The sequence below is a fragment of the Astatotilapia calliptera genome, chromosome 23 (genome assembly GCF_900246225.1).
Source record: "Astatotilapia calliptera chromosome 23, fAstCal1.2, whole genome shotgun sequence".
In the NCBI taxonomy this organism is placed as follows: Eukaryota; Metazoa; Chordata; class Actinopteri; order Cichliformes; family Cichlidae; genus Astatotilapia; species Astatotilapia calliptera.
Window position 1 is genome coordinate 38,444,118 of NC_039323.1, and position 105,331 is coordinate 38,549,448.

At 42.8% G+C, this 105,331-nt stretch overlaps 5 protein-coding genes across 20 annotated transcripts; 4 read left to right on the plus strand and 1 right to left on the minus strand.

Moving 5' to 3' along the window:
• Positions 1-4,790: 4,790 nt before the first annotated feature.
• Positions 4,791-7,903, plus strand: rpl31 (ribosomal protein L31). The gene is made up of 5 exons (XM_026159958.1): positions 4,791-4,916; positions 5,368-5,471; positions 6,724-6,849; positions 7,617-7,729; positions 7,814-7,903. Exons 1-5 carry the CDS (start codon positions 4,791-4,793, stop codon positions 7,843-7,845), a joined length of 501 nt encoding a protein of 166 aa, XP_026015743.1. The 3' UTR covers positions 7,846-7,903.
• Positions 7,904-10,113: 2,210 nt separating this feature from the next.
• Positions 10,114-13,433, plus strand: chst10 (carbohydrate sulfotransferase 10). The gene is made up of 6 exons (XM_026158768.1): positions 10,114-10,277; positions 10,748-10,891; positions 10,994-11,106; positions 11,197-11,422; positions 11,568-11,673; positions 11,841-13,433. The coding sequence occupies exons 2-6, from the start codon at positions 10,786-10,788 to the stop codon at positions 12,391-12,393; spliced, it is 1,104 nt and encodes a 367-aa protein (XP_026014553.1). The 5' UTR covers positions 10,114-10,277; positions 10,748-10,785; the 3' UTR covers positions 12,394-13,433.
• Positions 13,434-16,866: 3,433 nt separating this feature from the next.
• LOC113015812 (mitogen-activated protein kinase kinase kinase kinase 4-like) lies at positions 16,867-52,596 on the plus strand. Of its 13 annotated transcripts, none has more exons than XM_026158137.1 (32): positions 16,867-17,158; positions 17,520-17,585; positions 31,114-31,170; positions 34,292-34,417; positions 34,598-34,708; positions 34,807-34,897; positions 35,514-35,644; positions 35,752-35,806; positions 35,893-35,971; positions 36,720-36,895; positions 36,981-37,053; positions 37,162-37,372; positions 37,476-37,631; positions 37,868-37,954; positions 39,122-39,580; positions 40,408-40,560; positions 42,212-42,484; positions 43,014-43,114; positions 43,566-43,705; positions 43,930-44,024; positions 45,505-45,683; positions 45,776-45,905; positions 46,200-46,505; positions 47,473-47,590; positions 47,694-47,864; positions 47,962-48,105; positions 48,207-48,341; positions 48,601-48,701; positions 48,788-48,937; positions 49,241-49,400; positions 50,315-50,454; positions 51,117-52,596. In XM_026158137.1, exons 1-32 carry the CDS (start codon positions 17,102-17,104, stop codon positions 51,198-51,200), a joined length of 4,515 nt encoding a protein of 1,504 aa, XP_026013922.1. In that variant the 5' UTR covers positions 16,867-17,101; the 3' UTR covers positions 51,201-52,596. The 13 variants fall into 13 exon arrangements, with proteins under 13 accessions (XP_026013922.1, XP_026013924.1, XP_026013923.1 ...); XM_026158139.1 differs by having other exon boundaries at positions 45,797-45,905; XM_026158138.1 differs by having other exon boundaries at positions 43,566-43,693.
• A 2,833-nt stretch (positions 52,597-55,429) lies between these two features.
• Positions 55,430-70,072, plus strand: LOC113016656 (probable ribonuclease ZC3H12C). Of its 3 annotated transcripts, none has more exons than XM_026159640.1 (6): positions 55,430-55,597; positions 65,348-66,219; positions 66,337-66,476; positions 66,661-66,895; positions 67,174-67,280; positions 67,718-70,072. In XM_026159640.1, the coding sequence occupies exons 2-6, from the start codon at positions 65,417-65,419 to the stop codon at positions 69,322-69,324; spliced, it is 2,892 nt and encodes a 963-aa protein (XP_026015425.1). In that variant the 5' UTR covers positions 55,430-55,597; positions 65,348-65,416; the 3' UTR covers positions 69,325-70,072. The 3 variants fall into 3 exon arrangements, with proteins under 3 accessions (XP_026015425.1, XP_026015427.1, XP_026015426.1); XM_026159642.1 differs by lacking the exon at positions 55,430-55,597 and adding an exon at positions 55,602-55,653; XM_026159641.1 differs by lacking the exon at positions 55,430-55,597 and adding an exon at positions 59,516-60,486.
• A 5,405-nt stretch (positions 70,073-75,477) lies between these two features.
• Positions 75,478-98,990, minus strand: LOC113016035 (radixin-like). 2 transcript variants are annotated; one of them, XM_026158494.1, is made up of 15 exons: positions 98,790-98,990; positions 96,246-96,339; positions 84,782-84,865; positions 84,305-84,400; positions 83,280-83,402; positions 82,943-83,094; positions 81,334-81,417; positions 80,954-81,100; positions 79,479-79,575; positions 79,220-79,383; positions 78,694-78,824; positions 78,124-78,284; positions 77,866-77,958; positions 77,022-77,258; positions 75,478-76,001 (listed from the first exon to the last, which is right to left on the minus strand). In XM_026158494.1, the coding sequence occupies exons 2-15, from the start codon at positions 96,255-96,257 to the stop codon at positions 75,837-75,839; spliced, it is 1,746 nt and encodes a 581-aa protein (XP_026014279.1). In that variant the 5' UTR covers positions 96,258-96,339; positions 98,790-98,990; the 3' UTR covers positions 75,478-75,836. The 2 variants fall into 2 exon arrangements, with proteins under 2 accessions (XP_026014279.1, XP_026014280.1); XM_026158495.1 differs by lacking the exon at positions 98,790-98,990 and adding an exon at positions 98,161-98,377.
• Between the last annotated feature and the right edge of the window lie 6,341 nt (positions 98,991-105,331).

A 105,331-nucleotide genomic window follows, 5' to 3' on the forward strand; every position in this document is an offset into this window, starting at 1 on the left:
ATCACTTCTCAGTGAATCAACATTCCCGTGTGTGTGTGTGTGTGTGTGTGTGTGTGTGTGTGTGTGTGTGTGTGTGTGTGTGTGTGTGTTTGTGTTCATCACTTTCCTGTTCTGGTGTTCTGGGTAAACCACGGCCTGAAGCGTGCCCTGGGGTCCTGCCCCCCCCTCCTTTTTCAGTTTGTTTGCGACCATTGCTGCTGCTGCTCAAAATTCAGTCCGTCCTGGTTCTGACCCCAATTGGGGCAGTCCTTTCTCCAGTGTCGATGTTCACCGCAGGTGAAACCTGCATCTTCTTCTGTGTTTTTGTCCATTCTGAGGTGCCTTCTGTCCTCAGTTACTCCTCTTGTCTCGGTCACGCCCTTTTTCGCCACCCGATCATCCGTGTTGGTCCATCACTGTCCTGCACAGTGTGAATGCAAAGTTATCAAGGTCAGCATTCTTTCGCTCGGCCTTACTTTTCATTCGGGCTTGGCGGGCGTCTCGTCACAGCTCTGTCAGCTGACGCAGTCTGGGAATTTTCCCCCGTGTAGTGAAACGGGCCTTAGGTTTAGTGCTCTCCGTCTCGGCTGCATGAGATCACATTCCTGCAGGTCTGTTGACATTCTCAGGTCGTTGTTGTGGGTCCAGCTGTTGCAGCATTTGGTCAGTGTCACGTATGGGGGAGAGCAGGAGTCCAGTCAGCCTCGGCTTTCAGGGCCGGCAAAGCAGCCTGTAATTAAATATGTATAGAAAAAACAAAAACAAAACAAAACAAAAACAAACAAAAAACAAAAACAAACGAACAGGAAAATGTTGTTGTGTTGGCTGTGTTATTCAGAGGGGAGGCACACCGGGACCAGGCCCTGTGTCAGCCTTCTCTCCCCCTTTTTTTTGTTTTTTCTCTCCCGATATAATCAACTCCTAACCCACCAAGTTGACAGGACAACACAAGTACATATTAAAATTCTTAAGATCATGTTTAAAAACCCAAAAAGGAACTTTCTTTCATTCAGTAATCACTTTTATTAATCAATCAACAGAAAACATGTCACAATTTGAATCTTTTAACCACTAAATTTGTTGTGTCTTGCCTGGTTGGTTAGACCAGTGTTCCTTTTTTTTTTTTTTTAGTTAAATTGTTGTCCTGCAACCCAGAGGGTTTCTTTGTCAGTAATGTATAGACTTCATCATTTAAGTATGTTAATTTTTCTTTAACCTTGCTGGAAAATCTTCACGTGTTCATGAGTGTAAGCTGTTCCTTCATTGCGTGTATGTGCATTTGTATAAAAGCAGGTTAATTTTATCTTTTCTCAAACTACGCGTTACCTTAAAAGGAGCCTTTCTCTCAGATTTCTCTGCTTGTGTGTGTTTTTGTTTCACCTTTTTGTTGTGATGCTCCGGACGCCTTCCCAACCTCCACAAGTCTGTTGGCCCCAGTTTTATGTGTTAAAACTTCTCTTAATTTCTCCTCTAATTCTCTCCTCGCTGCTGTCTTTTTCACAGCTGCTGATTCGTGCTGGGTGTGGTTCCCATTACCTATAATTTTGCTTCGGCCGCTGTGCTTGTGGGGGCAGTTGGTCCAGGTCCGCAGCTTCCTGTATTAACACACTAAGAGATTTATTTAATTTCATTTTCATCACTGTTAAACAGATACGCAGGCAACACGCCTACCTTGACAGCGTAAACTGTACGCCAGTCTCCCAACACATTCCTCTCTGTACTCCTCCATAATTCTCCACTGCACACCTCTTACTATCTCTCCTTTTTATTTTTATTACACCACAGAGTAATACACCCAATTATGCCCATCTATCTCTATGTGGCTCCAAATTCCCTCTTTATTTTAATTTCACACTCGTCAGGGGACAGGCACACAACAATTTCAACCACTGAAACGAGGAATTCAACCTTTTTATATTTCTTTACTAATCTAGACTCAACGTTTGTTCGCAAAAATGTGTCTTGTTCTAGTCCGGAATAAATGAGAACCCGTGATTACACGGCCGTTCCAGTGTTATATCCGTAGCTATGCGGGGGCCCTCACCTCCCCAAGTCACCACCTCGGCACCCGGACGCCGCCGGTCCTGGCCAAGCGTCCCTGGACAGGAGGGTCGCCACTCCTAGGGCAAAGGTCCACAGGTACACTAGGCATCAACGTTTGATCCTAAAAATGTGTCTTTGCTCTAATGTCCTCCTAATCAAACACATTAACCGTCACTGTCACTGTGTTCACGCTTCACACTCCACACAAAACACACTCAGAGCGCGCCTCACTCACACTCTCACTCAGTGCGCGCTTCACCCACAAGACAGCACCCAGAGCGCGCCTCGCAGCTTCACACACACTCTCACCCAGAGCGCGCTTTGACAGCTTCACACACAACACTTTTCCTCAGCGGGAATTTTACACAGAAACCTCTGAGCTCAACTATTAGATCTTCTTAAAGCACACTGCACCATAGACCAAAATACCCTTTTCTCTGCGATTATGACCGCCACCACGGGGCAAAGTCGCATCATAAACGTGATGCTTGCATCCCCGAAGTTATACCTGACATCATAAACCAGGTGTTGCTCTGTACTTAATTTTTACTTTGTATTATGGCCGCAGCCCTTTATACTCGACTGACGCCACAAACCACCGTCAAAACCTCTCTCAAATGTACTAAAATTAGCACCAACCACTACTGCACTTCACGGCCGCACCACCGGAACACGCCGTATCATAAACCAAACCTACGGACGTGTTTCGCTCTCGCGTTGCCAGCGTCCAACTGCACCGTGAAGCCAGTATCTGCTTGTCCTTAAATCAACTTCTATTTCATAGCCGGCAAAAGCCAGGACGTCACTGACACCATAAACAAAATAAACAAACCTCGACTTCAATGTACTGAACTTATGGCCGCGTCTTCAGAAGAAATTCTAACGTATTATTGCTACAGAAGCCAGTATTAGACAAAATTAAATGTGGAAGGTAAAGTGGCTGCAACTAGCTCAACGTAGTATCTTATTAGTTTCTCGGTAGAAGCAGTTTACTGCAACTAGCTCAACGTAGTATCTTATTAGTTTCTCGGTAGAAGCAGTTTATTTAACACACTGGAATTCAGCCTCAACTTATGTTGTTAGTATCTTGCGCCAAAAACCAGACACCGACAAATTTACTGTGAAAATACATGTGACTCAGTGAACAGATTAATTTGGAAAGCCCAATATGCACATTTGGTATTTATAATACAACAGGCTGTGCTTACCTTTTTATATTTGGACCGGTCCTCTGTTCACCTCGCCTCACGATCTCACCAAAGGCCAAATCTACACCTCCTCAGCACACCAAAGATCCGGGTCACACGGCACCAAGTTGTTGTAAACACGCAGTTCTTTGAATCTTTGGGCTGAAGGAGGGACAATACTCGGTGTATAAATGCTCAATCAACAATCATTTATTTGCATACAATTCAACAATAAGAGCATTAGAACGTCCGGACGGGAGAGATGCTACCAGAGGGTCAGGCACATGTCTCAAAATGGTGACGGGTTGCTCAGCTTTTTATAGTCTCTAGTGGCCCCCAGCTAGTCGTAAAAGCCAAAACATCACATTTTTTCTCTGTTACAGCGCCTAAGTTATGACCTCGGCAGTTGTTTCTCTGCTTTCTGTAAGGTGGGGGTGTGGAATGTGGTCTGTCTATCTCCCCTGTCTTAGACACAGAGTCTCCTGCTTACAACCTTCTCTTCATGATTCAACAATTAAGCATGTCAAGAAAACAGTGTAACACATTCCCAGCAGATCAAGGATACAGAGTGATGCACATTTATCTAATGAACTAATATGTGAATATGTTCTGTTAACTCAAAAGTATAATGAGAACTAAACTACATACAGATCACACACTCTATTTTAAAGGGTATAATATGATCTACAACAATATCCTAATTCAACTATTTTGATTACATCTATAAGGTAACATATAATAACAGAATAATATCACAGTCACAAACATCAAAAATTATATAAAAGGTATACACTTAAAACAATTATCAACATACAAGGAATATATACAGAAAGAAACAGTTGGGAGTATGATTACAAACAAATATTAATGGTAAAGCGACTGATACTTGCACGTTTCTACTAAACACTGAAAGGACTTGTCATAGTTATCCACGTACATATTTTCTACACCTGTGCTTTCAGTGTTAAATTCACACTTCAATTTTGAAGAACCCGTAATTCAATGCCCAAGGGCACTTAAGCATGCAGACTGGAGCAGCCAGGGATCAATCCACCAACCTTCTGATTGGGCAATGACCGGTCACCGGCTCTACTTCCTGAGCCACCTCGGGAATACTATATGGTAGCTAATACATATGTGAACAGTAGTGCAAATAGGTTGAGAGTGAAATAATAATTTACCGGCAAAAGTGATGACAGAAAAAGTATTAGAGTTAATGTGGTAAGGAACAGTTAGAATATTATAAGAACACCGTGTTGTGCGTTTGCTTTAAAATGTATTGAAAAACATAACATGTATTAAAATTTTCTTGAAATGCACTCAAAACACGACCGATTGAAATGTAGAAACGTTCTAATAGAAACGTATTGTAATAATAGCTGACAAAGTTACAGGACTCTTACAGTGGAGTTTCCAGTGATAAGTAAGGAGCTATTCATATCAATGATTAATACTTTTGCTAATATGATGCGAATCGTAGATATCTTTAATAAGAACTGTTAGTCATTACTCGACAGAAGACAAATGTTACAGCCAACAATTTCCATAAAAGCTACTTCTTTAAAGTTATACGGATTTTTCATGCTAGGAACCATTAGCTCTACGTTTGTTGTTAACGGGCCTCATTCGAAACGGACCGGCTTCCTTTACCCACAACCCTCCACCTTAGCTCAGTCCTTCCGACTTCCGCCTCAGCTAAGAGCCGAGGTGAGTAATTTTTTCAGAAACTATAATTCTACAATCCAGCACCATCCTATGCTATTAAAGCCACAGAAACGTTCATCCATCGTGTAATAATGTTTATTAGTACTGTATTTGCTGTTATGTGACCATTTTGATGTTGCTGAATGTTTGTAAAGACACTTTAAAGCGACGAAGGAGAAGCACTGGAGCGGTTTCTAGCTGCATGGCTGTCCATGTTCTCCACACACTGCTGGAGTGTTTGTCACTCAGAGCTCAAACATAATACCAGCACTACAGTTATTCTTGTAACGTTTATGTCATTAATTTTCTTATTTAAGCTACATGTTGGCTTGAGTAAGTAACGCTAGCGCGAGCTGTATGCTAGCGTCAGGCTTTTCTTCGGGTGTCGAGCTTAAGTTGTGTTGAAAGCGGACTCAAACTTAAGTATGCGTGTCTTTTCCCCCCTTCTTTCTAGATGGCCCCAACAAAGAAAGGAGAGAAAAAGAAGGGGCGTTCAGCCATCAACGAGGTGGTGACCAGAGAGTACACCATCAATGTCCACAAGCGCATCCATGGAGTGTAAGTACTGCTGGTGTTATGCCAAAAAACGATTTCCGATATATCTGTTTGTATGTTTAAAATATTTGCTTATGGTGGTAGGCTGTATAAAGCTGCATTAAAGAAGGGGGTCATACAATAAATAAAGAAATTACCTTACTCTTTTATGAAGCCAGGCCTTTTGGGCCACTGAAAACAACTTTATAGATCTGTTATGTTGTATTTGTTGCAGTTTCTGCAGTCCTCTTGGTCACATCTGTTGAAAAAGACACTTTTAATCTCAATGAGAGTTTTTACCCAGATCAACAACGGATACCTAAAAATCACTTTGCCAAAAAGCTGATCTGCTTCTATCTTGTGACAGGAATATTGTTCCTGGCTCAAAATGACTTTTATTGTTAATGATATAATGTTAGAAAGCTCAGTAAGTTATTAACAACAGTTTAAATACCGATTGAAGATTAGATTAAAATATATTAAAGCGACTGCAGTGTGGCTTTGTTGTGTGAGACGGCTGTGCACATGAGCACATTTTGTTTGGATGCACTAAAAGCAATCAGTCCTTTAACTTATTTTACATAAATCTGAGCATTTTAGTAATTCATGAAATGTGTTATATAAGAGAAGACAGAAGGATCAACGTTAGAAATTCAAATTATATTGGGTCCCCTTGTTTTCCTGAGCACACAATAAAGCAGCGCACATAAAAACGAGTAATGCCTCTCTATTAAAAAACAAAATGACATAAAAGCTAGAGACAAAGGTAGTTCAGTGAATAGACAGTGCTTCTGAGTGCTAATCTACAGTGAAAGGGAGAAAATGATCAATGAAAGAATTTCATTTTTGAAAAAAAAACTTCCACAAACCAAAATACCCTTTACCTGTTAATCTTGTCTGAGAAATGACAGATCCTTCAGCCACAAAGAAAAAGGGGACATGAGGATTGGGTGAATTTGAGTATTTTGTGCTCTACAGAAGATAACATCAGGGGAACGGACGGATCTTCAAATTCCAAATTAAAGTGTCTGATTTGTTTGATGAAAATCATTTAAAAAATAATAATAATCACACTAACACTTGGACAGCCTGGGTCATTTTTAAATTATTTTACCTAGAATAGGTCTAATAGGAATAAGTCACATACATTTAATTTGTCAGTGACTGTTATCTGTCGCTCAGTGCTGCTGTTCACCCAGTGTTGGCATGCTGAGAAATACTAATCAGGCTCTTTTCTGTTGTATTCATATTAAAGTTGTCCCTTTTTCATTTGCAGGAGCTTCAAGAAGCGTGCTCCCCGCGCCATCAAGGAGATCCGCAAGTTCGCAGTGAAGGAAATGGGAACTCCTGATGTCCGCATTGACACTCGTCTCAACAAGGCAGTGTGGAGTAAGGGTGTGAGGTGAGCTGGTGCCCTCTTCAGATTTCAGCAGCTTCACCCTATTTGCTTTTATGGGTGGTTTGCACTGTGTCCGTGTTTATTCTTACCTTAAAGTCATTTTTTACTTTCCTGCGTATTTATATGAAGGGTTAAAGTGTGCAGTACTGGCTGTCAGTAAGCTCCTGTCACCACAGTGACTTTAGGAACTGCTATATGTCAGCGTGTGCTTTAACAAGTTAGGTTTGTACAAAAAAAAACAAAGAAAGCTGTAAGAAACATTCAATTAAAATTCTATGCTCAGGTGTGCTGTTGCCATTTTTCAGTCTTTTTTTTTTTTTTTTTTACTGGTTAGTTGAACTAGTGGAGGTGTTGGTCAGCCTTCTGTGTGCACACAACTGAGATTTATTGGACATAGAGCAAAAGTTGTGCTTAGAAATACAAGATTGTCGGGGAACTTGTTGATGGCTCCATTGCTTTCAGCTATTTGTGATTCACTTACGTCTATGTGGGAAAAATCGAATTTACCATATTTCTGTCTGTGCTGAAAGTAGGATATCTGAAGGTTTTCTAGTCTGTTTCTCAGCATATGAACAGAAGAAGAGAGGGGAGGTGTTTTTCACTGTTGTGGTTTGCTGTCATTTAATATCTCGATGCATTGCTTAAGATTACACAGGAATTAAAACTGCATGAAATAAGAGTGGCAACATCCTGTGACTGTAGCAGTTAGTAATGTCCCAGCTAATCATTTAGCTTCCTGGTGTTCTTATGTGTGCGTGCGTGTGTCACAGGAACGTCCCGTACAGGATACGCGTACGGCTGTCCAGGAAGCGTAACGAGGACGAGGATTCCCCCAACAAACTGTACACCCTGGTCACATACGTTCCTGTCACCACATGCAAAGGTAAGCATGTTTCTCACTCACTCTCAGGTACCCGTGGAAGTAATGATGACATTTTCTTAATCGTGTCCTCTCTTTTCCCCACAGGTCTGCAGACAGTCAATGTTGATGAAAACTAAAAGTTGTCTCCAAGTCGAATAAATGGAAATAAAAGGACATCTAGTGTTTCCTCTTGCATTTCTTTCTTTTGTCTTTTTTTTTTTTTTTTTTTTGCTCATAACTGAAGGTTTGATTTGAGATTTGTTATGGATTAACGATGATAATTTTAGGCTAGCAAAACAGTCAAAGTTTGCAAAAATTAAATGAATCTTTACCCTGTTAATATAACTATTTATAATTAGATGTTTTTAACCTCCTAGGACCTGGTGTCCACATAGGTGGACGTCACATTTTGGGTTGTCTAGACCAGAATACTAAATTTTGCTCTACGAGGGCTCGATATCCACTTGCGAGGACATTATATATATGTGCATCTCATTTTTGTCACAAACAAAAATCGGTAAAAAAAAAAATCTGTCAATTCTTTGTTTTTTACACTCATCAGTGTCCCAATATGCCCCCAAATCAAAGAGAAATTAAAAATGCATGCCATGAAATAGTTTGGGTCTTAGGAGATTAAGTATAAGTAAGAACTGTCTTTGGGGTTTGATGCCCTCTGTTTTCAAGTAAAGCAAAATTACTTTACTATTATTTGGTTTTTTAGATAGTAAAGCTCCTGATTGGTCATTGAACGCTACCACTATGACAATACAGTGCTGATAGTTTATAGGGGGAAAAAACGGCTGGATTTATTGGAGCGTGCTGGGTGGTGTTTATTAAGAATATTGTTATGATATTTAATGGAAAATGAATTAGGTGTTCAATTTCTCTGAACAATGGAGTCCACCTGCTTGATGGAGTGGAATATATTTGATTTAATTCGAATGTAGAGATATCAACAAAGTAAACCAAGTCGTCTCTTGAGGACGGTTCTTTTGACAGCTCCCTTTGGACTTCACAACAGCAGATTATCTGCCTCCATCTCACCTTATCTTCATGTCCTTCATTACATCCCTGAACCTCTGTGCACTTTCTCTTTTCCACCTGCGTGGCAGCTCCACATTCAACATCCTTTGTTTGGACAGGCGCACAGAAGGGATCGTGGATATATGGAACAATCTCAGTCTAGTCTCTCTTTGTCTCCAAACTGCTCAGTCTGAGCTTTGCCTCTGATGTAATCACTAGGGGTGGGTTTTGATTATCGATTAAAACTGATTCTGGCTTGGATAACGTAATAACATTCATTAAAATCCTGAATCGATTTTTAAATATAAATTTATTTTGCCCAAAACGCCAGAATTTCTACAACCACCAAACAGCTAAAACAGTAAATGAGTGCACAAAACGCGGACCCGACGCATCCGAATCGGTGAGAATCCGCGGCCTTTCTCACCCGACGGCACATATGCGGACACGGTCATTCCGCCTAAGAATGACCGTCGGGGCTCACTGATTTCGAAGCGTTTGTGGCAGAATTATTGGAACAAGTCTGCCAGAGATCAGTAATATCTTCCCCACTCGCTGTCTGAGGAGGGTGCACAGTATCCTGCGGGACCAACATCACCCTGCGCGCCACCTTTTCCATCTGCTGCCCTCAGGGAGAAGGTACAGGTCTATACAGGCCAGAACATCCAGACTGGCCAACAGCCTGTATCCACAGGCTGTGAGGCTCCTGAACTCTCTGCCCCCCTCTCACGGACAATAACCATATCCAACTTCTTAATAGCAATGAACTGGTCTGCATTGGTGCATCATATCTTTATTCTCTTCCCCCTCCTGCCCCCCCCCCCCCCCCCTCTTTCTTAAATAGATAACTATCATATCTGATATCATATCTCACAGTACAATAATATTGAATGGGTGCATTGTTGTATTTTGTCATGTTTCTCAGGTCTTTGTCTGAATTTCTACGAACATTATTGCTAAGGATTGTCTTATTGCATTGGAGTCACACTGGGTTAAATATGTACACTTGGGTTTTAAGGGGTATTTATTATTTTCTTCTTTTTTTTGGGTTGTATGGAAGCCCCAAACGCAATTTCATTGTTCTTGACAATGACAATAAATAAATAAATACTAAAATAAATACTAAAAATACTGATTCTGGTCATTACCAATGTAAACTGTAGCCTCTTCATCTCTGCTACCTCCAAGGACCTGTTCCTCTATATTTGATATAACAGGTGGTTCTGAAACTATGGAGCATGGACAACCTGGGGAAAAATAATGTAATTAACCTAAAAAAAATATATATATATATATATATATATTAATAAGAGTTTGTTTATGCTCTCGCGTCATTATATAAATTAAAATGTGGTGTTTCGGGTGTGCTCACGTCAGATCATCATGGCAGCGCTGCCATGCTGCCGCTAAGGGGAGCTCCATTATTTTGTCAGCAGTTGGACGTGGAGAGGACTGGACGCATCAGCGGAGACGTTTCTATGGGATCGTCTAACGGGTTCTCTGGAGTTTGTGCAGCTGCGAAGTAGAACTACAACTTATCAAAAAGGTAAAGCTACGAGGCTGATTTCGATTTTGGGCCGTGTGTGTGTCTGTGCGGTGAGATTTAAACTGGTCTAGCCGAGAAAACAAACGAGCACGATTTAAGTTGTCTGCTTCATGTCTGGGAGGGACAGATGTGGCTAGCTGGTTAGCTAGCTGACCAGTTAGCTAGCTGCCTGAAAGCACCACTATTTAGATGAGCTGACACAGAGGCTGAGAGCATTGCCGTTAGTTTTTCTCCGTACACGGTCGCTAGCCCTGAGCTGTGTAGTTATCACTTGTCTTGAATCGTTATGTAGGATAGCTCACCGTTAAGACATACGATTTAACAGGTTAGTTTTAGCGCCAGTCAAGTCCTATCTCCATTACCTGTGTGTGTGTGTGTGTGTGTGTGTGTGTGTGTGTGTGTGTGTGTGTGTGTGTGTGTGTGTGTGTGTGTGTGTGCGTGTGTGTGTGTGTGCGTGCGCGCTCGCTCAGGTGGGAGCGTCGCTCGCTGTTTCCATGGCCGTCGGCTGATGTGCGAAGCGATGCGGCACTACTGGCTGCTCATCGGGGCTTGCGGCTGGGTGCTGCTAATCCTGATGTTTCTCAGCAAGTTCATCAGCTTCAGAGCTGTTGATGGTAAGCCACTGGACCTGTTACGGTGATAGCTACAGGCAGGAAATCCCAGGAGGGGGGATTGTGATCAGTCCCATTTGATTTATGTGTTTGTTTGTTTTTTAGATTACGGAGAGAGAGCTGGAAGTCAGAGCGGGACAGTACCAGGCACTAAGGTGGTGGTCAAACCCATTGGGATGTCCAGCCCTGAAAAGCAATCTCCAAAGTCATCAGATCAGGTGACTATTTACTGATTGCTAATTATAACTAATCCATGCCATTGGCCTTTTCTCTCCTCTACATAACTCTAAGTTGTGTATGTTTCTCAGCCTACAGCAGTACCCACAGTGGCAGATTGGCAGTCAGTCGCCCAGAAGCGAATCGAGCTGCTCTCGACAGTGTGTAAGAACAGCAGCCTGAGAAATCTGACACACGTCTCCATCAGCAAATTTGTCCTCGACCGGATCTTTGTCTGTGACAAACACAAGATCCTGTTCTGCCAGACGCCTAAAGTGGGTAATACACAGTGGAAGAAGGTCCTCATTGTACTCAATGGTAAGTATGGACAGGACGGAGGTAAAAGCAGTGCTGTTCTTTTTAATTTCATGCCTATTTGTTGAAGTAGTTAATTTAGATGAGGAATTATTATTATTATTATTATTATTATTATTATTATTATTATTGTTGTTGTTGTTTGCAGGGGCTTTCCAGACTGTGGAGGAGATCCCAGAAAACCTTGTTCATGACCATGAGAAAAATGGCCTCCCTCGCTTGTCGTCCCTCACTCAGCAGGAAATAAATCACAGGTGTGCTCGTAGTTACATTGATAAATGTGGACTTATCTGGTTGAAGTAGTCAAATGTACTTCCTTAAATCAAAAAGCAAAAATGAAGCAGCGCTGCTTCTTCTGAAAGATGCTGGCACATAGTGTTTGCGGCTTACGCTAACGTTTATCTGCCTCGTACCTCAACAGATTAGACACCTATTTCAAGTTCTTCATTGTGAGGGATCCCTTCGAGCGCCTGATCTCTGCATTCAAGGACAAGTTTGTGAAGAACCCCCGCTTCGAGCCGTGGTACAAGCACGACATAGCTCCGGCCATTATATGGAAATATCGCAAGATTCACCGCAACAATGACCTCGTCGCCTCCGGTCTCCACTTCGAAGACTTTGTTCGCTACCTCGGCGATATGGAAGGCCACCGGCGTATGGACCGGCAGTTTGGCGAGCACATCATCCACTGGGTGACGTACGCAGAGCTGTGTGCGCCATGCAAAATAAACTACAGCGTGGTCGGCCACCACGAGACGCTGGAACAGGATGCCCCGTACATCCTCAAAGCGGCAGGCATCGACACACTGGTGACCTACCCTGCCATTCCTCCAGGCATCACACGCTATAACAGGACCAAGGTGGAGCACTACTTCTCAGGCATCAGCAAGCGAGACGTCAAGCGCCTCTACGCACGCTATCAGGGCGATTTCCATCTGTTCGGCTACCCAAGCCCAGACTTTCTACTGAACTAAGGCAATTAACACCGACTAAAAGACATGTTTGTTTTTTAAATATATAAACCAGCTTTGATTTGCTGCGAGTGAGTTGGACTGTAATTAACAGTCAATTCTTTCTCATGAATGCAAACTGCTGCCTAATATTAAGACGTTTAACAGCGTGTTTGTGCAGATAGAAAATGTAACCGATGAGCAAACATAGGTGCAGGATGGGGTGTGAGAAGTCGCCATAATGACACTGAGCAGTGAATAACCACAGATTCTATTAGGTTTTTGTTGGTGATGCTGAGGGGGAGCGTCAGCATCAAGGTCAAATGTATGGTACACATCAAGTGGAGAACACGTTTGTAATATTTATGATTAATTTGTTCTCTGTAATTTTTTTTATATGTAATGCCAGGGATGCAGGACGGTAAACCCTGTAACGTAGCTGTTATGTATGGATCGCCTGTTTCATTAATGGATGTTGCCATATGCTTCAGACAGCATCCTTTTCAGTACCTCTTCCTGTAATGCCAGATACAGGCGCAGTAGACCGCGTGTGTCCGGGAGCACAAAGATGTGAATATAAATCAAATGATGAGACAGTCGTGTTCTCGTGGATTTCAGAATTTCCTTTTTTACATTTTGAAAGCTTTTTTGTTTAAACGCTTGGTTTCTCACATATCATAATGTGGAATCAAAATGAAGCCCTGGACTGTGTTGTGCCAACTACTCCAGTTTTTCAGCCTTTACATTACACCTGATGTATATTTAGCTGTTAATGCTTTCGGGTCGTTGAAGGAAACTGGCACTGGATTTTTAAAAAGGCTATTTTTTTCAATTAGAAATGTACTATGTAAATGTCCTTGTCTTTGGAATTCAACATTTCTATTATGTGTTGCTATTTATAATATTATTAACCCGCCGAGTAGTGGCACAAGAGGTGTCCCAGTTGTAAAAAAACAAACAAACACTGCTGCGTCTCTGCAACCTCTGGGTGACCTTTTGGACAGGTGGTTGTGTTACAAAGACGACATGGCTTGTAATAAACTTGCTGGTCAGTTGTGTGTTTCTATGTTTGTTTTCTTAAATATTGCTCAGGTGTGCATTTTACTATTATAATAGCTGATTATTTTGGGGGGGGGGTCACCACAAGCTGATCCACTCCCTCCATCTCATCAACCCTGTTCATCTCCTCCTTCGCTGCATCCCTGAATCTTCTCTCCTGCTCTGAAGCTGATGTTGCTGCAATAATGTCAAACATCCACAGGGGGGGCAGCAGTGTATTTAAAAGTGAGTGCTTGGTGAAAGAAGCCACAAACCTCCTTGAACCCTTTGAACTTAAATGTCAGCACACCAGTCTGTTGAATTGACATTTAAGCAGAGGGCTTTAAGGGCAAAACAAATACTTCATAGCTGTATGCAAGCATCAAAGAGGCTCAGGGCAAGGACAGGAGTTTGCATCGTCAGTGTCAAATATCCAAGCTCACACTGTGCAAGGTGGATTTAAGTTGATTTACACAGAGCATAAGCTTCAGTTAAGTGTATTAACCCCGAGTGCCTCAAAGCTTTGTGGCTCGCGTGTTTGTTATACGTTTGTCTGCCAGGTTATCTCTCCCTCGTGCTGTCCGACTGGTTGGTCCTGTCGTTCCACCATGGAGATAAAGTTTGTTTGAGCAACAGATGAACGCTCCATTGTGCAGCTGTGACAAGTAACAGCAGCTGCTGGTGTTCACACAGAGATCCAGGGTTGTAAAAGTCCTCAGGAGTGTCGCTGTGTGTATGTGGGTTTTTTTTTAATATGATCTGTTTATTTAGCACTGCTGCAGTTTAAGTGTGGACCATATGAATCACATTCGTTCATATGGACAGCAGAGGTTAACCTAAATCAGTGAAGTGACTGCAGGTTTGCTTACACTCCTTTGACCAATGAGTAGCCTGTTGGTTGATCTTCATTATTTGGCTGTACAGTATATCATTATTTCACCTTAGAAGCCAGTGTTGTGCATGCAGGCTCCAGTCATGGTGAAATTAAGCTGTTTTATTACAGGCTGCTCCCTGGAGTACACTTAGGTGCTGCACACGCACACAGCAGTAGCATCACTCCCGAGATTGCTCACTTGCCACACCCATGATTACCAATATTGACACTGAAGTCTCAGGCGCGCATGTCCATATGGATGCTGTGGTGGGGGCTCTACTCCCCTGCCTGTCTCTGTTTATACCACCTGTCCTTCTGCTCATGCGGCAGAGCTGCATAAACACCGGGCCTGCAGGCTGATGGCGGTTAGCGGGGGGGGGGGGGAGTTCATTTAATATCACCTCGGTGGTCACGCTTGATGCACCGAGAGCCCAGCCCTGTTTGTCTATGTGCAGCCGACCGGCTTCCTGTGTCTGTGCGGCTCTCCGGCAAAGCTGGGAGAGCAGGCGAGCAGCGGAAGTGTGGGTGACTGACTTTCAAGTTAAAGTGTAGCATTACACCCTTGGAAAGCAGGTCGATATGTGATCATTCATCACGTGTTTACTTCCAGGAACCAGTTTAAGAGGTTTTATAATGAGCATTGCCTTAGCAAACATTACACAGCTGTGTGAAAGTCTTGAGCCAGCTCTCATTTCCTCATGTTTTGCTAGAAAAATTAAAAACTTGATGCAGTTATCTATTGAAACATGCGCAAGCATACTGGTAAAACTGTTAAAACTCCAATTTCTGCAAGTGCAAACGTTTAACTATGCGTTTAATCAATTAAATACCTTATTATAAGACAAAGAAGAGCAACTTTAACACTATTTCTCAGATTTTTACAGTATGACTCTTTGTGTAAATTGAGACAAGAAATGTGTAAAATTATAGAAATTTGTCACTTAACGAAGTTAGTAGATTGTGAATGGCAATGAGGGAGGTTTTACATGTAGGAAAAGCAGCAAAAGTCCTAAATGCCCACCCTTTTCAAAAGATATCCAGTGGGCCAAATTGGGGTCTTTGCCTGGCTGATTCTGGCCCCTGGGCCTTATGTTTGAACTCCCTTCAATAGATGGATCAAGGAGGGCCAGATGCATCCAGTGTCAGGTCTTTGTTGAATTTTCTCCCCCATTTCTTAATGAAACAACTTTCAGATACTGATCATCTTCTGCAGATATATAAATATATATATTTTAACCCTGCTATGTTCTCTGCCGCCATCCACTTTGTCCAGTTTCCTCCAAGTTTTAATAACACACTTCACACTATGCAGAGATATGCCAACTTTTTGGTGAGAGCTCATACTCTGCTATCTATCATTGGTATTTTTTCATGATTCAACAAAAAAAAATGTAAATAAATGATGTGTTTTTGTGACAGGCTGCTAGCAACAAAGTGCCTGAAGATACAATTTAAAATGCGTGCTTTGCCATTTGTCTGTTGTGTGTAGACACAACGCTGGTTCATTTCCGGAGTTAGGTCAGTGTTAAGTTGATAACATAACAACAAACATATTCTTCCTCTGAAAATGTTTCAGTACAAGGACTGGGTTGAAAGTGAGTGAGTGAGAAAAGCAGCCAATGTCCAAAGAAACACATTGAAGACCTTTCGGAAACCCAGAGAACTGTTGCTTAACACCACTTTAAAAAATTATAAGATCTCTTTGGAAGCACAATGTTCTTAAAATAAGTGATGAGTCAAGACTTTTGCACAGTACTCGATAAAGTAAAAAGGCTTAGCAAGTTAAAAGGGCCATAAAAGAAGGGGTTAATACCCTTTTTTTCTAACTCTAAAATAAAATGAAAGTTTTTAATGAACAAAAATATACAAACAAAATATAACAATAAAAAATAAAATACTAAATAAACGAAAAATACAGATGTCTCAAATTAAAAACAAATGAGTTATGAATCATTATCGTAGATCATGCTATTAATTCTCTCAGTTGAAAAAATGAAACCATGAAACCATAATTACGCGATGACGAGGCTCTGCTCACTCAGCACTTTTTCCTTTGATACTGTGCACTCATGTTTTTACACAGTGTGTTTACACTGTGGTATCACTGCGTCCACCTACACTAAAATCCTCAATATTTCCTCCTCCAGTGGTTAAGGTCTTATGAGAATGCATAAGCCATAAGGTCATGTGAAAGAAGAAAAATATCAATTTTCTTCCTTTCTCACTGTAATGTGTGGTTTCCTGTCTTTATCTAAGCCACTGTGTTTTGAATTATTATAGTTTTGGTTTTTAGCTTACACAGATGCTCTCAGTGGCACCTACAAAGTAAGCTAAGTAAGGGTTAAGGATTATTTGGTTGTTTATTTACACTTTCTGATCATGCACGTTATTTTCTTTCAATCAAAGAGCGTTTTTTTTTCTTCTGAATTTATTTTATTCAGAAATATATACTACAGCATAATGTAATATTTGTATGTGCATTCCAAATTTTATTTTAAATATTTTTCAAAAAGAAAAAAAAAGTAGAATTCTCAAAACGATTTTAAAAGTTGTTTTATTTTTGAAAGCGCTCGCCGGAAGTAAGAGTTACCAGTCACGTTTGACTCCAGTGGCAGTAACTGAGAGAGGAGAGCGAGCAGGAGTCCGCTGCTGCCACCTCAACATGGAGTAACGAGAGCTCAGCGCTTACTGCTAAGGAGCGGATCCCAGAGAGAGGAGACCCCGGCGGCCTCTGCTGTAATTTATCCCCCGAAGTCCCCGCAAATGATTCAGCGGACACTTTTTGCGAAGGCGAAGGAAAGCTCGGCTTTTATTTGAAAGATGGCGAACGACTCTCCAGCTAAAAGTCTAGTAGACATAGACTTGGCTTCATTGCGGGTGAGTGCTGCTGAACCGAGCCGTTGTTTTTTTAAATGTTTTCAATTTATATATATATATATTTCCTCTTCAGTTTGCTTTGATTTTTATTCAACCCTCCGTCGTTCAGTGTGACTTGTAGTAGCAGCAAGTTTGAGCCTGCTCTCCTTGTTAGAGATGAAGTATTGAAAATGACCGCTGAGCCATAGCGAGGTGTTGCCAGTGTCTGCTTTTCCTTTGTTCGAGATGCGTTTGGCATGTAGGGGAGACCAGGACGCAACAGCTGGCTCACAGTGCACAATGTTGCTTGGACGATTTTTTTTTTTTTAAATGACATTACTTTAAATTGAAACACCTTTCTGCCTTTTTCCCCTCTTTCCAGGATCCAGCTGGGATATTCGAGCTGGTGGAGGTAGTTGGAAATGGCACCTATGGACAAGTATACAAGGTTGGTTGGAGGCGCAGTACATGGCCTGTCCTGTTTTCACAGTGGAGGCTCGGCACTATGCTTCCCCCCCTTCTTATCAAACCAGGGAACAAAGAAAGTGGCATTAAGCACGCATGGGTTCTAGATGCTATTGCACCACATTGTGGACAGTTAATATGGTAGAAAGTCTTTCTAGTTCATTGGTGTGATTAGAGTCTGGTGTTATTGTTAACTGTTCAGCTGGGAAGTAGGGGTGTGAGTGAGTCAATCTGCTCTGATGCATCACCTGCCTTTCTAAAATGTAGGTGGGGGGAGAGGCAAGCGTGGAGTGTCACAATCCTCATGGCCTCACTCTAGTCTGCAGCACCATCATTTTTTTCCCTTCTTCTAATTAACAAAACCAAATAACATATCCCGTTCAAATCCGGACTTTCTTCCAGTTCAGTGGATGGGAATCCCTCTCTGTGGACCATCTGCTCTGGTGTCACATTTCCCTGCTGAAAATTAACATTGCTGCTGTTGACAGACATCTCCAAGGAGGGACAGCGAGACTCAGAAGACACAGATGTGTTTTTTAGTGGCCCGTGCTGCAGCACAGCACCCTTCATGTGCTGTTGTAGTTGCAGCTGGTTAATCAGATCCATTAGCATTATGCAGACTACCAAAAAAAAATCACTTTCCTCATGCACTAAGCTGAGTATTTCATTCTGACAGCCCACAGTGCTCCACTGACCTGCATTCAATCTCCTAGCACGCTCCACTCCCAGGATCGCCCCCGCCTCAGCTCCCAGAGCAGATCCATCTGTGTGCATGTGAAGCCACACCTGAAAGCACCCCTGTGCAGTGTAAAAGGAAGTGTGATGCATGTGTGCTGTCTTCCCACCAGACTGCTTTGAGCTTGACCTATGAGATGGAGAATTTGTGCGTCTCCCTCTTCTTTTATTATTATTATTATTATTTTTTTGGGTCCTCTTTAATCTCTTTCTCCATTCAGTGTCCAGTACTAATTCTATTTGCGAGAGCTGCTCTATAGGGGAATGGAGAGCATGTACAAGAGTGGGCTGTCAGATTAGCTCGCGGTCGACACACAGACGCAGGGGCCTGCACAAGATAAGCCAAACTGCCTATTAGCGAAAGCATGGCTAATGCTGGAGCTCTACTGCTGCAGCTTCCTGTTGATCAGCTGTCGATCAGCAGCCTGGCTGTCATGTTAAAACGGCACGAGCATGTGGCCTGTGAGCATGTGCAGTGGGACTGAGGCGCTAGAGGAGGAGGAGGTGGTGGAGGGTGTAACTGGTAGAAGAGCAGCTGTCCAATTCCAGACAGAACCTGCTCACCGCTCTCACAAAGCTTAGCTTGTCCCCTCGCTCTTTTTGGGTCTCCCAGTCAGTCAGATCCACAGAAAGGAGGTGTTTGTCTGTAGGGTTTCAAAGTCGGACCCACTGAATAATCACAGCAGCCCCCAAGTGAAAACGGGGTGGAGATTCTTCTCCCTCTGAGGCCTTTGCTGCTTTGTCCAGCACTTGGTCACAGTGTGCAAGCGCGCCCCCCCCCCCCCCCCCCCCCCTTTGTGTTATCTTATGAAAAAAAAAATGTGACTAAGCTTCTTTACTCTGATTTTGTGGTGACTTTTAATTCCTTTGAGAGCTTTGCTTTTGTGGTTTTTGTTCCTTTTTAGGCAGATTATTGGGAGTAGAATGTCTGCTCTCCATTAAAAGTTGGTGTCAAGCGTATCCATGCATATTTTGCATTCATATCAGTCTTCTGACAACCTTACAATAAAGTGATCGTGACAGTATCCACTCTAACCACCGAGTCCTGTCTGATATTGATATCTGATATGTCATTTTAGAGCACAGAAAGGAGGAGGAGGGACTAAAATGATTTGTTTTAGTTTTTGCCAGATTTCGTGGTTTTCTAGTCCTCATTTTACCAATTTTACATTTTTTGACCTTTTTCAGGCTGGTGCTTGTGTTAAACAAGAAATTTGTTTGGTGTAATGTAGAAAGATTTTCATCACTGGAAGGCATAAAATAAGCTATATGAGTGTGATAATAACACAAAGTCTTGTTTTGACCAATAGCACTTAAAATGTATGCATGGCACTTGTGCTGTGTCCTCCTACTTTCAGCTTTACGCTTTATCCTCAAAGATTAATGGAGCACGCTTTTTTCTCTAAGACCCAAATTGCCAAGTCAAGGTTCGTGTGGCCATGCTGCGTTGCAGTGCTCTTTGCCAAGAGGGCATCCGTTGCCACTGGAGAGATGCCAGATTACAGTTGCTTTTGAAAACACAGCACAGCAGTTTTTGACTGAAAGCCATAATGAAAATGACTTTATAGCTAAAAGAAAAAAAATAGAAACCTCTTTAATATTGCTTTGACCAACAAGCTGATTGGAATGAAAGCCTGGACCTCCAAACAGATTGAATGCACTTAATCTAACTTGATTCATAAATTTTATAAATAATATGGTTGTGTACTTTAGCTGAAAGGCCAGCATATAAATTATAAATATAAATATTAGTCCAACCTGTTTGGTTTTATTTGGAGTTTAGAAGTTACAGAAAAACAAACTGTATAAAAAGATGGACCGTCTGTTACATCACCCCAATAGTTTTTGAAATTCAGTTTTAAAGCCTTTTGCTTAGAATTATTGCCTTTGTGTTTTGGTGCCAGAAATCACCATATTTCAATGTGTTTAGTGCTAAGCTATCAGCTGCTAGTAAGTTTGGCTAGCGAGAAATAGAAATTGAGGGGGGGGGGGGTCTCCCTTTTTCTGTGGACATTTTATACAATCAACTGCACAGTGTTGTTGTTTTTTTTTGTCAGACTATAGCACTACAAACACATAAAAAATAAAGAAATTTATATATATTATTTTGCTGTACTGTATGCATGAGTAAAGCATGTAAAATGCATGTATGCTAGTCTGCTGAAACCATAGCGCTGCTCCGATTTCACTGTATGATGCCCAAGTATGGCGCCAATAAAGGAATCTTCATGTTATCTTATATCAGATAAAAAAGCCCCAAAAGGCACCGACTCTACAGATAAACTAACTTAATTAACTTCTTCATACAATTCAAATGGTGAGTTGAAGTTAAATGTCTATATAGCTTTTGTTTGTTTAAATAAGAAAGCTGCTAATGTGTTGAGTTTCATGATGGGCATTTGTTAAGTTGTTTTTTTTCCCTATGAGGAACTTTGGTCTTTTAGAGACAGCCTCAAGTGGTCATTTAAGGTACTGCAGTTTTGTCACTTGAGTGCTGGATGTTGTAGCTCGCTCAGAAACCTTAAAATGAAGTCCTTGCTTTTGTTTAAATTCCCAACACAAATTAGCTTAAAACTGTGCTATTAGCCAGTTCTGGCATGTCTAAAGAGTTCTGTCGGTCATGACCCATCGTATAAAGTTTGTAGTGAATATCCAGTCATTGTGAAGGCAGTGTAGGTCTGTCGCACCCAATTTATCATTAGTTATGTTAAAGCAATACACACTGCTTTTTGCAGTGCATGACGAGAGTCTCACTGAGCTTTTCTCCCTCTTTATCAGTTGGCCCTGGACCAGCTGGCTTAGCAGACCTGCTTCTGGATATAAGTATTTAAAAAAAGGGAGAGATAGTAGAGAAACTCAGAAAAAGACATGATTCTTCATATTGTGCATGGTATGTGGGGAAGATTCTCTCTGCTCTACAGAATGGCCATATATAGTCAGGTCTGAGGCAAGGGGCCCCTGCTGACTTGCCTGATGTGCATCCATGGGATGTGCCAAGGCTGTGCCACCAGTATTTTCACACCACCATGTTTCATGTGGGCAAAATCCATGTTGGATGTGGTGCGGCAAAATCCATGTTGGATGTGGTGCGGCAACATCACTTGGTGACATCACCGTGATGGTCACGTGGCTGAATACTGGGGGGGGGGATCAAAGAATTGCAGGGATGATTTCATATTTGCATATGCACTGCATGAAACAGTCATTTCTAGTCCCTCACATTTCATTTAAGGGTATCATATACAGAGGGCTGATTTTTGTCCAGGAAGCTAATAAAAGACATTACGATTTTTGAGCCTCAGTAGTGCTGTCCTTTGTTTTCTCCCCTGACCTCTGGGGCAGCCTCACCCCCTTCCCTCAGAATAAGAATAAGAAGCAGTCCTCAGGGGGCTAGTTATGTGTGAAGGGTTGGAGCTGCTGCTGAGGAAGGAGGAGAACCTCTCATGGAGTCTTTCATTGCCTACCAGCCACAGGGGGAGACTGATGTTTACCTCGGGGCTAACCTGACTGGTTGTTGTTGGTAATTAGCTTAAAGAAATGATGAAGTGAAAGATTGGATTTGGTTACAGTTGAGATGATTGAAGCAGCGACTATCAGGTCACTGTAGATGGATCACCCTGAAGTTAAACTGGAGCTCATCTGGCTTCAGGGTAATCTTCATCAACCCCTGTGCTGCTGCCTTTAGGGTAACCAGATTCACTAAGAGAGCAAGGCAGTTTGTCCAGTCTTATCATGACGAGTTCCCAGTGGTAATCCAGTATTAGTCCACCCAGTATCAGCAATATCAGTTTAATCTTTAAGACCTGGAAATTTGAATAAAAATTGTTTATTTGGCAAGATGTTACACAATTCTAAGTCAAATTCCAAGGATTTGGAAAAGCTATAAAATTTGAATATTATCTATTGAGCAGCTTGTAAATTTTTGTGAAAAATTGAAATTGCTTATGAAGAGAGAAATTATAAGACTGGTTAGCCCTTAAGTCCCGATTGTCATTTCCAGAAAATCCTTGTGATTATAATTTAATATGTAGGAATGCGGGCCTGCGGCTATTCTGCCAGTCACATTGAGTTAATGAATGTAGGACAAGTGATGGCTGGTTTTCTCGCAGGCCTGTGGGTTCGATGCCATAGCTGGGCCTTGTGACAGTGTCTAATTGATAAGTGCCATATAGGGCTCTGTGGTAAAGGTCCCGGGAGCTCGGCTGCTGATTGGCCGTGCAGCTGTTAGGTCAGAATCGGTGGGCGTTGAAGGCCCTGCGTGATGAGTGAAACATTTCAAACCCGTATTAAATTGGTGAATATGAGATCCAACACACTCCTCTACTCTGCATCCTCTCTATCTGACGCTGTGTATCCCTTATTGTCCCCATCTCCCCCACAGTGACCCTCTCTCTAATGGGTGTCACAAGACTTACAGTGTCCCCTGACTCGCCACACTGCCCGAACAAAACTTTCAGTGTCTGTCTGTGTGTATGCGCGTACGTGAGTGTGTGTTGTTGTCTGTGTGCAGCTCATTGAGCCGCCTCATTACTTGAGTGGTGTTGAGATGAGACACAAAGGCGCAGGCAGACGAGACAGCCTCTTGCCTGTCTTCCTCCAGCGCCTTTACATGATAGCTCTTTCTCTTCAAGATCTCTTGTTTTAATGCTCTAAATCTTTCTTTTTTTTATTTTAACTTCTTAATGGCTCCCAGTCATCCCACATTCAGTTGACGCTTATATAAAACCTTCACTAGGACACTTCACTGTGTGAAAACTGCATATTGGCAGGTGAAGAGAAACAGAGCTGTCATTTGCAGCCTTAGTCTTCGGTGCTTTCACATCTTTAGTGTTGTCGAAATGTACAGGCAATGCGTTTTTAAGCCTTTGCTGCAGCAGTGATCAATACTTGTCCTGTCACATCAACTGGCCTCTTGTTTCAGACCATTACTCAGCTTTCTGTGTTTTTGCTCCTCTTCTCTGCGCATTCCTTTTCACCTTTTCCATCTCCCGGCTTTCCCTCCTCATCCCTTCGCTCGCGCACTCCCCTCTCTGCTTTCTCATCTCTTTCTGTGCCACTTCCATCCGTGCTTCTCTGGGGAGAGCTGGGCTCGGAGGCAGCAGGGCCGAGGCTTTGTGTGTCTCTGTGTGAGAATTGGGTCAGTGTGCTGGTATGCAGCAGCAGAGCCCGGAGAAGCACAGGCAGCTCACAGCCTTACATGTCATGTGCTGCTTCTAACGGCTGATGGATCATTTTTTCCCTGGAATTTATCTGCAGGCAGAAGTCTTAATATATGTGTGAAAGGTACATGGAGGCTCTGACTTTTGTCTGCCCACCTGCTCACTCTGCTGGTTCAGATGTCACCTTAGAGCTTCTCATGACTTGAGCAAAGACTGAGGTCATCCATCTCCTCGGTCTTAACATGGGTAGCCTTTTAAAAGCACTAAACTACCACTGCAAGCAGTTCTCTCTCTTCCCTCACTGTGTGAACTAATAATGTGAAACCAAGTTTGTTTTGCACCCGCATGGCTAATTAGAGAGCATGTCGCTCAATTTCAGCACTAGGTTGTGCAATGGAAGGTGGAGCCATTTTTATCTTTTTGGCAAGTAGCAGAAGTTTGACCTGGTTATAAAGCCAGCCTGTGTGAAACTAATTGCTTTGCTTGATCAGAATAAACAGATTCTAGATATGAATATGCAGGATTTGTAGGAAAGATGCACTATTTTTGGCAGCAGAAGCTTTCTGGCTTCCATTTGTAGTCTAATAACGATCAGCCAGGGCATCAACGAGCAGGCTGTGGCTACATTCAAGTACCAGCGATGTTGTTTGCTGAAATGCATCAGACAACCAATGACTGCTCACAATTTAAAAATGGATCTGCATTCGTAAACAATTACTGGCAGAAGAGGAAATCTGAGAACAGGCAGCTTCTAATGGAAGGCCTGGAAATTGGCTGGTACTCCCAGTGCAAGTGGACAATCCAGGCAGACGCCGTACTGATCTGTTCTGGTGAAGAGAGAGCTGAGCGTAAAAGCGACGCTGTCGAGTTACCATTCAAACTATGATCATGGGCTCCGGGTAGTGACTGAAAGAATGAGGTTGTGGATACATGCACTGGAAATGAGTTTCCTACAAAGTGTGGCTGAGCTTTACCTTAGAGGTAGGATGAGGAGGTGGGTCAAGGACTCGGAGTAGACCTGCTGCTCCTCCACATTGAAAGGAGCCGGTTGAGGAAGTTCGGGCATCTGACTATGATGGTTCCTGGGTGAGGTGTTTGCGGGTATCTCATACCAGGAGGATGCACCGGGGCAAACCATTTCTCAGCCGGCTTTGGACTTGGTGTGCCCTCCTGGATGAGCTGAAAGATGTGGCTGGGGAGAGGGAAGTCTGAGCTTCTACCTGTGTGACCTGAACCTGGATAAGCAGTAGAAATGGATGAATGGCCATTCAAAGCTTTGGATTCAAAAGGAGCCCCCTAACCCCCCTTCAAGGTACTACCAATGGGAATAGGGAATACTGTTAGTATACATAGGTCTGGGTGAGAAAGGCAGTACTGTCCAAAAATTTTGAGTTGACAGAGAGGACCTCAAGAGAGAGGTACAACAGTGAGTGTCTGCCGCCATCTTGACAGAGACCAGAACAAAAGACAAAATAAGTAATGCTTTTACCACCCCATCATATACAAATGAACTTACTCTCATTGGTAGTCACTTGAATTGCTTACTTCAATGTTAATTTTAACTTGAGACCCGCCTACTTTGCATCGCTAATGGTTATTTTCTGTCGTCGCTGGATCTCTCAAGGTCTGGTCAGCAGGCTAGCTGATAGGTTCCCAGGTCGATCTTACTTTAATGCGAAATATGCAGGGAGGCAGAGGTTCAGGTCAGTCTTGTGGAAACCAGTACTCCCCCTTTGTCCGTACTGGCTCTGTAGGCGGACCGCTAACAACACTGCTGAGCATTGCCGCTCATTTCTGTCAAGTGAAAATCCACCCAAAAAAACATGAATCACTGCTTTCCCAACACTGATCTTCAGCTGGATTTATTAGTCTCCAAAACAAACGGAGCCGTACCTGTAATTGTGAAACATCGCAGACACTATGACAGCGCGTGAAGTGTGTGTGTGTTCTTCACATGGCTTGTGAAATAACGGGAAAGCCCATTATGGCAGCTCTAAAGCAGCTTTCCTTATCGGGTTTCTTGTGTTGAGTGAGATTTCTCCACAGCGTTGTTAATGGAAGCCCTTATAGTGGAGCATATTTAGTTTTAGGGTAGATTTTTAAGTTAATGTCTTTGGCTCTGAAGGCAGTAAGTCATTCAGTGGTTTTAGTGCTGAGCTGGAGGGTTGCCAGGAACTCATCTGGCCATGGTTAAGAGGAGCTGTGATGGAGGAGTAGAGATGGAGGCCAGGGAGGGCTGAGTGATAGCTGAGTGCCTCAGATAACCCCTCCACAGCCACACCTAGCTGACTACTTCAACGGGCCCTGCAGTGCCTAGCTGCAGGCCTCCTCTGATCAACCCAAGTCGATTCCCATCCCCAGCTTTGTACCATGGGCTCTACTGCATGACTGATTGGAACCGATCAGCTGAATATTGATTTATTCAATAAAATAACTTGAGCCTCACCGGCTGTCTGATTAGTTAGGAATTACTTAATATATTTAATTACTATAAATTTATAAACAAGACATGTTTAAAGACTAGTTTCAAGCCTATGTAGGAGCTTTGGGATATTAAAAAATAGTGGAAGTTGACGTGTGGTCAGTCAGTTCTGCTGTGAAGACATGAGGCAAACTGTCACAGAGCGCATTAGAGACCAGACAGCATGTAACAGTTTATGATGTCTGTTGCTAAAATTGGGTTTAACTTAAGCAGAAGTGTCTCTGTTGCCTTCTTTTTGGAACCCCGTGACAAATTTTTAAAGGGAGTGATACTTCTATACATATCAGATGATTGTGCATTTGCACAAGTTTGTAAAACTTACTCACTCCCAACTCATCCCATACTCAATGGTTTACCCCTTGAAAGACTGCTGGGAGTAACCTTTTGAAGCGCTTTTCTGTACAGAGTGGTTTCTGTCATATTTCAGGCTTGCTTATAGACCAAAATGACTGGGTATGGATCAGAAGTGGGTGAGGGTGGTCTCTGCCTATGCAGCTACCCTTGGGAATACCCAGAAATGGTTCTAATGGTCTTCAAACCACGTCTTTGACATACGCCGAGGTGTCAAAACTTATCTTTAAGGGTACAGGCGACGTCATCAGATGTCGTCTTTATGAGGGAAAAGTAAAAAAAAACAAACAAAAAACTTTCATTGCCAAGTAAGTCTAAATAACAGCGGATCAAAGTTGGCGTTAACAGTTAGGACACTCACTGATGACGTTAATCGCTCACCTCGAAACAAAAAGATGTCCCGCCTGGTAATTATTTTATTTATTTTTTAATCTTTGTGGGATGTCTTTCACTCTTTCACAGTAGAAAAATACTCTTCAGACTTCTGGCAAAATCTCATATGTAGCAAGCCTGCAGAATTTTCTTTGCTCCATCCACTGAAAGTGACAATACCCCGGCAGACCTTATTTACCGCTGCATTTAGGGACCTATTAACGTCAAATGGACTAACCTGCATGTTGAAAATGGTGCTGAAAGGGTACCCAGTGCTTTAAATCTTGACACGTAAGACTCCTGACGAAGTGTCGCCATGTGATGAGTTGACTCAGAACAGGTTGGAGTTTGAACATGTCTACAAGCTGCACTTGGTATGGCTAAGTGCCTGCTAAGCCCTTGCTAGACCAGTTCTTAGAGCTTATTTTTTGACAGTGCTTGTAAGAATACCCCAGATTAAGAAGAGTAGTTTTAGGATCTGTTGCATAGATTTGGTGACATCCTTTTTTTTTTTTTTTTCTTTTTCTGAAAGCCTGTTTATTTTCATATGTGCTGATTCATTTCTGTTTACTTGTGCAACATAATGTTTAACCCCAAAGTGTTTTCACAATAAGTGCATGTTGTAAGAGGATAAAGTCAAAACTTGGAGCTTGACTGTAAACCAAGCACTCCTCTCATTGCTCATGTGCTAATGATGTGTAACCCAGTTGTGTTGTGGTATCAAAATGCAATAACCTTGTGGCTTAGATAACCCTCCCAGAAGCTGGAAAAAAAACTTGGATTTATACGACTAGGAAGACTTTTAGGTTAACAGAAAGGGAATTGTGGGGGGGGGATTGGCACCTCTGCTATCTACTCCAAACTACATAACTTTAAATCATCCATGTGAGCAGACATTTTAGCTTGGCTGTCATAGTTTTGTACACATTCATCAAGGCGCTGTCAACTGTAAAACTGTACGAATTAACAGCTTTAATTTATTAACAGCCAACGAGGGAGATTAACTGCGTTGTTATTGAGTTGAATGTATCCCGCAATTATGCGGATGGTCTTTGTGGAAAATCCAAATAGCATCAGATTTATTATTATTATTATTTATTTTTTTCATCCCCTGGATGAAAGCGTCACAGCGTTGGATCCAACAAGTTGTCTTTGAGAGTGAGCTCTAATGCTAATGGGAGAGGGGCTGCAGAAGAGCCAAAACACAAAGACGGTCTTGATTATTTTTCTCCTTTCTGCTCCTTTTCAGTGTTGGTCTTGTTTGTGGTCGGTAGTTAGAAACAAAGTTCGTGACTCACGCAGTGAAATCTTCCTGTAGACATCCAGGGACCCAGTGCATGTTTGGCTCATTTCTCAATTAGCTGACTAATATGTTACTGAAGTCACAGGATGGATAAATTTTTATTGTTTCCATTATAATAAGGTGGTAACTATCACAATAGTACACTGATTAATCTCCCAGTCATTTCTCAATGAACCAATTAGTCATTTGGTCTGAAAATGGAGAAAAATGCCTGTCAGGTTTTCCCAGAAACTCTTTGTTTTTAAGAAGCTTTAAACAAGTATTAACTACATAAAGATTTAACAATAATACAATCTAAGATTCAGTTAATTATGTTTGACTCAAAAATCATAATCATTTAATGTCGACTTTTTCAGTGCACATGAGGCATGAGGATGACTGCGGAGTTCCTCGGCTGCACCTGTAAACTAGCAAAACAGACTGCATGTGCACGAGGAGGTGACTGCTACAATGTCAGCCTCTGTTGTTTTTGCAGAGGCAACCCCTGGGATCAAAGTGGAGAGGATTAAAGTCATTGTAAAGTGTCCCTCTCATCGCCCCCACCTCTCCTGCCCAGTGAAAACAGAGGGCCCCAAAGCCTGCATAGCTTTTATTGTCATAATCCATACAGTTTCAATTGACTATGGAATGCACTGGCTAAGATGACGACGGTGGTGTCGGCAGGGAGGCTGCACATATGTGTGTGAGAAGCCGTTTTCTCTGTAGCCATGCACAAAGACTGTACAGTGAATTGACACGTGTGTCCGGTACATTGCAGCAGTGGTAGGCAGAGAGACAGAGTATCACTGCAGTGGAGAAGGGGAATACCCATGTGGGTCAGCTTCCAAAAATGTCCCATGTTTTATCTCGTCTCAGGGTTGAGGGGAGGGAGGGGGATGTAGGGAGGCCACTATTTTGGTCCCTTTGTTTATGTAAGGAGTGGCAGTAGGGTGCTAGGAGAGCAGAGAAGTCTGGGAATGTCGGGGCTTCATGGCTTGGGAATCGCATGTTTCTGTTTGGTGCTGTGTATATCATAGTTTTACATGGGCTGTGGGATACAAAAAGACTTGAAACTGCTTTCTTTGATAGGAACAATCCAACTCTTGATCTCAGTTCCCGTGTGAAATATATGGTGAAAATGGCGGTCAAACATGTAATTTAATTAGATACAGTAATTGAAGTGCTTGTATTGGGGTTGCAACTCAGGAATTTTTTTTAATTTTCTATATTTTTTTTTTAAATAAGTCATTGTGTTATGTATGAAAATAGCAAAGACTGTATAACGGAGGACATGCAGTGAGTTGTGGACTACTCGTTTAATGGCTTTAAAGTTACAGTGTGTAAAATATCTCCACTAGATGTCAGACTGCAGATTGCAGTTAACTTTGTTACTTTTTGCCCTCCCAATTCAAGCGCATAGTCCTGGCTATGGTATCTGTTAGGGGTGGGGGGAAAATCGATACTGTGTAGTATCGTGATATTTTGTTTGCTAATAATGTATCGATACAGGGACAGCAGAAATCGATATTTTGTTACAAAAAAGGTTTCTGTGCTCTGACTTCAGAGCATGTTGATCCTTTTTCTGAGCAAGAATCCTGACATTCCTTCACTGTCCAAATGTGTTTAACTTTTTTTTTTGGCAGCAATAAACATGACAGTTTACTTATTTTAATTTAAGACATGTTTTATTTTAATTAAGTTTTAAACTTTTTTATTTAATGTAAAATTATATTTTGTTTTAATTTACTTTCAAATTCTTCAGTTGCTGAAGGGGCTGCATAGGTTTCATAAATTGCGTAGTTCAGAATAGCTATAATTGTACCAGATGGTTGCATTCAGTTAAGTTGGACTAGACTGTAATGCAAACCGTTCAGTTTGTCAACAATAAAACTGACTGAAATGAGAGAAGGACTGAGTGCGAGACTTTGATATTAGATAAAATGAATATTGATAAAGTTTACCTTTATGTACAGAATCTGAATATCGCAAAATATTTTAAAAAATTGCAATAATATCGTATCGTGGGATGTATGGTGATTCCCACCTCTAGTATTTGTAGTGAGTGTAGGCTGTCAGGCTGCTGTTTACCTCGTGTCTGTTTGTTTACTCTGAAGGAACCTGTAAAACTTAACAAAACGAGTCTGATACAAGTCAAACAAGCTCGCTTCTGACAGCGATCCTGAGGTGAGTTGTTGAGGATATCCTGTCAGTAAGACCCGCTGTTGTTTATGCTGTTGGCTGGCGTTAGTGTTTATTAGAGAGAAACTGATATTTTTAGGATACTTGAACCTAACATTAGCTAGCATAATGTTAACTTATAACCAGCTGCTGCTGACTTCAGTTCAGGAGATGATGTCTGAGGATGGCATTTTATCCAGAGCCAGTCATATTCTCTTTTCTATTCGTTTTTGCTTCTTTGGTGAAGGAGACCTCTTCTTGAATGATAAAACTAAGTTATGATTGTTCATACATTGAGTTTGGAGATGCAAATGTGAATTAAAATTTGCCTCCATGGTACACAAATGCCAAGAAGCTCTCTTCACTTCCACCTTTGGCGCGCTGCTCTCTCTAGCCACATAACTAAATTGAGATTATGTGCAACAATGTCCATCTCGGCCTCTGTATTCAAGATGGCATTACAACACGGTGACTTCCATAAACTGATGCCTGCTCCAATATATTTTTAACACATTGGAGCAGGCAAATGTTTTGTTAATTGATGCATTATGAGAATGCATCAGTTTGTTCAGTTACACACTTATACCATTAGTATGTTTATCTGTTTTTTTTCCTCTATTAAATAACCTAATAAATGGACTGACTTTACCTTTTTAATCTTGTTAAGGCCTCAAACGAGTAGTCTTTGTATCCTTTGCGTTTTGGAAAATGGATGTGACCATATTTGGACAACCAAAGAGCCACCTGTCACCAAATGTGGATACACCAGTTAATTTATAAACCAGTTCACCACCTGTTTTGAATGAGTATATTGGCTATAACTAAAGCTTTTTTTTTTTTTCCTTTAAAAAAAACCCAATTTAAATAGCAATGTACAGCATACTTGATAAGACCACAGTGACCTTTGCCATGTGCTTGAATGCTCATATGCTTTTGTTTGTTGTCTTTGCAGGGACGACATGTCAAGACTGGACAGCTGGCTGCCATCAAGGTCATGGATGTCACAGAGGTAAGCCTTAAATGTCACCCTACATATACTTTTAAATCAAAAAGATAGATTTGGCGCAACATAATGGATTATCATTGGTGTGCTAAAAATGCTCTTGTGGTGAAATGTAATTATACTCGAGTCTGGTTAACATAAAAATCTGCACACATTCCTCTGGAACTTACGTCTGAATATTTAGAGGTTGCAGAGGAGAAAAAGCCCCGCTCTGTAATGAGTTGTCTTCACTAATAAACAGCAGCAGGGAAGGAGTAGAGGCAACAGGATACTGCTTAATTTTAATTAGATTTTTTTTTTAGGTAGCTTTGTCATTTAGCAGCAAGCGTGCTGCCCTCAGCTGTGGGAGGTCCCATCTGCAGATGAGAAACAACCACATATGCACACATGCAGAAACGCAAGGCAGAAGGTTTGAGGGGAGCAGCGAAGACCAGCAGGGCTAACCACCCACACTGTGTTGGTTATGATGAAAGCAACATGGGCGTAAAATGCCGGACCCATCCTGGAGCCCAGTTTGAACGTGTCGCGCGCAACAGCCTAGTGTTCATCATCTTCCTCAGAGGGGATCACAGCCGACAGCCACGAGCTGAATTTTCACCGGTGTCAGGACACGTTTACTGCTTTGTGGATGCAACATGTTTCTATCCTACCGTCACACAGTCCTCATCAGAAGCTCAACAGGAACTGGTGATGCAGCTCGTGTGCCCTGACATGCCTTTTTGCCACCCCTCACGCGCGCTTACGTCACAATGAGTCAGAGTTACACTCTCGACTGACTTGTTATCGTGTGGGAGAGAATGGACCAGCTGTTTCCTGATGTGTGTGAAACACTAGGTGTGCCTTTTCAGACGTCTAGTCACTCACTGAGAACAGGGAGTCACTCGTCACGAGAAGCAGGTGTCCACTTCACCTAAAACCTGCTTGACTGTATTTTTGTGTTTTGTTTTTCACTGGTGGCCCTTTTAACGTCTGTCTTCAGTCTGTTTATGTGTGACTTTGGCTGTATTTAGTGCATTACAGTGACTGTTATTAGGTTTAGCCTGCTCTGCTATCTTCCCTTGCTTCTATCATGACATAAATCATTCTGAGATTAAGCCTGGTTTTTATTACCTGCGCACAAACGAATGACTGTGCACTCCCATTGCTATTAAAGTGCCAAAGCTCACTAACTGGTGGACCTCACACAGTGATTTTTAAGTCAGTTTGACTGAGTTAATTAGTAGGCTTCAAACGGTGCTCAAATAATGACTCAGTTTGATCTGTTATGACCGTACGGCTGAAATATTCAATTACGGAGCTTCAGTTAGATCTGTCAGCTATTTTTCTGCTTGTTATGTTTCAGCTGGCCCGTGTCGCGCTTGACGTCCTGGCTGTTGAGCTCATCTGCAGGCACAGAGGTTCTGTGCAGGGTCACTGTGACCCACATTCTCAAATCCAAACAAGTCCTCTTTTCTGCAGCTATACAGGCCACGAGCTTAAAAAACGGATGCTTTTCCATTTTGACGTGCTGTTTTCTGTTAAATTAAAAGGATTTCTACTCCTTGAATGTGCAGCGCTTCTTGACATAAGGCCAAGGATGTTTCTGCAATTTGGGATCCAGCAGTTACACTTTAGCAAACACTGTACTGGATTTTAATTTGTGAAAATGTATTACCAGGCTATCAAAGACAAAGAACATGGCTAACTGTTTTGTCTTGGGGGGGGGTTTCACCCCTGGAGATTTAAAGATGTTTTAAGACATGAGAGGAAACTCGGCTGGAGTTTCCTCTTTGTTAAATCCTTGAGTTACACTTTCTAAAGATCTTATCTTCAAGCATAAATTAGGAATACTGGGTGTGGCCTAGTGCCACAGCATCTTATGTGTGTGCGTCGTGCGCTGACGTATTGCTCGCCTTTGCCTCTCTCTCTCCGACGCGCATCACCATATGATTGTCTCTCCCACTCAGTCGCCATGTGACTCGTGGCAGAGAGGCTTTCACAGTCGGGAGTGTGATAATCCAGCAGCTGCGTAGCAGAGAGGGGGTACACGGGGAAGGGAGGGTCAGAGGAGGATGGGGTGGTGGAGGGGGATGCGCACAACAGAAAGGCTTACGTCAACTCAAACGAGTCATGCAGCAGCAGCGTGGCTGCCTGTAAAGACGGCCAACTGCCATTTTGCTGTGTGCGATGCACTCACACCATCCAGCGTAGTAACATGCACACACAGCATCACCTTTAAATCGGCTGTAACACATTTTGGTGCAGAATGCTAATAATGGAAATGACAGGATATACAAATATCTGAAGCGTGCACACACTGCATTATGCAGTGGTAATTTTGTGCAACCACCCCCACCTTTGTACTCTTGTCCCCCCACTCCTCTCACTCTACTTTGTAAATAATAGGCCATGTAACCATAAAGCAAACCACTTGCAGGCTGATCTATGCATGTGTTCAATTAGTGCATCACTGTTAATCTGTGTCAAGTTGCTACAGGGTGCAAGTGGGGAGTTTGCACTGCAGCTAGTTCTGACCTTTTTGTGAAGAAGCGATGGCGGCAGGTTTGCTCCCGCTATCTGCAACTAAAGGTCGTTTGCAGCAGAGATTAAACGCTGCGTGATCACTACATCTGCTAGTTTGATTTAGCTCTTTCGCGTTAATCCCTCAGAGTTCCCTTTAGGTTACGTTTAAATTTTAAAGGCGCCCATTTCCTGTTCCTGCTCTTCCCTTAAGTAATCCTACACCCATTAAGTAATAATTTATTTTTTTTCTCCAGGTGAAGGTTCATGGCAGAGCTTTCTTTCCAGCTCTGTGGATAATAGCCGCTGGTTGTTGTTGTAGGTTTATCTGATGTGTCTAACGTACAATGCAAATCATTCATGCAACAGTAATCCATAAACAAAGGACTCATTCCTCGCTCGTGCTGCATGAAAAGGCTGCAGCGATGTTGCACCAGGGAGCTGTCACGCGTCTCGACACTTGCTGTGACACAAAGTGTGGAAGTGAATTGATTTATTTGTGAAATGAAACGTTACTCGAGGTCAGGTTATGGTTAAAAGGAGCCTACACGCCACATCGTAAAGATTTTTTTGGGGCAAGGCCAAACGCCCTCTTTTAATGTGCACCTGTGTTTGTTTGCTTGTCTAGGATGAAGAAGAGGAAATTAAACTGGAGATCAATATGCTGAAGAAGTATTCCCACCACAGAAACATAGCCACCTACTATGGTGCTTTCATTAAGAAGAGCCCTCCGGGACACGATGACCAGCTATGGGTAAGCCCCTCAAATCCAGTGAAGACATTTAAAAAAAAAAAAAAAAAAAAAAAAAATCTAAAGACTGTAGCGCTGATGCTCACTTCTTTTACTAGCCTTCCTTTTTTATTAACTTTCCAGAACTAGGCGTATTTTAATTTTAATATATATTTTTTTTCATTGACTTTGTCTGTTTTGCAGTTGGTGATGGAGTTCTGTGGTGCTGGTTCCATCACAGACCTAGTGAAGAACACAAAGGGGAACCAGCTGAAGGAAGACTGGATTGCCTACATCTCCAGAGAGATCCTCAGAGTGAGCACATTCCCCCGCCCTCTTTTTTCCCCTCTCTTCTCCTCATTTCTCTTCTCTACCTTCTTTCACTAATATTGCATCTCCTCTACCCTCCTCAGGGTCTCGCCCACTTACACGCCCACCACGTCATCCACCGTGACATCAAAGGCCAGAACGTGTTATTGACGGAGAATGCTGAAGTTAAACTAGGTGAGTGACTGAGTTTTCATATCTTTGATACCTTTTGATCCAATAAATGTCAGTGTCAACTTTAACTTAGAGATTCTCACTTGTTCTTGCCATGCAACACAAGACTCTAAAACATCTATAAAGTGCCCACCTCCACAGTTTCGGACGAACTAGTTTCTCAGGTGGCCACTTGAGGCAGGCAAAAGAATCAATTTTTATAAACGGGCATGTTAAAATACCAAACTTTATAGTAGTTATAAACATGTGTACTGAACGGTGCCAAAGACAATTTTAACCAGTGGTGTAGATTTTAATATAGCTCAATATCATGAATTCCAGTAAGATTTAAATGTATCTATAGTTAATGGTTCCCATTCAGTGGTGCTTAAAACAGTTTAAGTTGTCAAGTTTGCACATTTTGTTTTAAGTCTAGATTTTGCCAGCTACGGTGAATTACAGATGCAGCTTGCTAACCAAGCTAGCCAGTAATAGCTACATCTACCATTGAAAAGATTATGCTTGTGTGTAAGAAGGCTGAAAGCTATTTTCCAGCGGCCCGTTTCTCTTTCTTGAAATCGAGTCTTTGAAGATGATCGTACAGCGTTTAACTGACTGTCTCCGCTCCTTATCTCTCCAGTGGATTTTGGCGTGAGTGCTCAGCTGGATCGGACAGTTGGAAGGAGAAACACCTTCATTGGGACACCTTACTGGATGGCCCCAGAAGTCATCGCTTGTGACGAGAACCCAGATGCAACATATGATTACCGAGTAAGATTCCCCAACGTGTCGAGCGTTCAAAACCTGACTTCCTGTAACCGCGGAGGCGCATTATTCTTGTGAATGGCTTTCTTATTGGGCGTTTTCTTCTCTCGCAGAGTGATCTGTGGTCCTGCGGTATCACAGCTATTGAAATGGCTGAAGGAGCGCCCCGTGAGTGCCTGTTTCTCTTATCATTTGTTTTTTCTTGATCTTTTAATCCTCTTGAATCTTTAACTTTTTTGCACCGCTTCTTTCAGCTCTTTGCGACATGCACCCCATGCGTGCACTCTTCCTCATTCCAAGAAATCCTCCTCCTCGGCTGAAATCTAAAAAATGGTGAGCACCACCCGGAAAGGACGTTTTTACTGTTTACGTATCTGTCCTATATAATCGCCTCGCTACCCTGCAAAATCCTGACACATTTACTCTGAGATATTTTATGCACAGATTTCCTTCTGTTCTTTTTATGTGCATTTTGTTTTATGTCAGACCTTAGCCCAGGCAGCTACAGAGACTTAAATCTAAGAGCTCAGCTTTCCCTTAGTGCTCTGCTGCTGACTCGAACATCTGTGGTACACCTGCTCTGGCAGGCTCAGGCTCTCCTGGCACTCGCACAAACACACTGGATCGCTGCTCTGGACTGCACTGCAGAAACATCTCAGAGCTCGAACGCTCTAATGAACTGGCTCTCGTTTTACATTTGTCTTCAAACACAAATCGCTGTTTTATTTTATACTCCACCCCTGTTTCATAAAATATCGGTTTGATTTGCTGCTGTCGCAAGTGAATCTGACGGTGCTCGGCAGCAGGTGCAGTTGTGATAATAATTTCACTCCAGCGTGTAGCGTTTTTCAGTTTTCGTGGAGTATATGTAATGAAAGGTTCGATGCTGCTCGTCTGTGTGCATAAACCTCAGTTTTTGTTGCGCTGGCGAGTGTCTGGTGAAGGGGAGGGAGCGCTGTTAGGAGTCGTGGGGCGTTTGCAAAAATGTCTGCTTCACTTTCTCGTTGCATGGCTGAAATACTTCTGTTTCTGATTCGCTCTCTCAGCCTTGTGTTGTTTCTCTCCCCCAACTCGCTCACAGGTCCAAAAAGTTCTTCAGTTTCATCGAGAGCTGCCTCGTGAAGAATTACACGCAGCGCCCACCAACAGAGCAGCTGCTGAAGCACCCCTTCATCCGAGACCAGCCCAACGAGCGGCAGGTCCGCATACAGCTCAAAGACCACATCGACCGGACGAAGAAAAAGAGGGGCGAGAAAGGTGCGTGTGCTTCTCGATTATCATGAAAGGCTGGAAAAGTGTAGGATGCATAAGCTGTGAGTGACTGGTTTTTGTCCTTGTGCAGATGAGACGGAATATGAGTACAGTGGCAGTGAGGAGGAGGAAGAGGATCCTCCTGAGCAAGAAGGAGAGCCCAGGTATGTTCTACACCTGTAGCATTTCCCTGAAAGGAAACAAGTGCACCTGCTCAGGTGGAGGCGTTTCACAAAGCTCCAACCTTTTGTCTCTTTCTTACACCGATACAGCTCAATTGTCAACGTGCCAGGTGAATCTACTCTACGGCGTGACTTCATCCGCCTGCAGCAGGAGAACAAGGAGAGGTCGGAGGCGCTCCGTCACCAGCAGCTCCTCCAGGAGCAGCAACTCCGGGAGCAAGAGGAGTACAAGCGCCAACTACTGGCAGAGAGGCAGAAACGTATCGAGCAACAGAAGGAGCAGAGAAGGCGGTTAGAGGAGGTAGGGTTTTGTTTCGACTCGTTGTGTCGTTTGTTGTGCTGTTTTTCGGGAAGTTTTTACCCTGTTTTTAATTTATTTGCCCCCCCCCCAAATACCCCCACAGCAACAGCGACGCGAACGGGAGATGAGGAGGCAACAGGAGCGCGAGCAGCGTCGTCGCGAGCAAGAAGAAAAGAGGCGTATGGAGGAGATGGATCGTAGACGTAAAGAGGAGGAGGAACGCCGGCAGGACGAGAAGAGAAGGAACGATCGTGAGCAGGTCTGTTTCTGAAATTACTTTTACTGCAGTTAAAGCCAGCGAAACACAAAGTGAATTGGTGTGTTGGTTCTGTAAAATGAAGACATGAAGCTCAGGGGTTACTTGATGTGTTTATCGTAGCGCAGCAAAGCCAAAACATCCCTCTTATCTGTTTTAAGATGGATTTTTAGGGTTGTGCTTGGTGCTTATTTAAAGAGACATGCGCAGCCTTGATGGGTTTTCTTTCCTGCTGACAGGAGTACATCAGGCGCCAGCTGGAAGAGGAGCAGAGACACCTCGAGATGCTCCAGGAGCAGCTGCTCCGTGAGCAGGCCATGCTGCTGGTCAGTCGCACACAAACACTCAGCCTTCTTATTATATCACAATGTCCTTTCACCTCCATAACCTCCAAGATATGAAAATGACTTATAAATCTATTTATATCTCCAGGATTACAGCTTTTGATTTAATGCATTTTACTGACTTTTTTTTTTTTTTTTAAATGCATGAAATTCTCAGGAGTTAGGCATTGAGTTGCTTGGATATTATATGTACTGAAGTTTGACCAGGACAGTAAGGCGGAGCCAAAGGTGAATAGGGTCCGGATTTTTGTTTTCCTCTCCTTTCTTCCTTTCATTTAAAGGTGCTGTTGAGTCATTGTAGCCCACTTACACCAGGAATCAACCCTGATCACTTTCATATTTAGTGATGGTGATGTCTTGGACTGTAATGTTTGCAGATGCGATGATGTAGTGAGAGTAGGGACCAGGTGGAGGTATGCATTGGAGACGGGGGGGGAGGCAGATGATCCACTGTGGTGACCTGGAAAGAGAGCAGCTAAAAGAAGTTCAGTTATTCTAGCTCACTATGATAAAAAAAGGTTAAAAAACAAACAGGAAAAATATTTTAGATTTTAACTTTTACAGTATTTGCATACGATTGTTCATCATTTATCAATAACAAATGTGACTTTTTAACTTTAAGGATATTTTGTTTTAAATTGGAAGACATTCTAAGCTTTTTGCAAGTCTGTCCTCTGCACATCGTGAATGGGTGATGTAAAAACTGTAAGGAATGGCAGTGGATCAGTGGTATAGCTAAATATGTCAAAGCGTATGAGTGTCTCCAGGTAGGGAGTGGGGTTTTGCTCTTTTGCCCCACCCACCCCGCCCTTCTCCACCCTTGAAACACACAGATGCATGATGGACGGACATGTGGATGTCATCAGGAAATGCTCCACAGCGCGGCTTTATTTTTAAATAGGTGTTTGAGTCGTTTACACTGCAGAGAAATGTGAAGAAATTGTTCTTTCACGTGTTTAATAGTAATTATGATTCGAAGAGACAAGTTTGTTTTGTGTGCACAGCACAAGTCAAACATGACTAAGAGTCAAAAGAAAGATTAAAGAGACGACGATCACCATCATAGTCTGCCTCTGTAAAGACTTGTTGGGCCAAACATGGCCGCTGCCTCTTCTCTCCACCCTGAACCAACCCTACGCTCTGCGACAGGAGTTCAAGTGGCGGGAGCTCGAGGAGCAGCGCAAAGCCGAGCGTCTCCACAAGCGCCTGCAGCAGGAGCAGGCGTACCTGCTGTCCCTGCAGCACGACTCCAAGCAGCAACCTGGCGACAAAACAAAACTCCCATCAGACCATAGTAAGCCGCCACAGGCTGCCACTCTGCCCCCTGACAGAGCCCTCGCCACACTCCCACAAGCTCAGGTCCTCAACTCTGCCGTCTCTGTAGCGAGGGGCGCCTGTGAATCCTCCAGAGCCCCTCAGACGATCCCTGCAGACAGCAGTAAATCCCAGGCAACAGGGCAGGAGAGGACTGATGAGAGTTTGAGCCGGGTCTCAAACTCCCCCAGCTCCCTTCAGACTGAAACCCCCTCTGACTCTAACCCTCCTCAGACAGAAAGCTCGGAGCCCGACAGCGAGCCTGTCAGTCAACCTCCTCAGCCTATCAGAGAGGTGAACCTCCTCCTCGGCTCTGCCTGTTCTTTCCACCTTCCTCTTCTTGCTTGCTTTCACACAGCCTCAGTGGTTATGATGATAAAGGATTGTTTTCCTCCCCACGTACTTGCCTGTTGTGGGTGTTCTGGTCCAAAGCAACAACTAACATGTTACAGTGCCGGCGCTCTCAGACAGTCATCCTTTTGAAGGAAAGAAGTAGGGGGTCCAGGGAGAACCACAGGCTCACAACCGACCTTTTTGTGTCCTGAATAAAACAACCTGCTCTCCTCCGCTGTCTCTTTGCTCTTCCTCTCACTTGCACTGTTGCTCGTCATCCATCAGGACATTGTCATCTTAATTTAAATTTCGAGCTGGCTGAACGAGAGAGAAATATATTTAAGGTCTAGGAGAGTTAGAATAAAGAAGCTTTCAGGGATTCCTCTTTGTCTTTTGACATCCAGTCTGATAAATTCTTCAGTGTGGCTGTGTCGACTCTGTGTGTGGACTGGGCCACTGCATGTGGATGACTGAGGCCCAAACTAACACGCAGGGGCACCGAAGCAGTGTCTCCGGCCTGCGTCATTAACTGCGATCTTTTCCCCCCACTGCATACTTAAATCCTGGGATGTTTGAAAGAGTCCCTCTCCTCCTACGTCTGCACATGTATCTGTGTCTGTATGGCTGCCCACAGTTGGCTTCAAGCATGTTTAATATCGTTGTCACCAGCTGTATGTTGCTGATCGTTGTTGGTTAAATGTAAAAGTTTCCCAAGAGACCACAAGATCAATTTTTCCCTGATACTCATCCCTTTTTTCCCCCCACCCTCTACAATTCCTCCATCTCAGGCCGACGAGCGCTACCGTAAGAACATTCAGGGCTCCCCTCAGGCCGCCCCTCCTCCCAAGCAGCCCCCTCTGCCTCCCCGCTCCTCTGAACCGTTCTCCAACGGCGGCTCTTCGTCCGACGCATCTGCCATGCACCGACCCATGGAGCCTCAGGTAACTCCTTCCTCTGCTGCTCCCTAGCCTTTTCCTCCTCCTCCTTCATTCTGTCGCTGCACTGGATTTGTGTCAGTTTTCTCAGACATTTAGCCCACTTCAAATAAAGAAAAAAATAAAATAAAAAATAGGAGAAGGTGAGGCTGGGCAGAATGTGTGTTTGAACTGTGGCTTTAGACTGTTCACCTTTTTTGATTTCCCTGGGTATTATTTTTGTCCTACTGTTGAGACTCACAATAAGTCATAAGCACTTCAGTCAGCAGTCTGAGTAGTTTTAAAAAAACATGACAGGCTCCTGATATAGTGAATGAGTTCATCAATCACTGCCTCCGCCAGTGCTAAAAAGCCAATCATTTTATTTCTCGCCTTTGTTTTATGTTTTTCTTTCAAATGAGCAAATAGAGCTATAATTTACCTTCCTGAAATCCTTTTTGCACGCTCAGCGCAGCCTTTTTGCTGAATATACTGAACATATTCATGATTTCTCTTGGGCCGCTCTATGGCGTCATCTTTTTCCTACAAGAATGCCCATACAGAGATGGGTGTAGTGGTATTTGTGGGAGAATATGTACCTTTTACAGACTAAGCTCACAATCACAGAACAATTCAAGAACAGATCAACAGAGAAATGGGACAGTTTTGCCACTTAACCTCCTGAACTCTTTGATATTTCCACTTGAGAAGAGTGGGGGGGGAAAAAACTGAACTCCAATTTATCATAACGGCTGCAAAACTGCATGACCAACCTTGGACTCTGTGGCTAAGACACTTGGGAGTGAGACACTTAGCCTCATCACCTTTTCAGAGTGAGGGTTTAAAAAAACTCCAGCACACGCTGACAGTTCAATTTCTGTCGAATCAACACTAACTTAGAGGAGAATAACAGCCATATAGCAGCCGTAACCTCTTCAGTAAATCTGCTGCACTTTGCAATCTTTGGGGGGGAAGGGGGGGGAGACATGGACCAGATTTGTGGGTTTTTTGTTTGTAAGCAGAATTCAGCTTAACTTTGCTTAAACTCGTGTTTGTGTGTCTGAGGAGTAAAAATCTGTTACATTTGTTTTTTTATTTTTAATAAATTTGAAAGAAGCTTTTCTTCACTTTGAGGATTTTTGTGAAGAAAAGTGTTTTTGTTTTTTGTTTTTCATTTTTCTCTTCCTCAGTAAAGAGACTTTGCACATAAAAAATCTAATTGTGGGTTCACAACATGAATATAAAACAAGTACTGACGACAGTGGCTTATTGCAAAAGCAATTAGATGCTCTGCTTGCAGCAGACTTCTGCAAAATGCACTACTTGTGTATGTTACTCAGCAGAAAAGCTGGGATAGGCTGATTGCAACATAATCTGCCTTTGAACCTTTTTTAAAGCTCAGAAATTGTAATGTGTAATTTGGAATGACACTTTTGAAACAGAAGCGTCATATTTATCACACCGACACAGGCTCCTCTTTCTTCAAATGGTTCATTCCTGTAAAAAAACAAAACGCCGACTGTAGGAGTGAAAAAGTCATTGTTTCGTGTTGTGCTGTCTGCTGTGTGCATGTGTACATTATGTAAAAAGCCACACGCATCTTCCCTCATGTCTCACTGTGTTGTCTGCTTGTTTCACCCCCTCCCCCCTGCTCTTCCTCTTCCTGACTCCCAAAAAGGTCCAGTGGTCTCACCTGGCTGCTCTAAAGAGCAGCAACAGCGCTGCCCCCTCTCCTCCTCCTCCACCCGTGGTTGCCCGCTCTCAGTCCTTCAGCGAGTCCGGCGGTGTGGCCTCTAGCTTTGCACAACTCCACCTGCGCTCCCAGGACCCCCACCATCACCACCACCACCACCCATCGCCTGCACGCACAGATCCCCAACCCCAACCTCCCCTCCACCACCCTCAGGCTAGGCTTGAACATCAGGCCAGCAGCGAGGAGGTCCCTCCCAAGGTAAGGTGCCGGGGGACGGCTGCCTTCTCCCCCCTCCTCCCACACCCAGCCTTCAAATCTCTCCTCCATCGCTCACTTCCTCTCATCCACTTTTACGTAGCATGCTGTTCAGCCTCCTCCTGGCTGTGTGCGTCTGCCTTGCTGCGTCTAGTCTCACTTCAGAGCAACTTTGAATTTCTGGGCCGACAGATTACCCCATCGCTCATATTCAAAATCATGAATGAGAAATAAAACCGCACATTCCTCTAATCTAAATCGCTCTCATTGTGTTGTGGGGGTGTTCTGTTCTCTGCTCCGCTGTGTTCAGCTACGCCCTAAGATTATCTCTGTTTCAGTGGTCAAACTAGGACAGTTTTTAAATTCTTGGCTGATTTCCCCTTCAGCTTCAAATCCCAATGTATGCTCACTGAATTAGCATGAGCCTGAACCAGAGGATAAGCTCTCTTGTTTGATGACACTGTTTTCCTATTAGGTGATTGTTTTTAGGAACATATTGATTTGTGATGATCATCAAATACTTGTCTCCCAGGTACCGGTGAGGACAACATCCAGGTCTCCTGTACTGTCACGTAGAGAGTCCCCTCTGCCTTCGCAGCCCAGCAATCAGGGCGGACAGAGGAACGCAGGCAGGTGAGTAAAGAGACCTCAGGCGTGTCTTACTTTTGGATTATGTGGATGTGGTCTAAGAGAGCTGCTCACATGCTCACACTGTTAAAAGTTGTAAAAGACAAAACAGTAACCCCTCCCCTACATAGGGGTGCCTCTCAGAATAGAGAGTTTCAGAAAATAAAAACAAATGGTAGAATAGACAGATTATTAAGACATAATATTATGACTGCTTATAATATTGCAGATTAATATTTATAAGTTGTTTATGTTTGCATATAAAATGCAAAAAAATGTGCTTTGATTTTGCGGTGATGTAAACTCCCACTAATCCAAGTACGCTCAAAATCACAAAAATATATGTAGCGTATCCTGAAAAGCGCAGGGAGGGTAGGGACAAAATGTTAACATATCACATGATAAACTGACAGTGGAGTTGGGTTTGTTTCCATGTGCTTGTTCTTCCTCGTCACAGTAACGTGGAGCAGCGTCCGCTGTGGGATCGAGTGGAGAAGCTGCAGTCCCGGCCAGGCAGCGGCAGCTCGTCCGGCTCCTCCAACTCCAGCTCCCAGGCCAGTCCTGGGGACCGTTTCAGGCCACGCTGTGAGTCCCCTGGTACTGTACTCGGCTACATCTCACTAACCCTACCGACTGCTTATTAGCAGATTAGGATTATTACCATAATTATACAAATCTGGCTCAAATGCCATCCTCTGAGCTTGTGCTTAAATAAGTTTTTTTTTTTTTTTGTTTGTTTTTTTGCCAATTAAAGCGCCTTTGCACATCCAGCTCTCTTCGGTCTCCCCTCACTAACGCCATTTCCTTTCATTTCCACAAAGCTTCCTCCAAATCTGAAGGATCGCCTCTCCAGCGGCCTGAAAACGTTTCCAAGAAACAGGATGAAAAGAACGTCGCCAGGCCCACTCGACCAGCTGTAAGTCCACTGTTACTCGAGTGCTGTTAAACTTGAAAATGAATAGGTGAAAACAGTTTTTCCCCACTTTGCTCTATTTTCCACTGCTCCAATTATCCAACCACCTGGTGTGGGAACCTTACGTGAATCCAATGCTTCCTGATTGTTTGGGTGGGGTGCCTTGCTTAGGGTGATGTGGTAAGCCTATTACCGGTAACTGAGATTACATAATCTCACCTCTGCTATGCCTGCACCATTGCTCATGCATTGCTCATGGCATTACACGATAAAGATTTCAGATAAAAGGCATTTGCTCCTTTTGTGGAGATTGGCTCACTATTTTATTTCTGCCTTTACCGTCCCCTGGCACCTTTCCATACGCCTCCACTTTTTTTTTTTTTGCTTGCTCTCAAGAAAAATGCACAAGACAAAAGGAGGGTTAACCCTGCGCCGCAGCTTCCTGCTCCTAGATTTGAATGCAACCACATTTGAATGCAAACACGCCCCTCCTGTGTTCCCTTGTACTTGTCAGAATGGCTCGCGATCACCTGTTTGTGTTTGTGGATAAACTGTGGCTTGGAAGCACGGAAGTATACCCCCCCCCCCCCTTCTTTTTCTTGCTCTTTTTACAAGCTTATGCGACTATATTATGACAAAGGGGCGAGGGAAAATGAAGAGGACAAACATGTTAAGGAGGACGAGGTGAAACACTCATTTAGGCCACAGAAAGAGGCTCTTTAGTAATCTGACATTCCCCCATACAACATGCTGCTTACTTCACTGTTTCCTAGAGGTCAGACTACACGAAGGTTGTTTAAAAGATGGAAAAAGACGGTACAGGTTTGTACCCACAAGTGAAAGAGACGAAATAGAAACACAAACAGTTCCTTGAACCAAGGAGGGATTCAGATTTCAGACTTTCTACAGTACGATTTCCTGTTGTGCCTTTTTATTTAAAGTGGACCTAGTCTGCTCATTTCAGACTCAATATTTGTAGTCTTGAAGTCTGCCAGTGTAGCTTTGTACTTTTAGCTGTTCTCCCTTTTAAAGCCAGCTTTCTTCTGATTGGCTGCTCCTCCCTAAGCAGGATGTTTGAACAGTAGGTGGGTGGAGCTTCTGTGTGCCTTAGATGAAGATAATGGGTGGGGGGGAGGGTATCTGTGCACCCTATGACATCATTCAGCCAAAAGGCACAATGGGTCCACTTTGTGTGCTCAGTCTATCATATTGATGCGTTGTCTGGGCAACCTCTGTTATGGAGGGAGTTTTTAAACTTGGAGTGTTTGTCCTCTTTGGTGCAATTTCTTTTTGTGCTGAAAAATCTAAGCCAACTAAAAATTCATTAGTATGAACCAAACAGGGCCATCCAGAAATGGGACCACCTTAGTGGTCTTAGCGCCGTTGCTTCAGGCCGAATGCAACTTGCACCAAAGCGGAGAAATGGACCTGAGCTCGCAGGTTGACCTGTCAGCGCGTCTAAAACCTTCGCTGCTGCTTTCAGGACCTGACAGCGCTCGCCAAGGAGCTGCGCGCAGTCGACGATGTGCGACCTCCTCACAAGGTCACAGACTACTCCTCCTCCAGTGACGAGTCGGGCACGACCGACGAGGAGGACGAGGAAGAGGTGGACCAGGAGGCAGGAGAAGAGTCCACCTCAGGGGCCGAGGACTCCAAAGCTGGGTAATACACCTGATGCCTCTTTTATTAATCAGTGCTGCATGGCTTATCTGCATGACTGCTGGTTTAACTCTGGTCTGGTTATGGGACATCAGATATCCCCATGGCTTCCGCAGGAGAGTGAGTAACGGCGAGACGGAGTCTGCTAAAACCATGCTGGTCGAAGACTCGGAAAGCGAACAGGCAACCACACCCTCCAAGGATGGCACACTGGTCATCAGACAGGTAAGAAGGACGGGCCGGTGGTGCCTGATTTTGACCGATTGGTGGTGCTGATTAGGAATGTAGTTTAGAATTTTCTCTGTCCAGCGTCAGTGTTGTTTTAACTACTCATTCTCCACAATTTCTTCGTTGTTCCTGCATATGATCATGCCATTTCATAGGCTTTCACATTTGAAGATGAATAATCTTAATATGTCAGGTTGCTACACCAAGCAGCAGGCTAGCAGCCAGACACACAGCTCCACCTTCTTTCCCACCTGCTTGCTTGAGCCCAAGTGTGCCTGTTCTTGCTTCCAGAGCACAGCTGACATAAAGCGGTTGGTCACTCTCTCATCTTCCTCCCCTTCCTCGGCTGGCCACGGCCAACCCCAACCCCCTGGTCGCGGCCCGCTAGAGAAAAACGGCTTTCCGGGCCGCATACACCACCTACCAGACCTTATCCAGCAGAGCCATCATTCCACTTCCTCTTCCACAACCATCCCTTCCTTCTCCTCCTCCTCCTCTTCCACCACCACTACCTCCTCCTCCTTACCCTCATCATCTAGCCATGCCAGTCCTGCAGTATCCCCACAGATCTCTTTGGACGAGCTCACTGCCATAGAGGTATGTCCCCATCACACAACTAAGGGCAAACAGCTGAGGAGTGGGCAGTAGAAAAAATGTGCAGACTTTTTGTATAGCTTAAAAAAATGGTATCAGGTTTATTGTGACGGCTATAAAATGCAAACCTCCATCTCGGTCTGTACACGTCAGCTGTCCATTCCTGGGTTGCCTGCCCTGCATCCTCTCCTCCTCCATGTCCTGCTGGCTTCACACTTCCTCTTCTCTGCTCACTCTTCACTCAGCTGGTTTGAATCTTCTGAGCTGCTGCAACCTCCTTTCCCCTCCCGCACCTCACTGCATTACACTGTGCTAACACTGGCGCCTCCTTGTGGCGCAACGTGCTCATAACATGCAGGAAACTAAAGCCTGAGCTTCTTGGGATTTGTATGAATATTTCTAAGATAAATGTCCCATTTATAGAGCAGCACTACCTTGCAAGCAACTTGCGTCTTGGGTGGTGGAGTATCCTTGTGTGTCTGTGCTTCATTAAGAGCAGCTTTTTTTCTTCTCCTCTCTAACAGTTCACAGCAGCCTGTGTTTGGATCACTTAATGTTTCCTTCAACACATTTTTTTCTTCTTCTTGTTGCACATGTTGTTTGTCCTCTGACATATTTTGTGCCTTCACTAACATCAAAACAATTAACATAACTGCACTTAATCTTTTTCGTTGGCTTTTTTCCCGGGGTGGGTGGTGGGGGGACTTTGTTCCCAGTTGTGCTGTAAAAATGTGGTTTTGAAGGCATTTAAGCTGGATGTTGTTTAACGAGACCCCAGAGGTAGAGCTATAACTCATAAGCTCAAACCTGAGGGGCCTCTGCTGCCGTTTAAATAAACAGTCGTTCTTAGGAATTACAAATCACTGTAACAAATCAAGTTTGATTCATGTTTCAGCTCGGTGCATTTTAAGTTATTTTATTGGGAATGTTTTGAGCTCTAGGTTTTCTAAATATCCGATATCTCCACCAGTCGCAGTCGGAGAGCAACTCCATGTCCAAACACAAGTCTTCCTCCTCGTTCACTCCCTTCATCGACCCGCGTCTGCTGCAGATATCTCCATCCAGCGGGAGCTCCCTCAACAACATGGGTAAGTCTGGATATACAGCCCACTGCAAAAATGCATCTTCAACACTAATTCCTCTCTGCTATCTGCAAAGTTAATGTGCACTGCCTCTGCTTTCCCTTTCCAGCTGGATTTGGGCAAGACGGGCGCCTGTCAGATCAGCTGCGGTCCGACCCATCCCGTAAAGGCTCTGTGGTTAATGTCAACCCGGTCAACACTCGTCCACCGAGCGACACCCCGGAGATTCGCAAGTACAAGAAGAGGTTCAACTCTGAGATCCTGTGTGCGGCACTCTGGGGTGAGTCAACTTCAAAAATATGGAGTTACTGTGATGCCCCACAGATGGATAAAAACATATCAGCAGTGACGTATGTTTGTGCCTGTTGCTCTTCCAGGAGTAAATCTGCTGGTGGGAACAGAGAGCGGTCTGATGCTGCTGGACCGAAGCGGTCAAGGTAAGGTCTACCCTCTGATCAACCGTCGACGCATCCAGCAGATGGACGTCCTAGAGGGACTCAACGTCCTGGTGACCATATCAGGTAGAGCACACGTGCCAACCAGAAAGTCTCGATTCAGATTCATTTTTAATCAGTAAAGTTTTGGATAGATGGATTTTGTTTTTGTTTCCTCCCTCCTGCAGGCAAAAAGAACAAGCTGCGAGTGTATTACCTGTCATGGCTTCGAAACAAGATTTTGCACAATGACCCTGAGGTGGAGAAGAAGCAGGGGTGGGTCAATGTGGGCGACCTGGAGGGCTGTGTCCACTACAAAGTTGGTACGTTTCCTAAAGCTCAGATGTAAAGGAAAAAGGAAATGGTGCCTTGAAGGGAGAGGGGGCATAAAAGGGCTTAAAGCTGAACAGCTTAGAGCTCAGAGGTTGCTCTGAGGCTCAGTATAAGATAAATAAGGCTTATTTTGAATTTTGAATCATGCAAAGCTGCTCTAGCAGAGTCCAAGAATTAAAAAAAATATCCACATAGATCACCATAGGAGCCATCACCCATGATTAACTCGCCACCTACTTGTTATTCCAGTGAAGTACGAGAGAATTAAATTCTTGGTGCTGGCTTTGAAGAACTCTGTGGAGGTCTACGCGTGGGCGCCCAAACCTTATCACAAGTTCATGGCCTTTAAGGTAAGCATGTTCTCTAACAGGTGTCATTCTACCTGCAGGTGGCTGACTGCTTTCAGGCTGACTTTCTTCTGACTTTTTTCCTTTAGTCTTTTGGTGACCTGGTGCACAAACCTCTGCTGGTTGACTTGACGGTGGAGGAAGGTCAGAGGTTAAAGGTCATCTACGGTTCCTGTTCAGGCTTCCACGCTGTGGATGTGGACTCTGGTGCCGTCTACGACATCTACCTGCCCACACATGTATGTGCGAACTGATGCAGACTGATTACGTCTTGTGTTTTGCATTTTCTAAATTTGAATTCAGTTTTATTTCTACAATGCCAAATCATAACAGTCGCCTCAACTTTATATTATAAGGTAAAGACCTACAATAATGGAGAGAGAACTCCACAATTAAACGACCCCCTATGAGCAAGCCCTTAGTGACCGTGCAAAGGACAAACTCCAGCAGAGCCAGGCTCAGTGAGGGGCGGCTATCTGCTGCGACTGGCGGTGAAGGGACTTTTTAAAATCTCTTACCTTTTTCCTCCATTTCATCCTCAGATCCAAACCAATATTCAGTGCCACGCCATCATCATCTTGCCCAACACTGATGGGATTGAGCTGCTGGTGTGTTACGAGGACGAGGGCGTCTACGTCAACACCTACGGACGCATCACCAAAGATGTGGTGCTGCAGTGGGGAGAAATGCCAACTTCAGTGGGTAAGAGCAAAGCAGATATTTCTCATCATGATGCCAGAGGTCAGAAAAATCTGAATCGCACTCTGGTATGCACAAAAACAACCGCACCGAGACCCTTTGCAGGAGGTGGTCTCAGTGTGGTTCCAAACAAACTATATTTATGGTGTGAACGTGATACGAGCCCACTCAGAACATGTTACAAGGGCTAAAAAATATCCCATAGCAACTTATGCTTTGTATTCTCAGTGCAGGTAGCTACTATAGATGCGCAAAGGTCTATACGGGCTAGCAACTAACCAAGAAATGAGTGTAAACTCTGTTTTCTCCCACAGCACCTTCTTCCTGTATTTACTTTTCTTCCTCCCACCCCAGATACGTCTGGCCAGTGAGCGCACAGAACATTCTCATGTGGCTTGCAGTGAAACATTTTGGTTTGCTTGGATTTTTCTGTGTGAAAACAAACCAAACCACAGGGAAAAGCTACAAGTTTACAAACTTATCAGCTGATTTGGACCAGAGTAAAAAAATCTGGAGGTGTGAAAACGCCCTGAGTGAAGAGGGCTGAAAAGTCCTGTGTTCAGAGACTTCTGATTATTTTACTGGGAGAAGTGATCTCCCAACTCTAAAAGCAATGGTGCAAATGATGCTGGCAACTTCAGTGTGCAGCAGAGTGAAGGTTCAACCTTCAGAATAAAACAATCAGATGTGAAAAGCCCAGCAGCAGCTTCACTTGATGCATTCGATTACACTCCAACAGCAGTCAAGGTTTCACTTGATTTTAGACACTTTTGTTTAATAGCTTCTTTTTTATCAATATGTAAAAGTATTACATTTATCATTAGAAGTATTCACAAGTAAAATGACACGTTGTTTGAATTTTTACAGCTTTTTTAACAGCTACTTACCCTCCTTTCCCCCTTTCTGTGCTTGTGCAGCCTACATTAGGTCAAACCAGATCATGGGCTGGGGTGAGAAGGCTATAGAGATCCGCTCAGTGGAGACGGGCCACCTTGACGGAGTCTTCATGCACAAGAGAGCCCAGAGACTCAAGTTCCTTTGTGAGAGGAATGACAAGGTGAAAACATCCTTCCTTTCTTCATCCCTCCCGTTTCTCTCTATACAGTGGAGATAAATGTGAGCACACCCCTAATAATATGTCAGGTTTTTGTTGTTGAAAACACAATACTGCAATAAATCATTTCAAAACTTTTCCACCTTCAATGTCACCAATAACCTGTAAAATCCAACTGAAAAACAAATCAGTTTTGCTGGTTACATAAGTGCACATCCTTTAAGTGATACTGCTGAAGAACCTTTAATCACAGCATTCAGTCTTAACTTGGTAATATTTGCCCTCTCTCCCATGCAAAAGTGCTCGACACTCAAGGCGCTTAACCCCTGGGGGGTCTTAGAAAATTGTGAGGTAATAGCCCTGCAATAATACAGAGAAACCCCAACAATCAGGTGATCTCCTATGAGCAAACACTTGGTGACAGTGGGAGGGAAAAACACTCTTAACAGTTGCAGTCTCAGGGAGGGGGGCCATCTGCCATGACCAGTTGGAGATGAGGGGAGGGAAACGGTGAGGGAATATCTTGTTCATCGCCCTCTTCAGGTCACCTCATAGATTTCTTTAACATTTTATTTTAACATCTACTCTACTATTACTAATCTACTGTTGGTAGCCTGGCACAACCACCAAACACCTTTTCACCCAGTGTATTCTTTCAATTTCAGGTCTTCTTTGCCTCTGTGCGTGCCGGAGGTGCCAGCCAAGTATATTTCATGACCCTGGGACGCACATCCCTCATGAGCTGGTAGAGACGTGCCGTCAGCCGATATGACAACAGTTACCTAAGCAGCGACCAACAGATGACTATTGCGACTACGACCGACGAAGACGTTTTAAAGCCCAAGCTGGAGAAGCATTTTCTGAGGCGGCGGCTTCCATTTCTCATGTCCTCGGGCAGCCAAACAACGGATTAGACTGTAATCATGAACAGAAGCTAGGGGTGGATATGTATTTAGAGGCGCCTGCAGGTTTTTCTTCCCCCCGCCAACCCCCGGCCTTGTTGCCTGACCTTCGAGCCGATCCCCATTCTCCTCCTCTCCCTCTGAGGAAGCGGGATCTGTTGCCTGTTGACGGTATATCTTTATGTCATAGTAAAACTTTGCATCTTGTAAGTGTATGACAAAATGTGTTTGTCCAGGGGGAGGGGGCAGAACGCTAAACACAGTCGTCACCGTATCAGATAAGACTGTGTTTGTGTGTGTGTTGCCACAGCTCGAATGTGTAGCTGTGTTTAATCCCGGTCCTGTCAGGTGTGTGTGACTACAACACTACGACTACACTTAGTTCCACAGATTGAACGGTGCTCGACATGTAAATCTTCTTCGTCTTCACTTTGTTTTCTCTTCCTTAACCTCCTGAAAGTGAAGATTTTTTTTAAGGGACCTCCTCGACGCATCCATTAAATACAGGGTACTGGATATGTTGGAGTTGGTGCATACTAACGTCGGACTCGCGCAGGTTTTTCAAGAACAGCTTTATCACGCCTCCTCTTGTGCTGTAGCTCATGTTGGACAAAAGTAGCCCTTTTTATGACGGCATGTTGCTTTGGTGTTATTAACTAAGGTAGTCCCAGTTTTTGTTTTTTAAACACACTGTATATTTTATATGTGACTTGCTGCGCATAAATAAGGAATGCAGAAATACACACAAAAATGAGTTTTAAAGGAAGAATCCACTATTCATCATCAAGAGCCTGACCTTTTTTTTTTTTTTTTCTTCAGGGGCTTTTATTTTGTAATGAAATCCTGGCTTTTCTTTTTAATCTGTGTCTCCTTTGCAGAACCTGTCGTTCTACTGGAAATATAGAAACACACACCGACAAAATAGACCCAGAAATGTGAGGTTTCAATACAAATAGTTTTATGTTTTTAAGGTGGATTTTTCCTTTAAGATCAGTTGTAAGTAGGGCTAGCATAAACTGTGAATTAGCAGGTTGCCATTAAGGTAGCATGGAGGCCAGTGGGCAGAATGAGGGCAGCATGTATAGATCTCACTTAGAGGAAAGGAGGGAGGGTCAGCTGATTGTCCTCCACCTGCACTGTTGTGACATTTTCACATCTACAATCATCTGCGTTCTGAAGGAGACTTCAACTTAATGTTGCCTTAGAGGAGTTTCCAGCAATTTAAACAAAAAAAAAAAAAAAACTTAAAAAAAACTAAAATCCACTACTTCAAAAGTGAAGACGTTTAGATTTTAGGGTAGGAACACTTTAGTCTGAAGCAGCCGTGTGACTCAATGTTGGACCTCATTTATTTTTATGTTCCTTCTGTTTTTTCTTGACGCATTCAGGCATGCCACATCCAATCGGGATTGAAGAGACGCGCTACTTTAACCGAGCTCCCATAAAATTTTTATTTCGTGCTCTTTCTTCCCATCTCACCGTCGGAAACCCGAACGACAAGGCGAGACTCGTTTGTCACTTCACATGAGACAGTCTCATCCCGCCGCTGAGTGTAGAGTCCATCCTGCAGCTGTGCTTCTGTGTGAATGACAGAGCTTCATAATAGGACTCTTTAAGAGGGCGGTGCCTTCGCTGTCTTTAGGGGGAAGACCCGCTGTGAGGTGCAGAAGTCGCTTTCAGTCTTGTCGTTTGTGTAGAAAGAAAGAAAGAAGGCAAAAACATAAATGAATGAATCACATGTTCTGATAGTGTGGAAAAACCGCTCCAGACAGCCAAAACCATGTGGCATACTTTTGTGTTTTTAAACTCTGGCTTAGTTTTTATTAGTGTTGTTTCCAATCATGTGTAACCCTTCAGATAAATATGCGACTGCAGTGGTTTTATTTTAAATGCACACCTTTATGTTCAAAATGTTTACAGAAGCAGTTGTTAAACCGATGTGCATCGATATGAATATTTATGGTTTCTCCCGCTCCACTGCTCCTCTTTTGTATTTTGTATTATCCCTTTTTTTTGTACTTTCATTTAGATGTTTGTGTACAGGATTAATCAACTTTTGCTCACTTTATGAATAACCCAAGCCCACAGTGTCAATTTCACTGATTTCCTTTACATCCTCCTTAGTGCACTGTGTGCGTGAGTGTGTGCGCTCCTGGCTGTGTGGCAGCACGGATCTAATGTTTTCTACCTGCCAGGTGACACGTCCCCCCCCCCGGATGTCTCTCTACATGCCTCTAATTTATGTCCTCTCTGTGTGTACTATGGGAATTACTGTATTTTCTTGAAGGTTTTTTTTTTTCTTTCATGAATAAAATCAAAAGGAATTTACAGTGCTGCGTCATTCTTTGTAACATAATCTGTAAATATTTACTGCTGCATCAACAAATTGAAAATAAAATAAAAAGGAGACAGAAGTTTAAGAAATGCTGCTGCTCTTTCTGGGCCTGCGCTTGTTTAAGGTGGGACTAAATGGGGGGGGATTGGAAATGACACTACATTTCAAGCTACAGAGGAGGCTTGCCTGGCTTATCTGCATCAGTTGATCTTTAAAGTGGTGCACGTGTGACTGTCAGAAGCCACATAACTGAATGATATATGAAGCTTCATATGCAATAACTTTTTTTTGTGGGATGTCATCAGACTCTCACGTTGTTGTGGATGAATTTTGACCGCCTCTCACTGAGGTTTTAAGGTCCTGCTACAGCTGTTCAGTCAGGTTGAGGTCTGGACTTTGGACCACTGCAATAGCTTGATTCTCTTGTTTTTCTGCCGTTCTGTTGTAGCATTACTGCTGTGCTTGGGGATCATTGTCCTGTTGCATGGCTACATTTTGGACATGCTCTTAGCTGTCAGATAAATGCCCACATTTTGGTACACAGAGAAGTTCGTAGTCAACTCTGTGACGGCAAGGTGCCCAGGTCGTGCGGCTGTAAAACAAGCCCAAATGATCACCCCTCCACCACCGTGCCTGAGGAACTTATGCTGGTTTGTTTTGTTTTAATAGCCAAATATCTCCACTTTGGTTTCTCCTCACAACCCTTCCAAAAACCCTCTTTTAATGATGTATGCTTTGAACAGTCAAGCAAATATACACTAAAACAAATTATCCTAGAGTTGATTTTCAGCTTTTTCCTTACACATAGAGGTTTCTTCAGCTTCTGTGAATCATCTGATGATATGTATTGCGGATAGTGAGATATTCAAAATCATTACAATTTTACATTGACAAACATAATTCTGAAACAGTTTCAGAATTTGAAAAATGTTTTGTATAATGAACATCTGCCCATTTTTACTTGTGAGAAACTGCCTCTCTAAGAAGCTCTTTTTACACCTCATGCTGCTTCTCTTCAGTACCACTTACAATTCCAGCTTTTTGTTGCCTCATTCCAACTTTTTACAGATGCTGTGCTGCCACCAAATGCAAAATATTTCTCATTTCAAACATTTGATGTTTTCTATGTTCCATTGTGAATAAAATACGGACTCGTGGGGTTTCCAAAAGGTGCATTTTCTTTTTATCCACATTTCACACAGCCTGATAGCTTTTTGGAACTGGGGTTCCAGATTTACTCGAGTACTTTACTAAAGTACTTGCACCTTATTATTTTCTACCTAAAACGCTGCATTTTGCACTTCGCAGAATTTTTAAAAAAGTACATGTTATCAAGCAGATTTTAAACGCATATAATGTTTGAAGGGAGGAAAATAGGACTTGCTAATAATACACGTTCACCGCAAGATGGCGCAATAATTTTAGTAAAGCGAGCCTCAACACTTTTGGTACAGTTTCCTGTTTAGCCTAAAATTATCATGATTATTGTTTTTATTAATTGTATGATTTTATTTTACGTTAAGAGAGGTTAAAATCTTCAAACGCGGCTGGTTTTCAGTTTGAAATGTATGCTATGTTGAGGGTCTTGAGGTAAGTTAGTTGCTAACAAACCGTAGGGTTTGTTGTTATATCTTATACCAGACAAACATAAGACAGAAGAAAAGTACACAAGTGTTGGTATAAGAAATTCTGCTTGTCTTTCTTCCCCTCGAACAGGCGGTTGGTTGGTTTGCTTTTATTTTGAAAGAGCGGCAGAGCGGAAGGCGCGTCGTTGCTCTCTTCAGCCTGACGCAGTTTGGCTGGGTCACGCTGCAGTCCGGCCGGATGTTTTGCGTCGCCAGTATGTGATGAAGATGGGCGCGTTTTAACGCCAAGCTTGTCGTGCGGCTCCAGCGGCGGCTCTGACCAGGTGAGAACCCGCCAACAGCGTCCTCAGGGCGGACTCGTTAGCCGGAGCAGCCGCAGGTTGGTGTGGGTGAGAGCTGCAGGGAGGTCGTGACGGTGTTGGTTTGCGGTGACCGTGCACGCCCCATGCGCGCTCCCAAACATCCATAATATAGTTTGTTGACTGTATCCTCTTCAACAGGCTGACAACGGGATGGGTGCTGCTGTGGGGTTTCGCGCCTTTTAGGCTGAAAATGGAGCTGATGCGTGTTTTTGAAATTAGCATTAAGGCAGTTTTGGGGTGAAGAAGGCCTGAGTGAAGCACAAGTCTGCTCTCTGGGGAATTCAGGAGGGAGAAGAGGCGCTCTTGTCGCTCCCTCCCACCTGTCTCCGCAAACTGACAGCTGTGCTGAACACTGGTTATAGTGGTTCAGCGAAGGGGTCGGACCAGTAGCAGTCCAGGCTTTGAGCCTTTGGATGGGGATGGGGGTGGGGGGCGTGGTGTAGGCACGAGCCCAACAGCTGTCTGTCCACACCCCGTGGGGCTTTTATTTAGTGAGCCCACTTTGCTTTCTTCTCACCATCACCCCTGTTTCCAAACTCAAAGTGTGTCCCTGTCACGTTTAAAGGCTATTCTGTATCAAATAACATCCTCGTGCATGCTGCTACACATGTCACAGTTTAAGAGGAAAGGTAATTAGCTGCTTTTTGGAAAATACTGCAGCTTCAGCAGTGATGTTTGGCCCTCTGACTCCACAAAGACTTCCTCTGTTCACTTTTCTGTGGTATTCATTTGAAACACACACACACACACACACACACACACACACACACACACACACACACACACACACACAGAGGTGATGACTTTTGCCATGATATCCTGAACTTACTCTGTACTGCTGGTGGTGCTGGCAGTGCTGAGTGGATGTGCAGAGGTCAGAAAGAGGTTACAAGGAGCAAAAGGTCTCCTTCTGTTGCCTGAACCTCGGTTGGATAGGAAAAGTGGACCACAGTGATGCACTGTACCTTCTTTCTCCCCATTTGTCATTTTTCCAAACACAATAGAAGATTAATCGCTTACTTTTTATTGTTTTTAAGTGACAGTGAATTGAACATCGCTGGATTTCTGCTTGTTTTGAGAACTTTGTTTATTGCACCTCAGTCAAATGTGGGATGTGTCTCATGCAAAGCCAGAGGCATTTTACTTTTTCATGACTAAAGTGGTTATTAAAATAGTCCCTGACTCGTCGCCCGATAGTTTGCAAGTCTTATCAATAAGGAAGTAAGACTAGAGCAGGTTGGACCAAACCCGGCAAGAATTAATTTCTGGCACAGGAAGAAGCCTCCTGCTGCAGCTCAGCTCTGTTGTGCTGGGTTCTCAGCGTTCGTCCTGCTGCTGCTGCAGTTGTTGGGAGCAGTGCACACCTGTTTGTAAGGACAGATGGCCCCCACAGAGAGCTCCTCCTGTCTCTGTTAGAGCATTTGGGAGCTGTGCAGTCGGTCAGCTGTTGTATGCATCTCTCCTCAGCACCCTCGTCTGACTCTGAGAGCTGACTAGGAGCATATTCTTATTTAATCAGGCATTTGTTTTCTTGTTGAGCCCACTAAAGCTGGGGGAACACTTATTTTAGTTGGCAAATTGGCTGAGCACACACACCGACACCACACCGCTTTCTGTTGCCTCTAAATACATGCTGCTACTTGTTGCTGCCAAGATAAATGCAGCTGGATATTTCAGCCTTATCTCTCTAAATTAATTTTTCCGTTGGCAGATGCGTTGTCCTCTGGATCGTACTCAGTTTCCACGGGTGTGGCTGCTGCAGCTTGGCTGCTCATTAGCCCGAGTGCTGTGTTGGCCCCTACGAAGAATCCAAAGTGAACACTGCAAATAATTCAATTAAACCTGCAATGATTACGTATTAATTTTATACCAGCGTACCAATTATAGCCAATTATACAACTACTTTGATTGTAAAGTGCAGTTGATTTTGTTATTTTTGATGCAAAAGTGTGAAATATTTGCTGTTTTGGAGCACAGATCTTGAATAAAACCAGGCAGGGTTTATGTAAGTTCCCATTAAGCTAGCAAAACAATTCTTAACCACTAAGACCTATAAAGGTGTCCTGTCAGGAGGCAACATGTGAGTAGCACATCCTTTAAGTCCTGGAAGTTGTTTTTGCAGCTCACCCAAGCGACGGCCTTCTCATGAATGCTAGAATTCCTGTTTTCCCATAAACGATCCAGGTGCACTGTTCTGACTCTTCCTATCTTATTCAAAAACTAGTGCTGCAGTAGCTTTTCAGATGGCAGGGATCACCCACGTCCCTCAGGTTTCCTGGGTCAGTCTTTCCTTGCATGTTGGGAACACCCCACTACACCTGCTGCTAAACTGAATTTGGATAATGAATGTTCACCTGCTCCCTAATCTATCCCCCCAAGTGCTGTTTTAACAACTTTTTTTTTTTTTTTTAAACATTGGCCCTCTTCTTAATCATTAATATGAGTCATTAGTGTCACATAAATTTTGTGCTGGAGAATATCAGTATTTTTTTTTTCAGTCACATAAATCACAACCGTATTTTCATTTCATATTTAACATTTGTCTCGTGCAGTAATTTATTTAATCATTTATGCTCGGTCTTGGCCGTTGTAAGTCGTTTTAAGAAAAATACTTAAAAGTTTCTGTGAAACCCAAACCACTGGCTGTCTCTATTAGGTTGACATGACTAGTGGACATGCCTTGTCACCTCCCACGGTATTACATATCGACAGTGTTATTTATTTATTTATTTTGCTGTCAGTACTCTGTGTTGGTGACCAGAGGGGACAAAAAAAAAAAGATCAATAGTGACACTGAGACGTTTGATTTTTTTATTTTTTTTTCCCCTGGCTTGCTTTGGTGCCATGCAGCACTCATGTTACAGCAGTACCTGATTATGTGCAGTTAGACAATGTCAGAGTCCCTGAGGAGCAACAAAAACATGCAGTTGCTATAGAGTCTGCAGAAAATGGAGACAAAAGCTTCGGATTTGGAGGTGAAGGAGCAACTGTGTGTGTCCACCTTACTTTTATTTCATCATTTTAATACACAGGGATCAGCTGTGGGATTTGAGTTGCGCTACTTGGCTCGGATGAAGAGTCATTTGATTTAATTTTTAAAAAAAAAAGTGTCCTAGATAAACAGCTCACATATTAAGCTGCACCATGTTCATCTTTGGCATATTTGGCATATTAATTTACACTGTTGTTATAAGCATCTGCCACTTTCACCTCTGTCCAGTCTGTGTGTCACTTTGGTCAGCTGGGTATCCATATTCAAGTGCATGGTACTAGACTACAGTGTATTGTTCTCTGCTCTTCATTCTGCCTGTTTGATAGAGGTGGGACTCATCAGACACTGATACAATATTATTGGGATTTTTTGCGATATTGATAAACTTTATTGCGATTTATCACTTTTTCTCACAAAGTTAAACTTTGTCAATATTTCCTTTTTTAAAAATTTAAAACAACTAAAGGTAGCCATTGATTTGGTTTAAAAAAAAAAAAAAAATTTAATTCGTTAATTTAAGATTTGTAGATACATGGAGGTTTCTGTCTTATTTACTACTATTAGTGTGTATTAAGTAGCAGCTTTTTCAAGTTAAGTGTATCCAGCGTTGGATGGTTTTTCGGTTGAGATGAGTTTGTTTGGCTAACGTTATTTCGGGATGGGCGTGTATGAGATAAGCTTTTTTTGTTGTTCAGTATTTAAATGTAGGGTCTTTACCTTACAATATAAAGTGGCTTGAAGCAACTGTTGATTGAATTGTTGAATTTGATGCTATATAACTGAAATTGAAATACATTTATACCAGTGTACAAGAAAACGTAGGCAAGTTCTTGTGTCATTTTGGGTGTTGAAGTATGTTGCTTTTCTTTAACAAATGGGATCCTCTACACGTGCTACATAATCATATAAAAGACAAAAAGGCAAAGATTTGTGCTCCTGAGTCATCGGCCTTAAGTGTGCCACAACAATGCTGAGCAGGTCCCCTCCTCATACTCACTGGGACATAAAACTTTTTGATGTCGCTCGCCCCCCACACACTTGTCTTTTTTTCTCTTTCAGCGCAGCCACACTCTTCTCTTTCCTCTTGCACTCTCTTAAAGGCCACAGCAGTCTTTCAGCCAGCCTTCAGCTTTTCTTTCAGTTGAAACCCCTCCTGTCACCACCACCGCCACCCTCCCCACAGCTCGAGACAAAGAGAGGAGAGTGACTGTGGCGCTCTGTAGCCAGGTGTTCTCCATTGCTGCCTGGGGCCGTAATAGCACCAGGCCTCACACTGCAGCTGCCCTCCCCAGCCTCCCATTGTGTAGCTCCATTGTTCAGCCTCCCACCCCTCGTTGATTCATCGGCCACACAGGGGAAGCCCTTTCAGGCCGTGGAGTGTGTGAGTTAGCGTGCGTGTGTGTGTGCCGGTGCACGTCGAGTACGCGTGCCTTGGGGAAACTGGGTGTTGCAGACATCTGCCCACAGCCACTCCCCTCCTCCCCCGCCTCTTGCCTCTGCACCTCATTGTAGGGCTGCTGCTTCTCCGATTGGTTAGAAGCAGCCACTCTAAACGAGGGAATGGCTGACATTGTTGGGTCCATCTGTTCTGCCACTCATTGTCCAACTTGCCTGCTTCTTCAGAGGGGGGAAAAAGACACACACACAGCTCTGGAAGACAGAGGCGTGAGGCTGGAGCTGGATGCTCTAGAAGAAAGAAGAAATCGATCTTGGATGTTGTTGCTGTTCGAACTTTGGGATTGGTTCTTTCTCAGTTTCACCTGCAGCGTTTTTTAATCGGCTTTTCAAGGATTTAAAGATGTTGAAATGAGCTAATCACATTTCCTCTCTTCATTGTTTGTTGCACTTTATTGGTCTGGTGAGTGTGATGGAGTTCCCTCCTCTCTATTATAACCTGACTTTTATACTGAAATTTATCTTCTGCTTGCTATAAAATAGAAATATTGGCTTTTGTATGACAGCTTGCTCCTCTCGAGCCTCACTAGGCTTCCGCTGCACTGCAGGATCATCAAAAAAACTGATGCTGGCATACAGGGAGTAACCTAGACTCCTTTAAGTTTTCAGAAAGGTTCGAGTCATTTATAATTCACAAGGGCAAATTCAGATTAAAGAGGAAAAGATGGAGCCTACTTTCTTTGTTGCTTGTGAAATATTGCTGAAAATGGATGCAACTTGCAGAACCCATTAGTGACTTTTTACCACAAGAGTATTTTTAAAAAGATTCTTGGTGTGCAGGATAAGAATTTTTAGTGCTGTAGCACCTGCCTAAACTTTGCTCACTTCTGCCGTCACTGCAGTTGTTCAGATTTGTGTGATATGTGTTGATATGAAACTTGATGCAGGAGGGATGGGCTTCCTGTGATGCTGGTTAAAAATATATATTAGTGTCACATTAGTGGATAAAACAAAAAAGTTTTCAGAAAGTTTTCTATAAGGTGCTGCCCTTAGAGAGAGAAAGTGTGTGTGTGTGTCTGTTTTGTGCAATGGGTGGGGGATACCCATTGCAGATACCGCGCTCAGCAGACATCTGTTGCCTTGTTGCTGGTGGGTAAAGTCTAGTGCGCCACCTAGATGCACTAATGCATGCACACTTTTTACAGTAACTTTTGCACTGTGCTGCAGACACAGGGGTCTACCCCCCACCCCCCGTAGTCCTGCGCCCCCTCTCAGACCGCCTTTCAAAATGGAACCCCCCCAATCCGCTGCACGCACTTGCACAAAGCGCTGCAAGGACTGTGTTACATATTCATTACTGGTTCTATCAAAGCCAGCAGTGGTGTGTGTGTGTGTGTGTGTGTGTGTGTGTGTGTGTGTGTGTGTGTGTGTGTGTGTGTGTGTGTGTGTGTGTGTGTGTGTGTGTGTGTGTGTGTGTAAGCTGATGTTTGAAAGATGCACTCGCTCACCCTGGAGGTTTGGAGATGCCACGATGTCTTTGGGCCGTTAAAGCTGGACCCGATTTCACATGCATTCGTCTGCAGAGCTCTGTCACACAAGAAGACTTTTAAAACCCTAGCTATGAAAAGACTTACAGGCTTTCATCGTGACTGTTCAGGTTTTTGATGTTAAGCAGCTCAAACTACGGGATTATGATTAGATTTATCCAGATTGTGAAAAAGATCAAATGAGGGTAAAGAGGTTGTGAAAGCAAAGAAACTTAACAGAACTAAAAGATCCAGAGTTATCTCAGCAGTTAATATCTTTGGGCCTTGGACTGATTTTTCATACAAAATGTTTTAAATATGTAATCTTGGACTGTGACAAAGCAGTTTTTTTTTCAGACCTTATTCGCCATGGTTTTCTTTCAACCTGTAGGCAAATTGCTCAATTGATTAATCATAGATATAATCACAGTAACTACTAATGAAGATTATTAGCAGATCCAAACCAACATGTCAGTCAATTGATATTAACAGGCAGTTTTGACTGGCCTCAGATGTATCAGCATTCAATTACAAGTTCTACTTAATTTTATTTATATGGTGTCAAACCTCAACAACAGTTGCCTTAAGGCGCTACAGTTATAAAGAGAAAAAAGTCAAATGACTGCCTATGAGCAAGCACTCGGCGACAGTGGGAAGGAAGAACTCCCTTTTAACAGGAAGAAACCTCCATCAAAACCAGGCTCAAGTAGGAAGACAAGAAAGTGTTATCCAATATGCACTGATATAGTTGTTGTTTTTTTTTTTTTCCTGAAATATAATTTTGAAATAGTTCAGAAATTCTGTCATCACATAGTTTGCCCAACAGAGCGGCGCTGTCTCTACCTCAGATCTGTCTGCAGCGCATGTAGCAGAATATCATGACCACTGAGTAAATCTTGTGAGTTACTGGCTTTTCTGCAAAATTAATATCCAATAATGCCATAATTTTTCCTTTTTACGTGTAATTACTGCATCTATGTATATTAAAAAATATCAGCAGATAGATCTGTATTGACCTGATATCGATCAGCAAACCCATCACAAGCTAGTGTACTGGTAGTGTGCCGGTCCCAAGCCCGGATAGGTGCAAGGGCATCCGCTGTAAAATCAAACACGTGGATCCACCCATTTGGTGTGATGACAGCTTGGTAAATAAGGGAGCAGCTGAAACTACCGGGTGGAGCTTTATTTATCAGCTGTCGCACTATATGCAGTGTGGGAGCCCATCAGCTGGCCTGCTGGCTTATCCTCTGGGGAGCCAGTGATTCAGGGCTACTGGTGTAGGTGGTGGATATCTGTGTTCTGATCACTGGTCATTGTTTCCAAATGGCCACAAGAACTACCAGATGTGATTGTTTAGTAGAACTTGGATTACAGTCGAGCAGTAACCAGAAAGCTTTCAGTACGGAGAACATTGTCTGATACCTGAAAACTGTATAAAATAGGATGGTATTTATCTGTTGTGTCATATCAATTTTACACTGAGGCAAACACTACTTTGCACAATAATATGACGAAGACCAGGAGACCTTTTATAGCTGTTCAGTTGTTTATTAGAACCAAGAATTATTTGTTTCTCTGATCCAGAAGGGTGAAAGAAATTAAACTGCAACAACAAAATGAACAAATGTAAAATATCAGCTATCCACTAAACTGTTATTATCTGTATGGGCTGAGGATTTCCTAACCTCTGCAGATATCTGTAGATAGACTATTAAATATATTGATTGCTCTTGATTACCCTCTTTAAGGCTATGAATTATTTGTCAGCTTTTGATTCATATGGAGATATAATAGTGGTAAATAATGAAAAAAAGAGACTTCAACAGTAAAAACTTAGGTGGACTGCTAGAGCCCAAGCCCGATAAATCTATTCCAAATGCCTTTATCGACTCCAAACTGTCCGCTGTGAGATCTTTTTAGAGTACTCATATTTTTCTTGTAGCGACACAGTCAACTGTTGAATATGTTCTAATATTGTTGTTATTCTGCTGCTGTCATTCACAGTTTCGCTTTAGCTGGATCTGTTAGTGTTGGCGTGGCTGACCAGACTGTCTGAAGTTATGCAGTGCTGATGTGATGCTCGCGCTTTAGATTAGCTGATTGTTAAGCCTGAGAGAAGATCATCAGTGTAGCTGATGAGCTGCAAACTCAGTCCCACTCTCTCCACGGCATTATGAGTCACCTTGGGTCGTTAGTGTGTTTGTGTGTGCATCACAGGGCACCATCAACACCCACAGCAGCTAATGCCAAGGTCCCAGTCCTAATCAGTGCTGCGGGTCTATTGTTGTCTTGGTGGGTTACCAGTGAGGCACACGTAAACCCCTCTGCCCCCTCCTGCAGCAGACCTTTTTGTAACATGTGTGAATTAAGGCGGGTCGCCGGCTGAACGCTGCAGCCTCTGTCTTGGCATTTGGATGGGAGAATGCTTTCAACAGCTGTAGCTTAGCAACAGTAGCTCAGCCACGTTGCTAGGCAGCCCTTTTTCATAAAATGCACACTCACTCCACCCCTTGTCTAACCGATCCTCCCCGTTCTACCAACAGCTTTAAGTCACTTCCCCATTTTCATCATTTGCTCTGCCCTGCTTGTCGTCAGGATTGTGTTCTGGCTTGGAAAAATTTTCAATTTTGTAGGTGCGAAGATTTTAAACTTCAAAGTAGAGTCCAGTCAGAATACATCAAGCTGCATATTTAGGGTCAAATCTATTAAAATAAACAAATAAAAAGCCAACTTTGTCCCAAATAAGACTTCAAGACTTCAAAAAGTTCATTTTTCACTTCTAAAAGCATTTTTGCCCTTGTGGAATTTCCCCACAGATTTCACCTCAGGATTAGTCGAAACTTTTCCTTTATTACAAACCTCTAAACCTTTATTAAACCTTTATTACAGATCAGACTAGTCTAACCTCAGACCTGATGCTCGAATACAACGCCCCGATTGACTTCATAGCCTTCAGTGTTTTAACGAGTGACCCCAGTGGGAAGAAGCATATGGGCCTTAATTACCAGGTAGAATGAGGAGGGAGAATAGTCCAACCGCCCTAGTTCACCCTCTGCCCCCCCAATAGATTAATGTGCTGTGGCGTGGTGCTATTAAAAAACACACACACACTGGGCCAGACATGAAAAAACGCGGGAGTCCATTAATTAGGGATAGAGGCCCCATCAGCTCTTTGTGTCTGCCAGCCTGTGCCTGACCGCGCAGCCAGTCAGATTGTTTTTTTTCTTTTTTTGTTTTTGGGCAGAACAGATGGATCCAACACTGTTAGCCGCAAATTCTAGGTGTAAAATCAGATTTCCATAAAATGACAGTCAGTGTGGACTTTAGATTATCATTATCACACAGCCTGGATGCAAATTCTCTTTTTTGCAAATGATTTCTCCCTGGAATTTCAGAGGAACTGCTGTGGTAGCAAATGCTACACTTTTCAGCCAGGGTTTTCATCCACGTATACGTTTAAGTAGGGATTTACCCAATTTCCCTGTTGGCCTTTGTGCCATCGCGTCGAGTTATTAGACGTTAGTATTATTATTATTATTTTATTTACTTTGTCTTCATTTTTTTAATTCCCTTAGTTTCAGTCAGCTTCCAAAGTGGGTTTGCTTATGTTAGTTTATCTTAGCTGCATGGAGTCGTCTGACAATCATGCAGACTATAAAATTTAAAATATGAACCAACGCCAGTCAAATGTAGTCAAATCCAGGAGCCGGGATTTGACTACATTGGGCACGGTTTGAATGCTAAATCCATCTTTTATCTACAGTTTACTCACTCGCTCCACCTTTCTTCCTTTAGGCACCAATGAGTCAAGTTTTGTGAGTGGGCAGCAGTCAGCCCAGTGTGCTGGATGTCTGTGACAGACCCATGGGTCAGAAGGACCATGTGGAGGCAGGTTCAGGCCATATCCTCGACCTGGGGCTGGATTTGGAGTATCTACACGTAGCGGGGGGTGACCGGCAGGCTGGCGGCGCTGACGGGCCCCCTGCTATGGAGGAGCAGGGGGAGAGCACCGCTGGCTCCCCTCCACTGACCGTCCTAGAGGAAAACAGTGGGTTCGACGCAGAGGGCGAGTCAGCGTTGACCTCCAGCTCCACCCTCGCTCCAGGTACCGACTCGGACGGAGGAGACGGAGGGTCGACTCACAGTAAGAACACCCACCAGCCCCTCTGCCGGACCCAGTGTGTGGACTTAGGCACCGAAGGCCCTCCCGAGCCCCCATCTGAACTTCTAGCAGAGCTTGAATGTGACGCCCATGCCCAGTCCACACTCGGCTCCCCATCCGAGCACCTGCCTGAACCTCCACCCAGTCTGTCTGCTTCAGAGCCTGGCTATGAGGCTGGTGGGAAAGAGTACCAGGCTAAGCTCGAGTTTGCCCTCAAACTCGGCTACTCCGAGGAGACGGTGCGACTGGTGCTGTCTAAGCTCGGCCCTGACACCCTAATCAATGACATACTGGGAGAGCTGGTCAAGCTGGGCACCAAGTCAGACAGTGAGCAGCCGGCTGGATTATTAGCCTCTACCTCATCCTCTTCATCTTCCTCATCCTCCTGTGGATGTTCTGATTTGCTGGAAGGCCAGAGGCCAGACTCACCCTGTCATTCAGACTCTTTGTGTGACCAGGACAACCTGCGGCCAGTCGTGATAGATGGCAGCAATGTAGCCATGAGGTGAGCTCTATTATTATATATGTGTATATGTTTGTCAGTGGAAACTGCTGTAAAGAAACACATTAAAATCATAAATGTTTATTTACGCTGTCTTTTACCTTTTCACCGTTTTCACAGCCATGGCAACAAGGAAGTGTTTTCCTGTCAGGGCATCCAGCTGGCTGTAGATTGGTTCCTCGAGCGCGGCCATCAAGACATCACAGTTTTTGTGCCTGCGTGGCGGAAAGAGCAGTCCCGACCCGATGCCCCTATAACAGGTTAGTAGAAGACGCGGTTTAACTAACATCCATTTTCTTAACTGCTTATCCACCTTAAGGTCGTGGGGTGATAGGCCCCGAACACATCAGCAGGAACTCACAGGGCTAAAGATCCAAAATAGGTAATAATGGTTTTCTAGCACTGCATTTCCCCCCAGCCTTACTATAATCCTTTCCTTCACAGATCAGGACATCTTACGTCGCCTAGAGAAGGAAAAAATCCTGGTGTTCACGCCTTCACGGCGTGTCCAAGGTCGACGCGTGGTCTGCTATGACGACCGCTTCATTGTCAAGCTGGCCTATGAGTCAGACGGCATTATCGTCTCCAACGACAACTACAGAGACCTGGCTAACGAGAAGCCCGAGTGGAAGAAGTTCATAGATGAGAGGCTTCTCATGTATTCCTTTGTCAATGATAAGTGAGTAGGGGAGGATGTTATGAGGACATTCGTAACTCTTATCTTTGAATCAGAGTGATGTTTAAATAAATAAAGTTTATTTGCAAATAAAATCTCACACTCTGCTGTAAAGAAGGCATTTTTCACTTTGCTATACGTGGGGAATCAATTATATTCTGTGTGCCTCCTTTAAAGCTTCCACACTCGAAGCTGGTGAAGCAGTTTTAAAGAATGTGGATGGACACCATCGTATTTCCTCTAATAGCGAATTAATGCTCTCATCCTTTCTAATCTCGCAGATTCATGCCGCCAGATGACCCTCTTGGTCGTCACGGCCCGAGCTTAGACAACTTCCTGAGAAAAAGGCCCGTCATGCCTGAGCAGAAGAAGCAGCCTTGTCCATACGGTGAGAAGAAAGTCACGAAATACACGTCGAAATAACGCACATGAAACATTTTGTGCTTTTTAAGAACCACGTAATAATTTATATTGGATTAGAATCTCTCTCACATGTGTGGTGACATTGGACCTCATTTGCAAATGCGTTAGTGGAGACTTTCTTATCCTGCAGAAAGTTATCGTCAGATTTATGACGTGTGCGCCAGCCCATTTGTTTCTCACCTCTGTGCGTATGCTGCTAAATCAGACTCATTCTAAATCAGTTGGCATACTGCCACACCCCCATTTCTCTATATTTCTCTGGATCTGTATATTTACCAGTAGGTCAAGTGGACAGAGCGGTGATGATGTCGTGCAGTTAGTTAGTAAATGAGCTCCCCTTTCTCTGCCCACTCTGTGTGTTTACTTGTTTACTGAAGCGCACGTTGTGTCTCTTTGCTTCAGGAAAGAAGTGTACTTACGGTCACAAATGTAAGTACTACCACCCGGAGCGAGGCGCCCAACCACAGCGTGCCGTGGCTGATGAGCTGCGTGCCAGCGCCAAGACTTGCGTCGTCTCAAAGAACCAGGGCGACGCCGGGCTGGTGAAGAGCCACAGCGTGCCAGCTGGCAGCATCGACGCCAAGAAAGGCGCCCCGAAAAGGCAGTCGGACCCCAGCATCCGAGCTCTGTCATACAGCGACGCCGAAGAGAAGCTGCTGGCCAAAGGGAGGCTGGAGGTGCAGAAGAATACTGTGTGTGGCAGCAGCAGTAGCAGCTCCACTAGCGGTAGCTGCGGTGGGAGTGTAAGCATGTCCCCGGCCCCAGGAGGCCCACCATCCACTCTTGGCCTCCCACAAGAGCAGCAAGCGAGACCAGTGATGCCTCATGGTCACTTACCAGCCCCCAGCCATGACCTTTACCCTCACTGTGAGTCTCCAGACTTAAGCTACTATTCAGTAACACGTGCTTACACTGGCCTGAGTCTCTCCTCCAGACGGAGCCCAGACTGTCGCTTCCCCAATGACACAGACCTGCGGCTGGGCTCAGCTGGCTCCGAGTGCAGCAGCGAAAGCAGCGTCAGTTGCGGCAGCAGCTGCGACTTGTACAGCGAGAGGCAGTGTCCCGGATGCCCCCCGGACCCCTTACTGGAAGACGCTGTCCATTTTCCTAATCCCCACAGCCGACTGTACTCCCATCATGCCACATCTAGCCATGAACTTTGTGGCCTGCATCCTGCCGAATACACAAACATTCAGCACAGCCACACGCCGAGCACAGGACTACACCCTTACCACCTGAGCGCCGCACGCGGGCAGAGCTGCGCTCATGATCCGCCTCCACTAGAGGCTCCCCCAAAGCGGCCCCTCTACCCCCTGCCCCCTCATCTCCAGCACCAACCGCTGACCGCACGGTCCAGCTGCCCAGGCGACTACCACTCTCTGCCGCAGTCCAACCCCGCACCCCCTGGCTCACCCCTTGGCCGCTGCCTGGCCCCAACGCGAGCAGAAAGTGTGTCCGACTCACACCTGTACGAACACCTCTCCACATCACACCATCGCCACCGACCAAAAGCCCTGCCCAGCTGGGACAAGTACTACAGGCAGCCACCGCTGCCGCCGTCCAGATACGAGCCGCCTACCTACCAAAGCCTGCCAGACACACGCCAGTCGTCCTGGCACACTCCTCCATGGACACAAGACGGCTACGGCCAGCATCACTCCTCTCACCCAGCTCTCCACCCATCCCCAACTCATTACCTCAGCCACCCACCGCCCCCAGCCCACTCTCCTTGCCCGCCTCATCCATCCAGCACCCCTCTCCCGCCGTACCCACCTCACAGCTCTCACCTTACCGTGCCGTCTCATGCCCCTCCCTCCTACATGTCACAGCACCCAGAATCCCCTTCGCACAGTCGCTACGGCGATGCGAGGGAGAAAGTGTACATAAACCTGTGCAACATCTTCCCCTCAGAGCTGGTAAGCCGGGTTATGGCCAGAAGCCCCCACATCACAGACCCCCAGCAGCTGGCAGCTGCCATCCTTGCAGAAAAAGCCCAAACAGGCTACTGAGGAGGGAAGGTAAAGACGAGCTAAGTAACTGCTTCGCATAGCAACACTGGTAAATGGACTGGTACTTGCAGTGCGCCTTTCTACTCAGTTTAAGCACTCAAAGTGCTTTCTCACTCCCTCAGACTTCTGATTGGTAGACGACCTGCTCTACCACCTGAAACACAGCCGTCCTCACACTGCCGGGATTACGCTTTCAGATTGTCTGTGAGGAGAGCCGTTTTCATTTCTTATATTAATAATCGAACAATGCAAAAGTCTCCAGGACATAAAAAGCTGAAGATAATCCAAATCCAGGTCTGGTCACTGTGCAGCAACAACTTTTACCAGGTGTGGAAAGAGAGCGAGACACTGGACGAAGTCTGTGATTTTGACTTAACCTGCGACAAATGGAGATTTGTTCTAGACCCCGCCCCCCAGCTGTTGTTTTTATTTGTACTGTAGCTTTGCATACAGGACGTTTATACAAGGGCACCTTTGGTTTTACACCCAAACCATAATCTGGTGAGTTGGTTTCACAAAAATACATCGAAAATGTGATTGAATTTAAGAGTTATTTATACATAAACACACATTATGTGTATTGTACACTGAGTCAAACGGAGCCACCACACGGACCAGGTCTTGTCCTGTGTCAACGGTCATCGGGTACTCAGTTATCACTCAGTGGTTTCAAACTTCTGTTTGTCCAAGGTCTGTTCCATAAGTGTGTGTGTGTGTGTGTGTGTGTGTGTGTGTGTGTGTGTGTGTGTGTGTGTGTGTGTGTGTGTGTGTGTGTGTGTGTGTGTGTGCGTGTGTGTGTCTGTGTGTGTGTGTGTGTGTGTGTGTGTGTGGATTTTTTTCCCATGTTGGTAAACACGGGAAGATGGTCATCTTATTTGAGATGACGTCAGTTTTTTGGTCAGAGTTGTAGCTGCAGAGATGGGTGACCCTGTCGTGTGTACCTTAGTTTTAGTAAGGGACATCTCTCTCGCTCTTTCTCTCTGGCCCTTTCTTTTGGGTCAACTCTGGTATCTGCTACAGACAGAACATCCGGCCACCGGTAAATAAACCATGTACATATTGTGAATATATTTATCAGATCCCTCTGCTGTGCTTTTGGCTAACAGCGTGTACTGTCGTCTGTAGCAGATCCCAGCTGAATCCATGCTTGACAGAGAAAACCTTGTTTGATACAAATTGTATCATTAACTAAGTCGCTGATGTTATATACAGTACATGGACTCGATGATCCGTATCTATCAAACACTCTTGATGTATTGCTGTATGATGAAAGTGCAGTGACAAAACTTTTGTTCCAATCAAAATGTTCCAACTTTTAATCTTGTGGAAATAGCTTTGAGACAATTATTTCAAATATATTTTAATCAAAAGGAGTTGGGTGCCTACTATGTTTAGGCGTCGCAGTTTCGTTACCTTTTGGGTTTAAAGCTGGCTTATTGTTTTGTTTTGTTTTTTTATAAAGGAGCTCTGGGTACTGCTGGGTACTCATCGGAAAATAAGAAAAGGTTTAGGTTTCAGCGTGAGGTTTGGGCCAGTTCATGTTAGGATTTTTTAGCCTCTTCTTTAAGTCAGGATATAATGTTAAATTATGCTTTAAATAACATAAAATTGGGGCAAGGACAATTTATTGTCTCTATTAAAAGGGACCTTTTATGCGAATTTCCAGTAATGTATTTTTATTCTGAGAGTCTACTAGAGTAGCTTTGCATGATTTGTAGTTCTTAAAAAACAACAACAATAAAATAAAAAACTATCCATACAGTTCATTCTGGATCTTAGACATTTTTGCTCCCAGCTCTTTGAGGCTCCTCCTCCCTAAAAGGCTACTTTGTTCTGATTGGCTAGCTCTCATCAGACTTTGGGAAACAGAACCCAGTGCTTGACCATATTAGGACATCTTCCAGAGTTGATGTCAGCTCAGCAGAAAAGTAAAAAAAATTATTATTTTTTTTTTTTTAAAAATCAATCATCGGGAGCAGCCTGAGGCCTGGAGTTTATGCTAGCAGACAAGTGTATACAGTGACCTCAGTAAAAACTTTGATCATGTTTAATTGCAGTCAACATTGTAGCAGTGTTTATGTATGGCAGAATATAAGGAAAAGCATAAAAAGGTCGCCTTTTTTCCCCTGAGTTGAGTGCACAGACCCCAGCCTTGTTTTAAAGGGGACTTTTATATTTAGGTCTATATGAAATCCTATGGCGGCCATTTTGAATGTATCCAAAGTTCTACTCAGTGTCTGCCATAGCAAACAGGTGTGGTCTTCATGTAACAATAATTCATCACCTCACTAGTGAATTATTTGAAATAACGACAATATAAAACAAATTTAGCAAAGGTTAGCGAGCTAAGCTGCTAGCTGCTTTCTAGTAGTCAAATGTTGAAAACTTCTGTCTGATATTTTAATACAAAATATTAAAACTCCTTTAGCCTCAGTGCATTACTGCCTGGTAGCTCAACAAATGAAGACAATATTTCAATTTCAGCATTTGGAGGTTAAATTACACCTGCCTTGGCAACCCGAGCACTTCCTTAGCTAATGGTAACACTTTTTTCTATGCGTTCAAGATGCTACCTGCCTGTGGGACTATTGAGGAAGACATACTTCTAATAGTAGGATGCAGCATTAAGTAAAATGTTCACCGACTTTATATTTTTTATTTTCCTTTCAATGTTAATGTTGCTGGAGTTCTTCAGAACACAAGTTTGGTTGTTTTCTGTCGACTGGAGGCCCTAAACTGTAAAGTTCAAAATGGCCACCGAGGAAATAAAAGTTTAGCACTTGAGCTCATCGTACCATTAATCACAAGCCAGCTACATATAGCCCACTGGTTTCTTTCCTGTCCAACACATGCTGTTGATGAGAGAGAACCTCTGTGTGTATTGAAGAAGCGCCTTCTCTCTGGCCTCCTGGCACTGTGTGTCAGCGTGGCACCTGAGGGTGGGCCCAAAGTAATGCCTCTTCGTGGCATTGTGCTTATGACACATCCAATAATCTGAACTATGTTCAGCAAACTTTTATGCATGTTTTTAGTTCCTGCATGTGTTCTTGTTTAATTTATGTACATATCTGTTTTCCTGAGAGGCGTGTCTTGCCGTTGTTGTGATGTAATGCTAGTTGTTGTTTAAGTGTTGTTTTTAGGTTTAACTGTACACATAACAAGCTTTTTTTCTTTTTGGTGTGTGAATTTTTCACTTATTGTCCGGTCTTGGCTGCTACAACACTGGATATTTACTTGTTGGGATGAAGAAGCCTGTGATGGATGACGTCCCATTTTTCTCCAACTGTTGTTTCCTTTGGAAGTGCACTCAGCCATATATAGCAATATGCTGACTTGCGGATATCATAACTCTTACTGGATAAAAACCTATTTCACATAGTATTCTACTGGCACAATGTAAATACTAAGTACTTCAATATTATAACACTTTCTGCTGTAACTGTGATTATTCATTAAAGAGTACTGCTATAAAAGATGGTGAGTCACAGAGGGTCGTTTTAAGTGTTTTATAGCACCACTGTTGGGTCGTTACTCAGAAAAAGTTGTATTACACAGTAGTCTGAACTTTTTCTTTTTTTTTTTTTTAAAGTAACGAGTACATTACTTAATTACTCCCTAGAGAAAGTAATTATAGTACTTTGTATTTCAAATCATGTTAATGAATGTCACATAATTACCATTGCAACTAAAAATAATTGATCTGATCCAAGTGTGCCACTGTATATAATCACAAGTATGCAAAGTGACCAAAACACATGCTGAAAATTTAAAACTTTTATTTGTGAACCAATGAAATAGACCAAAATCCACTTGTGCCTTCTATCTTACGGAGTACTAACATGAACATAAGGATGAGGAGGAGGGGGGACTCCAAAACAAAAGCAAAGCAAAACATGACAGCTGGTGCCAGAGCAGGCGTCATCACAGACACCGGCTTCATTGGAGGGGACAGATGCGCCAATAACTGCTGCTGTGAAGAAAAACAGTCAAACTGAAGCCTTGTAGCATCGATGTGGAGGGGGGGGGGGGGGGAGAGATGTCAGCAAGAGTTTTCCCCTCCAGTGAAGCTGGCCAATACACGATGCGTGCTGCTGCTTTACGGTCTTTGAACACATTACCAAAAAAAAAAAAAAAAATATGGGCTGGAAGCGCAGGATCATTTCTTTCACCTGCTATGGCAAACACAATAGTAACAATGGACACTGAAGTTAAACACAAAAGACAGGCTTATGTCATACAAATGCGTTACCGTCAAAACTCCAGGGCATTAAAAACAAAACAAAACAAACCCCCCCCTCCTGAAAAACTACCTACACCAGCTGTCAAGTATAGCAATAACATACTATAAACATATTCATCATATTGTTAATAAAAAAACAAAACAAAAACAAAATAAAATTAATGTTTACTCATTTCAAAAATGCACCCTGGAACATGTTTCCCACACCACAAAAGCTGGACTCCATTTGTTGTCTTATGTTGGATATGAATTGAAAGAGTTCAGGGAATTTTTGACCTACCCTCTACTTGATTTCCATGAGTCATGATAGCGAGGTCTGTTTGCACTAAGAGCTTCCAGTAAATCATCTCAGTCCCATTATTCTGCTGCACATCCTGAAACTGTCTCCTTGAAGTCAACATTTTGGGCTTCTTTAACTCACGAGAGCCTTTTAAAACCTCTGGAGTTCAGAGTGGTTCTGTGGACCGAGCCCACCATCGCTCGCCGCTTCTAAGAAGACCCTGAATGCTTCAATGGACCCTGGCAGACTGACCTACGCTCTGCACAGAGCACACCTTTATCAGCAGCATTTGTTCACTCATCTTCCTCATTTTTTGGGAGTTTTTTTTTGGGGGGGGAAACAAAAAGCAATAAACAAAAACCAAACAAACATCTGAGCAAGGCCAGGAGAAACTGCTGTGTAAAACTAGCTTGATATGTAAAAAATAACACTTTTCTAACCAGATTTCACAGGAATCCTCAATATTTTCAAGCAATCGTAACCAAAATACAGCCAGAAAGTAACTGACAACACGTAGCCTGCCCGGGAGCAATGCCGCAAAATGTAACAGTAACCAAGTAAAATTATTTTTGTTCATTTTTTTCTAATTTTATTTTGGGAGGGAGGGAGCATCCTAAGTGTTTGACTGTCAGTCACCAATGTTATTATTACTGAGGTAGAGATTTGTCCCGAACTGAGACAGATGTTTTCATAAGCTCCCCAGCCAGAGAGGTGCCAGGCCTCAGCTTCCATAGCCACCCACACACACACACACACACACACACACACACACACACCCCATTGGACAGACGGAGAAAAGGCTCGGCTGCAGTGCAGTTCCTCTGCCCGTCCTTATTTTCGGTCCCTGGGATCCTCTGTGAGCTGGCAGGCAGAGAAAACCATCTATGGTGACTGGGAATTAAACACTGGGACGCAACGCCTACACTACCAATTAGCTTATATTCACAATACTTTTAAGCTTGAGGGCGAGAGCTCAAAGTGGCACAAGTTGATATCCTATGACTTCTGTAAATTTAAAGAAAAACATTTTGTTTTTCCCTTTGTTACCTTTGCTACATTCGTTCGTCAAAACCTGCCATGTGACAAGTTGGGTGGCTCTTTGCCCTACGAGGGTCAGTTCAATTTTATTCACAGAAATATCTTATATCAAAAATTGCAATTATTGATTTTAGCCTGTAATGACACTATTAAAATACTGCAGTGTTATCTTTTTTTGTATAAATCTATAAATGTCATGTTTAAACTATAGTTTGACTTTAGTAAGTAGAGTTAAATTCTCTCTAACGACTTAGAGATGGTGAGAGTGTTAGAACATCTACCAGGTGATATGCTTTGACATGCTAATATAGAAGTGCTTTGACACTGAATGAAAACAATAACCTAATTTGTCCCTAAACTCCAGTCCTTATTTGGAAACCTGGGGTTAAACCCGGCCTCAACAGACAACTAAAAAGGATGGGCATCATCAATAAAACGAGTCAAACAAAAGCAGAAGGAAGAAACGTAAAAACAAGAAGAGGACAGAAGATCTTTTAACTGGAAACATAGAATCATACTAAAGCTTTGCATACAAAGTTTTCAAGCGAAAGAAGAAAAAAAAACAACAACAAAATCGCTCTATGGCCATGTTTACCCAAAAAAAAATAAAAATAAAAAATTCCAACTGCTTCCATTTTTGGTTTTTACAGTTTCACTTCCCCCATTCGAGTAAGAGATGGAGATGATCTCTCCAACACGATAATTTGCTTGTTCAGAGTGGCGTGTATGCAGCTCCACATCAGGGAGAAATCCAAACTCAGATAAGGAAGTGGAGCAGGACTTTGGCAAAATTGGATAAGAAGATTTCTTGAGACAGCCTGGGTGTTGGGGGGGTGTTGAGGGAGACTCGATAGGCTTACGAGGACGGAAGCGTCAGTTGTCCATGAAGAAGAAAAAAAAAAAAAAAAATCAAGCAGCCGTTAAGGAGAGCGGGGTAACCCTGAGGTGCTGTTCTCACATACACTCGAACTCGTCGATGCGCTGCTTCGTGTTGCCCTGTCGGATCTGCCGCAGAGTTTTGTATTTGTCTCGGCCTGCTTTCACGTTCTCGGCGTGCAGCACGTCGTTCTGGGTCTTCTTGGTGTCGTCTCTGGCTTCAGCCAACTCTGAACTCAATGTCTATGAGAAGAGAAGAGAGGATAACAGGTTGAGGAGGGCGAAAGAACAGGAGCAGAAGACGCGACCAAAAAAATAATAATTAAAGCCAAGAGGAGAGAAAACTGTCTGATGATCAGGGCGGCACAGACGTTGCAGACAAGACAAACGAAACAGGACGTGTGCGGAAGAGAAAACGGGATCACGCTCCATTTCAAAACTAAACATCTGATTGACGCAAAGCCACTTATCTTTAGCTTTTGGTTCTCTGTGTGCGATCTTTAGTCTTCACTGACAACTAAATCAAAAGTGTGTTTGTCTCTGCTGTATTGAAAACAACACACAAGCAGGGATCAGCAATGGTTGGACCAAAGTCTGTTCCTTCAGCAGTCGTCTTTGGAGGAAGCCGATACAAAGTGCAGGCCTGGGTGTGAGGTTCCTGCCTTTCTTTATGTAAAACTATTCTAACTCTTCTTGCATTAGCTTCAGTATTAGTCCTGGCCTATGCAGTAGCCAGGCTTCATAGCAGTCTTTGGAATTTACTTAACAATATAAAAACTATGATTAGGTTGGACATTATCCATCTGATTACTTCATTTCTAGAAAGTCTGTTTTAAAGCCAGGCTGCAGTATAAGCCAGCACATCTCCTGTGACAAGCAGGAGTTTAAAGAAGAACGGACACAGACGTATGCCTCATCTTACCCTTATCTGCCATTTCTTGGCCCGTGTTTCTTCTTTGCAACAAAACTGCTGTTATAAATAACAATGAGATGATATTATTTTTTGTTTGTGTATCGCAAACCTCCTTTGGTTACATGAAACTAAAGCTTATTTTGTATATATATAAGTTTGCTCTAAAATTAATCTGGCAATTTTTGGCTTTAGACTTCATTTCAGCGCAAGATGCACACCACAGTGGTGGAATTTCTTTATATAGGACTAGTTTTGATAAAGAGTAATATCAGGCTTCTTATGGAGGCTAAATCTGAACAACGGGTTGTCATTTTAACCCTGCCCTAAAGGTTTTCACTTCTTGCTCCTACCTGCAGCTGCTGCTTAACCCTCTCATTCTTCTGTGCTTCAGTGACGCGAGCCTCTTCGCTGCGGAGGTCAACATGACTGACGCCCTCATTGGAGAGCTCAGCGCTGGCCTCTGCGTGGTTCTCATCGTGTTCATCGTGCTCGTTCTCAGCATGACCGCCCGGAGGCGCTGGCACCACTGTCATGGCGGTCTTCAGCTCCTCCTTGGTTTTCTCCAGGTCCTGCTGGGCTGACAGAGCCTGCAGGTGGAGGCACGAGGAAGGAGAGATTAGGACAGACAGCTCACAGAGTCACGCTAGACAGGTGAGAGCAAAGGATGCCACACAAAACAGCTGTGGTTAAAGATCTAGGCCATCAGACCAAAAATAATCACAGTGGCATTAAGCCTAATCTGCATCCATCATGAACTGACCCATCTATGCAAAACTGCACGATTATTTGTAAAAGAAACTCATTACAGGAAGGAGTTGGGGAAAGATTTAGATTTTTTAGATTAATTAAAAACACGCTTTTTAAAATATGTAAATATTAACAAATGTTTAGTGAAGCCAATCAAAATGTAGACACCATCTGATTATGAGTGATGTGGAAGACAAGCGATGGGTATGCTGTATGGATCCATGTAACACAGGATTCCCGATCACTCTAATCCTCCATCACAGTGGGTGTAGTAGTCCATACCATTTGATTTACAAATATTATGATGACAAATATTAAAAATTAACCAATTTAATTGTTTCAGTGTCCACTGCTGGACAAAATTCAGTCACATCATGCACAAGTTGGAAAGTTTTCCACATGTTTATCTCATCTGGTGCATGAAGTCATCAATGAAGTCTGCGTTACCTTGTGCTGCCACTCTGTGGCCTCATCCTCTTTCTTCCTCTTGGCGTCTTCTAGGAGAGAGATCTTTGCTGTGAATTCAGCCAGTTCAGAAGCCTGCAATGAAAGCAGTCCCTGCTGTTACTCATACAGAACAATCTATGGCTTCAAACAATCCGAAATAATCAGACAGACACCAGAGCCTTGTAAGTGCAGGAGCATAAAGCATATACACATATGACAGTCTGGCACTGCTCCCAGCATCAGTCAAACAACACACACCAGTTGCTCTTGAGTCTTCTGCTGGTCTGCAGCCTGTCTGGCCAGCTCCGCCTTGGCCTCCTCGGCTGCTTGCCTGTCTCGCTCCAGCCGCTCAGCCTCCTCCCTCGCTTTCTTTCTTTCTTGCTCGAGCTCCATGGCGCGGCGAGTCTGTTCCTCAAGCTCTGTGGAAGAGCAGACGCGAACGTGTCATAAATAAGCTCCGATTTATGTTGTAAACATTCAGAGTCCAACCTCAGAATGAACTCTGGTGATGGCAACTGAAGACTTTAATGTAAAACAGAAGCCGCAAGAGCGCAACTTATTGTGTTTTGAAAGTTTCCTCTTATTTCAACTATTGAAAAATGGGTTTCTAAATAAGTTTGTATTTTTAATTTGAAAGAAAAGAAAAATGAAAGCACAAAAGCTTTGCTCAATCTTTATATATTCTGGTCACACAAACATAATGAAATATGTAATTGGTCTTGATCTAAAGCCCTAGAGAGATTCTCCAGTTTGACATACAGGAGGGAAGGAGGAAGTAAGAGCTACAGTAAGAAAACTGATGAGAGAATGAAAAAGAAAAAGGGATACCTCTCTGAGCTTTCATCGTCTGCTCTTCAATCTGTTTCAGCCTCTCCATGAGCTCTTCTTTCTCACGCTCTATCCTTTCCTTCTCTTTCTCTGCATGCTCTCGCTTCTTCTTTTCATTCTCCAGCTGGGCCCTGAGAAGGTTGCAGATTACCTGTTTCAGATCACTTTGTGTGTATATTTTAACTATGAAACATCTATTTTAATACTGTATATATACATAGATGAAGTACTCTCACCATGATCTGAATAAAGTTAAATGAAGCTTCAGAATGAATACATGAACATGCCTCATTTTTGTGTAGCAGAGGAGACACTGCCCTCTAATGGAAATGCTCTGCTGTAGCAGTGACTCGTCATCAGTGTAAGCCTTGGTCTGATACAATTTTGTGCATTTGTTTTAATGGGAAAGTGATAATCAAATGTTATCAAGTCCTAGCACACTCCCCATGCATAGCTTTGCATAATGACATGGAACAAAAAAAAAAAAAATGTATGTGTATGTGGCCAAGTCATCCCTCTGCAGTACCTCTCCATCTGTTTGTGGTGCTTCTCCTCCCGGGCTTGAGCTTTCATCTGCTGCACCTCGATGGTGTCGGGCTTTCTTCTCCTCATGTACAACTCGTGGTTACCCATACACAATGCCAAAATGCGCTTGTTGATGCGCAGACGTGGGGCATAAAACACAAAGTCCTAAAGGCATGGATAAAAGAGAGCAAAACAGAAGCGTGTGAAGCATTTATATAAAGCTGAAGGATGAATATTTGTGGACTGAGTGCGACACTCACAGGTGCTTTCTTGTCGATGGGTTTGATGACAAACTTCTTGTCATTGAAAGAGATGTTTCGAATCTCACTCCAGGGGAATCCAATCTTTGGTGTCAATCTGGATGAAATAGCAAAAAACTGGTTAATTGTGCAGACTTTTAACAGCCTGTTAAAAGTAACCCAATACCACGTGGTATAAAATTCAGCCAGCAGATGGTGCCCAGTATAAACAGACCAGCTTACAGGAAATGATGACACTGAAGCGTCTTTCAGGTCTGTGTGAGAATAGCGGCAGTATCAGGTGTCACGCTCACTGGCTGACACTAATTCGAGTAGTAGTAGGTAGATGCTTTGTGAACAAGACGTAATAATAAAGAAAAAAGAAAACAAACAGAGAAAGTGAAGGACAGTGAGGAAGCTGCAGCCAACAGAGAGAAGAAAAAAAAAAAAAACTATGCTGTTATCTCGCAATCATCTTTTTTTTTTTTCCCCTTCACCCGTCACCTGGACGAGAGAAGGAGGAAGGCAGCTGTCCTCAGATAACATAAACAAAGGTGATGCAGAGAGTGAGAGGAAATGCTACAGGAGTAGTGATTAAATCTGTCCTTCACGAAGAGGGGAAATAAATCTGACCAGAAGGGAACAGGAAAGACTACTACAATGGAGACACAGAGACTTTCTCCACCTCTCACTTATCGAAAATATCTTTGCTTCCTCTAAGCTTTTTGGACATTGTGCATGTCCTATTACCATTTATGTCACACAGCTAGACACACTTGTGATGTATTTTCCCCCATAAAATACATCACAACTCTAACAACATCAGATCTAAACAACCACTTTTTTAGAGGGGTCTGTCTGATTAAATCAAATTGATTTGAGTTTAACAGTATGTGCTCCGTGGGCCCATGAACCAAAATCCACTGGGTATATGAACCCTTTGTCAGCAAGTTTGGATCATTAAAGTTGTTGAAAATCTCTTAAATATATTAAATGCCACACTCAAGATTCAAACATTATAAATATTATAATAATAAATATTAATATTTTCATGTTTTTAAAAGCACCCCACTAAATGTTTCCAGAGTGGGTTGCACAGTTGTTCCTGTCAGCTAAGCTTCTAGAAAATCTGACGTTTTTTTTCCATTTCATATTTAATTCAATACGAGTTTTGATCTTGTGATGAGGCTGTGTAACACAGCAGGTATACCAGGCGCATCGACACACATCTATCAGTTGTTATGATTGTGACACACTGTGTAGTAACGCCTCCAACTGCTCACTATTCAAGGCTGTTGCTGTTTAGCAACCAACTGCAAACCGCAGCTCTGAGGCTCTTTGTCTGTGTGAGGAGATTCATGCAAAAACTTCCACTTGGTAACGTCAAAATGCTGGCCTCATACTGAGATTAAAAAAAACCTATCAGCACTACAAGGCTAATAGCTGTAGAATTAGTCAGAAAATTAGTTTTTCCAAGGATTATGTATATTCCTTACTTGTCCTCGTGTTCGTAGATGTTGAGTCCAAGAGCATCCACGCCCAGCCATAGCTGTGTGCCCTTCTTGTTTTTAATCTCAAAGTAGTTGACTCCATACATCTCCAAGTCTTGGGCGATTTTAAGATACTCCATCATTGAGTCCTCTCTAGAGTAGAGAAAAAGAGGCATTATATTATATTATATTATATTATGTTTAGAAATTTAACACAATCACATGTTCAAAACAATAGCATTCAGTTAGCGTACATTTTCTTCTAGAAGAAGAAAAAAAAAAGCACACATTCGAATTTAAGTTAAGTGGGTTTAAATCTTTGGTACTTTATGGCAAATCCAAACATGTCTACAAGGGTTTCATCATGATAAAGGTCTGACACACACCTGAGCATTCCTCTGTGTTCTTCGTGCCAGGTCTGTATCCTGTCCTCCCATTGCTCCTTAGTCAGCTTGTGCTGCTCCAGGACTCTACACACACACACACCACACACACAATGATGTTCATCTGAAGGAATGTCAAACAGCACAGAATTGCTTCCTCAAAGAGGAAATCATAAATACTCCAGCAGGCAAAGATATAGATTTTGAAAAATGAAAGTCAAAATCCAGTTACTCTGGCTGACACCAGAATCATTCATTCATTCATTCATTTAATAAATAAATAAATAAATAAATAAATAATAATATATATATATATATATATATATATATATATATATATATATATATATATATATATATATATATATATATAAAAACTAGAGATGGCACGATACCACTTTTTTATGTCCGATACCGATATGAATCCGATATAGTGTTTTTTTAACAACAACAAAACTGTTTTTTAAATATCTTGCTGCATTTTGTATAAGTTCATACTCAAGTTTAAAACAACAACTACACTAAAGCTATTCTGTTATACCTGTATACAAAAAAAAATATTTCATAGTTCAGCAATACTGATCAATCTAATAAACTTAGACCTACACCATCCTCCCTATTCTGGTATTTTAAAGAGTACTTAGCGTAAATATTAAGCAACCTAACTAATAGGGTTCCAACTCCCAGCAACAACAAAAATAAATAAATAAAAAATAGGGAACCACCCCTCACGCTCCACCTCATGATGCTTAATCGACGTAATCAACCTTAATTTGATGCAGTGTGAAAAAAAAAAATGCAGAAAAATCAATTATTTTTCAAGAAATATTAAATAGATTCAACATCTTTCTTCAACAGAATTGCAGACTGCACAGATGGTACCTTCCCAAAGGACAAAGTACTATAGCTTACTAGGGTATATATATATTAGACTTAATAGTCACTATATACAGTAATTGACTTCTATTCATTTTATATCAAATTAAAACTTTGGGTGTCAGATAATTATTTATTGAAAGCTAGACATTTTAAATGAGAATAAGAAAGAAAAGTATGTCTTTGTGCCCCCTTTTCCCTGTTAATGCCCTATCGGCCCCCCCTGGCTAAACTTTGCTAGATCCGCCCCTGCACAGTTACCAGCATCAGCTACGTAGAAAAAGATCCTGGTGTAGAAAGTAATAATAAATAAATTTTAACAACAGCTTATCAAGCTTAAACGTGCTGCTGTTGTTTATCCGCTGGTTTCCTCTTTCTGGTGCAAAGTGGGCCAAAAACAAACAAGAGAGACGGACTCGCGACAGAAAAGCCGATCAGCTGATCATTAAGCAGTTTCATGATTGAAGTAGCAGCAAGAAGAGGCAGTCGCTTGTTAAGCTTAACGCAGCCGTTCTATCACGTGATGCATACTGCTCCGATGTGCTAACGTTCTGAGGCGAGTTACGGCGTGTTGCAAGTTTTGTGAGGTGCTTTCGTGATATTTAATGGATCGGATTACATTTTTTATTTTTCTCCGATATCCGATCCAGTAATTTAGGTCAGTATCGGACCAATACGTAATATCGGATCGGTCCATCTCTAGTAAAAAATGCTAAACTTTATGTGAAATGCCTACCTCTGAGGGAGCAGTCTGTCATGAGTAAGGTACCCAGCCTTGTGCACCTCTTTGTTATAGTCTCCATACTTGGCCTGGACAGCGTATGAACCCAGCAACACAGCCGTTTCTGGGGGACAGTAGTTCTCATCATTCAGGATGGCCTCTTTCACCTGGCAGAAAAATGTGTGCGTGACTCTAAATGTACTCAAGACTGTAAGATTTAGTTAGCACTTATGCTGAGAACAGAGCAAGCTAGATAATAGTAACATAAAAATGTGATATTTTGAGGTTTTGAAAATAACTGAAAAACTAATTATTTGCTAAAAGTGTTGGTGTCCTGAGTGTGTGGAGTTACCTGCAAGAAGAAGAGTCTCTGGGTGATCTCCTGGATTAGTTCCTCTGAGACATCTTCAGGGAAGAACTTGGCTCTGAACTTAAACTGCAGAGGACTCTCTTTCTTTACATCTTGCTGGGTCACCTGGATTCAAAAAATAATAATAGCTCCATTATGTACTGGAATTTTTCAATACTATTTTTCTGTAGCCTCTGCCTTTTGTCTGTCTTGCTCACATGCTTGTTGAGCATGAGGATATTTTTTTTGTAATGCACACTTGGAAATGTAGAGACACACTGTAATAGCAGGGGTGCTAGGACTGGGGATTGTTTTGAGGTGAGTGAAAGAAGAAGCCTGTTGAAAGACCACATCTGAGGCTTCAGTACCACAGTACTGCTTCTAGGCAAATACCAGACAAACAATAGACACAGACACTGGAGGAAACATGAAAGTGAGAGCTAAAGAGAAAGACCCCGACAAACAATTTAAGAAAATCAGTTGAAGTCCACATGCTTAAATTAATAATAATATTAATAATGGAATTTTGTTTTTAAGCTTCTCCATCAATCCATCTTCTTCCCCTTATCTGGGGCCAGGTCCCGGGGGCAGCAGCCTAAGCAGAGAAGCCCAGACCCCCACCTCACGTCCACCTCCTCTAGCCATTCTGTGGGAACACCAAAGGGTTCCCAGGCCAGCTGAGAAATATAATCTCTCCATTGTGTTCTGGTTCTGCTGTGGGGTCTCCTCCCGGTGGGACATGCCCAGAACACCTCACCCAGGAGGCATTCTAGTCAGAAGCCCGAGCCACCTCAACTGGCTCCTTTCGATTAGGAGGAGCAGCGGCTCTACTCTGATCCCCTCGCAGATGGCCGAAATCCTCACCCTATCCCTAACGGAGAGGCCAGCCATTCTTCGGAGAAAGATCATTTCCGACACTTGTATCTGCGATCTTGTTCTTTCGGTCACTACCCAAAGCTTGTGATGATAGGTGAGGGTAGGGACATAGACCAAGCTTCTACTTTCCCACAAAACAAAGTGATATTTACCTTTTTATTGAGTTTCAGCCATGTGATGTAGCCTTTACTGTCCACATACTGTAGTCCAAAGAACCACACCTCTCGCAGGCCCACAGTCTTTACCACCTAAAAGCAAAAAAAAAGAAAAATGGATTTTCACAGTTTATTCTTCCTTTAGATAGCGTTTTTTCTTTGATGTCTGAGAAGTACAAATCTGTGATCTGTGGTAAGTGGCAGAGACATTTAAGAGAGAAGGGAGGCGACTGTTAGAACGTAAAGAAATCATATTTATCTTCTGCCTGTTTAACAAACTGTTATAGGGAGCGTTTTTGATTTCATTTCTTATTATTCTGGCACTGACTAAACTCTTTCTGAAGGCACCAAAAATTCCTGTGCTGGGAGGTGGGGACTGACAGCATAAGAATACAGGAAACAAAGTGTCAACTTCTCAAGCACCCACACTCCTACGTGCCAGGTTTCTGTCCTCACAATACTTTTTTTGCTCACCTGGTCAAACAGCTGTTTTCCTGTGGTATTTGGCTGGATTGCAAACTCCAACTCTGCATCCATGGTGGTCACACGGACATTGATCTAGGGGGGGGGAAAAAAGAAAAAAAGGGGAGGAAGTTCACTTTGCTTGCAAATATTACACAAGTGAAGACATGAAAATAAGTTGCAATTATTCATGTGTGGGTGTTATTCCCTTTTTTCTGCTCCTGTTTTAGGCAGTTAAATACCACTTAAACCTATAAGTTTGGACAAATACTTTAACTGCAAGAACAGGTCAAGAATCCCTAAAGAACAATTTTTTTAAGCGTGTTACGGACAGATGAGAGTCAGAGGAACTCACGAAGCACTAGGGAGGTGGGAAAAAAAGCATATCTATCTATATTTATCCAATCAACCAGTCTTCTGAAAGACTGCTTCTTCAAACTGTTGTACAAAAAGTGTGCAACATTCAAAGAATTTATGCACTTTATGCGCACACTTCATCTCATGTGCCTGACTATGCCACTAGTCTAAACTAGTCAGCAAAGCAATCGAATGATAACTTGATCCACTTGCGTTCATGATTTAAATCCTACTGAAAACTTGTGCTACCATCTTAAGTGAGAGATTCACACGAAGGGAAAACTGTACACTACTTTAAACAGATGGAAGTTGAATACTGGTTGTGATAAAGTGAGGTGGCTCACAAAACACTGAGGCAATACTGGCAAAAAGTATTTTTTTTATACAACCTTTACTTTTCACACAATAGTTATGGTTCTCTTAGAATACAGGATGTGGTGCACTGCATGTATGCACCAGTACTACTGACAACTCATGTCAAGTGCTGCTGTCCAACCTTTCCTCAGTTGAGCAAAAATATTCCAGGAAATTGCAGAATTTCTAAAGAGGACAATAGAAGAACATTTTCCCCCATATGTGGGCAATGTGTCAGATCCTTTCAATCCTACCCTCTCAGCACTCTGCCAGTGAGTGAAGCCACACTTTTTCAAGGCAAAGACCTCTGTTGGGGTGGAGCAGAGGATAAAACTCAGTCATTGGCTGTTCCTCTTTAAGCAGCACTGGCAGTAGGCCTAGAAGCAGCTGATGGCACAGAACAGAGCAGGGTTGACCTCCGTGGCATCTGACATCCTTCCTCCCACACCTACTCATACATTGAGCCGTGCATTGCCTCAGTGGTAGTTAACAGGACGAGAAGAGAGACGGAGGAAAACACAGAGTAAAGAGGAAGACGAGAAGCAAGCTGAGAGGCGGGGTGCAAAAAGCAAAGTTTAGCAAGAGCGTGAAGGGAGGAGAGAAAAGAAAAAAAAGAGCGTGGCTATGAAGCGCAACAGGAAGTTTGAGAGATGATCTGGGGTATACTCCTTTCGACATTAAATTACAGCGTTGTTGCTGTAGATGAGAAGAAGAAGAAGAAACTGAGGGAATGAACCATCCTTTTCCTCTCAGTACTTATATATAAAACCTCAGGAATGCTTACTTTGCATTCCTTTTTCTCCCCTCTTGTTTTTGACACACTCTCCTGCCTTCATCTTTTTCACTCAATATCCCTGCAATGAATAATCCATGAAACCAGCACATAACTGGACCCCCACATGGAACTCAGCCCATAATGTATCTTGCTGGATCACCACATTAATTACCCAATAAATACTGCAGGACATGCCCACAATATAGATATCTTGCATGATGTTTTGTTGCACTAAAACACAAATTTAGTCTGCTTTGCACTGAAATTTTACTTGGTTGTTGCTAAAGATGCATTCAAGGAGGATTTTGCATATGTATGCAGAATCCTCTGGCTTCTACTGCCACAATTAGGCGATAACGTATCTAAAAGCTGCTTGACAACCACAATTAAACAACAAAAACTAAAGGAGCATGTGCTACTGACTTCCAGGGGTCAGACCAGTAAAACATGCAAATCACAGTGAGATTGCTTATTGCTGTACAAACAGGTAAAATTTCAAATCCAGCCTTCAAAAATTATTGTGTGGAGTGAAAAGTCTTTATCACTACTATCCTAGACTACAGATGAAACATGAAGAGAAGCTCTGAATGGGACTTGACTATGTTTAGTGACTGAATTAAGATTATAAGTTCACAAATCACATCCATCCTTTTCTTCTTTTGTGGTTGCGGCTTGAAATTTATGGAACGTGAAATGTCTGTGCTGCAGTTCATTGAGTTTTCTATTGACACCGGGGGAAGTGTTTTCAGTCCAAAATACAAAATCCATCACGAGAGGGAAGAGAAAAAACAAAACAAACAAAAAACAAATAGACTCCAACAAGCTGAGAACACAGTTCAGTTCAATTTCATTTATATAGCACTAAATCACAACAACAGTCACCTCGACTTCCTTGAGGCGACTGTTGCCGAGCCTCTCAGCTGGCTTGGGAAGCTAGACTACACTGATGACCATTTACATATTATGGCACAGGAGGGTAACAATAAGACAAGGAAGGAAGACACCAGAAACACATGTTTACCAGAATAAAGCAAAAAAAATGACCCAAAACATGAATTAAGAGGGGGGATAACACAGGAAATACTGAAGGGATGAGCAGAATTCTAAAATTCCAATTAGTAGCTAGAACAAAACAACAACCAGGCAAAAATAAGAAACGTGAAATCTACACAGAGCACTTAAAAATAAGAATATCAAACTAAAAGATCAGTATTTTAATAGGAGAATACGGAGGGATTCAGGGATGCTTTATGAATGGGGTCACTATGGGAACTTGACACCAATGGCTGGGATCCAATAACATAAGCTACTTATGACACCACAACCCTGTCAACATTTCAATGTAGACACTAAGGATAATATTACATGAAACAGGGGCTACTGATATCCAGCTCTTTACCTTGCTTGGCTTTGCTTAAATGCAGATACTTCAAACAATAGTCGGTGTTGGGAAGGTTACTTTTAAAATGTATTCCACTACAGATTACATGCCGCAAAATGTATTTTGTAACGAGGAAAACACGAACACAGTGTACAGTCGAGTCTTAATAGCTTACTTACAACTGGGCTACACTGCCCGTGAGGCTACATTCTTTAAGGCTATGCCTGTAACACTTTGCCTATTGCATTCATATTAAATAATTTTTTGAACAATAATTCAGCAAAAACAAAAACCCAACTTCTTCACGTCATTATGTGGGCTGCAAGTAGAGGTGACATGGGCTGTGAGATCGAGACACAGGCATTAGAGCCTCTTAATGCGTGTTTTGTTTGGGTTGCCACTGGCGTGGAATTACCAAAACTAGAGGGGACAGCCTAACATATGAAACAGGAAAAGACCGCTGTGTAATCCATTTATTGAGTACCACATTTTTAAACTGTAACTGTAACGGAATAGTTACTCATATTTTGTATTTTAAATACGTAACGCCGGTACTTGTATTCCATTACTCCCCAACACTGACAATAGTAACAGACTGAAGATAACTCAATTTTAAAACAAACTAATGTGGACATACTGAGGTTAAGAGTTTTAAAAGATGAAAAAGAAACAAGAACACTCACTGATTTTTTTGATGTACTGTTTACTTCTGTGTGCCTGTCGATCTGATCTCCCTTATAAAATAACCTTTGTATAACAATAACCTCTTCCTGTTACTGAACATCAATTGCATTTGGATAACTGTAACTAACTAGTCAAGTAAGATTTGGATCTACTCTTGCAGGTGCACAGATCTAGCCACAAACAAGGTAACCACAGCAACATAATCTATTCATGGTTCACTGAATATAAACTTTGTGTTGATTTCACTGCCTTGGTGACTTTATAAGAAAAGTTATACAGAATGTAGTGCTAAGTTTGAGTTTCCAAAGGACTGGAATAGACTGCGAGTTGTCCTCTGTTTGTGTGGGGCCCGCCATCAGCCACGATAGAGCCAACCTTTGTGCTACGCGCGTGTGTGTGTGTGTGTGTGTGTGAGAAAACATAGCAAACCCACAGGGCGGAAAGAGGTGGAATCCTTTATGGACCAGACGGTTAGTTAATCCTGTCTCTCGTACAGAGTGGGGGGGAGGAGAAGAGGGACAGCAACATGCCAAAGCAATGACACAGCTAATCAGACACTGACAACTGACATGCCTTGAAGGAGTGACTTTTGCAAGCCTGTCCTTAAACAACACTATTTGGTGACACAAGATACGCTGACTGGGCAACCTGTCCTTAAAAGGACAGTGTTAGGCATTTGAGGAAAGACCTGGAATGGGAATAAATTCCAAAAAAAGGACATTCACAACAATCAACACAACAATCCAGGTACTCAATTCCATCACACTGCCATAAGAGGATGCCTTGCAAGCATGTGAACTGACAGGCCTTGAAAGTTCCTAAAAGCACAACATAAACACTAAAATTAGTATGACACTGGATATCCTCTTGATGAGTCAAGTTCCAGTTGGAGCCCGACATATCTCAGAAGCAGTTCCAACATCTAGCGGAAAGAGTTTAGAAGCTTCCAGTAAATGTTATACTGGAAGTACTAATACTCTCATCATTCCTTCTTTTCACTTCTCTTTCTTACTACTGACCTAAAAATATTAACTACTAATTTTACTTGTGTTAAGAGGAGCCAATAATGAAATAAATGATAAACTGGTACACTGACACTAGCTTTAACCTCAGTGCACAGCGTCCTTCTGCACAGATGGACAGAGAAAGATCTGCCTGAGGTTGGACAGCAAAATCTTGTGGAACAATGTTGGCTAAAGATTTTCTTATTCAGGAAGAAAGGGGGGGAAACAAAACAAAAGTGGCTTAAGTGGTCTAGAAAATTGAAAAATGTATATAATTGGAAGTAAAGTGTGGTGATCACTGTTGTGATTTCCCCATTAAAAAACCCCCCAAAAAGATCCAAAAATCAATCTATAATCCAATCATGAAAACTTTCCAGATATCAGAACAGGCAAATATACAAGTCAAGCAATCAGCTGGGAGTAACCAGCTGACCTAATCAGTTGTGTCAAAAAAGTCACAATGCTTATTGTCCACACTAAGACCAAGATTATTTGACAGAATAATTCAGCTTTTGGGAAAATTGTACAAATATTTAACTTGACTCATATTTATTGAAAGTTGCCTGAACATGACAACCTCACCACGTGGTGGGGAATCAATTTGGAAAGGTGTGCACTCAAATAGGGCTGGGCCATATTATACCGTTCACGGTAATATCGGTATAATGTTAGGCAACGATAGGAAAATGAAATATCGCGATAGAATATGAGTAAAACGCGCATGCGCAGTGCCTTTGTTTTCATACGCACATGGCCGATTGTTGAGTGAAACAGATGAACCAGAATTGGTTTGTAAAAATGGTTTAACTTCAGTGATGTGGAACTGGTTTGGTGTTTGTCCGTCAGATACATGACAAAGCACATTTTTTGCAGAACATGCAAGCGGCTGTCCTTATTGTCGTATTTGTCGGACTAAGATGCTCTTAAATCTGGGAGTAATCTGGGTCCTAAACCCCGTATTTCTCAGGTCAAACAACACTGCAGCATCACTGAGAGTTAAAAACTGTCTAAATTCTTTCATCTTTAATAAAACGATCAGCATTGCTGCTTTACCAGGTGTAACTATGAAGTTTAACTTCCAGGCATCCATGAAAACAAAATTTATTACATTTAACGGAGTTAGAAGTTAGCAGGAAGCTAGCGGAAGTTAGCACGCTAGTTTCGCTAGTTACCTAAGCATGATATTGCATGTTCTGACGGAGAGATTTCTGAAAAAAATCAAACGTACAGCTCTGCTATCACTTCCAACATAAATGAAGACAGGAAACTAAACAGCAGTGACGTTTGTAGGGTTACTGAAGTTGGGCTAGCTGGTATATAATGATGTGCTACGTGATCGCTAGCGACACAGCTATGTTAGCATAACATAAACAGTGAAGCTGGAGGACGAACACTAACACTTTTCCACTTGTAAAAGTTAACGTTAAGGTTCCTGATAGTTGGAGACAAATTCAGTCGCATGGCAGGATGCTGTAAACGGACCAAACTTCAGTCAGGAGAACAACTGAGATAATCAATCCACAATATGAGGTCAGTCATTAATATACTGCAACAACATGGGAATAGAGCAGCTGCCAGAGAATTCAACATTAATGAATCAATGGTACAGAAGTGGAGGAAGCAAGAAGAATGAGTTTAATAAAGTTTGATTTATCTGACTGCTTTGTTTCGCTTAATGTGCCTTATAATCCCGTGCACCTTATGGTCTGAAAAATATGTACTGCACACTGCAGTTTAATGTTGCAAAGCACCTCTTTTTAACTTCAGTGGATATTATACATAGTTATGCTCAGGATATGTCAGCCCATTTCTACTGGAAATGCCTTTTGGTTAAACTTTCAGCAAGGAATTTGCATTTGCACTGTTACATTTTTATAAAGCTTTAATGTACATAAAAACCAGCTTCTTATTTAAGTGAAAATAAATGGAAGGTTGTCTTTTTGCACTAGTAATGTTGTGGAGTTGTATTTTGTCTCGCATCAATTATATCGTCAGTTATATCGTTATCGCAAATTTTCAAATATATATCGTGATAAATATTTTTGGCCATATCGCCCTGCTCTACACTCAAAGACAAGCAGGAGCATGATCTGTGAAACAGACCATATCACAATAATCATTTTACTTTGATTAATATGATTTAGTCATAACTGAAAGTGTAACAATTTTATCAATTGCACTGCGCTGCTTTTGCTCTCATCTATAAAAACTAATGAGCACACATGATCAGACTGGCTGCTCAATACAGAGCAGAGAGGGTCAAATTACAACACACATACAGAGAGTGTGATTTAACTAACTGCTGAGGACATGCTATTAATAAGCACACCTGAGTGCTGCTATAATATAATACAGACACCAATATTTACCACTGTATCTTGTTAAGTTTACAAGTTGTGAAGAATCCAAGAGCTCCATCATTAGTGTTTTGTTTAAAGGGAGATGCCATTTTGGGATGTTTCTAAATCCTCCTCTCAATTTCAATTGCAAAGACAAGTTCTCACTCAAATGGGCCCCTTGTTAAATGTGCAGCTGTTTAGTAACTGTAAGCTGTTTAGAAGAGCTTTGCTGAGAGGCCTTAAGACACACACATCAATCAGTAGAGCCGCTAATCTGGCCTGCTGGGCTCCGAGCAACTGTCTGTCCCTCTGATTAACCTCCCCTGCAGAGTAAGGCAGTTCTCAACGGAGGAGTGGAAGGAGGCGTGAGAGCAGATAAGGAATCAAAAACTACCTGCAAACAACAACATTATTGCTTTGGGGGAAGAGAAGGTGAATGTTGTGTTGGAAGTATTGTTTATTTATTTGTTGTACGAAAGAGTGAGAAATTTGAGAAAATACAATAGAGGGAAAATAAAAGCTGGACCTTACCCTACTTATTATTGACCTAGCACAGTTTCAGAAATAACTGCCATCTGTGCCAAACGTGCCTGAAAACACATTAGTAAAAATGAAAGACTCCTTTGCTGGTTCTGCTCATCTTAATTTGATTGTAATACTGGGATTTCGAATTGAAATAGGGTCAGCATCAATTTCAAAAGTCTTAATTAAGCCAACCAATTAAAGTCCAAAAGTTTCAAAGTGCTGTTATCACAGTTTTTCCAGCACCAACTCCAGGGTTTACAATACTCCAGTGTATGTGACAGTATTACAAGCCTAGCCGCCAGTCAGGCATACACTAAGCCCTTGCGGGGCTGGTGTTAGTGTTATTGGTGTCTTCATGAAAAGTGGTTCAGTAGTTTGTGAAATACATTCCAGGCAATTTAACACAAGACTCTATTAGGACTGACTTGTTTTTTCCAGCTGGCCTCAAACTGGCTACACCATGAACTACAGCTTTTGGTACTTATATATATACATATATATCCTCTTGTCATAACCCCCCTTGCTTTCCAACCTCTTAAAATTCCTAAAGACTATCTCTTGAGGACCACAAATTCCTGCTTCCCACATTTACAAATTATTCCCCATCCTTCTGACTGCTTCCTCTCCTGACAGCCCCTTAGCAGTGTGATTATATTTTTCTCTTAAATCTCTGCTCCTCACTGTGACAGAGCCAGGATGTTGACGTAGACTGGGCCCCCCCAAAGTATATAGCAGGCCACCTCTTCAGCAAACAGGAAAACAGCTACAAGCTAGGAAACCAGTAAGGGCCCTCTTCCTTTCCCCTCATGACTACCCTGCCCCCAGAACAAAGAGTACACCAGGCAGAAAGAGTAGGATATAGGTGTCAGTGGAACTATGAGTGGGCGATATATATATATATATATATATATATATATATATATATATATATATATATATATATATATCGATATATACTCGATGTATCGCAAGTTTTTCCACATACGATGGTTAAAATGGCTTTATCGTAACCATTGAGTATAAATTGCCACCATAATATTCCCCAAACCGGAATATTATTTTTTTATCATCTTCTGGCATACAAGCATGCTTGTTTATATACTACCAGATAGGGAAAACAAAACAAAACATGATGACAGCGGGAGTTTCAGACAAACGACGGAATGAGACTCACTTTCGTTTGGATTTCACAAGGAGGATGTTGAACAAAATGCGGTAATATGCAAAACATGTTGTAAAACTACCATGAATTAGGGCTGTGCGATATGACCAAAATCTCATATCCCGATATAAGACATCTATCGCCCCGATAAAAAATTCTGTGAATCTCAGGCAGCTCGACTTGCGTGAAGTGTTTCCAGCTGGGGGTCGTGTACATGGAGTCGAATGTTTTAACCGATGCATGAAACTATACATTTTTAGACATAAGTTGTAACGCCCGCCGTTTTCTTTGTGAGTATTTATTACACGGCGTGCTGCGGGGAAAAGCCTGTTCTTTTTTTTTTTTTTTTTTCTAACGTTTGAGTCTAAGGTTTATTTTTTAGCACCTGACGGCTCTTTTTGCTTCTCATCCGTAAATACTCTGCATACTCTTTCACGTGATTTAGTTTATTTTGAAAGGTCTCAACAGGATCTTGAGCTTTATTCTGAAAGGTTTATGTGGAAAATAAACAAGCGGACACGCGATGGTTTTATCGTCGTTGTTGCTAACGACAACGCATAAAAACAGGCTCTTGTCCGTCCATAGTGTGGTTATATTAAATATAAGAGAAAGAGAGAACTTTAAGAAATTAATATAGCCACTAAAACGGTGAAAAAAATATTGCCGTAAATTTTATTTTGCGACACCACGAAACGAAACGACAGACGTTTTCATATCGTCATCCAATATATATCGTTATATCGAACAGCCCTACCATGAATTTATTCCACCAGCTGAAAAGTCATCCACTGCAAAATTAAGACTGTTTTAAACTCGGCATGTCAACGTCCCCTCACACACCAAAGAAAACGTTAAATAAACCAGCTGTGATACCCGTGACTGTTCTTAGTCAGTCATTTTTTTAGTCACCGTCTAGACTTGTGTTTCTGTCATTTGAGTTTATTGCATTTTTTATTTTACAATTTTTATATGTTATGATATTTCGATTCATTCTAAATTTTTCTATTTAAAGTAGAAAAAAAGTTTAATGAATGATTTGAATACCAGTGCAATTTTGGGAACTATATAGTGAATAATAACATTTGTTTTTGGAGGTTATTTGAACATACCGTGATATATATCATGTATTGTGATATGACCAGAAAATATTGTGATATTAGATGTTCCTCATATCGCCCAATTAGAGCTGAGTATAAGGATACTTAACCCGATTCATGATCAGTTAATCACCATCTATTTAAAAATAGCTATATTAACTGATCAATGATTCTTCAATTACCATAAACCTCACTTGCAGCCTTGGTGCATTTTCTTAAAAACATTGTGTCAACTTTATCGCTAAAAGTAACTTAATGGGGCGTCCACATGGGTGACTGTAAAAGCCTTACTGTGAACAAAAACATTTGTTTCCGTTTTAAAATAAACTTTGAAAATCTGCAGAGTCCTGTGACTGAAAATGTACTCTCTTCCAAGTCAGCCAATGCTGTCACTGACCCCTGCAAATATTTTTAAGCTTGCGTATGAATACTGACATTCAGATTTAGGAGACTGTTCCAAAAGGTTTTTATGTCATACACTAGTCCCAGAGGAGGTCATGTCTGGTGGACCCTGCTTTTGTTTCCTCTGTTTATTATGTCAGCGCTTCCCTGCGACAAGCTGCACTTTCTCTGTCAGATATTGTCTTTGACACAAACGTCACTCTCAGCAAAGTTGGCATGCTGTCCCAGAAGCCGTTTTTGGGATTTTGCCCTGGTGACTCAGGGGACGAGAGGGTTAAGTGAAGGATGACATCAGTGCCTGGCTGTCCTTCTTTTGTATCTTCCTAACTCATCCAAGGACACACACAAACACCCACTGCCTAAAGAGGCAGACAAGAGATGTGTTTCACTTGTGGGGCGGCCTGGAACTCGTTGCCATTTCCTTGGAAAGTTTCTGATGCAATCTTCAGCAACTGGATTTTGATTTTTGTCCAAGCAAGACACAGAATGCAAATTTAGTCGAATTAGGCAACTAAAAATACAAATTACACAGTATACCTGCCATAAATCCCTTACTGTGCAGGGAAGACCACAGGGTTGGGCACTGATTGGATGCCAAAATGCTGGCTAAATAAATACACTGATAAAAATGATTAAAAACGCCACGGAAAGACAGAAGTGAAACTGAAAGTCAACTTTTCTCTGACAGTTACTACATGAATAGTTTGTCAACACTTAGAATAAGGGTGACGGCTGTCTCATGACTTTGTCCAGTGTTGAGTAAACCTGCATCATTGGTGGGTAGACTACCTAAAAGTGGCATAACTCGGCATCGTTTAATATCCCCAGACTACTTCCTGCTCTTGCCAAGTCTGTTCATGATGGAAAAGCAGCAACAGTGAGAAGCAGACAGCCATGAAGGGACTGCATCAAATTGGTTTTGTTTTGGCGTTGTTCACATCCTAGGAGTCTGGCATTCTCTCCACCCTTTAAGCAACAATGGCAGCAGTGTTGCAGTTGTGAGGCCTGTGGGCCAGGCAGTTCACTTCACATTCTGGCTGTTGTTTACTTGAAAGAGGCGTATGAGGAGTGGGAGCAGCCGTGGGGATGAAACTGCCACTTTCCAGATTGTTCAAAATGAGGATTTCGGTAGCAGAGCATGCCGACTGTTATGACAACTCACAAGCAGCTCTAAAGAGTCGGTTTACATGAGCAGAACTAGCAGGGAAGAAAAACAAGCCACTTTCACGTGGCTGATTCATATCATACTTCCTGAACCAGCCACATTATGTCCATCAAACAATCAGATTTAAGTGGCAAAAAAAATAAGCAGATTTTCTGGCTTCTTCCCCTAACGCTGCATTACTGTAATAATCTGTAGACAAAAGCAGCTTGAAGTTTACTGTCAGTTCCTTACCGGCTTAGGCATCTTTGCTTCCTCTCCTCATTAAACTCAACAGCTGAGAGGAAAAACCCGTCACTGGACGGCAGAAAGACCTTTACCACAGGACCTGAAAAAAAAGGAAGAAAACATTTTGTAACATAAGTCCCCAGTGTTCATGGGTGAAACCAGAGACATTATTATAAAGAGCTATTGATTCCAGTCACAGAAGACCAAATCTAGAACAAGGAAGCATGTAGACCTATTTGCACTGACGCATGACGTTATCATCCCAGTCTAGCTGTAGGAATTTGCGCTTATTGATTTTTTCGATTAACCATATACATAAAGTAAAGTACGTAAGTAGCCTGGGTTTTGCCCAGTGATCTCACAGGATGAGCCAGAGACCTATGCAGCACTAGAGGGTTAAACAGGCCTTTGTGGGTGGTGGCCAGACTGTGTATAATGTCACATAAAGTCAACGCAAGCATCTTAAGCATTTTCCTTTTATTTTTTGGCCATTTGATAACAATGGCAACAATGGTTAAAAATATTTTCATCACATTCCTGGTGATTTCCCTTTGTTTAAAAAAGGCCCAAGTCTCTTTAAACGGCACCAAAATTATTATGGATGAAAAACCCTAAAATAAAAGTTATGGCCTTCTCACTATTCATTTATACAATAGTTTCAGCTTGATTGGAGGGGTTGCAAAAATGGCTTCAGTGTAACCAGGCTGATTTCTACAAAAAGTCAAAACTTCTAAGCAACTGCTGTCTGAGCACAGTATTTATTTTTATTGTTTTTGGTATTCTGTAACTCAACAGTCTGACAAGAAACACTACCATTTAATTTCAGCAAACATCTGTTACATTTAGCCAACAATATTTTCTAAATGTGACAAATTAATATAATGAGAACAAGATTATTCTGTCAAGCTCTAAATTTAGTCCTGTGGATGACAAAACTGTACATTAGAAAAAACAGAAATAACAACTAAAGGAAAGCACTGAAAAACACTGAAAGGAATAGTATTGCTAAATCTGTTAATGACAACAAGCCACAAAACCCCCAAAACAGCCATAGGCACAGTGATGCGGTTTCCATTCAATCACAACATGCAAAACCACTTTTCTTAAGTGTACACATGTTAACTATTGCAGAAGTGCAGTGAGAACACTACTTTAAACAATTCTGGAGGAGAGAAGGCTGTAAGACAATCGAGACATTATGCTGCGACACATAAAATAAAAAAGTTTTACATGACAAAGACCATGCACTCTCATGTCAAAAGAACTGATAGGACAAAGAAATATGCCAATCAACAGTTTTCTTGCTGACATCCAATAGTGATCATTTTCAGATGGTGAACTACAGAGGACCCCATCCATTCATAACCAGATTGCTTTACTTTTTTCTACTACGGACTGCAGAAAACAAAGCAGGGGAGGCACAATGTGAAGCAATGTGTCACAGCACTAGGTATACTTTACTAGAAACACAAGTCTGAAATAGTATGGTAATGACCCATGATGAACTTAAATAGGATAGTGAAAACATCCAACTCAAGAGTTTCTCTGGTGTGAATCACACGTAGGAGTTTCAGTGTGGTTTAATGGTATGAAGCTAAACTTCGTGAAGTTTAATAATACACCCCAGCCTGACTAAATGGAGAACTGTGCATCACGACTGACATAAGCTTGCAAAACGCCATTTAATACAAACGGAGAGCAGCCAGGTGTCTGGCATGGGTTTAAAAATACTTTTAGCAGCAATTACATTTTAGTCTCAGCTATTTTGTAGTGCCAGTTCAGGATACAAATCGACTAGCACCACTACTCTTCTCAGTTTTGGAAATTAAAGAAATTATTAGGAACAATGATAGTTTCCATATACAACTGTAATCTGCTTTACAGAATGTGCAATGTAAAAATAAGAATTTGTAAAACCCACTGAACGTCGGAGCTGTAGCGTTTGTAGTCCTCATAAAGTGAAACCCACTTATAGCTTGTGAGCAATTAGCTTTACCCGCCGAGAGTTGTTGGCTTCCGTTACGTTGAACTATAACCAAAATTTAACGCCTAAAATATTGGCTACACAAGCGTTGCACAACGGAAAAAATAAGTCAGAGGCGTCAAATCCCTATTTTAAAAATTTATCTTAAATGAACACTAACGTTAGTCACTAGATCCCCCCCCCCCCCAAATGGTCTTCATGAAGCCCAAAGTTTGCGCGTCGAAAGGCTGACATTATCAAGCTAGTGGGTGTAGTCCGTATAACGGGACGAGCCTAGCCGACGGTTGCCTCGCTCGCGCTCGTGAAGTTTTAACGCCTTAAAAAATGTTAGCCCTCATTTATTCGCCACACTTGCCACTAAAACGAATAAATATAAAAATAAATATCTTAACAAATTCCGACTTAAGACTACGTAAAGCAGAGTGGGGTGCGTTTACACACAGTTTAAGGGGCACAACTTGACAGAAGTCGGCCCTTCTGTGACACATGAATCGGTCGAACACGAGGAAATCCGCTGCATCAAAGTTGAAGAGAAGCTCCTCTCTTTTTGGGGAGAGGCAACTCACCGGGGGACGATGTCTGTCTTTAATTTGATAGAAGAGCCTCGTATCTTCAACTGTAGCAAAATATTCACGATGAAAAATGCCTTTTTACTCCGGGTGCTTGTCTCTCAGTGCGTCTGCCGTTATAAATTCCCGCAGACATGGAAAAACCCTTCAAGTCTAAACCATAAGGCGATTTGGGGGGGGGAGTCGCTGTAGAGCCAGCCAGAATAAAGTAACACAACTTCCGGTCTTAACTATAAAAATAAAACTACATAGTTAACTGGGCAATATTATCATAAGGCGGTTTACATCTGTTTACAGTTCATGAACATACTCTTAGATTTGATATCTTCTGTACCTTTGCATATAAAACAGCCAACATTTTTCACATTGCAATGATCCTGAATATTTAATACTTGTTTTAAACTTAAGTTTGATTGTTTTCTTTATTATTTTTACTCTATTGTTCGATTAGGTTTTTTTTTTAAAGCATGAGTCTGTACATTTTTTTTTCTAGACATAATGTGCTTTCCCTTTTTTGTTTCTGTAGTTTCCTGTCATATAGCTAAAGTTAGCTGACAAAAACAAGGGGAAAACCACAACAAAATTAATGAGGAAAACATGACTAAACACAGAAGCAGTAATTAATAGTTAATAGCGGGACTAAATCAACCCCCCACAGTCATTTTCCCTAATGTATCCATACAAGTGTTTCCAGAAAATTTAAATATGTAAGAGAATTAGGTAGCCTGCGGACCGCTTTCAGCCCTTCAGCTCGAACTTTATTTTGAAGAAAAAACACAAATATCCGCCCATGTCTGCAGTTTTCCTCGCAAACCTGACACAGCTAACTGTAGAGATGTACAATATGGCTGTCAGTGGCCGAGGATCAGATGGAAGAAATGTATGGGGCATGCACCGTGCGATGAGATGCATTAGCGATGATTTATGCCAGTGTAAGCCTGCTCCTGTAGGTTGGTCCGATGGGAATCCAAATGGCACTTACACATAGGCTTTTGTCCTGTTTTATCTAAATGGCCTGCTCGTCTTCTGCAGTTTGAAACCTCCTAGATCAGTGGTAGAGCTCCCCACTCTGGAAGTATGCATCAGTACATTCGTTTCAAAGTTTTGTATGTACTGCAGAGATAGTCCCAAACACACCCAGTCTGCAGTCACTGTCTGAGCTGTTCGCAGAACTGACTCAAACATCAAGGACGTGTCCTTTTTATCTTGACTAAAACAGCTATGAACTGATTTTTAGTCCATACAAGTGGATATGGACGGATATCTAAGACTTCCAAACAATTGTGATGTCAAGCCCAGCTGATAACCTTTATCACTTAAAACTGTTTCCATCTATCTGTCCTGACACCTATCTTTGTAAAAAGATGACCAAAAAAGTATAAAATGCATCTTGATGATTAATTATCACTGAAAAGTTTGGGCTCCGAATTGTTCTTATGTTGCGTAGGAAAATGAAGTTTTTGATTTTAAACAATCACACATTGACGACAAATGCTGTAAGTCACAGCTAAACTGGGATCAATAACCAAATATAATTAATAATTTTTAATAGAATAGCTGCTAAGTAGCTACATAGTAGTGCTACTGCAAATTATGTTAACAATCTGATACCAAGTAAATAGAGGGCCAGTATTGCCGAAACCATTAGTTTTTAATTATAAAGACAGTTTTTATAGAGAGCAATGTGTCCAGGTTTATGAGATGAATCACCATCAATTTGCAAATTCTGAACACATTTTAATGACCACTAAATCATTGTGATTTTTACTTTCCACAATCCACCAACTTATTTCTAGTCTTCCACATCCTGATCAGTCCCAGTGGAAATCTAAACTTCAGCTCAGCCTTCCGTCTTTCTGTCAGTCTCACTGCTTCCAAACCACACAGCATACATCATAGCAGGTCTCACCATCTTCTAAAACCTTCCCTTTCACTCTTGCTGCTATCCTTCTGTCACAAATCAACCCTGACACTCATCTCCACCCATTGCTTCCACTCTCTTCTTTACCTCTCTTGTGCAGTGTCTGTTGCTTTGGACAATACAATATTCAATGTAGACATTATAATCTATGGAATGAACAGTATGTTAAAAATTGTGTATAATTATTTTGTATTTTTTGAGTAGTGAGAAGTTTTAGGCACATGTGTGTTTTAATTTTTATCCCGATCTTTCATATTTTCTCCACAGAACAGAAAAAATACAGTGTGTCAAAAATATACAACATTTGTAGTGTTCTTTGTATTTTTGTATATTCTGAACACTTATTTAAAATATAATTTTTTTTAATGTGACGTGGGTCTTCTGCACTGAATTATTCCGCCACTAGATGCCATTGTGTCCCTGTTGTTGGTGATATACGGGGTAGGACACTTGAGCAAATCCTGCAAAATCAGCTGGTAGAGTAAATGAATGGAAATATTTCATATGCATGTAGTCCCACACCAGGAGGTGCATCCTTCGAGGCCGACTCACAAAGACTAAAAAATAGACACATCTGCTAAAAGTGAGTAATACTTTGGACAACACAATAAAAATCTCAGTTCGCGCAGTCACCTTGGAATTTATTACTGGAATAATGTCAACAAACATAGTCCAGGGGACAGGGGTGTGTAGAGTTTAATCTGCTGCAAGATGAAGAAGGAAAAATGAGAGGAAGAGGAGGTAGCACTGAGACTTGGCTGGGTCCTGTTAATTGGCTTGGAGTGGGCGGAGCTGCTGGTTTGCAAACTTGCAGGTAGGACGTAACTTTCATTACAGGCATGGCCGATATCGTCAGCTTACAGCGTATTTTATTCTACAAGTGTCAGTATTGCTGTATATCGGCGAGTTTCCTTTCCGGACGCTCGGAGGCAGCTCATCTGTCGGTAGGACAAATTCAGTTATTCTGCGAAAGTTTGGCATCCCTTCTTCCAAAAAGTGCGCGGTCCTCAGATTTGATTTCTTGGATCCTCTTAGTCACCACCTTAGACTGACAATTCGGCTCACACTGAGTGACTCATTTATGCACTTGTGTGAGTAAAACATGAATAAAATGTAAGTAGGTAAAACGAAAAATATAAGTAATTGCAAAGTGCTGTGCAAAAGTCTTGAACCACTTCTCAATTGCTTCAGTTTTGTTTCCAATGAGCCAGAATTACTTTTTAAAAAGTGCTCTTGTTCAAGACTTTCTGATGGTCTTTCTAAGTTTTTCTTTGGACATTGGTTACTTTTTCACTCATTTTCAATCCAGTCCTTGTACCTGACCATTGTCAGAGGAATGTTTTTTTTTTCTTGTAGTTTGTTTGTTAAGCCATGAATCATTCAAGCATAAAAAAACCCCACCTAACTTAAGGCGTGGACCAGTGTTTTGAGGAAACGGGAGAAGTGGAACACAAAAGAAGCAGAAAGGTATCTGAAAGGCATGTCCTTCAGAAATAGGAAGATATACAGCAAAGAACTGACACAGGACCTGACAGATGCATATGGTCCTTCAACACATCCATCTACTGTTCCCTGAAGCCAAATGTTGTCAGTGGAAGAATGGCTGTCAAAAAAAGGCTACGGTATGATAAATTACAAAAGAAGTGTCATGCATGCATGGGGGCCCAGCCCTGGAGCAGGGTGCCGCCGGTGCGTCGAGCCACCTGGGGGGCTCTTCAAATGGTGGGGGAGATTGTCACATCTTGCAGGAGCTTTCCTCTCCTCAGGAGCTCCCTCTGCAGGAGGGGGAGATACAGGAGAGGTGGAGGAAGATCTCAGCCTGGGTGTTTATTGTCTTATGTAGTCTGGAAGATGAGTGGATGGTGGGGTGGGTGCAGTTTTCTCTGTGGTGGGGTTGGGTGGACTGTCCCGGGCTCTGTGGGGCCGGGCGGCGCTGCTGCACTGGGCCTGGTCTGGATGGGCCTGGGCCCCCTTTCCCTGGCGGGTCGCGGAGTATGGGGGTGCCTACTGGGGTCAGCGGGGGAGCTGGCCCCAGGGAGGGGTCACTTGCCCCTCCCTTCCTTCCCTCCCCATCTCCAGCTGCCTCCCTCTTCCCGCTCCACCACAACCACCCACACATGCAGGGCCTTGGAGTAGGGGTATGTCACCAGGGTGCAGAGGAGGCTACCCCCCCCCCTCTGTCCCCTTCTGGCTGCCTCTGCCTCAATTTTATCCCACAACTTAGACATTCACATTACTCACACTCTCATTACACATACATATAGGATCTTGGGGGTGGGCACGATACACGGAGTCCAAAGTACCATCAGGGTGTACACCCCACCCCTGGCATCGTTGCCCACCTCTCAATTTTAAATACACGTAGACATTGAGGGCTAGCAGGAGGGACCATGCGCTTACCTGCTGCTCTCTGGCAGGTAGCTCCATGCCCTCCTGGGTTTTAAATGCACCTTAGAACACACATGCATCAACATTACAATGAGCGGGTGGAGGGAGGTTCGGAGTCTTCTCTCACCCCCGTTCTCTGCGACCTGCTGGAGCAGGGGGGCTAGGACTAGGAGGAGGAGTTGGCCGTCCGACTGCGGTCTGGAGTGTGGAGCCTTCCTGCTGCTGCGGAGTCGGGGCGGTCTGCCTCCCCCCACCACAGGGAAAAGGGAAACACCACCTGGGTCTGGGTGCAGTTCCCCCCTCCAGGGGCGGGGGCACCTAGACCCGGTTTGTAGAGTACGCTTGGGGAGTGTGATCGTGTGTACAGCGTCTCTTTATGTCTGTCTCCACGTTGGTTGAGTGTGGAGTGAGTGCATATGAGAGCATGAGGGTGGGAATGGATGTTTGTATCTGTGTGTGCCTGTATGTCTGTGTCTATATGTCAGGTTGGGTGTCAGGCGCCACCTCTCTGGGGACATCTCAGGCCCTCCAAGGTTTGGAGGCCTATCTCCCCCTACCACCACTTCCCCTGCCAGTGGCGGACCCCCTCAGACATCGGTGCGTTGGTGGTTCTTTGTGTCCGGGGATGGGCGTCCAGGTACACACCGGCTCACTCCTTGGCGGCCGCTTATCGGGGCCTGGAGCCTGGGGCTCGCTCGGGCCACTTCGGAGGTGGGGTGCCCCCGGCCTCTCGGCCTGGGGCTCGGTCACTCAGGCGCAGCTGGCTGCCGGCGGAGCTCACGGGCGCGTCACTGCAACTCCCCCTGGCTTCTGCTCCGCGGCTGCTGAGTGAGCCCTCATCTGGGACTCTCCTCAGCTCTTTCCGGGACAGTGGCGCGGCTGCCCCTCTGTTGGTCTTCCTTGGTCTCTTGTGTTCTGGGGGCCTCTGGATGTCTGGAGTTTTGATCTCCTCCATACCTGCTTCATGCCCTGGAGGACGGGGCTGTGGCCCCCCCACACCCTCTAGCAGATTATTACATGAAGGAACCTTTTAAAAAACAAAAAACAAGCGCGCCCATGCTCACAGGTGTACACACGGGTGATCACACCCACAAACTACACCCTTTTTGGCTCCTACCTCAAAGCACACTGTGTTCTGTTGATCTTATGTGCTGCACAATAATGTTTAACATTTAGTATTTACTGTCATATTCCCATATATCATTGTGATGTTGTTTATTCTATTACTCTTGTTCTCTTCTGCTTGCTTTCTTTTTTCTTTCTCAGCAGGTGATCCAGGTGATCGATATATGCATTTTTTTTCTCTGCCCGTTCTGTTGGTTTTTGTCTTTTGCCCTTCTCCCCCGTCCCTCTTCTCAGCTGTTTCTCTTTCCCTCTTTCTTTCTCCCCTTCTTTCCCCCAGTCAAGTCTGTCCCGTATTCAGTAAGTGAAAATAAAATAAACAATAAAAAAAAAAAAAAAGTGTCATGAAAATCAGGGGCAACAGGTCATATGGAGTGTTGAATCCAAACGTGGTTCAAATCAGATTGTAGATTGCATCTACAGCCATCTGTAAAACACGGTGGAGGCTGTATCATGTCTGGGGTTTAGTTTCATCCAGTGATGTTGGGGACCTTGTCAAAACTGAGAGATCCTCAACATCACAAAACACAGAGAAGTACTACCAGTAAGTAATGTCAGATTTTGATCCACCATGCTATATCAGCTGTTGTCTGACTGACAACAGCTTCATTTTTCTGCATCGACTGCCAGTGCAGTAAAAGCATTTCTGGATAGAAAAACACAAAATGAACTCCCCATAGGCCGGACCTCATCATTATTGAAGCAGTGTGGGATAATCTTGACAGAGAACACAATAAAAGGCAGAAACATCCAAAGAAGAGCTTTGAATGTTCTCCAAGAAGCCTGGAGAACGATTCCTGAGTACTTAAAGAAATGATTAGAAAGCTTGCCTATTTTTCTTGAAAAATATTTGGAGAACCCTAAAAAGAATTAATTTTGGGACTCCATTCATGTGTGTTCTGATCTGATTTATTTCGCTATTATCTCCTACCTTTTTTTTCTTTGCATTCAGGTGTACAGTTTGTTAAACCCTGGCAAAGTCCAGTCTGCCTGGCTTCCCTCCTTTTGGTCTGAAGACCAATATTAACCATGGCGGGAAAGTGAAATTGAAAGTGTGTTTTCTTGGCAAAACACATGAGCTTAAAACTGCCGATGCCTTTATTTCCAC

Bases quoted from the DNA above. Each gene is read 5' to 3' on its own strand.
- LOC113016656 (XM_026159640.1), top strand. From the start codon at position 65,417: ATGGGTCAGAAGGACCATGTGGAGGCAGGTTCAGGCCATATCCTCGAC. The intron at 66,477-66,660 runs GTTAGTAGAAGA...TTTCCTTCACAG, and splicing joins ACCCGATGCCCCTATAACAG to ATCAGGACATCTTACGTCGC. The intron at 66,896-67,173 runs GTGAGTAGGGGA...CTAATCTCGCAG, and splicing joins TATTCCTTTGTCAATGATAA to ATTCATGCCGCCAGATGACC.
- rpl31 (XM_026159958.1), top strand. From the start codon at position 4,791: ATGCTAGGAACCATTAGCTCTACGTTTGTTGTTAACGGGCCTCATTCG. The intron at 5,472-6,723 runs GTAAGTACTGCT...TTTCATTTGCAG, and splicing joins CACAAGCGCATCCATGGAGT to GAGCTTCAAGAAGCGTGCTC. The intron at 6,850-7,616 runs GTGAGCTGGTGC...CGTGTGTCACAG, and splicing joins GTGTGGAGTAAGGGTGTGAG to GAACGTCCCGTACAGGATAC.
- LOC113015812 (XM_026158137.1), top strand. From the start codon at position 17,102: ATGGCGAACGACTCTCCAGCTAAAAGTCTAGTAGACATAGACTTGGCT. The intron at 31,171-34,291 runs GTAAGCCTTAAA...TTGCTTGTCTAG, and splicing joins AGGTCATGGATGTCACAGAG to GATGAAGAAGAGGAAATTAA. The intron at 48,342-48,600 runs GTACGTTTCCTA...TTGTTATTCCAG, and splicing joins CTGTGTCCACTACAAAGTTG to TGAAGTACGAGAGAATTAAA.
- chst10 (XM_026158768.1), top strand. From the start codon at position 10,786: ATGTGCGAAGCGATGCGGCACTACTGGCTGCTCATCGGGGCTTGCGGC. The intron at 11,107-11,196 runs GTGACTATTTAC...TATGTTTCTCAG, and splicing joins CTCCAAAGTCATCAGATCAG to CCTACAGCAGTACCCACAGT. The intron at 11,674-11,840 runs GTGTGCTCGTAG...GTACCTCAACAG, and splicing joins CAGCAGGAAATAAATCACAG to ATTAGACACCTATTTCAAGT.
- LOC113016035 (XM_026158494.1), bottom strand. The intron at 84,401-84,781 runs GTGAGCAAAAAA...TTTTGCTTTTAG, and splicing joins GAAAACAGCTGTTTGACCAG to GTGGTAAAGACTGTGGGCCT. The intron at 79,384-79,478 runs GTGAGTGTCGCA...CCATGCCTTTAG, and splicing joins CCATCGACAAGAAAGCACCT to GACTTTGTGTTTTATGCCCC.